Here is a 144,179-nt window from a genome sequence, read left to right on the forward strand (position 1 = left end):
ATTGCGTGACAGATGAGGTTATTTCGGGGGTTCTATGATAATACAAAATAGATAGATTAACATTTGTTGCACAAAAGTAACGTTTTTCTTTTAATTTTCTTTGTCACTAGAAAGAAGAGGAATTAACCGTTATTCAAAAAGTATTAAATCAAACTAAAGAGGACAGTGACGTAAGACAGTTATATTATAAAAACTTGTGTTTTTAACTAAGAAATGAAAATGAAACATTATCTTATTTCCAGAATAAATTTAAATGTTTAGAAGAATCAAATCGACGACTGAATAAATACGTTCTACTCTTAGATAAAGCAAACGGCGAAAAGAATAATCTACAAGAAAAATTAAATGAAACTTTGTTGGAAAATCAACAACTTAAAGAACATATGCGAGAAATTCAAGGAACTTTAAATGAAAATCTAAAAATGTGGAGAGAAAAAGTAACTATAATCAGTATTTTTTTTTCTATCTGTAAGAATATGGCAAAGGCGATTTTAATCATATACGTAATTATGAGCTCAAAATATTTAAATATCCATATTAGGGAGAGTCAAATGAAAATGAGCTAATCTAATTTATTCGCGGATTGTTAGCTGTAAGTTAAAAGTAACAACCATAAAAGTGACATTAATGCAATTTCTTGATAAGTTTAAAGCATGAAATTCCCTGCTCGTAGAAGTCTTTGCTTCTTGCTTCAGGAAGTCTGTACGCAATCCTTGTACTTATGTATCTGAGGCAAGCCTGCAACCTTTTATGTGCTTCATAAATCAGCACAACAGGAAAGTTGCCCCCTTTTTATGAAATTCGAACAGCAGTGGATCTTTGTGATCAAAGAAAGCATTCATCGGCATCTTTCAGACGAAACCTCATCGGTCATTTTCCATTTTAGTGAGCACAACTTTTTTTCATTGAAGTCTTTGTCATTTTGTTTCTTACTCGTAATGCTTGCGCCACAACTCATCTGCAGCTACGTCAAGAATCATAAATGAAATTTTCCCCTTTCGTACGGAAGCACATTTTTTTTTTTTTCAATGAAGAATCTCCCCGCTGGTTTATGTTGTCCTCTCCGAGGTTTTGGTATTTATCGAACACAAACAAGTCATTAATGCAGATGTTTGCGAAAATGCTGACTAGTAATGTTCAAAGCTGTGAAACGACTTCAATACTCGTCGATCTGCTCGGCTTAATGGGGATGACCACCGTGTCATCCCCAGTGTGATGACTCAATACTCTTATCCCATCTACAGTCACCTTTTAAACTTTGTCGGGCTTCGTGGAATCGTTTGTTCAGTCTTTTAACTGTACATAAATGCAACGTTCTTTGTAAACTGCCGTCATCTGGTGGTAAATTTTCTGCTTCGAATCATTTTCTGCTATCAAAAACCCAATGGCAGCTGCTCTAGTATTGGATGGTACACGGCAGTGCAGGCATTTCTTTGATTCCTCATCATAGATGTTTTACAGAACTCAGCGAAAGAAACTTTCGCCAAACGTTGCTAAAGCTATCGTATGCACATAAAGCGCGTTAATCGACCAAAATGATTTCCTAGTGAAGAGGTTGGCTCGTTTTCATACGACTTCTTAATGTACGGTATTCTATTTTAATAAACAGTGTCATGTAAGCGCTCTGAAAGAAACTGCGCAAGTGCAGGATGAAACAAATTATAGACAGCGCCCTGAAATAATAAGTGCGCTGTCTATTAAAAAAATACGGCTTATTGTAAATAGAAAAATTGCGCATTTTATTTAGCGTTGTCCCTTTTATTTTACTTTAAAATAGTGTGCGTTTCTTGCATTGTTATTTAAATAATTATAAAGCGTAAAAGTTTCCGCATTATTCCATTAAGAATCGCTTTCGAATAATAATCGCTCCCAATTCCCAAACAACAGAAATAATAAACACTGTACCATATAAAAAACGATGCAGTTGCAAGCTGAAAGAATTAAAAGACAGCTCTGTTTATTAAAATAAATACCGCATTTAATTAAATATATTTTAAAATTTATATCACAGGAAAAAAAGAAAAATCGTAGATTGAGCAGAGAATGTCAGACGAATATCTTGCGAAAAATAGACAAACAAAATCAAACACTTACAACAGAAGAAACCGAAGATGATTTCAACCACGTGCGACAGATTCTGTTTCCAAAATTCGATCGCAAATCTTCATTATCCAGATTTAACTTTCAAAATACCACCGATTTCGAGCCAATTATTCAAAATTCTGAAGAATTGAAACAGAACATTTCCAATGATCGTAGCATAAAGGTGGCATTGCAGACTCAAAGTGATAAAGAAACTAAATCTGCAAAGGTTGCAGGAATAAAGAATGATTGTGATAATAGCAGAAATGAAGAGAGTCTTTCAAATAATTTAAAATTACAAAATGATTATATAACGTCCACATCTGATAACATTCCTGAAGTTGCAGAATGTAACAAGGAGGATACAAAAAACGCAGGATATGCGGTTTTATCCAAACTGAACTTTACGGAACCTATAACAGAACCAATTAAAACGTGTAGAATCGACGAAATAAATGATAATTTCTCAGAAAATGTTGAGAAAATTGAAAGTAATTCTACAGTTACTGAGTTGATATTCCACGAAAATGTAAAAGAAAATGGTGCACCAATAAAAGAAAAAGAAACAGTATCTTCAAACGACAAAAAAAATGAGTATAAGGATGAAAAAAATAACGAATTACAGGATAATAGCGAGAAAAATTCCGAGAAAATACATTTAAATTTGGAAGACGACAAAATGTTAAATACTCAGCAAGTAAATGTTAACGAAAAAAACACGCAATTGCAGAAAAATAAAACATATCCTTTACCGTCAATATTATGTACTTCTCTAAATCTCGATAATATGAATAAGAAAAACACAACAGAAAGAACTTCTCTTTCACCAACATTTTCCCCAAACGTATCGATTTCTAGGGATATTTTGGGTGCTACTTCTCTTTGTTCCGTTCTTAGCGAAAAGTCGGAACTTAGCAGTAAACGATGCTTCGAGAATCCTGGGTTTAAAGAGTGGATTCCTCCAACAAAAAAATTTCACACATTCATAAACCCCGACACTTTAGAAAAATAACAAATCCTCGTTTGCAATTCATTGACGAAAATGGATAACATATATCAATACATACATCCATCCTATAAATATATGTATTTTAATTTTATGTAAAGTATTAATATAATATTCTGTTTATTATTAATTCATTGTTTAAATAAACTGATTTTACTTGTTTCACTTTTACTTTTTACACTTTCTATATTTTGCAATGTCACTTTCCTGTAGCGCTATGGAATCTGCGATAAGTTCCACCTCTGATTTCGACTGCTGTCTTTCAGAGTATTGGATTGTTCAAATTTTCATATTTTATTCAAACGTTTCATATATTTTGATATAAATATTTTATGTATTCTTTAATGTAATATAAAAATATATTAGTATTTACGTGATAACCTACGCTAATTCGAGCGAGTGTTTATATAACGATCTCAAGACACAAGCTTAAACGCTGAAATACTTTCTGTGGTACTTTTCATACTGGACATACTGGACTTTATGGTGTAACTAAACTTTTTAATATTTCATAAAGATAGACTATTACAATAAGGTGTAAATGGTTTTATAAATGGAAAGTGTTTGCTCATTAAATCAGAAAGTTTTCTAATTTATATCTTTTATCTTGAAATGTTGATCACCCGTGCAAACAACTATTAAACGCCATTCATATCCAACAAATATATGCATATGTGGAAATTTATATGCACGTTGTATTTCTTCCCACGATTTATATGTAACATGTTGAATGAAATACAGATTTTCTTATTCGTGTTTAATTAGAATTGCAAAAAATTAAGTAATTCTTTCAGCCAGAATTCTCGAGGTTTCAGTTAATAAGTATATTTTTCCTTAATCATTTATCCTACGCTTAAGTAGTTATAATGCAATCATACCTTAAAAAATTTGCCATTAACATTTTTCTGTAAAACGAAAAAAACAAGGAAATTTTAATTTTTTCTTCAAACACCGCTATTAAGCAGTTAAAATCACAATTTCCTAATAATTAATAAACACCTAATGACATAACTGATCTTGGTTTGAAAGTTGCTTACGAGAGGAAATTTGTTGCGGTTGGGGATAAATAGCTAAAAATACACAAAAGAAAGAGTTAATGAAGGAAGGATTATCAGAAAAAAGTTTTCTTTGAATTTAAACAATTTTAGTATAGACATTATGAAGCTTTATTGAAATAAAGTACCGTACCATAGTCCTATCTATTATTAAAATAATTCATCCGTTCAGAAGTAGTGAGTTGTATTATTTATATAATACAGGTTTCCAACGATAAAGTAATAGAGACAAAATCCTCGCGCATACCAATGACTTAAATTTTTTTTTTAAATTTCTCAAAAGTGCTTTTAGATTTGATGCATAAAGGTAGCGTGAGTGATTTCGCCGCACGATTTGAAGGCTTTTTGCACTGCTCCGGAGTAGCTTATAGAATCGAGCGTGTAAATTGCATGGTTAGGTGAGAATTGTAAAATTGGAGCTTAATCTCCAGTTATGCGAGTAGCGGCACGAATGAAGATTAATGAGATTACTTCGCTGAAGCACGTGAGATTAATTCGTTCAGTGAATGGTTTTACTGTACCAATTGATGGCAAATGATGCTAAGCGCTGTGGATGTACTTTTTCATGTCGCCAATCAAACGTAGTTACTTAGCAACGAGTTAGACGGTTCGATGCCTTTTTCTACAAAATGCTTACTGAATGAATACATTGGCCGCATTCAACATTAAAATACTCAACTGTTCCGAAACATTGGAGTAGTTGTCTGCTGAAATACTTTAAAAAGTATGGTATCTCCGATGCTTTCATTATCATAGACAAATTTTGTTCGGAAGCGAGAAAGATTCTATCAAGCAAAGTTAAAGAAAGGAAGATCAAGTAGGCGGAAAGAGGGAGAGGGTCGAAATCTACAAGAGAAAAGTTAACTTTAAACAGTTTTCACTTGTGATTGGTGAACGAGAATATTTTCGCTTCTTATAATGCCGATAGTTCGAAATATAATGCTTTTGCAGACAAAAGACTTTGAAATTTTTTATAAAATAGACTTTTTGAATAAATTAAATGTTCAGGTTTAAAAGGAAACTAATACTTTGTTTAGTGTTTTAATTTCGACGTCATTCGCGTAATTCGTCTTCGGATGTTTCGATTTGTGCGAATTTCCTAATACGCAATAGTGAAGTTCAACACTAAATGTTGATGTAAACGTATGTAAAATAATGCACAATAAAGGCAAAAACTGTCGTGTTATTACGAATTAATTGTAAATACCTAAATTGATGTAAATTTTAATAATTTCGTTCGTTAAATTAATTTTCGTCATTAAAATGTTCTTTCCTAATTTAGTTATCGCACCAAAACGCAGAAATTAATCGTGTGATAACCTAATGCTGGATTAAGGTTAAATTATTTTCCTCCATTATAAAAAGATTTGAATTCATGAGATGATCTCTAATAAAATATTGTTATTATTTGAATAAACTGAAGAAAGAATTCATTTAAAATCAGAAGACATCTTTAGTATTTGGCTCTTTCTTCCACACTCAAATAGACAAAGAACTCCTTCGGCAAAGTCGATCGTTTTCTTCAGAATGTTAAGAAAATTTTTGTTTCGAATGACTGTCATTTTCATTATATGTAATTATATTATTACCAATATACAAATTTAAATATAATACGTATAAACAAGAATGGCAAATAAATATACCAAAGAGCGATAAATATTCGTCAAAAATAATAAGGTGTGTGAATATTTTTAAAAAATATACAAAATTCCAATTTATTCAAAATATTTTAACTTTTATAAAAAATTAAAAGATGTTAAAATAGTAAATGTTAACGAATTATTCGTTAAGCTTTCACTTCTGAATGAATAACAGTTTAAATAAATTCTAATGGAAGGAATTATTTCAAGTTACGTGAGTTATTTCTAATCATTTCGTGTGAAATGTTTACAATGAAATATGAATAAAACATCCATAGTGACTACTTTTTGTCCCTTTGTGACAATATAGCAAACGTTATCGAATTGTGAAATACGTTTGAAACCTCGGATAATTCTACCCGCGAGTACTCGAACACAAGAAATTCTTCCAGATCTAACGTATATGCCATTGATAAAACATTTCAATACTGCAAATACGTGTAATGCCGCATCGTACATACAAAGAGAGTCTTTTCCATCAGAGTTGCCGTACAAAGTCACCAAAATTCTTGAAATTATAAAATTGTATATCGAAAAATTCCTCACAGCAAAATCAACATTCACATACAATTTCAATATTTTCAATACTCGCAAGTGTTAATTGAAGTATATTCTAGAAGAGATATTTATAGAATTTTTACCAAATTATTTTTCTATTTAATGATTTGAAAACGTCTAACATTCTTCGGTAGAAGGAAAAAACAGGCACAGAACTGTATTTTCAGTTTATATAATTCCATTTAAAGTTCATTTGTCAAATTCTTTTCTTTTACTTTATGTAGATATTATGACGAGAAAAAAGCAAATCCTGTATTTATTTATGTTCAAAAACAACGAAAAAAAATTGTTAAATTTTACTCACTTTATTATATCTTTATAAAGTTTTTTGAATTATAAATGCAGACACTTCCAATTATCTTCATTTGATGATAATATTTATATGAAGAATTTGATACTCGTTTCCTCACTGTTGAATCTACTGTACTCGAGTGTTTCGAAGAAGTTTATACAGCTTTACCAATATAAATCAAACGTTACTTAAAGTGTAACATATTCGGGAGAAGTAACATTCGACACAAAAAATTTTATTTAAAACTTCTCTAAAATACATAAAGACGACGTGTCCCAAGGATTCTTATCGTATTGATATTGTGAAAATTTTTTAGCATCGTTTTTATTGCGGAAGCGCCGTAGCCTCTAACAAAATGTCGGCGTTTTGATCATTTTTAAACTTTGTGGTAAATTTTTAAATTTATGTATGATGTCTTAAGAAGATTTTTATGTCTTCGAGCTAATTGAATTTTACTCTTTGATCTGTGAAAAAGGAGAAGAAAGACTCGAAAAATTATATATTTTTATGCAAGTCTCTATAGTTTCAAATTCTATAAAACAGTTTTGTACATTAAAGTTGGATATTCAACGAAACATTTATAATTTGTTTAATGTAACGCGAGTACTTTTATTTATAAATTATTTTTTAATTTCCAAAATTTACAATAATCGCTAACTCTAAATTAATACTTCGGATTTAACAAAACAGTTCATAACGTATACTACCGTATTCTAATAATATATTTTGGATAAATCTTTTTATTTTGTAAAATAGCAAATTTACATAACTTATTAAACGACCAGAATTTAGAAATAAACGAGATGAAAGCCCGAATGATTTTCATTACACTATTTTTTTTCATATACAATATATCTTAATATATGTCAGGATGTTAGAAATTCACCCCATAGCATCTTCGAGCAACTAGGATTTTTAACTAGCTTAATTGGAACACTCTATTTACGCGAGATAATAACACACGGGACACAATAAACAAGTATAAAATTTATAGTAATAAACCAATTTTTCATTGGAAAATATACAATTTCCCGCAATAGTTCTCTTCTATCAAACGTTTTTGCTCGGTTAACTTAACGCGTTCCGTTTCGGTGGAGAAATCCCTTAATCTAACAACGTTGTCTTTAGCTATTGTAACCTATAGTATAGCAAAAAATTGTAAACCTATAAATTCTAACTGTCGTTTGTCCGGATGTCTTTCTGTAATCTCGAGAACGAAGTTAGATAGATGAAGGGAGAGACCATATATGAAACCTATAGGAGCGGCAGGTCTCGATTATCTGCGTAGAAACTTCCAATGCAATACGGTAATCACGTTATTTCAATTCAAATATTTCCCCGAAATGGAGTTAAATAGATGACCTGCACGACTCTATTGCAAAAGGAAAAGTATGATCTACAGGGGCAAGAAATGCAAGCGTATTCGAAAGTTCCAGGTAAGTGGCATTTGCCTGTTTTTATTTATAAATAAATAATACTCTTTGTTAATTGCCCCACAATTTAAGTAGTTTAGAAAATGATATTTTCTAGTCTCTCGGTATCGAAGATAGTTCTTTATATCTTAAGGTTCTCAAACTGAAGTTCTCTTATTTATCCTCAAACACATGAAATTTTACAGTAAATGTCCAACAATACTTACGTTTATCCGCTCTCATCGTAAACGTCTGAGAATGCAGGAGCGGTTTTAGATAAAATTTAAAGAAAGAGAAGCTTTAGGAACTTCTCCCTTTTCTCCATACGATTCCCAGGAAATAAGAACGAGAAAATAACGAATAGTGACTTAACTGTTAACCAGTCCTTTCCTCCCTCGTAATGTTGGTCGAATGTATTTAAATGACCAATTATTTTTTAATTTAAAAGTCGTTTATATTTATGAAATTGAAAATTTCGAATAGGCGAACCTTTCTAACTCTTTCCTTGTTGATTCAATAGAATTGAATTAAATTTGAACATAAATACATTTTTTATGATAAACGACAATACTGGTGTCGTACAAATATTTTATCTGTAAGATGCTACCTCTTTAGATAAAAAGCATATTAAACATGTTAAGGTTAACGAGTTTCGGGAAAGATATAATGCGATGCGAACAGTAAAAAAGTCGTAATGTGTACGGGGAAGATGCTTCTCAACTTAGAACATATCAAATGTTTTTTGTCAACATATCAACTTTTTAAACAGGACGTAAAATGATTGATACTCACGCGCGACGTTGGGTAACAGAGTAGATCCAGTCAGGACACGTCATTTAGTTGTATTAATGTATTGTTTCCAAAAATATAATTTTATTGTTGTTTAAGTGGTGTCTTTAAAACGTTTACGAAAGAAAAACTCAAAAAATCATATTATTACACATGTTATTACATAAAACAAAAAAGCATTAAATTTAGAAAAATTTTGTACAAATGTTATTCGAGTTTGCGGTGATCTAAACTTTGATTTACTTTCTTCTAGGTTGGCTGATTCTGTTCGAGCCAATAAATGTTTTGTCATTACCTCCGGCCAAACATATACCGGGAGAAGCATCCCCTACCATTGTAAAACAATAAGAGATAAGTAGGCAGATAACTGGCTCATAAAATCTACGAGAAACTCCTTTTAAAAGGGTCCGTGGCTATTTTCTGTATTTACTGACATTACTTTAACGAATTAGCGACTTGTAAAACAGTCTAGCGATAAATTGCTGCGAAAAGTCATGCCCCATTCGGCTACAATCTTGGAAAGAGAACGTAAAAAATCATTATAAATTCGCTTGTATTGATTGAATTTTATCTCTAATTAGCAAATTAAAACTTGTTTGACACTGTTTGTTAGATTTGTTAGACAGTACACATGTTATCAGAAACGTATAAGTATCTTTCCCCCACTAAAGTCAACACCTTTTAACGTTACCTAATAAGAAAAAATGTGTCAATATTCGCTTGAAAAATTGTGTAGTATTGTCGATTATTGTAATAATTGTCGAAATAATATGTAAATACTGTTTACTATAAATTATTTAGAAAAAATCTTGTTTTTACCTTGGCTTGCAGATAACTTTACTACCCCACCCATGCAGTGTAATTACAGATGCAGTGTAAATAATAGGCTATAATAAATGCTACAATTATATTCAAAAACCTATGAAACAAAATTGTTTGTTACTTTCGCTGTTAGATATTACATAGAATAATAAAAAGTACTTACTACAGTGCAGAATCAGACATTCTGTGTAAGGGAGAGGAAAGCCTATGTGCGAACGACGTATTGCGCAAACACTGTACGATTTACACATCGCGGGTTAGGGGTGCAGTTGACACTCGTCATTTACGCAACTTCGAACTTACTTTTTAGAAAATATGAAAACTTTACAAAGTGAAAAATCACTGGGGAGTGATCGTTGTAGACTTTTAGGAAGGAACTGAGAGCAGTGGCTTTCAGCGCTGTACAGATTAAAAGTTACACGACACGAAAATCTCCTGGAGGACAGATTTTCAATATTTTTAGTAATATTTATTATTAATTTTCTAAGCTTTTCGACTAAATTAAATAAATTATTTCAGCTCTTTTACTTAGAATTTCAAATGTATAGTCCTATATAAATTATAGTTGTATATACATAGTAATTTAATGCACAAAAAACATATAAGTACTATATATATATAAATGGACGAACGTGTGCCTATATCTCACTCTTCAGCCAAAGCTACACATTGCACAGGAATGGTGTTTGTGTGTGGTAGTAGACCCTAGTCTCCCATCGTGCGCTGTGGTGGTCGCGTCTCGATAGCTATAAGGGTGTGGGAGATACGGGGGTTGAGAGTAGTTGACTTCGAAAATATGTGACGCTTCAATGAGAATGTTCCAGTTTTTTCTAGAAAGTTCCAGAATTTTTTGGAATATCGTAGAATTCTCACACATATTCTCTGTCTTCACTCTCATTCTTCACCCCTACAACCTACCCCCTCTCATTTCTTTTTAAATTAATATTACATTATAGTACATTTTTTAAATAATCAAATAATTAAAAAAATTAAATGATAAAAACAAATAACAAATATTCTAGAAAGTTTTGGATTACTTTAATAATTTTTAGATCTTTCAAGAATGTTCCATAATATTCTATATTATTTCAGAAAGACTTTTGGACGTTTTCGATAACGGATTAACTGACGCACCACCTAAAGAAATGAAATTTGGTACAGAGTTAGGGTACGACATGAAAACGCACACAAAAAAATGATTTTTACGAAATTCCCCCGCGGGGGGAGAGGGAAAGCATCAAGTCTTAACCGGAAGAACGGCTTCTACTGTACTATTTTCGATGCGATTTTTCGTATTTAACTACGTTTAGTTTTCATCGAGTACTTAGGCGTATTAAATTGATAACATTTCAGTCATTGTTATAAATATTTTTATATATTTCGATTTTTTAACCAAATGTTCGAACCGTTTTGAATTCGACTTTGTTTTATTATGTTGGTTCGATTATAGAATGGTTGTAAACGTAGGTGTTATATTACAATTTACTATGGTTGTTGAAATATTTCATGTAAATAGGGTTTGCTTGCAAAATCCGCGTGAACGAAGTCGCAGATAAGTGCTGGGAGTCGGTGGGAGATATGTGGGTTGAAAGTGTTAAGAATGGGCGTGTTAACAATGAAAGTGTTAAGAGAAAGCGACGTACAAGATTTACAGGCGCAGATGCGGTTTTATGCGTTTTTGCAGGAAATCGAACATATTTTTAGACCCATCTAAAAATTCTCTAATTAGTCTCTGGAAACAGGGGGACCTAATTCTTGCATTCTGTTGAAACGAGTAAGGTTGGCTATAACGTAATAATCTTAATCTTCGCTATTGTTACTTTTTGCTCGAGCAACGCTGAACTTATCAGGAAAAGAAAAGTCTTTTAACGAATGTCTTTTATATTAAAGAAAAAACTGTATTACATATAAATGTACGAACAAAAAAAAAAAAATAAATAAATAAAAAACTCTCCAGCGAAGCGGGTACTCGCAGCTAGTTATTTCATAACATTGTTGCTATCAATACATCAATTGCAGCTAATATATTAAATTTTACACATTTGTCTAAATCATGAGTAGAATGTCTGATAGGGATTTGTTTTTGTAATAACTGATTGCGTTATATATTGAGTTGTGTTATGTTTTATTTCGTTTGATTAAATATATTTCAATTAAAATAGTAATAGGCCTATAACGGACAATATGCGAGTATCAGTCTGATAAAATGTGCATAGAACATTAAATAATGCTATAATTACTTTTAATTATTTTGAGGTAACATACTTTATTACAATTTACGAGTTTTACTGCAATGTAACTTTATTCTATGACCCGGTGTTGCGATAGAACAAAGCCGAATTTCTGTCAGAAAATTGTGCTTATACTCAAATTACACTCAGCCAAAAGTCTTCTTTACTTAAAATTAATATCGCCTGCTTTAATAAATTAATTTTCAGTTACAAAATTTTAATTTAATTTGACGTTAAATTAATATACTTCAGATAATTTTCGCAACAGAAACATTTTCTAATAAAAATATTTTATTTAGCAAGTGGTCAGTCCAGTGAGTTGTGACCAAAAATGTCGTCCTAAAAATAACATCTCGTTACTGGTACATTTAAAGATACATACCGTTACAACTTAGGTATTTCTATAGTTAAATATATAAAGATTGGAAGTCTTTAATAATTATCTGTCAGAGGTTTACGGAGTCAGAATGATATCATTTGTGTTTTATTTATTAAAAAAGTCTGGTTTCAAAAAGTTTTGTTTAAATTTACCTTCTGTTAACCTAAGAGGAACAAATAGTTTTTATCGTTGCTGTTGTCAAAAGATTGTATGTGGAAGTTGAGTTAAGTGACCCACACAGTACCGCTGGAATCAAATCAACTCAGTATTGAAATCACGTTGAAACTGACTTTTAATCATTTACGTCGAACTTAGTTTTTTGTCATATATTTCACACTTTTAGGAAGTGTTCTTGCCTAAGTTTCCCTTTTTAAACTGAGACTCGAAAGAAATATCAACTGATTTCCGAGCAAAACGGAGATCTGTGGGATACACGAAAAGGTGTAGTTTTAATGACAGGGGAAAAAATATGAAAATGTGCCTAAAATGTAAGAAATGTGTTAATCATGTATGCATAGAATAGCGGTCGCCAACCAGTGGTCCGAGGACCACTGATAGTACGCGAGAAAAATATGATGCTCCTGACAGAAATTTGGACATTGATTAACACGAAGTTTTGATAAGTATTTAGTTTTTTGTTCGAAATTCAAACTAAACACGAAACGACTATTATCAATGAATAATAATGTCGCTATCAGACGTCCCGCTTTGACGACGTAGTTCCTACGTTCCGGCCGGTTTGTCATTATTCCCGGTTAATTGGTAATATTTTAAAAGTGCCGAATATACGAGAAGTAAAAATAGTGTAGTCTGGGATAAAATGGAAATTTGGCAACTAAAATATTTTCTCTGTTATACTCGCTGTTGCCAATCTAAATATTTTGTATCCTGGATCTAAGTATTTTTAATTAATGTTGTGACCGGAGGGTCGGAGTCTTTTTGACCCCTCGTCAGGATGTGACACCACCGAATCTTTCGGGACTCGGAAATCGCGATGGAGGGTTCTTACGTCACGCGAGCGGTCGCGGGTGAGCGGATACGTCCGTTCTGGAGGTGGAGGTAGGAGAATCGAGGAAGTAAGTCACTCGGGATACTGGCTAAGTAACAAGAATAAATTTAATAAAAATATAGAAATTTACAGCACGACGCGTAGCTAACAATAACGTATTCCCAGATATACGGAGAGAGAGTGTTTACAAACGACCCGCGAGTTGATAAATACCTTGGTTAAGGAGATGTTAGAGTTTCTCGAGCAGCCGGGTATCCACGATCCTAGACAGTATATTCCACAGAGGCATACAATCCACAGAATAAAGCAGTCCGTAGTATAAACCAATCCACACGGTAATATTTCCACGGTATTAATTCCCGGTCTTCTAGGTGGGGTAACGCTTGGACGTAGATCGGCAGGTTGCGGGAGGGCTAACCAAACGACGACTGCCTGGATTTGTCATCGTTCCTTCGTATTATTTTTCCACTTGGGTTATTTCCACGAAGTCAGAATCTCGTCGTTAAGGGTCGGGTGTCCAATACGTTAATTACTTCTAAAAGTTCCGGATGACATACGCCTAACTAGATGGATCATCCTCAACGAGGAAGCAAGTTCGTGGGAAATAATTTTTATGGGTTTCAACAGATCTTTTGATAATATGGTGAGGGGAAACCATCGAAAAAATTTGATTGAACACCTTCGTCCATTCGTCTGTCACAACGTTGTCTAGATGTTTCCCCCAAAATTTATAGCATGTAACCGAATTGTGAAGTCCCTGAAATCGGGCCAAAAATTGCGATTAGTTATAAAGTTCCGAAATCGGGAAATTTCGGATGTTGAACCGAAACAAGAAATTGTATCGGCGATGTAGACCAGACACGAAAGAAACTTTCTTACTTATTGTAAAACAAACGCGACGCGATAATAAACGACAGAGGGAATATCAACCGGAAGAAAAGGAGCTGTGTCAAGGTGCTCGCGAACCAGTGTCGGAATCGAGAAACAAAAGGGGTGTAAATGGCCACGGAAACATCTGGCAGATCGTTTGAGGTCGGGACGTTAAGGCCGCCGCACACGTTCAGGAAATCCTTTGAGGAAAAACTGTGCAGGCCTGGCCTTGAGAAATTCCCGATAGTGTGTGGGGGAAAACTGCACAGTTTCGGCGGACTGTGCAGGCCGCCGGAGTAGAAACGAAAAACCATTTGATTTTCCTGCACAGTTTTGGACTGCGCAGACCAAGTGAACGTGTGTGTTGTGGTGTCGTTCAGTCGTGAGGTTGCCGAGTAGTGAGAACAATGTCTCGTGAATGTTTGGAAGAATTATTTTTTATAACCTTTTTAACTTTCATTATTTATAACCTGATAAATAATAAATAATAATAAATTATTTTCAGATCAAAAGCTTCCGAAGTAAATTAAAATTATAAATAATTTTAATATTTATAAGACTTCTCAATTTATTTCTTTAGTTTTATAAAACATCTTGATACTCTATAATATCATTTTCTTTTACATTTTAAAAAATTTATTGTTTTAATATCCAAGTATATTAAAGCATGACAACTTAAAATAATATTTTAACAATAAGACAAAGTAAAATAGGGAAATAGTTTAATATAATAATTATTTCAATTATATTTGTTACTTATTTATTAAATATCTATACAGCGTATCGATTTTGAAAATATCTATTTTTTGTTCAATTAAGAATTGTTCGTAAGATAGAATATCGCAAAAAGGACACTGCTTTTTAAAATATTTGTGGTAATAACAATTCTTTTTAATACTATCTGACCTTGGACACCCAAGAAGTTCGATGTCTAAATGACTGGCTCCAGTTTTTAAAAAGACTTTTTCCCCCTCTCTATCCATCTTTAAATAAAAATAATTCTTTATACGTTCAGAAATAATTTAATAAGTTTCGTAAATTACTATGTTCGATCCAGCCAGTTATATCCCGTTTTTCGTCTATAAAATTTAACCCATGAATTTTTTTTTGGTAGTTAAATCGACTTGCCATTGATGTTTCGCTGGTAATTGATGCTTTTAAACAGAATCTATAGCCCAAGATTTTTCTTAAAAATTAATTTTGTAATCTGAAATAATGCCATTAAAAAATTATTCGTATGAAAAATTAATTTTGTGATTACTGCTACCCAAACCACTACTACTACTTTTTTACACATAGGCTTCTACGCACATGTTTTTCCGGCGAGTTTTAATACAATTTGTTGCCAATAAACATCCGAGAACAGCCAGTACATCGTCATCGGATGACACGGCCGACTGACTAACTGAGAGATTCTCCTCCTCGTATGTGGGCGACAGGAAATTCTGAATTTCCTCGAGGCCAGGCCTGCACAGTTTATCCTCAAAGGATTTCCTGAACGTGTGTGGCAGCCTTTAGAGAAAAGGGCCATAACAGCGTACAATACGAGCGCGTACATCAAAGGCTCCGGCAACGCGCTCGGACATTTCCTGAACCCGATCGGTCTCGGTTTTTTTTGAAAACGGGAATAACCAATCGGGGTGCGGAAGAGGGAGGCTGGGACCGATCAAAATGGTTAAATTCGGGGGAAAATCTTATAAAACCCCCGGGTCTCAAGATCAAAGCGTCGATTTTCCTTTGGACAAGCGCCACCTCGCAGATCCAGGACCGTCGTCTGCCAGCCGATCACTCTCGTCCAAGCCTCACCTCTAGTGCAACAAACATTTCGCCAACCAAGCCCCGGGGTCGCATTTTCGGATCACGGAACGCATCCGACCACCGACAACTGGAGACCACCGACATCAAGCCGATCTAGATCGCATTGTTTATTGGCACTATGTAAGTTAACTTTATGTCAAAAATAAACGGATTTTGTACGACACTTGTCATCTTTGCCCCCCGCCGCCACCACCCACGTACGATTCGCCCCTAAGTTTTCCTGATGCGCAATTAACTTATTGCCCCTAAATGTCAGCAACCTTACATAATGAATTTAGATGTTTTATTTCTTATTGAAATATTTTTCATAGAATTTGTAAAAGCGTGTAGCCTATGAAATCCAAATATTTTTATCTTAGTTATTGATATTTTGTTTTAATTACAGCTGGCAACGTCGAAACTTACACTGAGCACGTCGTGGTTGAGCATGTTCTATCTTACCGAAGTTCGAATTGCTAATCGGCATTTCCGTTTATTTTGTACTGTACATTAAATTAATTTAATCTCGACTATTCTAGATAGAAATTGTGTGTTTACTGATGAATTAAAAAAGGATTATAAGTTTTTGAGAAACTCTTGACAAAGAGAAATTGAATTGTGCTTTTCAGAATTTTCAGTAACTCATAGCGGGCATTCGGATTTAAAAATCACTTGAAATATGCGAAACGTAAAGCAAGCCGCGGAAGAAACTTCCTCAAATATATTTTAACGGTGCCGATTTATTTTGTGTTGTATTTTCTCAAAATTGTCTCGGGTGAGAAAAAATATTGTGGTAAGCCTATCAATTAATCAATAAATAATCTGATAAAGATTGTCGTTCTTCTCAGAAAAACAAAAATCTATAAACTTATTTCAAACAAGAAGCCACAAACTTCACACTAATCTTATAATACTGTGTAATAGAAATGGGTCGATAATAATAATAAGAGAAGAGGCCGTGAAGGTTAAAAAACAGTATTTCTGACAGAAGATATCCTGAATATTAAGATATAGAAGTAAGTGCAAAATATAATGGGAGTGAAGTATCTTGCTTTTGTAAACTGTCGGAAGATAAGCAGGAAGATAATAAGAAATATCTGGTGTTAGAAAAACATTTCAATAACATTTAATTAGCGTCCAATTTATAATCATAGTAGATTATTTAAAAAATGCTTATATTGGACGAATCGACACTACTAGATGAATATAAATTTGAAAGGTATGTATTTGAAAATGTTAATAGTCGTGGTGTTCGAACTAACAATAAACGTCAATTGATCCTATACCCGAAATGTTATTTTTCATTTTAATTTATGTCACCAAGTAAAATTTTCATTCAGGAGTAATATAGTAACATTTCCTCTATAGTTTTAATGCGCAATCTATTACAAATTACCATTGTTCAGATTATGGCAGTCATACTACTAACATAAATTAACATAGCGGCTCTCTCGCGAGTGAAATATAAACTTTTAATCTAAATTGTCTTCATAGTAATAAGGCCTCTTGCAGCATTTTTGGAACTGATTAACCTCTCATCGGTAAATTTTGCTTAAAAATACGTGTAGAAAGATTTGTTTTTCACTCTTCGATAAGAATTTCAGCTGAAACATAACAGGTATTGTGATGTTATGTTTCAGCTGAAATTCTTATCGAAGAGTGAAAAACAAATCTTTCAAGGTATTGTGATGTGTTAATCAGTTTGTGATTCATTGATACAGCATCGGGATTTTAAAAAAATCTGCAACGAATTCATGCAAACTACTGAAATTTTATTTTTCTTTGAATAATTAGGTAAGATACAACGACAAACCAACGAAATTTATAGATTACATATTTATATTAATTGATTATTTATGCAACTATGTGTGGCTATATAATTACCATTCACCAAATTTTTCAATTTTACATATTATATAATTTCAATTATCAAAGTAGGCTACATATAGAATATGTGTTACACACATCATTTGTCTCGCACATTGCAAGGCTTACATTTGCATTCTGCTGGTTCTGCGATAAAATGATTGACAGTTGTATCATTTTTATCGCAATACAGTTTAATAGCAACTTCTTTGAATCTAGAAGGTATACAGCAGGAACAATTCTTCCTATATGTGATACCTGTTAATGAAGAAAGTCGGATTAAGATAAATTCCTAAATTAGAAATAAAAGAAAAAAAACACATAACATACCGTTTGAGTCGTACAGGTACTTGGAGATTGTATTATCTTCGCAAACACCTTCGCAAACACCCAAATTTATTATATTCTTCTGGTTCTTACACCCATCTACGTTAAAATATCCTTTAGGAATATCGATTTTTCTTTTTACTGTGCAGTTTTCTAAAAAAATAAATGTATAGAACTTTAGCTAACTTCAACATAATGCCAGTCATTGATTATTATTTTGAAAATCAGTAAATTAAAATTTCACTTATGCTGCCAGTATAATGAGGTATGGAATTTCTGGCAACTGAAGTAGCCAGAAAGATTGGGATGATTAATGCTAAAACTTATGCAGTTCTTCGGTGTAATTTCACAGGTGGCCACATAAACAAAGTTATACCGTATTGTATTCCATTTCTCATATAATATTTAAAAATATAAATTGAAAGAAGAGTACTTTTTAAAAGTTGTAAACACTAAAAAGACACCACTTATATTTTTACTCGTTTTTACCGTTTTTCTTTTTCTATCACATAGCCGGAAACATGAACAATGGTAGAAATCATCCATCACGTCGATTTTTTACATTATAAAACATCTTGTCGACGTCTATTATATAATTCCTAGCAGTGTGTAAATGCAACTTTATTTACATATGTCATTGCCTTTTAATTCTTTTACACTTTACGCAATCGAATTTTATGGAAATATCCAATACTCCGGCTCTGCTATTATATTGTCTCTAAATGTTTGTCTTATCTTTAGCTTTGTACTTTTAGCATTTAATATTTTAGACATTTTTTATATATTCTGTCTTACATATATTTGCAATTTTCATTTATGTTTTATTACGTCGATTGATTTTCTTTTTATGTGTTTTATCTGTTTTTGTTATGAGTCATGTTATTTATTGGAGGAGATCTCCTGCCCAGCCACATTTCCTAATGTAGATGAAATATATAGATAAATATATATATATATATATTTAATCAAAATAATTTAAATGTTTAAAATCATAGGAAAAAGAACATAAAGTTTTGTTTCCGCGAGGCGGTCGTCTAAGGCAGCAATTTAAAAGGGAGGAAATTTCGAATCACATATTCGGGCACCAGCCCTACGAAGGAAAGGGCGCGACCACCTCCGCCCGTTTTCGAAGCGGCCCTACCATCAAGCCTCATCCCGCTACATGGAAACGCTTCTAGCCCGTCTCCGCACGGACACGGCCCCACTGAAGACCTTCCTGTACTCCCGCCAGCTTAGCGACTCGCCGGCATGCCCGAAGTGCGGAGCAGAAGAAACATCACTACACTATTGGCTGCAATGCCCAAGCTACGACGGACCAAGGCGACTCTATGTAAGACCATATCCGTGAATCCGGATCTCACCCGGACGTTAACTCCGATCTACTGGCCGTCGGCCAACATATCGGCAAAACAACACATCGCAGCTTTCGAAGAATATATAAGACCAACGGGCCGCTTTAACTAACCACCAGGCGGCAGCACTTCGGAGAATATAGCCCCAGAGGCTGGAATCTCCAGATGAACTCACTTAGATAGAAGAAGAAGAAGAATCACATATTCAAAGTTTTATTCATTACAATGTACAGTACAACTAAGTAAATAATATATGTAGTTGGCTTCTTTCATAATTTTTAAATCTAAATATGTCAATTAGCGCTGTATTATTTTTATTTACGCTGTTCCGAGGCGCCAGTGCACCTCTGAGCAGCGTAATATTTCTCAGAAGTCAGAGAAACAAATGGGATTATTAAATTCCTACTATTAGTTCACACTCTCCCTATATATATTTATTTATATATCTTGTTCAAATTTTCAATCGTTAATAAAATACTTTTTATTCATCCACTCGAGTTCAAATACATTTTTTTGAGCTTAATGTTACCCTTGGTGGCAAGATGGCGACCGGGGAAATTTTTCCCTACATTCTAGACGGCGACGGGGAAAATTTTATTCCCTGCGTTCGACGTGGCGACCGTGTTTCCGGAGACGCGCGATTTCGCGTTTGTGACGTGAGAGAGAGGGAACTCTTTGGAAATGTTGTGACGTAATGTGGTGGTGCCGAGATCGTCAAATTATGCAAATTTCATTTGGACGGAGTGTAGAAGACAGTGGTGTGTTGCATGTTCGTTGTTGGCAGCGAGTTTTTTTTTACAATATCTGTTCTTTCCGAATTGCTAAAAAGGTAATTTAAATTTTTTACGAGTAAAAACAAAAAGAAATTGCGTTCTTTTTGTTGAAATTTCGTGCACGTCATGGGCGACGTTGATTTGAGTTCGAAGGAATTCTGGGCCAAATGTACTACCAGGAAGTTTTATAAAATGATGGAAACAGATTATTCGGAATTGGGATTGAACCCGGCAATTGATAATGCATTCAAATTTGCGGTCAAATTAGGTATACAGCAGATAGAGTCGACGTGTTCTACGTGCGATAAGACATGCAAATTATATTACAGAAGCGAAAGAAATGAATGTCTTCTTACATGCAGTTCGTGTGCAGTTAAATATTCAGTGTACGAAGGAACTTTTAAAAGCAAAAGTGGTCGTCTGTCCTGGGGATGTATCTTGTCATTCATATGGCACTACCTATGTCTAGAATGTGGTGCGACGATTTCGGCTTTAGCATCCGGGATATCTCGAAAAGCTACAGTAGAACCCGAGACAGTTCCGTCTGCACCCGTTCAAAACGGCGATAATAAGAAGAAGAATTCAAAGAAATCAAAGAAGGGTCGGGATAAGGAAACGTCAACCACCGCGAGTAAAAAAAGAAGAAATAAGAAGTCATCGACAGTAGCAGCCGACGCAAAACAAGGGGGGAAAGAAAGATCTATAATAAACGAACATCAAAGTTCGAAAGTCGGGAAGAAATGTAAAAAAGAAATGACAAACAATCAACGTGAGTAAAAAAATGTTTTTTTTTTCTATTAAAATAGGGTTTACAGTAGCTTATTATAGTATAGGAGTTACTAGGTTGCGTTATTACGAAACAGTGCGCAACGCGCAGTCTCCATAGAAGACGAAGATGGCCACCGGAAACGCGTTAGCCACGGCGAACGCAGGGAAAAAAATTATCCCCGTAGCAGTCTCGAATTAGGAAAAATTTTCCCCGTCGCCGTTTAGAATGTAGGGAAAAATCCCTCTGGTCGCCATCTTGCCACCAAGGGTAACATTAACTATTTTTTTAAACTTGTAGTAGATGACATTTGATCACAGACTCTTGTACACCTTTTAAACACAGCCGTTTATTGCTATCATTCAAACGTTTTCGGTTATTTTTAATAACCTTTCTCAAGAACCGTTACATTCGAATGCGGTCGTAAATTTAAACAAACGTCGCCAATCGTAAAGGAACTTTTTGAAATGGTTCTATTCGCGATCTCCTAACGGGAGATTTACAAGCCAAAAAATTATAAAAAATATATCCTTAACTGATTTCCCTGCTTGTCCGTTGTTATACCTACTATATTAGTATAACCCCCATATGATTCTTGCACATCGCAGCTGTACATGAATTTCCTTGCCTGTTACAATGTTTAATGAATATCGCGTTCATATAAATATCTGCTGTCGCTGGTTTTCTTATCTGGCGCTACCTTTCCTTCGCTACAACACGCTGTTTCTCCATGCCGATGAGATCTTGCTGGCTTCCCTGAAGTTAATAACCTGTCCTTTGTAGCTGGTTTTGAAGATATTCCATGCTTCCGCATACTTTAGATGTTTTTTGCTGTAAACTTTTTGTATGAGCTTTGCTTTATCCCAATCTGCCTTTACTTCTTGTTGGTCTGCCAGAATATACGTTGCCAGGGCGGTGTTAGGATGTTCGAGTCTTATGTCTCTTTGGTGCTCGGTAAGTCTTTCTTTAAGGGATCTTCCTGTTGCTCCCACGTAGTATAGTTCTTTTTGTCGTCTGTTATCTATTACCGGGATTTTGTACACCCCTGGAATGAGGTGTAGGTTCGGTTCGTCTTTGTCGGCTCTTAGCAGCTGATATATTGTCGGGTTCCTTTTGTATACTATTTTTTTGTTTGTGGCAGCTCCTATTCTTTTGTATACATTATTTAGTTGCGCTCTGTATTCCATGATTGTACACTCGTCTGCTTTTCTTCTATTTGGCTCTTTGTTGTTAGGTGGTTTGAGGTTAGAGAAAGCCTTGCTGTTCACCCCGAATGGCTTAGCCAACGTGTTGATATATTTCAACTCTTCGTTTCTCTCTTGCAGCTTGCTGCAGTGCGTGTACGCTCTTGTCACTAGTGCTCGGAAGGCTGCTAGCTTATATGATACCGGGTCGTGGGAGTTCCAAGGTATGAACCATGGGGTGTATGTAGGTTTTCTGTATACTTTAGTAACAACTCCATCTCTGGCGTCTATTTGTATATCGATGTCCAAGAAATGTACATTTCTGTCGTTCATTTGTTCCAGCTCAATTTCTAGCCCGAAGTTGTTGCTGTTGATGTCTTTTACGAAACCATCTATGTTTGGTTTATTCTTCCAGATGACGAAAACATCGTCTACATATCTTGCATAGATGAGAATGTGCTGTGCGTATTTAGGTATCAATATGATGTTTTCCTCTAAACAGATTGGGATAAAGCAAAGCTCATACAAAAAGTTTACAGCAAAAAACATCTAAAGTATGCGGAAGCATGGAATATCTTCAAAACCAGCTACAAAGGACAGGTTATTAACTTCAGGGAAGCCAGCAAGATCTCATCGGCATGGAGAAACAGCGTGTTGTAGCGAAGGAAAGGTAGCGCCAGATAAGAAAACCAGCGACAGCAGATATTTATATGAACGCGATATTCATTAAACATTGTAACAGGCAAGGAAATTCATGTACAGCTGCGATGTGCAAGAATCATATGGGGGTTATACTAATATAGTAGGTATAACAACGGACAAGCAGGGAAATCAGTTAAGGATATATTTTTTATAATTTTTTGGCTTGTAAATCTCCCGTTAGGAGATCGCGAATAGAACCATTTCAAAAAGTTCCTTTACGATTGGCGACGTTTGTTTAAATTTACGACCGCATTCGAATGTAACGGTTCTTGAGAAAGGTTATTAAAAATAACCGAAAACGTTTGAATGATAGCAATAAACGGCTGTGTTTAAAAGGTGTACAAGAATCTGTGGTGTAAATTAACGCAGTCTTTGAAGAGTATAAAGGATGACACTTGATGTTAATACAGTTTTTTCAAATATTAATTCATTAATTAAATTTAATTAATTAATTTTAGTTTTATATGGGAGGAAACAATTTATGGGTTCTAGTCTTAGTCAAGGAGGGAACAACATGGAAAATGAAACATGTGAATAAATTAGTGAGGGAGATGGAAAATGTGTATGTGAGAAACAAAAATAATAGTCCAACACCATATATAGAAAGGAAAATGGAAAATTGCAAGGAAATTCGCTTTCTATTTTGCCACTTAGTATTGTGATTCTCTGTCATATGTATATACATATTTATAGTAATTGTAATTATTTAATAAAAAGTAACTAAAATTAAATTTTTCTTTGTTGACCTAAGTAGGAATTGACTTAAAATTTTTTTTTTTTTTTTTATATTACTCGTTTTTATTTGTCAGTAGCATTCCGTTGACTATAGATAATTGCTGTACGGTAAAATCTTAGAATTTAAACGGCAACGTTAATGAAATATTTAAGAGGATTATCTTAGTTATTCAGTTAGCCTATATGCCTCACATTCGTTAGCATTGAGAAGTTCGAATAATGTTGTGAAGATTTGGACAGGCCATACACGAAGTATTTTTATGAAAAAAATTAAGGATAGTTCACTTTAAAAAGCCCCCAACCGTAATTTAAACTGAAAAATTTTAATTTATTTCATTAATATTTTTTAATTAAATGTAATAAAATATACAAAAGTAAGGTAAAATCCTGTCAAAAAATTGACAATACTTTTTACTTTTATGGTAAAAAGGGAAATTAGGCTTCGTTTAACTACGCCTTATCTTGATTTTTCCAAACCATCTGGTTGATTGACACATCAGTTTATCCCGTCAGATGATAGAATTCTCAGGTAATGATTGAAGAAATTTGCATATAAAAAAAGACGATTTCCAATCATTATGGGCAGTCAACAGTATTTTCGAAACTGGCATAAGGAGGAACGGAGAGGATAGCCGTAAGAAGATACCCGCATAGAAGAAGCGGTCAGACTAAGAAGTCCCATCTATCATTCAGCCCTCGTCGTCTCCATAGCATAAAGACCTCCCATAATATATAGTGATGTGTGTTTTGGCGAAATAGAGGCAAAACACACACACACAGACACACACACATATATACAAACATTTCGTTAAAAAGGGTACTATACTATTTATTAAGATTATGATTATTAATGAGACTTTTTACTCATTAAGAAAGTTAAGAAAGTTACGCAACTCTTTGTTGGATTTTTTACGTGATTGAAAATTCTTTAATTTTTCCTGTGTCTGTTACTAAAGAAAAAAAGTTTATATAACTTTCTATATCATCGGTTGAACAGAGAATTTCAACAAATATAAATTACAAAGTTAGAAGTTGATTTATGTAATGTTTCTCTCGTTAATAAATTGTTAAAAACTGAATTTATTACGTACTTGTATTTATACGAGAATAGTTTCCGCATATATAGTATTATGAAAAGCTTTTACATTTTTATTGCCACTTGTCTGTTAAAAGTGTTATTGCCTTTCCTTTGCCCTTACCTTACCAGCAACTGCGAAACAAGGGATAAATTTTGGCTGGCTTCAGGCGGAAATTTTCGGCGCATCGGCCGTGATTTTGTCTATTTACTCTAAGCAGCTAATTAGATTGTCACTGATTTTAATACACCCCACCTTAACCAGGTATCTGTTTAGGTTTCTAGATTAGAAGATTGGAAAATTAATTTTTCCGTGTATTATTAAATAGTACAGACAAGAAAAGACAAATTAATAAATCATAAAATACAAACAATAATAGTAATCACAAGATCAATTGAATAAATACTACAATAACTAGTGTGTAGTTTGTCCCTGTTGTGGTTTATAAGAGATTTCTATTCTGCTGATAGGCTAGAGGCAATTATAATAGCCAGCGTTGTGGTACTTTTCCCTTTATGTACAGTACGTCGTACATTTTACATAGGTATTTTTTAAAATAGAAACTATGCAAATCGAGAGTTTTGGTTATTATGTAACAGTATTATTCAGTTATCGTAACCAATGCCTTTATTTGACAATATGAATTAGCCATATTAAGCCGTAAAGTTTTTAATTTTTGCATTTGACATCATCTCATAAATTGCAGAATTTTTGCAAGTCTACACATTATTTCTTCGATAATTTGATTCGTGGCATTTCTGTTTAAACAATTAGTCAGAAATATGAATGTTTTCTATAATATTTCTAGCAATGTGTATATTTAATTTGAATGTTCTATTTTCGAAACTGCACGTCTGTACAACAACAACAACAAAAAAATTAAAAATAAATTTTAAAAATTACTGCTGTGAAAACTAGTTGTTTAATTTTAAGGTCGCCACACACGTTCAGGAAATCCTTTGAGGAAAAACTGTGCAGGCCTGGCCTTGAGGAATTCCTGATAGTGTGTGGGGGAAAACTGCACAGTTTCGGCGGACTGCGCAGGCTGCTGGAGAACATTCTCCTAAGTACAATACAACAATTATTGTCATTTAACTAACAACTAATAGAAAAGAGGAATTTTTAAACAGCATGATTAAACAATTAGCGGTTTATTTATACATCCACAAGAGCCAAATTATCGGGCTAGAGTTGGCCCGATATAATAAATAAATAATTAATAAGACAATTTGGCACTAGAGCTTGGCGTTAGGCGCCATCTCTTACTAAACTTAATAATTATAATTAAATTAAATAAATAATTTAATAATTTGGAACTGGAGGAAAAGAAATCAGCCCGAAGCGGGACTCGAACCCGCAACTTCTGCTGAACTTCCGGGTAGCGTAACTGGTAACGTGTCTGCACCGATAACAGAAGTTGCGGGTTCGAGTCCCGCTTCGGGACGATTTCTTTCCTCCAGTTCCAAATTATTACAATTATTAATTTAATTTAATTATAATTATTAAGTTTAGTAAGAGATGGCGCCTAACGCCAAGCTCTAGTGCCAAATTGTCTTATTAATTATTTATTTATTATAGCGAACTCTAGCCCGATAATTCGGCTCTTGTGGATGTATAGCTTTGTAACGGGTTAATCGTTATTTATTTGTAGGTTTATTTATATTGGCAGCAGGGAGGTGGAGCCAGGTCTAGTACTTACATAAAAGAGAATAAAAACAAGTAATATAAAAAAAAAAATTTTAAAGTCAATTCCTACTTAGGTCAACAAAGAAAAATTTTATTTTAGTTACTTTTTATTAAATAATTACAATTAATATAAATATGTAAATACATAAATATCTTATATAAGTGAATGAGTAGTTCAAACTTCGCTTTTTTTCTCCTCGTGCCCTCTATCGGTCCGAATCGGCATATTGCTGACTGGGGCCACAGTTTAAATTTAATTAATGAATTAATATTTGAAAAAACTGTGTTAACATCAAGTGTCATCCACTACAAGTTTAAAAAAATGTATTTGAACTGGAGTGGATGAATAAAAAGTATTTTATTAACGATTGAAAATTTGAACAAGATATATAAATAAATATATATAGGGAGAGTGTGAACTAATAGTAGGAATTTAAAAATTACTACCGAAACCATAAAAGATAACACATTGACGTAGAATTTATAAAAAACTGGAAGTCAATTGATATAACTGGAAATATTATGTTGAAAGTTGACATTTGATACGTTTATCTTTCGGTTTGAATCAAATTACATTAAAATAAGCATAAAAATAATTTTTTTAAACACATGTATTTTACATAGTTATAAAAACAAAATGCAGAAATTAAAGACGTAATAATATTTTGTGATGCGCTATCTATTTATTTACAATTTTACAGTAATTTATTTGGGTGTATGAAACGCAACCCGACTAATTTAAGCTGAAATATATGTGCAATTAATGTATGGTTATCAGTATTAACCTAATGACAATATCTGTATGCATCGTTATAATAAAACTGTATAAAAATTAAAGCGTAACAGTTAATATACAATAGGATATTACCGCAATCCTCCTTCTTGATACATTCGTTATTGCTTTCTACATATCCGTCTTGACAAGCACACGTCATTTGGATTACTTCTCCATGTTCACATCTTTCGTCTCTCTCACCTGGACATTTCGTTTTGCAGATATCAACACATCTGTACGTCTGATTGGGTTTGCATTCAATTATACCTGTAATAAAAGAAAACAGTATTACATCTTTAACTTTCTTATAAGCAGCGTGTTTCGCTACATACATTTCAAAAATAAAGTATTGAAATTTAAATGAACTAAAAAATCCTCTTTGGTCAGATAAATTACGTCTGAAAAAATAATTGGAATAAAATATATATTAAAGGCCTATATCATGATTTATAAAAAATCTTTTAAAATAAGATGAAAATCTCTATAATAATATATTGTTATGTTTATTTTAATAATAAAATTCCATATCACTATTTTATTGAATACGATAATTATTATAAGGTGAATACAGGTGACAGGACACACATTTCCGAAATTACGCTGAATGCAATAATATGAAACACATTAATATATTTATTTTAGTGTTACATTCTACTGTCGTTATGCTATTTAGAAAAAAGTGTTATTTTTTAAATTATGCTAATATAAAATTATATATAAAACACACACGTAACGTCTTCTATTTTGTCGTTTCTATTATTAGAGTTGGTAATATGACGAACAATTGGTAGGAGAAATGCCATATGGAAAAACCAACACTAGTAACAAAATAAAAAGATAAACGAAAAAGTATTTAATATTTATACACGTAACATGTAATAGAAATGTGTCCGAAATATACAATTACTTTACTTTTGTATCTTTTTTTTTCATTTTACTGTCCTAGTACAGTGATACTTCGGTTTTCGTCGATAATCCGTCCAAAAACAATCGGCGAAATCCGAAACCGACGAAAACCAAAGCAATTATTTCCATACGAATCAATGTCCAATTAAGTCGTTCTAGACACGCCAAAATACATACCAAAAACACGTTTTATAGGAATTTAATATAGCGTTAAATACTAAAAGCAATAAGAAATTAACATAAAAGACTAATTAGCATAAAGATAAAAGCATTAAGATTAAAGATAAAATAATTCTCATTAAGACGAAAGCAATGGAATTGTTCGGATAGACACGTGGGGTAATGACTGGTCTCGTAGAAGCTAGTTGGACACGAGTTTCTATCCTATATTGCCCCGTGGTATAGTGTGACTTAATTGTCATGTAATAGTAGTTGTATGCGTTTATGATGGTCGTATCGCGGGGAATAATGTCTTCCAGGAAATCCGTTTAAGGGTAACTGGCCCCTATTGAGGAGTTACAGACGTGGAGAAAACCCGAAAAACTTCACCTGGCCAGACCGCTCCGGCGAAGTGCGAACCCACGCCCAGTGTTTGGGGAACGGAACCATTCGCCAATGGTGGACCGTCGCGGGTAATGTTCACACAACGAGAAATAACGCCACACTGCGCCGGAAAACGCGTGAGTCGCCCTTTGTTTTCGCAAAATTAGCAGCGAGGTCACGGGTACGCTGACGAAATCTGAGACAAATTTTTCGCGAAAAAAATCGACGAAAACCGAAACCGACGATAACCGAGGTAATACTGTACTAAAATCAGTATAAAAATTTTTTATTGGCTTCATTTTTCCTATCTTCGTAATGAGTCACCTATCCTTAATATAGAGGACAAATGACTCATTTTGACTTTTCGGTATAAACATGACACAACAATACAAAATTTACTAAACAACATGGTTATAATCTGAACTTCAACTGTTATCAACAATTTTATTATTGTTTGTTTTATAAATAGGCTTTTTAAAAATGTTATGCTGACAGCATAAAAATTTAGATACTTAGAAACGTTAGATAATAAAGTAACTCTTTTTTAAAATAAACTAAACTGTGTAGTGTTTAGAAGAAATTTAACTATGTGCACGTTCTTTTTTTATTGTTTCTTGTCTAATAATAAATCTAGTGCTTCCGGCCTCTAAACCTGAAAAATGTGCTTTTCTCCATTCTCTTTCCTCTCTTATCTTCTTTCACTTTTTCCTATACTACATCATTCCGTGTCATTGCAACTAAGAATATAATGCAATATTTGTGATATTTACATGTTGTGGACTTACATTCAGTATTTAAAACTACTCTCACTAATTCTACGCGTAATGTATTTAGTTGAATTTTTGTAAATTTACAATTTAAAGAATAACTGTAGTGAGTTTTTATTTTCTGTATTTTAAAACCAAACGTAGGAAAGTAATGAATTTATCTGGTTTGCAAAAACACCAAACCTAGCTTTGCGATTCTGTAATATTTTTATTGAAACAGCCAGGAAGAAAAACATGAAAGTCATTCCATTCAGAATCCATTAAAACAAGAGTGTCCAAACTTTTTGCCGCCAGATTGGTATTTAAATACATTTGCAGCCGGCCACACGAATATGTGAATTTAAAAAATCTCATTATGAATAAGGTAGCGTTGAATATTATTTTTTACAGTTAATTACAGACACACCAACCCGAGTTTGTTTTCCTAAATAAATTTTGCTGAGTACGCAAACTACGACGCATTGTTTCAAATTTTTCAGTACGCTGCTTGTCCTTAAATTGTGAGTAGGTTGAAACATGTTTTGTTTCATAATGTCGACATAAATTATATTCTTTTTTACAGCAACAGTGTCATTGCAAATTACACATACAGCTTTGCCATTCTTTGTCTGCGATTGCACAAAGAATGGCAAAGCTCCCCATTCTTCATTAAAAACGCAGCACTGGTCATCAACTTCTCTTTTTGTTATTTCCATGTTTAAACCTTAAAAAATAATATTAAATTTCAAAATAATTAATTTGTAATACGTTAAATATAATTTACACATACCAATTTACAAATGAGTTATGCGCAATAGAACAGGAGACAACAGAAGGCAATCCTGAGGCCAACCACAGAGATGCCACATACAATGCTATCGATTCTTTCTTTTTCCCCCCTCTACTCACTAATACAAAGACTGCCCACAGAATTTGTGTATTCGTGTACCTTCGCTATTCGCCTGCCTTCGTACAAATTCGGTAGTTACCAAAAAATAGCCCAAAACAAGTCTGGCCCAAAACAATATTTTAACGAATGTAAGTTTAAGTAAAATTTTGTGTATCATATATATTTTTTCATTTTTATCATTTTTTAAAATTAAAAAACCTTTTTTTTTAACAAAATATAAGTTTTGCATGTTTTTCGATTTTTGATATACATTTTTGAAAATCAAACGGGTTCTAGAACTAAATAATTTGTATAAATTTTCAATATAATTTGGAATTCCATCGTTATTTATCCACAAATCTTTCTGATTTTCAGAATTTCATTAAATATTAAACTAAAAACTTTTGTTTTACATTTATAAACCATAATCTCTACTTTTTCAGACTCTGTTAAATAAAGATGAAAAGTACGGCAATTGTCAGAAATTCAATCCTAAAGATTTTTACGCATTCTGACTCGGTACTTGATAACACCAAGAAAAGCAAAAAAAAAAAAAAAAAAAAAAAAAATTTGAGGTTTATTCCCTCTATGTGTGAATGTTAGTATGTGTGTGGGGCGTAATTTTGTTTATCCTCTTTAAAGCTTACGATTCCTGTGCTTTTTGTCAAAAATTTCTGAAATTTTGAGGGGGTTTGTGTATTAGGGAAATTGGAACTGATAAATTTTGATGGATAAAGGTCGACGGGGCAGGGAAATAAAAGAGGTGATGTCTCATATCTGGAGTAGGATCGAACTTAATGACGATTTCATTCGTTATTAGAATTTACAATTTTTTGTAAATTTCATTTCCACTTTTATAATTGAGCTCTTTCGCATTTTATAATAATGGAAAGAATAAAAAATTTTTAAATAAGATATTATGGAAGATAGTGCCACAAGCAGTTTTAATATTGCCGGGAAAATTAAGCAACTCGTTGAGTAACTATGATCTGACGTATAATTTGTTTTCCAAAACCTGAATTGATTCACCAATCGGCAGATTTTAATGACATCAACTTATTCTGTAGTAAAGAATTTGTCGAGAAAAATAAATCTTCCGAGTTTCAGGTTGAACATCAATTTTTTTTCGTATATTTTCCGTAGTCTTTCCGGTGTTATTCATCAGTTTATAGCAGTCCTTTTCAAAATTGTTAGTTGCCTCAGTTCTAATGTCTGTATTCAAATCTATATAAATGCATTTCTTTAACCAAGGCGACTTTTTCAGTTTTAATATTTTATGAATTTTTTTCAATTTTATTTCCAACTTAATATATTTCAAGCATTTTTTAATGGACAACACAATTGTTTTTAGCATAGAAAGTCGTTAGTATCAATAATTTTGTTTACTTAGATTCATCTGGAATTTTATTTTCCGCTGTTAATGGTTAGTCTAAGTTATAACTGTGTAATCTTTCAGAATATTTTAAATCAACTTCTATTGTATATTTTTTAAAATCTATTTTATATATTATTATTCGCTTTTGCATATCTATTACAACATTGTAAAATACCACCTCTTGTTCCTTTTTCAAGCCTTGAAATTATATCATAATCATTTAATATTATAACTTAACTCCTGTTGTTTTTAACATAGCATTCTGTGTTAATCCAGGAGAAGTAAAGTACCGTGCAGGAGATCGTGTTTGGTACTTTACTTTATTTATTGGTACATTAGTTTATTTATAAGTTTTCATACAAACATTTCTAAAATTTTCAAATATATCTGCTAAGATCAAAACATCTGATTTAACATACAAGTTCGAATGCTATTCTATATTTCAAATTTTAAATGATTTACTTACATTTTCAGCATGCTTATACTATTCATTTGATATACCGTATTCATTTAATTGATTACAAAATTTTTCTTTTGAAGGCAGGTATTTCGGTTCTGCAATTTGCACCTAGCTACAAGCAATCTTTTGCAACGTTGCAAATTTATTTTTAAGGCGTATATTTAGATGTTTTTGTACATTGATCTTTTTAAATTTTCAGATAAAGTATCAATGCTACTTGCCATTGATAGTTTTGGATGAGTTAATGAATCTGAATTTCAAACAACTAGCTCTGATCATATAAAATATATTTTTGTTTTGTACTGGAAATGACATTAATATCCTCTGTACACGCTGTAATAAATAAATGCGCTCTATATCTTGATTCATTATGAATATTTACCGAAAGAAATTTTGGATTTTGATAACAAATAAACGTGGCTGAACCTATACGTTTATTCATTGCATGATCGTGTCATTTACCATTTTACTATATTTAATTAAGCAATTCTTTTACATTTCTAAAAATTTGAATTTATCACATGAAATTTCCATAAAAGAATAGAACTATTTGCAAAGTAAATATTACTTTTAGTATTATAGTATGAGATCCTGAAGACAGAAAACAATTTTATTTAATACTTAAAAACTAAAATATTATTTGGTCGTTAAAAACAACACATTTTTGTAATTTCGTAAGAAAGGATCAGAAAAGGGAAATAAATCTTCCTTTTTCGACTCTCGACTTCCCGTGGCAAAATCTTATTGCATATTTTTGACGAACATCTGTCAACTTGAGTCATGATGAATATCCTATCAGATGGATCACAAGCGGCCACCCGATTGGAAGGGGTCGCATAATAAAAGGGGGACTCTCCCAGAGAAGCTACTAGGCCAAGCCTCGTCCGTCGTTCCTCTCCCAGTCCCCCTCTGTCTCTAGGCCACTCAGCAACTCCATGTATAAAGAAGGCATTGGTCAAATAGATGTATTATATAATCATTTGTAAACTCTCTCTCGGTAATTAGAGATGTACGTAGTTAGGCCTTTGACCTAGATATAATGCTTATGCCAGTTGTATTTATCCATTGTTTTACTTAGCTCACTAAACTTTTTTGTTATTTGTTATTTGAAATGGATTAGATTTAAGCTGAGGCCGGCACCGTACCGACTTATCCGCGGCTTCCCCACTCGCACTAAAGCCCTCCTACTTAATTCGAATATGCACAGACATCTAGGGACAGTTGAGCGGGTCTAACCGTCCCGACGTCGAACAAAGAGATTTAAACTCATACCATCGACCCCCACGACTTCTCACATTAGTAGCAAGGAAACAGCTAAAAATATAGGAGTTGTGCTGTAGAAAAATTACTAATAACTATTGAATTTTAATTAATAAGAACAAAAGCAAGTTATAGACTCTATAAAAATAACATTAAGTACTTACCACAACCTTCGTCGTATAACCAGTCTTCAGTGGACACTCCGTATTTACAGCAGTCTTCTGCATATAATAATTTGTATTTGCATATTTGTGAGTCAAGAATCACATCACTACATTTAAGGTCCTCTACACAAGATTGGTAATATCTACTATATGCATGTTTGGCATCCACAAACGAACAGTTCTTATGTTCATAATTGCATTTCGTAATATTTGTATTCCATGTACAATTTTTCGCAGAATAAATTTTGCATGAACTTTTATCCGTTTCTTCTATCCAATCAAATGCGAATGTTGCAATGTCATCGGTTACAGTACCATCTCGAAGAACAAAATCATCAGAAGCATTCCTATCGCATTTACCTAATTTTATTGTAAACATTAAATTCAGTTAGACATTTATCTGATAAAAATTTATTTACAATGCTTAAGTCTATTTTAATATGAAAAAGTCAGTTGTGGCTTTGTCCATCAAAAAACATAAAATCGATAAATGTAATTCGATTTTTATAATTTCAGACTCATTTTATTTGATAACAAGACTAGTCAAGCCTATCTAATAGCACGCTCCACATAATCGAATCAAATATTTTAAAAATAAATTTATTATAATAATAATTATTATTATAATTCTTAAATTTATTATAAAACGTAATTTAATACAATATACTAACCGGGTAGTTTTTACTACAGCTTACAGAGACCGTAAACAAAATTGTCAGTTTTCTTTTGAGTATGCGCGTGTACATGCGCAATGAATGGATTAAACGGAACATAACGCCTAGGTAACGAAAGTGAAGTCATTGCACATGCGCGTGGAAATTGACAGACAGACCAAAGTCCTAACATAAGCACTTCTCCACTACCTTGAAGCGTGCTAGAATGTTAATCTATTATAATTTAATATAATTATATAAAATTAATTTTATTTATTACGAGTTATTTCAAAGTTTTCGAAAAACATAAGTTTATAGGAAGAAAATAATCAATAATATATATTACATTTCAGTAATGTACGAAAACAACATTTTATCATATTGGCATCAAAGCAACATTTTAAAATAGAGAACTTTTGTACTTAGATGCAACATAAACAGCTATTTCCACAAAAAATTGTAGACTTTATTTTAGAAAAATGAGTTTAGGTTGCAGTGCGAACCTGGGAAAATCTAAAGACCTTTAATACCCTTCAAATCTTTCAACATGAAACGGATACCCAGTCATTTCTCAAAAAATTCTACAATTTCGTAGCAGAAATATCCTTGTCTATATTGAATCTACGTACAGAAATATTTCCGTTTTAAAATGATGCTGTGATGCCGATATAATAAAATGTGTTGGTGTCTTACGTTACTAAAATTTAATATATATTATTGTAAAGGAGTCAATGTCCGATCGTTATTTTTGTTTTGGGGCGTTATTTTTATTTTATTCTTTTCTTTTTCTTGGTTCCTTTTTTTTGTTGTTACGGACAAACTCCCAAGCACCAATGACCAAAAGAACAAAAAACGAAAATTTTTAACTTAGTTTGCATCGGTGCCCGATCCTGGAACATCATCCTATGTAAATTAGACAGTGCGGAGCTACACTGGATGAACAATTAAAAGCGGAACAGCCAGGACCAAGAGGAGAGAGAGCTTCAGGTGACCAGGGTGGTAAACGTTGTGGGTGATAAGCTCGAGGAAATTGTATCGTTTGGCTATACACTATTTATAGTTTGAGTAAGAGATAAAACGTTTTCTGTATTATTAGAAAGACGTACAAGATTTTGCTTATTGATTTGGTTATTACTTTACAATTAGATAACTTTTGTTCGGGTCAATTACCCCATTATTATTTTGGTTGTTAATAGAATTAAAGTTTATTTTTATTGTTCAGGACTGTTTGTGGTTTGTGGAAATTATTGGATTAAGTAAAGTCCAGGCCTGGTACTTACCCCATTATTATGTAACCTCTTTTTGTTTCCGAAAACGGTGCGTTACATTATTAGTTCTCCTTTTTTAGCCTGTATACTAAAATAGAATTACATCATGCATACAGGCACTGAAATTATTTCTGAAACATCTTATTTCATCTATATATATTTTTGACAGAAAAATTCTGGCCCCAGGTCAAAATGTTCTCACTCCACCAGTGATTTTGGTTCACAATCTTTCGGATAATTTACGACCAACTACGGAAACAGAACAGAAGCAGTTGTTGATAGACAAACAATCCAGAAGTGATTCATTTGGATACTAACTCAACATTAAAACATCAAAAAATTTTTTAGCATAGGAACACAATAGCTAACACTTAATACAACCATCAACACAATACCTAACACATTTATCAACAAAACTAGCAGATGAGCCAGGCGTCGTTCGGGCAAACATTAACGATAGCGAAGATTAAAATTATTAGATTATAGCCGATCTTACCTGTTTTCACCGGGTGCAAGAATAAGGTTCACCCTCTTCCGAGACTAATTAGAAAACTTTTAGATGAGTCTAAAAGTATGTACGATTTCCCGCAAAAAAAACTGCATTTTTATTAATATAGTAAAATCCGAATCCATAATTCGTAACCCTTTATCTCTTCCCGCGGGAGAGATTTCGGAATACCTTAACTGTGTACCAAATTTCAACATTCAGCTCCTAATTGTTTGGGCTCTGCGCTTATTATTATTATTATCAACTCATCTCGATTATATTATAAGATACCTAATGCTTGTGGCGTCTACCTTCGGAGAGAGAGATTGCAGTCTATTCGCGACGAGTTAAATACGATCTGATGTAATCTGTCGCTGAAAACATTTTATGGTCCCTATAAAATGTCTAATTTTCTATCAGTACACAGTTCAACAACGAACATTCTCGTTCTTTCGAGACCGAAGACAGTCCTAAGATGGGCCGAATAAAAAAGGCGTCACACACACACAGACTATAACTGGGAAGTTCGAGAAGATAGAAACCACTTCTTTCCGAGTAATCACTTGTTATAACCTGCCAGTGATCGTTCATTGCCATTGACTATTGATCGAATTTGATAAAATCGATTGAGAAGTTTTCTCGTTGCCCAATCTGAGTCGAATACGATAAAAAGTGTTTAATTTTAAATGTAAGGAAAATTAATAAGCAGATTTTTAGTTTTCTGTTGAATTCAACCTTTTAACATTTTTTACAAAATATTATTACAACTATTATTTTATATAAAAGCAAGCTGTGGACTTTCACATATTTGTTAATTTATACTAATTTCTGTTATCTTATTATTCCATTATCCTCTAAAATATTTTCTATTAATATGTTAAAACAAGTTTTACATTTGAAATTTAGACAATGTTTTTCGAAAGTATGCTTCATGGTATTCGAAGTCGCGAACCAAGATGCCCATTAAATCTCAGTTGTTGATTACACAGATGAGAAAGTAGCTACATAAACTATGGATACATTTAGAAATAACGTGTTATCTTCAAGTTCTCCAAATGGAAAGCTGGACGCTATCATCGACGATCACTATAAAACTCTCACGAATTTTGGCAAACTGCAATATAAACGATGAGATTGCAATTTATACAAAGACGTTTCTTTCTAATTATAAAAGTGACACTTTTCTAAAATTAGTTTTTCACTTTTGGAACCATTTCTGTAGTACAAACACATATTAATGACATACGTTTTAACATATAGATTAACCAATGATATTAATTTGATTGAAAGTCAATTTTTGACGTATAATAAGTTTAATCGGACTAAATAAAAACATATTTTATGACCTGCAAAATGGCAAAGGAGGGTAAAACCTCAGACAGTCACTCTGTGAATCTCCGCATAGATTTCTGAAAGCAACCAAAAGGTTATCAAGGATGTCAGGAATAATGAAAACGGGTCAGAACATATCTTTGACGAACGTCCACGATATGTTCGGCCCCATTCTGACCATCTTGGCAACGAATTTGTGCTGGCTAAACCCATCAGAGTTATAATTAAAAAAATATTATTTAGTGTTCTAAGAGAAAAAAAATAAATAAAGAAGAAAACTATTAATTAAGATAAATTTCGTTATAAATGAAATGTTTAATTGAATGAAGCACGTTTTATTATTTCTGTTTGCTAACAAATTTTTAAACAAAAGTGTTGGAGGTTTATTTCGAGCAAACACATTTTCCTGATTTAAATAGAAATGTCTTCTTTTTATATAATTAATTGTAAATTTGTTTCAGGCAGCAAGAATTTTATTTTTTAATTTTTCCATTTGATTAGTTAAATTATAAATCGTACTTGTATAATTTATATTTAAAAAAATGTAATTTTAAATTACAGTATATTGCAAGATATTAGCAAGTAACTCAAACAAGATAGAGCAACTCTCAATCGATATGAAAATATTTTCGGTTACCTGCAATAATTTTTCACCTTTATTAGTGTTTTTTATGTATTTATTTTAGGCTCGAGCAGACATTTATTTATGTTGCAACAGTCTTGTACGATTTATAGAGTCTTACAAGTTACTATTTGAGTTAAATTAGTTAGTACATCAACTTACCGCACAACCCTTCCGTTTTGCCATAATATGTGGGCAATGAAAATTTAATTGATAGAGAACGAAGTTGATGCCGACCAGCGTTTCTTAGTACGTAGCTCACATCTACCTCTGATTCTATAAGACTAATTCGAAATTCATTCAATTGTGTGACATTTCTTATGGTAATTCCATTAATAACGCAATTAACATCTTCACAATAAGAAGTGAACTCTGTCTGATTTACAAAAACCTGAAAATAGTCACAGTATTAACTGCAAATGCATCAAGAATTGATAACATTAACATAGTTGTAAAGAAGTTAACATAAAATGGTTTAAAAGTATTAATTAATCACCAGATAAATGATCAAACAATAATTTTAGCCTTACAATAAGCTAATTCATAATTCATAATATTGTTTTAAACAGTATTTGTTATTTTAAACTATATGTAAAGAAAATGTTTTTACGGAGAAGTTATAGCAAAAAAACACTTCATTTACTCTAATATAGTAGAGTAATCCGATATTTGAAGTTTATCAAAAGATAACGCTGCATTAATATGGTACATAAGTTCTTTAATTAAATAAATAGGATTGTAGTAGTTGATTTAAACATAGATAGTTATGTTGGCATCGTCTAGTACATTTATTAAATAATTTTTACATTAATTAAATCGAATTAGTACTCATATTTTCCGCTCATCATGTTCATGCATTGTCAATTATGTTTACCCAAAGTTTGCACTATCTTCCTGCATTTAATTAAAATCATATAAAAAACATTTTTAATAAATGGTAATAATAATGTTTAATGCTTCTCTGTTACGATGTTAATCAACATTTGTCATTTTTATGCAAACTGATGGCAATTTTAAGGATTTTGGGCCTGATTTATTAAAACCCCAATTTTTTCCCATGGCATTTTAATGTCTAATACCTAAGTAGGAGAATAAAATTTCTACTATAAAAAGGTTTTTACAAAAATTATGATAAAGAAAAAAAATGCATTTTTCAACTAACACTGAATTAATTGTAGATTAATATTTAATCGAATTAGTTGTACAGTTTATAAAATTTTATTTTAATTTTTTTTACTTTAGGCTAAAAATTGTACATTCGAATTTTAAAGATATGTTTTTGTTGCATTTGAAGCCAGAAAACTCTGCTCAGAGAAAGTTAAATTACAATCATATTGAAATAAAATAATGATAGTTATATTATTGTTTAATCATTTGATAAGAAAGGATAAATAGAACTTTATTGAAAGTTATGATGACAAATGAATTAAATAACAGAAAGTAAAACAACGTGTCATAAAAAATTAATAAATAAGAAACTTTTTGCTTAAAATGACAGCATGTTTAATTGTTAATGACTTTTTAAAGCATAGGTGAAGTTATTCAAACATTTATAATTTATCACTAAACTTTTGCTTAATATTATGAGAAATAAAAAATTTCGTGGATATAAAAATTACTTACAGTTTTATTGGCATAAACTTCTAATCTTGTTTTGTTGTATTCAATTACAATTCCTGTAGTACACGTGAAGTTTGTATTTGGATTGCATTTTTCTATTATTCCAAGTATCTTAAAAAACGGAAAACCGGATGACGGTTTTAACTGAACTAAGACGTATGGTCCTGGGCACGATCCTTGAAATCTGAAATCTCTCCCGTTAAATGTACGATAGTTCGGATCTCCGAATATATTGCATTCACCTTGAAAAGTTTTGTAGGTATGCATTAATTAGATGTTAGTTAGACATATAATACATAATATCATAAACGTATTTTTTAATAAGTAGACCTATTAAGTATATGGCAGTTGTTACACTTTTAGATCAACTAACAAATGCAAATCCTAAAATGTGATAAATGCGAATTTAGTTGCACTAGGTCACGTACTCCACATTTTAGTCTAAAAGTAAAATATTTTTTCATTGCATAAAAAATACGATTATATTATTAAATTATATATTTTGTCCTTTTTGAACAATGCAAAATACTTGCAGATGGGAGAAAATGCATTTTTTATAGTTATTTCTAAAAATATCTATACGAATTTGATCCAAAAAATAAACTTATCATATTTTGACACACTGTAAATCACTTCATGTATCCCCAATTCACATTGGATTTATTTACAATTGGATAGAGTTACTTTCTTCAATTGAAAACAATTTCCAATTACCTTTTTTTTTTTGTAACTCTTTCCGCCCAGTGGGCAGTAAGAGGGCCTTTTATAGCAAGCCCATTATGGGTTCGGCCGGGCCCACAATGGGGCGGCCGGGTGGTGAGGGACGGGGACCGACATATCCGAACGGACCACCCCCCCGAAAAATTCCTGGACCCGTCCGGATTCGATCCCGAGTCCCCCAGGGCGGCAGGCTGCTAACCTTGACCGCTCGGCCATCCGGTCGCTTCCAATTACCTTAGTGTAATGAATCTTTTTTTACTCTCTCTGCCAAAATTCAGTATAACTTGATCCAATCCCACTGCTAATGTCGATAAACTCTTAATTGCTTTATAATTTGTTTACAAAATCTCCCATAACCGGTTAAAAATTAATCAAATTAAAAAAATATATATATATTGCTTTATTGCAGGAGTGGCGAACTTTTGTGTACATGAGATCTATTTTTTATCTTAAAAATATGTCGCGTTCGACTTGTTGTCATAGGCATGATATAGGTGGAGAGGGAAAGGTATGAAATACGTACTATGTTTATACACTGTGTTTGAGTACGAGGTGCACTGCCGCGGGCTATGGGTAGATAAGCAAATTATATCTTCAAAACTATTTTTTTTTTATTTAAATCACTTATTAAGTTTTTGAGGTATAGACTCATAATGAAAATAAATTTCCAGACCAAACTTTTGATATTTGCAGCAAAGAGTTCATTCCGTACAGACGGTACCTAAAAATTCGATTTTTCGACTCTTTTACAAGAGAGATTTCTGGTAACTTAAAATATAATTTAATTTTTTTAATCAATTGCAATGTATAAGTTGTGGTACTATTTGTTCGTAAATATGAAAAACTTATTATAAAAATGCTCAGTATGGCTGATAATTTGATTATAATTTTCACTTTCATGATTTGTTGGGGGGCCAGGAAAATTTATCATTTTTAGACAGTTTTTTGCTAATCTATCAATAGCTGGCGGGAGTGCACCTCGTACTCTATGCATATCTACTATGCGTAAAAAACGACATAATTATTTAACTGTCCAATAAACCCAGTCCAGGAAATTAAAACATGAGTAATTATTAACAATATTTATTAATTCAAATTAGCTACAGATAAAGTCGGATTTAGAATTTAATAGCGAGGTTGAGGCCGAACTTTTACGCGAAAACCTGTACGTCAGACGTTCAGCGCTGCTTTCTTGTAAGCGTAGAAGTTTGAGAATGGCATATGGAATGTCGAGCATGATTGATTGTGAAATCCATAAGGTACCTGAGTGTGCTAATGGACCATCGACTGAGCTGGGATGAACTCATCAAAGACATCTCTAAACGTACTGGTCAAATCTTCAATGCTTTTGCAAAGATTGCAAAGAACAAATGGGGTTTAAAATCCGATGCTCTGAGCCTTATCTACAACCAGATATACATACCCATTGTCACTTATGCTTATGGTAGCTGAGGGTGGGCTGCACATAATGTCCACCTCAAAAGAAAACTTGTCTCTTCTCAGCGCAGGGCCCTCCTACTTATCTCAAAGGCCTACAGGACGACACCGAACGTCAGCCAATAAGTCACTACTAACAAGCCATCTATTGTGGATATTATCAACTTCTACTACAACTTCTGGAGGTTTAAATAGGGTCATGACACCAGCACATTCAGCTGCAACGTCTCTGCTAATCAGCTTGAAAGGGACAATCCTGTTGACATCATTCCTCCATACACCCATAACTATCTGAACACCAATCCTCCGCAGTACAGCGATGTCCAAATATTTACAGATGGCTCAAAACTTGATGGTAAGGTTGGCTGCGCCTTCGTGGCTTACCAGGACGACCATGAAATTCACAGTGAACAGCACAGGTTATCAGAAAACTGTACTGCATTTCAGGCAGACCTTACTGCTATTGACAAGGCCACCAACTGGGTTTTGGCGCACTACAAACATGCAACTATAGTCATACTCACGGACTGTCTTTCCATCATTAACAGAAAGAAAAACACCCTATCACAACTAACATCAGAAAGCACCTCAGCAACTCAACAAACCATCTCTACATTAATCGGACTCCTGGACATCAGGGTACTCCCGGAAATGAGAGGGCCGACCAACTGGCAAAGGCAGCAGCCGACAATGTCTTCTTGAACATAGCCCATGACTGGATTAGTCACTCTGCCATTAAAAACTTGCTTTTCGAAGATCTACTTTACATCTTGGCAGTGCAACTGGAGAGATAACCACAATATTACTACTTTTAGTCATATTCCGGACATTAAGGATTATTCAAATACAACTGGATAAAGCACAGTACCCACTTATGTCAGTTCCTAACAAATCATGGAAAGTTCCCCAGTTATCTTTACAGGTTTGACATCAAAGACACTCCACTGTGCGCCATGAAGTTGATGATGCTGACCATCACATTTTCAGCTGTTTGTGGCTGGAATCTGAACGTTCGAACATCAAGCTAATAGCCTCCAAAAATAATATCCCCTGGCCATGTCACTACAAGGACTTTCTTCAGAACAAAGAACTGTATGCAGCCTTTGATGCACTTGTAAAAAAACACAGCATTATCTCAACTACCACCTCCAACCAGTAATCATTCTCTGTATTTACTACCTGAAATATTTTGTATCATTTGCAGCCATTAGCTGCCCATGTCCTGTATATATGTACAGTACATACTGTAGTTTTTATTATTGTTTCATTGTCATTTCATAACATTTTTATATTGTACTATTCATTGGTACTCTATTCGAGCAATGGGGAAACACCATGGACCATAACAATTATAAACAACAAAAATATGTAATGTATGTTGTTAACCAACTATAGTGATCAATTTATGACTACTATCGAATTAAGAAACAAAAATAAAAAATGGATAACTTGTAATATATACTTTCCGATGAAAGCAAATATCAATACTCACTTAGCAAAATTAGAACAATTGTGTACAATATACCATCAAAGCCATGCAATTATTATTGGAGGAGACAGTAATGCCCATTCGTATGTTTGGTTCGACGAAAATATGGATGACAGAGGTGACGAGTTGGAAGAATTCATAAATCATCAAAATTTATTTCTTCTAAATGAACCAAACATGCTTAGTACATTCGAAAGTACAAATGGAAGTTCTAATATAGACATAACAATTATTAATAGTATTGCACTGAATGAAGTCAAAAATTGGAAAGTAAACAATGAAATCAGCCTATCTGAACATAGATACATCACATATGAAATAGATCAAATATTTAACAATATAAGTATAAAAAAGTACAATATCAAAAAAGCCAAATGGAAAAGAATAATCGAAGAAATCAAACCACACAAACAAGAATTGGAAAACATAAAGAATAAAGAACAGGCAAACGAAAAAATTACAAATCTCATAAACATAATAAATAAAACAATAGATAAAAACATCCCAATTTATGAGGAAAGAAATAGAATTGTCAAATGGTGGAATACAGAACTGACCACCCTTAAAAGTAAAGTTAGGGCAAAGCGTAGACGTTATGCAAAATGCAAAGATCAAAATTTAAGAGGAAATCTCAAAGAAGACTATCTCACAGAGCAAAGGCAGTATAAACAACTTATAAAAGAGTCGAAGGAAAAAAGCTGGAAAGAATTCTGTCAACAAAGCGCGAATGATCCCTGGGGATTAATATATAAAATTTCAGCTAAGAAAATAAAACAAAAGTTCCAACTAACAGAATTAAAAAATGAAAATGGAAATATCATCAGTGATATGGAGGAATGTCTAAAGATATTACTACAGGAATTTATTAAAACTGATGATAAATCTCAGGATACTCCTGAACAGAAAACATTACGTGAAGCAATACGTTTTCATACAAATGAAACACATACGCCACAATTTACTAAGGAGGAAATAACATGGATAATATCGACCTTTAAAAACGGGAAAGCACCAGGTAACGATTATATTACAATAGAAATGATTAAGATACTAAATATGAAAGATCCTGATCTTCTGCCTAAAATATACAATACTTGCTTAAATTTTGCAATCTTTCCGACACCTTGGAAGGTAGCTAAAATTCTGCCACTTTACAAAGGGAAAAATAAAGATAAATTGAAAGCTAAAAGCTACAGACCAATCTCATTGTTACCAGTAATGGGCAAGGTTCTTGACAAACTAATCGTATACCGCCTCACAACTTGGCTAAATTCTAGACAGTACCTAAACGAAAATCAATATGGATTCCAAGAAGGAAAATCGGCGGAAGATGCCATCGCTAAAGTAATTAATGATATTGAAGAAGAACGAAAACATAATAAATGGACAATAGCTCTCAGTCTAGATATAGCAGGAGCATTCGACAGTGCATGGTGGCCGCTCCTACACAAAAAATTAGAAGAAATCAATTGTCCCTGTAATATATATTCATTAATATGTGATTATTTAAATAACAGAACAGCATTCATAGAATATGCTGACATAAAAATTGAAAAAACAATGACAATGGGATGCCCACAAGGATCGTGTTCAGGCCCCACATTCTGGTCCATCCTACTAAATGACCTTTTAAATACTGAGACAATAATAGGAACGAAAATAACAGCGTTTGCGGATGATATATTGGTGGTTTGCTCAGCAAACAGTCGGATGCAAATCGAGAAAAAATGTAATAACATATTGGAGAGGATAGCGAACTGGGGAAAGAGAAACAAATTACAGTTTAACCCCGATAAAACTACGGCCATCGCGTTTACGACTTGCAAAGTGGATAAAAGACAGCCAACGATAAAAATGCAAAACAAAAACATAAAATGTTCTAATCAAATAATATACTTAGGTATGACAATAGACAACAAATTGTCATGGAATGCCCACCTTGAATCTGTCAAAAAGAAAGTTGGCAATCTTTTTCAAGAAATTACCAAAGTGGCAAAAAAAGAATGGAGTACAGGAGGCACTGCACTAACTCAAATATACAAAGGCGTAGTGATACCAATAACTACATATGGCGCTCAAGTATGGGGAAATAGAGCAGAAATGACCTATATGAAAAAACAGATAATAAGCTTACAACGTAAATTTCTTGTACGAATAACATATGCATATAGAACCACGTCTAATGATGCATTATGTGTAATGGCAGGCCTCCTACCAATGGACTTAGAAATAAGTCAAAGGAGGGATATTCGAAAAATTTTAAAAGAAAAAATAACATATGGTGCAATACTAACAGAGAAAGACGAAATAGAATATCAAATCAAAAGATATCAACAATTGAAAAGATATGAGTGGAAAAAGATACAAATAAAAGAATATAGTCCATTAACTAAAAATAGAATTTATACGGATGGCTCGAGAACCCCAGAAGGAGTAGGAGCTGCATACATATATATATCAAATAATAGAGAACAATACAACAGGAAAATCAAACTAGATAAAAGATGCAATAACTATCAGGCAGAACTCGTAGCCTTAGAACAGGCTGTAAGCTGGATTAGCAACAACATGAAAAATATAACAATCACAATCTGTACAGATAGTCTTTCCGTATTAAAAGCATTGAATGACGACGATAACAAACACGAACTCATCGACAACATTAGAAAATATATCTTAGCAAATAAAAACAATATATCCTTCAGCTGGGTAAAAGCACATATGGGCGACCCTGGAAACGAACGAGTAGACAGCCTAGCAAAAGAGGCAAGCGGCTCAAACATGAAAGTAGTATATAAGAAATTATCTGAAAGATATATAAAAAGGGAAATAAAGAACAAATATATAATAAAATGGCAAAAGAGATGGACAGAATCAACAAAAGGAAGAGAACTTTTTGAGTATCTACCTGATGTTCACCAGTGAATAAAAAATAAGAACTTTATAATAAACTATAAATATACAAGATTCGTGACTGCGCATGGTGACTTTACAGAGTATCACAATAGATTCCATCATAATAACGATGGCACTTGTGAAATATGCGGAGACAGAGAAACTCCACCACATCTTTTATTTGAGTGTATCAAATATGAAAATATTAGAAATGAGCTACGAACAATAAGCAATAAAGAAGGTTATACCTGGCCAATAAAAAAGAGTAGTCTTATCAATAAGGTCACTCTTTAATACATACTTTATAAACTTTATAAGAATATGTTATAAAACCAGAATATAATCGTCCCATATACCATCACGAAGAAGTAATGAAACGTGGAAATACGACGACAGTGCTAGTAACAATAGTACAACTAACAGAAACAACAGGCAATAGTACTACAAGTACTACAAGTGTATCTAATTTTACCCACAAAACGAAAAGAAAGTGATAATGAAATAAGTGGTATGAATGAGATGATATCATGAAAAACAAAATAATCTTGGACGTACTACAAGTGCTACAAATAATTGGGAAATACGACGGAGGAGCAAGAGGAATGGTTGTACAGTGATTTAAGAAATTACACGTGAAAGTACCACAAGAAAGTGATACTTTTTGTGTTATAAGTGAAAGTTCTACAAATTAAAGTGTTAAATTGTGGAGGTACCTACTCAGTGACAGTGACAGTGACACTAGTACAGGTAAAGAAACGTTTCGATACTATAGTGGTAATATGAAAATACGATGATAATAGGAAGTGCCAATATACGACAAGCAAACATAGCGGTTATCTCTGAAACCTTAATTAAAATATCTCAAGTACTTTTAAATAAAACATAAAACATATGTAGACTCTTTAATACTATCGTTAACTTAAAAAAAAAAAACTCTACATATATTTTACATTTTGTATTTGTATTTATTTTTATTTATAATGTTTGTACAAAAAGTACAAAACAGCCAACATGGAATTATAAAAAATCTACATATTATATTAATTGTTTCAATAATATGTAATTTAAATATATAAAATGTAATATGCTGAATGTAACAAAATACGAATATATGTCGGTAAAAAAAAATGTAGCGGCTACGACCGCAATAGTGTATCCAACTCTCTGTAAAGCATTGAGCGAAACAGAGAACGTCTGAAAATAAAGTGGAGCACCGGAAGCCTGACATTTATTGCCAGGTAGAAGGTCTGCTCTATTACTATTATTGTACTATTCATTATTTTTATTATGTAACTATTTGTAAACAAGCTTACTAATTTGATTGTTTTGCCATGTCTATAGTTTTTTGTAATTTAGTTATTATTATACTTTCATCTGTTTATTATTGTATTTTTCACTAGTTTTAATGATTATTGTTTCGTATTATTTTATTTCATCTCATTGTACTGCTGTAATGTAATGCATAATTTCCCACAGTTTGTAATTCAGCTGTTTTCTTGTTTTGTAGCCCGGCAATGCCTCGCGGTACCGGGCACGTACTTCTATGATGCCGTAATAAAAAAGATTGATTGATTGTCGAGCATGATTCCACTGACTTTCCAAACACCATTGTCAAACTTCTAGGCTTACAAAAAAGCGGCACTGAACGTCCGACGTACATGTTTTCGCGTTTAAAACTTCGGCTTCAACAACCTCGCTATTTTATTACTTTAATATTAATGGAAGGCCTGAGTTTGCATGTCTCTAAGCAAGGAATCATAATTAAGTGTATATCCTGACAAAGATGGTAATAATGAGTCTTCAGTATGGTAATCAGTCAGGACAGAACGTTGTTTAGTCTTCGTTAACTTTAAGTATGAAAATGCCGATTCACACAGGTATGTCGATCCGAAATAAGAATAAATATATTCGCTACATTTGATAATAGTGGGATATTTTTCTCGGTTGACGTATGACAGTACCAAATATTCAAGCTAAACGGCTGTGTTTTTCTAGGGGTCGCGTAATAACTGCATGCATACCGTTACGTTTGCGCGTTACGTTCACACGTTGCGTTTGGTTACAAGTGTAACACATTAAGTCAAGACATCGCGAGCGATCGACCAAAATGGCTTCGCGATCGACCAGTCGATCGTGATCGACTTTTTGGCCACCCCTGCTCTATTGTATTAAATATAGTATTGTCCTTACGATTTAACTTTACTTTCAGGTGTTTTTTTACTTCTATTTTATTTTTAATTTTTTATATTATATAGTTATCGCGGTTAATAACAATCAAATGTCTAAATTTAAAAGTAAACATCGCTTGAAAATATAACAAAAAACATCAAAATTTGTGTCTGATTATAAAAAAAAGGTTTTATTTATAGGAAATAAAGTATAAAAACTGCTATTTTTACAGAATAAACTTATTTTAGATTATTATAGTGTGTCGTATCGCTTATTCACTTATTTATTTAATATTTGATGATGTTTAAAAATTATTTTAAGATGTAATTAAAACTGGAAAAAGTAATTTCTAACATGTACCTAACCCGCCATGTGTCTATGGATGTTTGTGGTTGTACAGTAGGAAGTGCTGTATTCGAAAAACATCTATAGAAGGTGTTTTTCAGATACACTCTAAAGGTTATTATGTCTTTTTAGAACTGTTGTTGGTAATCAAACACGTTTTTTATCATTGGGCGAAAGTTTCACTTTACTATATAAACTGAAATGTTTAGTACACAATTGATCCTTACAATAAGATGAGAAGAATAATACAAGTATAATGTCAATTACTTTAAAATTAAAATATGATTAAAAGTTTCACCACAACATTCTGAAGATATCACAATAAGTAATTTGTTTTAATTACCCAATGGAGAGAATTAGGGGAAAAATAGTGAATGGGTGGGAAATATAATAAAAATGTTATAATCTATTTATTACCTTGATAGGCTGTTAGTACATACTGTAATTAATATCTATTCTCATAACAATGAAATGTTTTTAATGTCAGCTTTTCTTTGTTGCAACATCTGGCTTTTCCATATTTATCTCATAAAATTACGTATAAGATGTTCTACTTTATTTCTTCATAAGTCAGAATAAGTTTTGTCTGTGATCAAAGTTTAAAGCAACTACACAACTATTAAACATGATTTTCTGCAGTTGTGTGAAACATGTCTAACTAGATATCGTGACAAAGTATAAATTTTGAAATTCGATCTATGGGCTGATATGTTCCAGGTCAACTTTTGCCATGTAAAGTCTATGAGCAAATTGCTGGTTGTAAGTTTCTCAAGTATAAAATCACTAAACCTGCATTTTAATTTCCCATAATATGTATTAATAAAAATACAGCTTTTATGAACACACCTGAATTTTTTGCCGAACAAATAATTATTTTATTTTTCAAACGTTTTTAACCTACTTAATATAGGCCATCTTCAGGTTACGATTAAACCGTTCCAAAATGGAACGCATCGTTTTTCGAATACGTTTCATTTTAAATTTAAAAGATTTGACAATAATTATGTACATTGAATAAGTGAAAAAATAAATAAATAACAATGGAAGTAACATAAATAAATAAAACTTATTAATATGACTCAATGTCCTCAAATTTATAAAAATCTTATTTCGTCCACTTGTACGTATCTATTGCTCGTACGTATTAAATTTGAATTAAAAAAAAAAACAAATTAGCATTAATATTAAATATATAAAAATTATTTAGATATCACAATTGACAGAAAAGAGAATAAATTGATTTATAAAAAAATATATCAAACCCATATAAATTCCGAAAACAATTAACTATAAATATGTTATCCCCATTAGTATTAAATATAATATATTTAAGATGTATATGAATAAAATAAGACAAAAAACAAGTGAGATCGAAATGTAGAAAAGAGAAAAGAAAAAATAATTAAAATGTTTATTTTTAATGATTGCCCAAAAAACTTGTTTTGTAAATAGACTGAAAAACTAAAAATGATTAAAAAAAAGTCAAAATTAATCGATAAGGATAAGAAATTTGTAAAAATAAGATGTGTACCAAAGTTGTTTGAAAGGATTATAAAAGTATTAAATAGTAAAATTAATTTAATACTGAAAAAAGTAAATTCAAATAAAAAATATTTATGTTATTGAAAGGAAGATAAATATGATATAACAGAAGAAAAAAGAAATAGTATATTCATTAAATTGTAATTGTAACCCGGAAAAAACATATATTGGAGAAACAAAAAGAAAATAAAAAATAAAATCAAGCGAACATATTAGAGGGGAAATTATGCAAATTCGATAGTAGCGGAACAATGTAACTTAACCGGATGTGAAATTGTTTTAGAATACGGTAAAAATAAGAAAAAAGAAGAAAATAAGTATAAACGACTAAGTATGAACGCCAAGCATATTAATATAATCAAACAAAATACTCTAATAGAAAAAATAATAATACCGGCCGAGAGATTCACCAATCGTGGAAAAGATTTATAGACGGAAGAGAGAGTGGGAAGTATATTCAATCAATCAATCAATTATTTTATTAATGCATGAAAGAATTCATGTCCAGCACCGCTAGGCATAGCTGGAACAGAAATACAAAAATTATTACAAAGGATCAAGTATACATAATTAGTAATGTGTACAAAACGTGAGGAAACGTTGGTTACTATACAGAATAGGCATAATTGCAGAAGTTACAATGATGTACGCGTTGGATAGGATTTACAGAATAATGGGACAATATAGGAATACAGTACACGGAGATACAATTCAGTTAATGTACATATATACAAAGGAGTGCCAAACCTTGGCAGAAAATGAACATAGTGATGTTTGCAGAGTTACCAAAATTTACATACCACGACAGGATAACAGTAGTACAATGAATAATACCGTATTCCATACAAAAAAATTTACCCGAGTACAGTGAAATAGAGACGACGATAATAGATTACAGTAAATACACGGTGAACAACAAGTAGAAAAGATGATGGCTACTTTAAAGAAGAGTTGCACGTGGGGACGTTTGTCCTCTTATTGTATTGATTGATAAGGAGAATGAATTGGTCGTAAGTTTCTTTATCATTAATTAGGTCCTTTAAGAATTCATAGTGGTCCTGAGGCCAGTGACCTTGCTTGTGGTTTACCAGGATACGGAGAAGTGCCCTCTCAGGCTCCAGCATTGCGCAGTCTAGGATGTAGTGCAGGCTGCTGTCCTGGGTGTTACAAGTAGGGCAAATGCTACTATTTTGAGGGTTGACAAAACGTCTTAGGTAGGCATTAAATCGGCCGTGGTTTGATAAGAACTGAGTAAACTGAAAAGTCGGTGTAATCCACTTGTAGGAGTAAATTGCCGAGATGTCCGGAAAGAATTGATAAGTAATGTTTTGGGCTAGGTCCCAGTCTTGCTGCCAGCTGGCGAGTAGATCATTCCATAAAAGTTTTTTGATGGTCTGTAAGTTTAGCTTGTTATATTCAATAGGAAGTGTATCATCGGTGGCAGCAGATTTAGCAAGGGCGTCGGCCCTTTCGTTGCCAATGTTTCCTTGGTGGGCCCGGACCCAATTCATACGGATGAAGTTATTCGACTTTTTGACAGCCTCCTGGATTTTCCTAGCAATGGGGTGCATGTTCCTACGACTGAGGAGGGAGATGGCAGATTTACTATCAGAGTGGAGAACAATGTTTACGTTGTGGTAATTGTGGAGCACCAGTCGATGGCCAGCTTGATGGCAAGCAGCTCAGACTGAAAGACCGAGCAGCCGCCAAACAGCCTTGCTCTACATTGGAATATCTCAGTATCATTTTGATAGGCACTGAAGCTGCATCCCACCTGATTACCAGCCTTGGAGCCATCAGTGTAGATGTTAATAGAAGGCTCAGAGAGGAAAGTGTGGGAGAAATTGGTAATATCGTTCGGGTAAGGTGCATTGCTAATGTCAATGGGACGTTTGAGCACGTCAGCATGAATAACACCAATACTAGTGTTAATATTATTGCCCCATTTGATGTTCCAAATATCGTAATAGAGTTTAATGATCTTGTTTATCGGTGTCCTCTTGCAAATAACCTGGAGGCTGATATTGGAGGTAGTGCGGTAAGCCTTTGCAATGTGTAGTAGGGCAGTCCTCTGAACAGAGATAAGTTTCCGGTGAGGGTGGGATTTGGTAACAGCATTTCCCCAGGCTCCACAGCCATAGGTAATGATGGGGACGACGATAGTATCATAAATTATGCCCATGGCTTCGGAAGTTAAGTCCCAGCTGTTCTTGGCCACTCTGGAGAAAGAATGAAAAATAAGACTGACCCTGTCACAGGTGTGTCTAATATGTTGTTCCCAGGAAAGATGGTAGTCAAGAGTGACCCCCAGGTACTTTAATGTCTTTTGATTTTTATGGAGTGGCCATCTATTTTTATGGTAGGGCTCCTTTTATAGAGGTTGGGCTTGCAGAGATTTGTGAATATAATGCCCTTAGTTTTGTGTGGATTGAAGTGTAGTTTGCGACGAATGTCCCAGTGATGTATATCACGGAGGATATTAGTGGCCTTCCTTTCCAGGTCAGCTCTGGTCGAGCTGCCAACCAAGACCATAACGTCATCCGCGTATGCAGTGAATGAATCCTGTCCAAAAGTGAAGTTCAGAAATTGGTTAAATGTGACATTCCACAAAAGGGAGCCGCATACAGAGCCCTTCAGGCAACCACTAATGACAGTTTTTTGCTGAGAAAATGTTATTGACCTGGAAGATGGCTTTCCGGTTATTTAGGTAGTGCCCTATAAGCTTAAAAAGGTTCGTGGGGCAGGCATACTCACTGAGTCCCTTTAGGATTAAGGGCCACCAGACACTGTCGAAAGCCTTCTCTATGTCTAGACTAATACCTAGGACATATTTGTGCTGGCAGAGTAGTTCGGCAGATAGTAAAAGTGACAGTGTTGATGGCGTCATTCAAAGATTTTTGGTGCCTGAACTCGAACTGTGCCTGGTGAAGCTGGTGTGTGACTTCCAAGTGCCAGGTTAGCCTTATGGCAATTAACTTCTCCAGCACCTTTCCCAAGATAGGGAGAAGTGAAATCAGCCTACAAGAGGTAGATCCAGACTGTGGGATGGGGACCAGCTTGGCAACTTTCCAGCCATCTGGAAAGATGCCGTGTGTCAGACAAGTGTTGTACATGTGCAGTAATTCAGAAGGGAACAGGTCCCAGAGTTTCTTAGACAGTTTTGTTAAAATGCTGTCTAGGCCAGGCGCTTTCATGGCCGGAAGATCATTAAATATAATATCCACCTCATGAGGATTGAAAGGAAGGATATTGGGGTTATTAATGTCATGGTAGTCAACATTGCTAATGTCTTGCTGCCACGTGTCATCCTCCATGGGGTTGTCATCGAGACAGAAGGTGTTCAGTTGTTGCGTAATGACTTCAAAGATATTGTTATTGTTGGTAGATTCCAGGTGCTGGCTCCTTTTTAGTCTTCCTGTGCAGAGCCTGGTAATGTAACCTCCAGGGATTGCTAGAGGCTGCAGTACAATAATTCCTCCAGGAGGTGACTTTTGCATTTTTAATCTCTTTTTTGTAGATCTGATATTTCAGGTACTGTTCTTTGAGGAGACTGCATTGGGGTTCATTACGACAGTTTTGATACTTCTTCCTGAGGTGCCTGTTATTATTACGCATGTAGGAGAGTTTAAAATTCCACCAGGGAACAGCCCTGTGACGAAGGGTGAAGCGAGGAATGTAGAGGTTGCACGCAGTGTTGATGTTTTCAATAATGTAGTAGATATAGCTGCAGGTGTCATCGAAGTCCCTGGGATGGAGAGTGGTGAGCTTAAGGCAAAGGAATTGGGCAAGGCCTTCCCAGTCGGCACGTGATAAGTTATACCTTGGTGTGAGGTCAGAATTTCTACTGTTGGTTGCATGGTTTATCTCGAAGTGCAAGTAGGAGTGTTCGCTGAGCGAATCCTCTTGTAAAACCTTCCAGCTTGTGACAAGGTTGAAACACTGTAGGGAGGCAACTGTGATATCTATCCAGCTGCACCCTCTCGAGCTAAGAAACGTTGATGGGGGATAGAGGGTTGTTAATAAGTATTAAGCTATTAATGGCAAAAAGTCCTCCAAAGTGGCCCCTCTATCATCCTGTAGCTCTCCCCCAGGCAGGAGAATGCGAGAAAAAATCTCTGACAAGGAGGAGGTTGTTGTTGTTGTTGTTGTTAAGGCTATTAATAATATTTTGAAGGTGGTCAAGGAAATTATGAATGTTATTATTATACGGACAGTACACATTGATGATAATAATGCTGCTGTTGTTAATAGTTGTTTCAATACAGACGACGTGTTCGTAACTATGTTGCTTATGAAGCAAAACCACAAAGTACAGTAGAGACTCGTTAATCGGAACCCCCGGTAATCGGAATCGCCGGTAATCCGAACGATTTTCAGTCGGACTGTGTCGTGCCGAATCGAAAGTTTTTGATACTAGATTTACTTCTAAAGTATAATTTTCATGTTTTTATATTCTTCAATGTATTTATTTTGTTTGTACAAAATGAAGAAATAATTTTTATCGATACGATAGCCTCGATTATTATTATAAAAATTTTCGTTAGGCTTAAAATCGACGAAAATTCAACACGAAGCGACACGCAACGGAGAAAAATTTGAACATCGGACAGGTTAATATATTTATTCGTACATCATCGGTAATCGGAACAAATCACTAATCTGAACAACCCCAGTCTCCAATTGATTCTGATTTTCGGTTCTCTACTCTACTTGTTATTCACAACTGTTATGGCCCAGGGATAATCCGTAGTGACTTTAACAATAGTTGTAGAAGTAGGGAGACAAGCTGGAGTGTTTTTCTGGCAATAAGGCTCCTGAATGAGTACAAAGTCATATATGTGAATATTTGCGGATAAAAGGGAAGTGGCATCTATGCCTCTGCCCAGATTGACTTGTAGAAAACTGATTTGTTGTTGGCTATTCTGATCCATAGTCAGTCCGGGAAATAATGTTCAGTTTAGTTCTTTAATATATAGGGCAGGAGCTGTCCTTGCATTATGATCAGTGGCAGTAAGCTTTTCTCGTACGCAGTTGCAACATTCAGGTTTCTTATCCCTGTTGGGGCAATCCTTATAAGGATGTTCCAGGTGGCAATGGCTGCAAGTATGTTTAGTGAGGGCGCAGTTCTTAGATGAATGCCCATAGGCACAGCAAGCGGTAACACTGCAGGACTGGGCTAAAGTCATCCACCGTGCAACGGAACCATTCTATGTTTATTTTCCCGAGCATCAGCAAATATTTGCGCAGCTTGGGTGTAACTTCGAGGACCCAGTTTTTAAATTTTTCATCCCTTTTTCCAGTTGAGAGTTTAACACCCAGCTGATCATTAAATTTTTCTTCAGTGAATGTTTCCCTGATGTCATTTTGTTCATACATGCGTTTTATTAGTCTTTCGTGTGTTTCTAGTTCAGGGACCGAATACATAATCAGATCAAGAATTAATTTTTATCGAATTTTTATCCTTTTCCTGGGAAGCCTTGTCGTAACATCGGGAAGTTTTTCTTTGATGCTATTCTCCAGGTGAGTAATGTCTTCTTGCTTTTCTAGGTCGATGGCCACACCTCCTCCAGCAATCTTTCTAATCTTCTTAACGCCTATTTTAAGGGCGGCAGGCTGTATTTCCTTTTGAAGCAGTTTTCTCAGGTTTTCGCTGTTTCCGTTTTCTTTCTTACTGTAGATGAGAAGAACATTGTTGGAAACAGCTCGCTGTGATTGTGGTTTTTTGTGAGGAACGTTAACATTTGTTCCTGATTTTAACATGGTGCTGTACAGAGGTTGGGTGAAGGCGGGTGTCTTTGCTTTCCCTATGTTATTAACTTTATCTATTATTTCATTGTTTTTCCAAGATACTTTCGCCTTGCTTGCCTTCCATTAACTGATCTAACTTCGCCAAAATTTCTTCAAGTTTTTGAGTGGGAGAGTGACTTGACACTTAGTAATAAAGCAGACCTTCTACCTGGCAATAAATGTCAAGCTTCCCTTGTTCCACTTTATTTTCAGACGTTCTCTGTTACGCTCAATGCTTTACAGAGAGTTGGATACACTATTGGTGTCGTAGTGGCTACATTTTTTTTTACCGATATATGTTCGTATATTGTTACACATATTATTGAAACAATTAATATATGTAATATATGTAAACAATTATTGAAATAATTAATATAATATGTAGATTTTTTTTATAAGTCCATGTTGGCTGTTTTGTACTTTTTGTACAAACGTTATAAATAAAAATAAATAAAAATACAAAATGTAAAATATATGAGGAGTTTTTTGTTTTTTTTAGATGTTAATGATAGTATTAAAGAGTTCTACATATGTTTTATGTTTTATTTAAAAGTGCTTGAGATATTTTAATTAAGGTTTCATAGATAACCGCTATGTTTGCTTGTCGTATATAGGCACTTCTTATTATCCACCGTATTTTCATATTACCACTATAGTATCGTAACGTCTCTGTAGCTGTACTAGTATCACTCTCACTGTCACTGTCGCTGAGTAGGTACAGTACATCCACAATTTAACACTTTAATTTGTAGAACTTTCACTTATGACACAAAAGGAATTACTTTCTTGTAGTACTTTCACGTGTAGTTTCTTAAATCACTTGTAGATCTTTAACAGCATCTCCTTTATGTGGCTGTAACTAGTAACAGATATTATTTTTATATCATATTTATGACTTACCTGTATAGCTATTCCTCTTGCTCCTCCGTCGTATTTCCATATTATTTGTAGCACTTGTAGTACGTCCAAAATTATTTTGTTTTTCATGATAACATCTCATTCATGGCAGTTATATCATTATCACTTCCTTTTCGTTTTGTGGGTAAAATTAGATACACTTGTAGTACTTGTAGCACTATTGCCTCTTGTTTCTATTAGTTGTGCCGCTGTTAATAGCTCTGTCGTAGCATTTCCACTATTTCATTGCTTCTCATAATATGTATTACTTATTCACATTCACTCACTTATAATACTATCAAATCCATACTTTGATTACATTGATGACACTTATTTCACAAATTAATGCCACTATTAGTTCTCCACAAGGTTTGTGAACGTTTTGATAGAATTGGTATGCAAAGTTCTTTGTATAGCTAATCTTCTTGCACCTCCGTCGTATTTCCTTTATAATTGTATCACTTATAGTACTTCTATGGTAATTTTGTAATTTATACTAGCATCTCATTCATTCGTAACACTTAAATCATTATCACTTCCTTTTCGTTTTTTAGATAGAATTAGAAACACTTGTAGTACTTATTTACTTGCAGCTTCTATTAGTTGTACCATTGTTAATAGTACTGTCGTTGTATTTCCACGTTTCATTATTTCTTCGTGATATCTTTCTACCGCTGTAATGTGTGTTACTTTTCACAATCGCTTATGTTAATTTCATAATCATTTTTTGATTACATTGACGGCTCTCATCTTACAAATTTATAGCACTATAGTGGTTCTCTACAAATTATGTGAATGTTTTGATATGGATTGGTGTGCAGAGTTCATTACTCTGAGAATGCTTAGCACAATAAACACATTTAGCCATAAAGTTTGTAAATGTGTTAATAAATAATGATAAGCAAAGTCCAATACCCTTAGAGGCCATAACCCCAGTAGACAGAGTCCATTTCTCTGTGAATGCGTATCACTGTGAGCCCATTTGGCCACAATGTGCTAAAGTATGAAATGAAGTAGAGTCCTATACTCTGAGATGGTATATTACTATGAATACATTTCAACATTCTGTATGTGGATGTTTCGATCCAGTGTGGAACGCAGAGACCTTCGCATTGCCCTCCATATTAAATATAAGATTCTCGATAATAGAAAGAACAATTAATACAAAAATAGTAATAATGGAAACAGTTGTTGTTATATCATTCTCAGACCAACTGACTACTAGAATATACCTAGTGTTTTAAACCGTAGAATAACCTACAAAACCGACACAACCTCAAAAAGTATACAATAGCCATATCAGTAATTAATTTATACTAATTAATGGGAATAATTTGACAATAGAGCGTAACCAAACTAGTGAACCAATATAGGTATCTACAGTGAATTTCAGCCTAGAAAGATTATTTATACAATAAATATATACAGTTTGGTATATAGTGACAGGGGGACAATTATATTCTGGTTTTATAACATATTCTTATAAAGTTTATAAAGTATGTATAAAGAGTGACGTTATTGATAAGACTACTCTTTTTTATTGGCCAAGTATAACCTTCTTTATTGCTTATTGTTCGTAGCTCATTTCTAATATTTTCATATTTAATACACTCAAATAAAAGATGTGTGGAGTTTCTCTGTCTCCGCATATTTCACAAGTGCCATCGTTATTATGATGGAATCTATTGTGGTACTCTGCAAAGTCACCATGTGCAGTCATGAATCTTGTATATTTATAATTTATTATAAAGTTCTTATTTTTTATTCGCTGGTGAACATCAGGTAGATACTCAAAAAGTTCTCTTCCTTTTGTTGATTCTGTCCATCTCTTTTGCCATTTTATTATATATTTGTTCTTTATTTCCCTTTTTATATATCTTTCAGATAATTTCTTGTATACTACTTTCATGTTTGAGCTGCTTGCCTCTTTTGCTAGGCTGTCTACTCGTTCGTTTCCAGGGTCGCCCATATGTGCTTTTACCCAGCTGAAAGATATATTGTTTTTATTTGCTAAGATATATTTTCTAATGTTGTCGATGAGTTCGTGTTTGTTTTCGTCGTCATTCAATGCTTTTAATACGGAAAGACTATCTGTACAGATTGTGATTGTTATATTTTTCATGTTGTTGCTAATCCAGCTTACAGCCTGTTCTAAGGCTACGAGTTCTGCCTGATAGTTATTGCATCTTTTATCTAGTTTGATTTTCCTGTTGTATTGTTCTCTATTATTTGATATATATATGTATGCAGCTCCTACTCCTTCTGGGGTTCTCGAGCCATCCGTATAAATTCTATTTTTAGTTAATGGACTATATTCTTTTATTTGTATCTTTTTCCACTCATATCTTTTCAATTGTTGATATCTTTTGATTTGATATTCTATTTCGTCTTTCTCTGTTAGTATTGCACCATATGTTATTTTTTCTTTTAAAATTTTTCGAATATCCCTCCTTTGACTTATTTCTAAGTCCATTGGTAGGAGGCCTGCCATTACACATAATGCATCATTAGACGTGGTTCTATATGCACCTGTTATTCGTAGGAGAAATTTACGTTGGAAGCTTATTATCTTTCTTTTCATATAGGTCATTTCTGCTCTATTTCCCCATACTTGAGCGCCATATGTAGTTATTGGTATCACTACGCCTTTGTATATTTGAGTTAGTGCAGTACCTCCTGTACTCCATTCTTTTTTTGCCACTTTGGTAATTTCTTGAAAAAGATTGCCAACTTTCTTTTTGACAGATTCAAGGTGGGCATTCCATGACAATTTGTTGTCTATTGTCATACCTAAGTATATTATTTGATTAGAACATTTTATGTTTTTGTTTTGCAATTTTATCGTTGGCTGTCTTTTATCCACTTTGCAAGTCGTAAACGCGATGGCCGTAGTTTTATCGGGGTTAAACTGTAATTTGTTTCTCTTTCCCCAGTTCGCTATCCTCTCCAATATGTTATTACATTTTTTCTCGATTTGCATCCGACTGTTTGCTGAGCAAACCACCAATATATCATCCGCAAACGCTGTTATTTTCGTTCCTATTATTGTCTCAGTATTTAAAAGGTCATTTAGTAGGATGGACCAGAATGTGGGGCCTGAACACGATCCTTGTGGGCATCCCATTGTCATTGTTTTTTCAATTTTTATGTCAGCATATTCTATGAATGCTGTTCTGTTATTTAAATAATCACATATTAATGAATATATATTACAGGGACAATTGATTTCTTCTAATTTTTTGTGTAGGAGCGGCCACCACGCACTGTCGAATGCTCCTGCTATATCTAGACTGAGAGCTATTGTCCATTTATTATGTTTTCGTTCTTCTTCAATATCATTAATTACTTTAGCGATGGCATCTTCCGCCGATTTTCCTTCTTGGAATCCATATTGATTTTCGTTTAGGTACTGTCTAGAATTTAGCCAAGTTGTGAGGCGGTATACGATTAGTTTGTCAAGAACCTTGCCCATTACTGGTAACAATGAGATTGGTCTGTAGCTTTTAGCTTTCAATTTATCTTTATTTTTCCCTTTGTAAAGTGGCAGAATTTTAGCTACCTTCCAGGGTGTCGGAAAGATTGCAAAATTTAAGCAAGTATTGTATATTTTAGGCAGAAGATCAGGATCTTTCATATTTAGTATCTTAATCATTTCTATTGTAATATAATCGTTACCTGGTGCTTTCCCGTTTTTAAAGGTCGATATTATCCATGTTATTTCCTCCTTAGTAAATTGTGGCGTATGTGTTTCATTTGTATGAAAACGTATTGCTTCACGTAATGTTTTCTGTTCAGGAGTATCCTGAGATTTATCATCAGTTTTAATAAATTCCTGTAGTAATATCTTTAGACATTCCTCCATATCACTGATGATATTTCCATTTTCATTTTTTAATTCTGTTAGTTGGAACTTTTGTTTTATTTTCTTAGCTGAAATTTTATATATTAATCCCCAGGGATCATTCGCGCTTTGTTGACAGAATTCTTTCCAGCTTTTTTCCTTCGACTCTTTTATAAGTTGTTTATACTGCCTTTGCTCTGTGAGATAGTCTTCTTTGAGATTTCCTCTTAAATTTTGATCTTTGCATTTTGCATAACGTCTACGCTTTGCCCTAACTTTACTTTTAAGGGTGGTCAGTTCTGTATTCCACCATTTGACAATTCTATTTCTTTCCTCATAAATTGGGATGTTTTTATCTATTGTTTTATTTATTATGTTTATGAGATTTGTAATTTTTTCGTTTGCCTGTTCTTTATTCTTTATGTTTTCCAATTCTTGTTTGTGTGGTTTGATTTCTTCGATTATTCTTTTCCATTTGGCTTTTTTGATATTGTACTTTTTTATACTTATATTGTTAAATATTTGATCTATTTCATACGTGATGTATCTATGTTCAGATAGGCTGATTTCATCGTTTACTTTCCAATTTTTGACTTCATTCAGTGCAATACTATTAATAATTGTTATGTCTATATTAGAACTTCCATTTGTACTTTCGAATGTACTAAGCATGTTTGGTTCATTTAGAAGAAATAAATTTTGATGATTTATGAATTCTTCCAACTCGTCACCTCTGTCATCCATATTTTCGTCGAACCAAACATACGAATGGGCATTACTGTCTCCTCCAATAATAATTGCATGGCTTTGATGGTATATTGTACACAATTGTTCTAATTTTGCTAAGTGAGTATTGATATTTGCTTTCATTGGAAGGTATATATTACAGATTATCCATTTTTTATCTTTGTTTCTTAATTCGATAGTAGTCATAAATTGATCACTATAGTTGGTTAACAACATACATTGCATATTTTTGTTGTTTATAATTGTTATGGTCCATGGTGTTTCCCCATTGCTCGAATAGAGTACCTGTGTTTTGAGTGGCCAGCCCATAGGTTTGTTTGCTTTGCAGTACGGTTCTTGTATCAATAGGATATCAAGATTTTGTAGTTTATTACCTACAATTTGAGATACAGCATTTATTCCCCTCCCTACGTTAATCTGTAAGCATTTTAAACTTTTACTTTCCAAATGATTCATACCTTCGTTATTATTTAGAGAACTAGTTTCCATAATCAATTTTCATTTTAATTTTTCTGATTATTTTCTGCTTTTCCGGGCATTCGTCACTTATTGCTTTGTGGGTATGTGTGTCATTCTTACATTTTATGCAATTTACGCAATTTGGGGTTTTATCCTTATTTGTGCATTCATTGTATCGATGATCGCCCGCACAATGTGTACAGTAGTTTCTATTACATTGACATTCTTGGGCGGTATGCCCATATCGACAGCATTTATAACATTGAATTATGTTATAGTAATCTCTTATTTGGCACCTTACCCAACCCATATTTATTTTTCTTTGATTCAAAAGTAATTTGCGTAGTTTCGGGGATACCTCACAGACCCAATGATTTGTGTTTTTGGATTTACCCCACCTATATTTTATGTTTATTTCGTTATTATAGTTTCCTCCTTCATTATAGGCCATTGAAATATATTCGTTTTGAATGAACAATTTCTCTATTAATTCCTCTTTCTCTATATCGTCTGGTACATGATAAATACATATCTTTGGCATAATTTTTTTTTGGTGTTTTTGCTGTAAGATCCTCATTTTTAGCAATTTCTTTAATTAGTCGTTCGCTCTGGTTTGCATTTTCTACTTCCACTAAGATACCATTATTTCTAATTTTTCTTACATTCTTTATGCCAATTCCAAGTTTTACTGGATCGATGACCGTCTTAATTTTTTTCTTAACTTCTTCTGAGTCAATATTTTCGTTTTTGTGATTGATTATTATAACTGCTTTATTTTCTTTTTGTGGGGGTATCCATTCCTTCACTTTATCTGCATATGTTGGATTTTGCGTTTTTATGGCAGTGTTATCAATTAGTTTTTCTAATTTGTTGTTAATTTCTTTTATACAATTATCTGTTGTTGTTCTATTTTCTTTGTAAATATTTACTATTTTATCTAGACTATCTGTTATAAATTGTACATGTACTTTTGCTCTTCGTTTTGAACTAGCATATTCTTTTATGTACTTTTCTATATCATTCTTTACAGATAAAATATTTAGTAATCCTACATCTTCCTCCTCAGATTGTGATTTGTAATCCGTGGACAAATTACTATATTCTTCCATTTTCTTTTCATTATATAAGTTTTTATATAAGTTTATATAAGTTTTCCAAGTAGTACTAATTAATTATTCTAAAGTTTCTAGAAAGAAACTGATATTGACCGTCGCCATAGCAATGGTAAAGTCAATGTGTAAAATGGAAGCTAATCTAAGAACATTCATAATTTAAAAATAAACAGGCGGATTTTGATAAAATTTTCAAGATACAATACTGATGTTGTCCTCTCGGCTAGGGTAGAGTATTATTTAAATCTGTTCAGCCAGAGGTCCGTAATTTGAATTCGATCGCCGACCGGAAATAGGCTAAAAAAATACTTCTTTTTTAAAGTTAAATAATGGGCCAAGTAACACCAAAATCATTAGTTATGTTTCTAATATGATGGTGAATGTATTGCCGTGAACAATTTCGGTTGGTCGGATTCGTACATTCCGGAAAATTGGTTAAGGCCATAATTGTGCTATATTTAAAAAGTTTTCAAAATTTTTGTATCCTACTTGATATTATTCTCTTCCTTTATACTTCTGACAATTTTTTGTTTACAATCCGACAATGTTTTCCGTGAATTAACGCATAAATCCCACAAAAAACGAGAGCAAAATCACTAGCAGCTATCCGATTCCACTAACTCCAATTCTTGGGAGAGTGAATAGTAAAAATGTCTGTAATACGCTCAACTCTACTGATAATGTATTTTGGGTGTTGTTGCTTGCCCATTTTGGCATCCTTGTTATTTGCCAAGTATCCCTTGATTTTATTCAATACCGTAATGCAGCCGTTTGGGGGTCAGTGGTGTTGGAAGAGTTGTCCGAGGACATAATTGCGAGAACAAACACGGTATGGGGCTATTTCCCCACTTACAGCAGTTGCGCGATAAAATTTGAAAGTGCTTGGCCGACGCGCTGGTACGCGACCGACACCAAAAATACCAACAAGACGGAAACCAGAGTTCTTTGAGCAAAAGAGCAGGAGTACTCACTGCAAAAGTTGCCCTGTAATTCTGGAGATATCTGTCCCGTAGAGGGTCCTTGATGCTCCGTTGACGAAGGGTTGGCAGAAGTCCCTCGGTGAAACTGGTCGGTCAACAGTCAAACTTGTTCTCTGTGGTTGGAAACAAAGCCCTTTGTTCAGAGTAAAAAAGTGCACATTGGCCTCTGCGCCAAGAAATCCGAATCGTGTTTCCGCAGTTAATAGCTAACTCGCCGGCAATATAATTATATTTATAATTATAATACCACCTCATAGAATGTATATCCGCTGACAAAGGACGAAGCCGAGCACGTGGGAGACAGAGCCCAAGTCCTAAACTTCAGTGGGAAGTATAAAGAGAATGACCGAAACAGGTTGAGACGACGCTGATAGGAGTGGTGACCGGACCATAAACACTGGCAATTCGGTCGTGGGTTCGCGCCGCGGCCGGACAGGCTGGCAGCTTGGAGTTTTCCGAGTTTTCTCCTTATAGATACCGCCTAAATAGGGGCCAGTTCACCATAAAAGTCCTCCCGGAAGGCATTCGTTCCCCTCGCGCACGTTTAGGCCGTTCGGATACGGCTGACTCGTCGGTCGCGTAGCGATCATCAAATTGTTTTTCAGAGAAAGAGCCTATTTGTGCTAGAATCTCTATATTAACATCATCCAGAAGAAGAGAAAGAAAAGAAGAAAAAGATTGAGACGAAGTGTAAGTCAAGAAAAACAATCGGATATGTAAGTTTTGGAATAGAGTCTAACTATAAAAAATGTTATAAAGATAATGTTAAACTGATTATTTTATGTTATAACACAGGGTTTCTTTTAAAAAGATTCTGTTAATAGCGTTTACATTTAATTGCACGGTGAAAATTGAAATAGAAAGAATTAGCCCTGAAATTGTAAGAAATTATGTAATTCGTCCCTCATCAGCAGGTATTTACATGATCAATTCTACATAAAAATTTATTATTATTAATTTTTAATTTTTATGCAGGATGTGTAATGTAAATACCTGCTGATGAGGGACGAACAAGTCCGAAACGCAATATTAACATGTATGTGTCCAGGTAAATTTAATAAAACGACAACTTTTTAATCCGTGAAATTTGAGTTATTATATCCTTAAAGCCAGTTTAATATGTCCTGTTAATAGATACGTATGAATGGACGAAATAAGAATTTAAATAAAACATAGTATACAGGGCTAAGTATAACTATTAGAAACTTTAAAGGTTTTTAAATCCCGTGCTTTTTTCTATCATATACTTCCATACTGTTGAAAGCGTATTAGCATTCTTGGCATTTAGGCAATGGTTTTTCATTTTACTTTAAAATATTTCCATCTTTTTCATCTCCAAGGCAATGGATGAAGAGAGGACCTTTTTAATAACTTTAACTCATCCCATTTTACAATCGCTCCTTCGTTCTGCGCCATAATCGCTAATGTGCCCTTTATCAATGTTGTAGTTATGTTTTCGCAGACGTATTGCTAGGTTTCTTCTGGTTACACCCACATAATTCTTTCCTACTCCTAACTGTTGATTTTCAAATGGTATTTTAAAAACTCTAGCTTTCTCTTCCATTTTTTTGCTGTTCATCACTTATACACTCCTCTTATACAGTTATTGTATTGTTGTATGTTTATTTGCTAATTGCATCTTCTTTAGTATTTTTTTTTGCCTTTATGCTCTCTGTGATTTTTGACCAGGCTTTCAATTGTGGTGGTTTTGTAGCCTAAATTTGTTGCAATTCTTTTAATTCTACTAATCTCCTTGAGACGGTTCTGAATGTTGGAGCAATATAAAAACGCTTTTCTGATGAGTGCCTTAAATGGTGATAATTTAAATTTATACGGGTCGTTGGACGAAGATGGTATGTAGAAAGAAGCATGCGTGGGTTTTAAATACATCGCTGTTTGTACATTTCCTTATTTAAATCTTATATCAATGTCCAAAAACTGGAGATGAGTATAGTTTTAAGACCCGAAATATAACCGAGCAACGAAATAAGAAAACTGATTTACATAAATTCAAAAACCAAACCATTGGACACAGAAGAAACGAAAAACAAAAAAAATTACAAGAGACCTTCATCGAACAGAGAATTGAGAATGGATGATAATAATAGTAATGGCGATGATTTTATTTTTACTTCTAAGTACAGAACAGTCATTTGTAGTGAGAGGAAAAAGTGCATAACAATGTCAACGAAATTTTAGATAGTAAAATTAAACATATCATGTACAAAGATATTTCTTCTAAAGAAGAGAAAGACAGTATCGAAGAGAGAGATGAAAATACAAAAACAGAACAGGAAGAGAACTAAAAGTAAATCGTGAAAGAAAAAACATTTACTTCATAAAAAGGTGAAAGATTTTTGTATGCTGGTCACAATGGAATCTAGTATAGTAAAAGTGAATTTCCCCACACTAAGACAAGAAGAGAAAATATAGTTACCCACCTTACTGCTCCTTTGAAGAAGCCAGAAATGCCAAATCCGTAATAAAATGCTGGAAATTATAAGCAAGCAAATTTTATGAATTATAGTGAAATATAGAAATTAGCAAGTTAAAAGAATCCAACAAAACTGCGAAAGACATAGGATCTGCAAATGTAACAGATTTGGATAAATTAAAGTCACAAATAAGAATTATGCACCTAGATGTGTGTAAAAATCACAGATGCCTAAAAATCACAGAACATTCATAACAGAAGAAAGAAAACTGTTTTTAGTTCACGGTCTATTGTTTGATGCTAAAATTTGCAAACCTTCTATTCTGAAAATAAACTTTAGTAATAATCGTAAAAATTTATTTTTGGCATTTTTCAATTTATAAAATATACAAGGATGAACTCGATTTTTCTGTTTTATATATTTATAATATTGAAGTTCTATAACTGTGATTATAATTGCACAGAATAGTCTTTAAAAATAAATGTAAAAATATTAAAAAACATTAAATAAATTAACACAGAAATCTTACAGGAAACTTTTATCTTAAAAGTGGTAAGAAAACATTATTGTATATTTTGTACTTACAGTTTCTACACTTCTTTGGTGGAAAACATTCATCATCAATTCTCATTTCTGTATTCGGACAGAAACACCCGGGAAGACCATTTTTTTCTAGCGTTTTATCGCCAGGAATATCATCACACTTATAATCAAAACCACAGGGTTTCCAAAATAATCCTTTTTTACAAGTCTCTATTTTACCAAAATTTAAAAGATTGTAAATTATTTTATTTTAAATACATTTTTGAAAACTCAAGAATATCGATAAAAATGCATTGTTTATTTATAATTATATATGAAATGAATTGTTATAACTTATTACCACAGCCATTGCTTCCCAATAATTTTCCATCATCTTGAATACACTTTGTTTCACTTAGGAGATATTTTATTGCCTCACATCTACATTTTCTGTCACTATGAATATGACTACAACTGTGATATATGGCATATCCACAAGAATTCTCAATCGCGTTGTAACTTTCAGGCGAAAGATTGATGACATCAATATTACATGATTCGTTAATGTCGTTCCTGAAAAAAATTATTGTATACAAATAGACCTAATTGAAATACTTTTAAATAAAGTATATTTTCAAAAATTTGATTAACGTTAGAATGAAGTAAAAATATTTAATACGAATATTACTATAAATTTCAGAATATGTAATAATGGTTTTGTTAGCAGAAATATATTCATATACATTTTAAACTACTTTATTCATTGACGTATTAATTTTTATCGTTCATTCAAATTTTGAAAAAACAAATCCTGTTTAATAGGCAGTTGATTTCAGAAGTTGATTTATGATAGTATGTATGATAAGGGTATTAATAAGTAACTTAAAAATTTTAAAAGATTTAAATTTATTTTAAATCAGAAAAATGCTTTAATCCCTGCTTCACCAACACGACTTACGGTTAGGGTTAAATCTCGAGTTATTGGCAAATTGGTATTTACTAATTCCTAATAGCGAGTCAAACACCAATAACTAACTTTAGAAAATCGGCGAAATAATAAATTCTGGGTTTACGCATGCGCAAAAAACACCATTTTAAAAGAATAAAGCTGATGACGACCAAGACAAAAATGTGAGATAATAGAAAAACTGCAATATATACATATGTAGATAAGATAGAAGGAAGTAGTCGGCAGATTATTTTTCCAGAAAGAAATGATTTTAAACAGCCATCTTAACATGAAAAATATAGTAGCTAGGTTGCCTGAAATTTCCCATGGTAGCACCATTTTTGCAAACAGTTGTCTGTGTGCTATGCTTGAAGCAGGAGAAGTTCCAGCAAAGTATCATCTTGGTGACAGTGAATATTAATGTAAAATGTATTTGTTAACATCAGTATTAAACGCAGAAAGGGAACAACAAAAAAGATAATTATTAGTTTTATAATATGCATAGAATATAATAAAATTCAATATTTCAAATAATCATATATATTTTAGAATTAATATAAATTATAAAACTATTTTCACTTCCTCAGCGGTTTACTTACAAATAAGTTAAATACCAGTTTACAGATTAATTAAACACCAAAACTATAATTTCTTGTGGATGGCCTATAAGAATAGGCTGAAAGCGTTTGAATATTAAATTGCAGTAAGCTCAGCAAGTGTTCTAGTGTTTAATTTAGTTATAAATTATGTTTTATTTTTATTTGAAAGATATAATAGAAGCCATAAAAAGCACGTAATACAGTGAAAACACAGTACGGTTTGTAAAAAGGATGTTACAGTGTTTATCAGTGGGTTTAAGTTGCAACTTTTAGAATGCAATGAATGTCATAGCTGCCACTGTAGTATTTTACAACATTGCAAATTCAAATGGAAATTTGACATTTTTCACAGAATCCAATGATATTTAAACCGGGTCTCTGAATAATGATGTTTCACTGCCTCTTGTCAGAAGTAAAAATGCAGCTGGATTTGCAAAAAAAAGCAGCATTAACACGTTTATTACCATGTAACTTCTAACAAGGTTGCATAATTTCAAATAATTAATAAAATGAAAGATTTTTTCATTTCCACAAATTTTGCTATAAGTTAATTTGTGGCCGTTAAAAAATCTTTCATTTTATTAATTATTTGAATTATTGAAATTTTCAACTTATATAACGCTTTTATTAATCGACCTAGTCTGTCGATTAATAAAAGCGTTATATAAGTTGAAAATGTCAATAATTTACTAAATGAAAACGACCGTTAAAAAGTTCGTTAGTGGCCGTTAATGTCCGTTGGCAACGGAAAAATTTGAAATTTTTCATTAACTCTAATACTACAGAATATAAACCCTTATTACTCACCTAAAGCTTTAACTACCTCCACCCAATTTAAGGTACCGATATAGTAAATGACCCTGCACTAAACCCCCTAGTGCCGCCCCTGTTAGTTTATTTTCCCCCGCTAGATCTGATCGAAAAACGCTAAGATTAAATTTAAATTACTTCCCCGTTAATTTAAATAGAGACATAAAATTGAGGTCAAACGAACCAGGGTGAGCTCCTGCACATGATGGCATAATTGGGTAGTCCGTAAGTCCAAAAGTTCCGTTGATATTATCCAAAATCACTGAGCACAAACAGATACGTCTTTAGAGCAACCTGACTTTTATTTATTATTCTTCTGTGATGTATTGCATAACGCTAAGTAAGCAATCTGAGTGACTTAGTTGGCACAGTCAAGTAGTATCTGAGCATTATTAAACGATTATTTGTCAGTGAGCTAGATAAAATGGCAGACAAATTTAAAAATAATTAAAGTTAAGTTAAATATTAAGTGAGAAGACTTACTTAATTTAGTACAAGAAGCGATTACCGTTAAAAGCGTAAAATTGTTCTTACCAAAAGCAGAGGAAGGCAGAGTAAATGTTACGAAGCATAGATTTATTAAAAGTCTGAGGAAACGAGTAAGAGTTTATACCCAACCATAGTCAGAATTACTAAAAATATCGTCCAATATCGTTACAAAGCCCGATTATGTCACAGTTATGTGTTACAGAAGAATCAACCCGTGATATTCCTTGGACTTTATGATATAAGCTCCACGTATTTGAGTATTTAATTTTTTATACATGCTGAATAGGAGCCGTCCATAAATTACGTAAGGGCGATTTTGGTCATTATAAACCCCAACCACCCCTGGGTAAGAAACCGTAATATTTTCTTCGATACCCCGTATCTTACGTAATATTTAGGCATGATTTTATAGAAACATTTTAACAAAAACGATTTTTTTTATAAAACCGTAAAAACCTTAGGTCCAAAATATATAATTATTAATTAGTTAATTAATATGTACTATTAGTTATAAAAGACTCGATGTGAACAAATTTAAAAATATAAAAATTTAATGAATTCGAACGAACAATTTATTTTAAGAACTTTATTTTTTAATTATTAACAATCTTTTTATTATTATTTATTTTTGTATTAATTTATGTATGTTATAATTTATATGCATGTTAGACAGTATTCAAGATATACAGGTGATATTTAATTTAACTTAGTAATTCGTGTGCTTTGCTAGAAATATAATAGTAATATATTTAAACATTTCCACAGGCAAATTCATGTACAGGTACAGTACAGTACTTTCTCCAAATGTTCTCGTAATCGGAGGGAAATACAAAATCCTTCAGAACATAAAGTCTCACGACAGAATATAGACTTTTCCTCCACCAGGATTTGATTATGTTCTAATCTTACATGCTTGTTCGTAAGATTTCCTTTCGAGGAGAAGTGCTTATCGCAATAACAACAGGTAATTTCTGATATATCAATGCAATATTCTCTATAACGATTTCTTAGCAACGTAGCAGAAATACTTCAAAACCAATTACCGATGATAAAGTATGGTTTTAAAGCTGAAATATCGACAAAAAATTTCAAACACATCGTACACTACGATGTATACGCTACCTGAACGTCATAACACTAGCGACATATCGTGGTAAAAACCAGAACTACGGCTACGGAATCGTTCTGTAATTAGCTGCCAATGAACGATTATGTATGTCATTGTATCGTGCGCTAAGCAATGCGTGACGCGCGCTGCGCATGCGTCATGCGTCAAACTTTTTGTACGTAATAATATTACGGCTGAATCGGCTCCCACTGTTTACAGAGCTGTTACTAGGGTGACTTGGACAATAAAGTTTGAACCCAAGATAAGTGCTTGGGCTCTAGCTTTGGCTCTGGTGATACAACCAAATGGAGATCAACTAGAGTACATAAATATCACAGTAGCGACACACGAGTCATCGCCGCCATGTTCTGTCGAGTGTCGTAACGAGGGGTCTATGGGTTTACATTAATTAAGAAATGACGATTTTTTAGTTTAATAAAGCATTTTATTCGTAAAAATGCTTTATTAAACTAAAAAAATCGTCATTTTTTAATGTAAACCCATAGACCACGTGATGATAGTTGACAGATCATGGCGGCGATGACTCGTGTGTCGTTTCTCTGATATCTAGCTACTCTAAGACCAACCATCCTTGCTGTGAACTCCACTATATCCCCACAAAAAAATTTGTTGTTATTGTATCTATATATATACATCTATTTGTGAATGGTTATTTATACATTATCTCTATAATTTTAGCTTTTGCTAGTAATCTATACGCTTTAATTAATTAGTTAGAAATTGTTTTTTTTTCTATTTTAAAATTTATGTTTATCTTATATCCTTTCTTTGTTCTGTCTGGTTGTATACACAAAAAAGAACAATTGTTAGCTAGCTATAGATAAGACGCCGTTTAGACCCACATCTTGAAGAGAAATTGCGTATGTAAACGTGACACCAAAACTGTTTATATATCAAGTAAAGGTGTAAAGAAATTTCGCCTATTTTTCCAATTTCAGGGATCCCCCTTTCCAAATTTTTGTAATATCGACTTAAAATAATTTAGAGAAACAAATTACAACAAAAAATTTATCAATTAATTGTTATAAATCTCATAACATGCGAAGGAACAGATGAGGGGATGCTTGTCGTTTCCCCCCTTTTCGATGGTGTTATATGACTGATGGTATCACATGGACGTACATCATTCTTCATCGTCTAGAGAAGAGAAAGACCAATAGATGAGACCAATCATGCATTTTATAAATTACCTCACCTTCCTTCGGAACTAAAGCAAGATTGGTCAAAAACAAAGAAAAATAGAAAGAAGTGACGAAATTAAAAAAGCGAGTAATAATTGAAAGAATGAGACAGAATTGAGAGAGTGACAAGGAATTGGAAGAGTGAGAGAAGATTGACACTGACTGAACTAGCTAGACAGGAGATTGACAAGACAAGAGACAACTGACCTACTTAAGGACCTAGTGAAGTACCAAGTAAAGGAACAAAAAAACAAGAAGAAAGAAGAGAAGACAACTCTCTTCGTGGTATGTTGTGAGTCGTGCAGTTTTGATACCCCCATTAGATTCCCCCGTTTTGTAGATAGGAATAGGTCAATTTCCTAAATTGGATTTTATGACTGTTCAGAACTTCGTTTTTTGATAATAAACTTCTTTTTCATTTGTATTCGACTTTGCATTCATCCTCATGAGAGGCTCATTCCTGGACTTAAGAGTGACTCTTACCCTCGCGCCATAACTATTTGATTTTTTTGTCTAAATCGGAGGTGGGTCTGACAAAACAAACCTGGTGGCAGGACCCTACCTAAACTTGCATAATCTAATTTTTGACGTTCCCTGACCCCACACGTTGCTTTCCTCATCTTTTTCGCCCCCTTGCTCTCAAGTTCAACCCTTTAACACTTATATACAGTTTGCAAAGCTTTAAGCTGTTTGTACATACTCAACCAAGAACTGAGTTATGCTTAATTTCTCGGACTGCGGGGCCCCCTTCCCATAAGGGTCGCCCAGCAAAGTGCTCTATAAAACTAGAGCTCGGCAATAGTTTTATAGAGCACTTTGCTAAGTTTCAGTCAAATCCTTTAGTCTCTAAAGCATTGTACTTCTGTTGCAGGCCAGGTGGGTTCTAGCCACCATCCTTGCTTAGCTCATACATAGCCTTTCCTACATTGCTCATGTAATTTGGTGGGACCCAAAGGTCCCACATTTACTTTCAATCGGGCAGAGGGGCTATAGGGGGCTATACATTAGCCTTGCCTGGTTAGAGTCTGAGCTTTAGGACTTGGTCCTACTTTGCAATGTTCTGTCAATTCCTTTCTGTTTCAAGCCAGTATGAATTGGTAACTAGTCATAGTTGGTACGAGACTGTACCACAGCCAATTTCCTCAGGTAAAAAGAACTTATGCAGGAATGGCTTGCCTGCACTGCAAACCAAACTTCTTGTTGGCTTTGCAACAATTGCTGCATTTCAGCAGCTTCGTTTTGCACTCTTTATGAGAGTGCTCCATCGTACAACGGCTACAAGTCTGGGCCTCCTACTGATTGGCCTACAGTATCTCCCTACAGTAGGGGGCGATATGTCCGAAGTTATAGCATCTGTAGCATCAGGTCAAGGCAGGACATTCCCTGACACAATTCTTGGTCCACCCAATATGGACTTTATCCTTTTTAAAGAGCCTTTTAAACAGGGGGCATGACCTCACAGACCCAATTGTGGAGGCACCCTTTTTCTTTGAGGGAAAAGTTGGGCTTCAGGTCGCAAACTGCTTACCAAAATCATTTTGGACAGAGATAATCTCTGCCAGTTTTGGTCTTTACTGATGTTCTCTTGGACATTGTAAATTACAACTCTCGAAAGGCGCTTTTTCGGCAGTCGACAAACTACTGCCTCGTTCAGTGCCTTCGTTTCTGTCAACTCCTTTTGGAGTACTTAGACCTCCCTACCGGATGGAACCTCGATCAGGATATAGTTACAAGATGCAACCTTGATCAGGACGTAGTTACAGGATGCAACCTCGATTAGGATGCCTTTCCTCCTAACCCAGCAAACATTCTTTACCCCTACCTTTAATTTGATAAGGTTAATGTTTTTCTTGACAGTTATGGACTGTGTCACTAGTCTCCTTTCTGTACTTCAGATACACAAGGAGAACGTGTTCCGATGAAGGAACAGAATGCTCCTAATTCTGCTTGGGGCGCACTTGCAACTTTTGCACGGATCTCCTTTGTTGCTGTCACAAGACTTTTGTGCTCCACTATACTAGGTCTTTGTTGGATTGGTTGGTGGGGCATGGCCACTTTCCTCTTTCTTAAGGCTTTAATCTCTGTGCACTGAGCTCTTAATTTTCACTCTTGTTTCAGCACAACCGAAATCATCTTACAGAAGAGGTGCTGGATGGCAGAAACTACTGTCTTTTGTCATCTTTCATCAAACACATAGAAGTTGGTGTATCGACCTAATTAAAACCTAGCCTAGATGGTCTTTCCACTATCATCAATTATGGTTTGTGGTTTGTAAGAGGTTTCAACCTCTCTCCAGATCAATATAAGCCTGCTGCCAATATATATTCCAGAAAGAATCTAGACTCATTTTTCAACAGAACGTGAGCCCATTGATATCGAGTGCCGCCTATATGCTCCTAATCCCACATCAGGCAGACCTGTCTATGTCTGAACGTTAAAAGCTCACATACTGACAGTCGACAGATTGGGTGCAGCTTTGTGAAATCTTCTGTTAACAGTTAAGATACACGCAAATCTGTAAATTACACAAGGCTACTGTAGCATGCAGAGATGATGCAGACGCACTACTGACTCTTTTCACTAGCAGCCCTATATAACGAATTTTCCCGATATGTCACTCGTGGACAAACCGAAACAAATTTCCTGACAATAATTCCTGTTGTTTGAAATTGTTTCCGAAACCTAGAGATAAGAGAATAATGAAAATAAAAAAAAAATGTTGCCACTTTGATCATTGATTGACCGGTCTCTAAACTACCAACAACTCTACATCTTTCTGATCCTATAAACGTCTTTGTGGAACGCGATTATGTATTGTTTGCACTGTAAAAATATTTTTCTATACAGCACTCTTTCAGCAAAAATAGCGCTCTCTGCAAAGACGCCGGTATTTTCCCTGTGGTCTTCATTTACAAATTTACGTACATTTTAGATAATTTTGAAGCGTAAATGTTAGTTCTTATACTAAATTATACCTATACACTAATTCTCATTAAGATTTAATGCTATTTAAAATTAATTCACACTGAGCGATTAGGGAATGAGAAAACTGAAAAGCGATTTTTATTCCTTAACTGAAATTGATCCACACAAACAAAAGCAAAAAGCGATTATGAATTTTAAGCAGCCAATCACACGCAAACAAGATTAAACGTCATCTCGTAAAAACAAAATCACTGCTTTTGATATTTTCTTCTTAACGATGTTTGTTTATGTATTGAGTAAAAACGGTACGTGAAAAAGAAAACAATTCTGAGACAGAGGAATAAAAAAAACCATGAATTACAACTTCTACTCTATTGAGTGAGAATGTTTCTGTAGCCATCGTGGAAACAGCAAGAACCAAGTGATAACTAGCGGGAACAGCTGAAGGCAATATTTTTTCGCAAGCGAGAAAGCTTCACAATTCCAAACTTCGAATCTATTCGCGAAAAGCCGTCATGTCTGACATATTATTTGCTCTGTTTTTCGCTTTCGCCAGCGAATCGTGCTCACAAGTGAATGGGAAACTTTAGGCTTTTATTTATCTTTTTGGGGTGCATACTTAACTTTTGACCAGCAGTGTATGTACTTAACCATAATAAACATAATCTATATATATAATCGAGACGAGTTGATAATAATAATAATAATCAGTGCAGAGCTCAAACTATTAGGAGTTGAAAGTTGAAATTTGGTACACAGTTAGGGTTCGTCACGAGAACGCACGCTAAGAAGGGATTTTTCGAAATTCCTCCCCATGGGGGAGAGGGACAGGATTAAGTCTTAACACTTTTATCAACGATGGAAGTGTTACGTAACAATAAAAGTGTTAAGAGAAAGCGACGTGCAAGACGCAGATGCAGTTTTTTCGTTTTTGTGGGAAATCGAACATATTTTTAGACCCATCTAAAAATTCTGTAATTAGTCTGGAAACAGGGAGGACCGATTCTTGCATTCTGTGAAAACGGGTAAGGTTGACTATAATGTAATAATCTTAATATTCGCTAAAACGGTTAGAAGTTGAAAGTTGAAATTTGGTATACAGTTAGGGTGCAGATTGAAGTACCAAAGTGTTAAGTAACAATGGAGAACAAGAGAAAGCAACGTGCAAGATTCACGGGAGCTGGAAAAAAAAGAAAAAAGAAAAAAAGTAATATGTTGGAACATATTCGATTTTCAAATTTAAACAGCTTAGTTCGGTTTTTCTCGATCTTTCTTCTTTAGAACATTCTATGAAAATCGGAGGATATAATCAGCACACGTCGTGAAAATCGAACAATATTAGAACATTCGATTTTCACATTTGCACTTTCTTTAGAAAAACTTAGTTCGCTGATGAAATTACTCTTATTTTTGTGACTATAATGTAATAATCTTAATCTTCGCTATCGTTACTTTTGCCCGAGCAATGCTCGGGCCTACCTTCAAGTTTATAATAGACGTCTTTGTTAAAACTCGTTTTGTCTAGTTAAAACTAGTTTTAACTCAAATTCATTTTTGACTAGCAGTAAATTCTTATTTTAACTAGACAAAACGGGTTTTAACAAAGACATCCAGTATAAACTAGTTTCAACTAGTTAAAACGCGTTCTAACTAAAAACGGGTTTTGAATGTAACATAGACAACATGCAGCGAGAGAACGTCATGAGAGCAAATAATTACGAAATAATTCCCCTAAATACTGTTAATTATTTGCAAATGTCTGCAAAACATTAATAGGTGCAAAGGCTAAGCAGGATTCATCTGTAAAAAGAATTTTGCTCCAGTTGTGGTCTGTCTAGTCTTGATGTTGATGACTCCGATTTAAGTGCACGTTTTTGTGCAACGGTGACAATGGAATACACACAACTTGGTGTCTTGCGTAAAGACCAACAGCAGCAAGCCTTCTGAATACAGTTCTGACAGATATTCTTTTTTCTGTGGCTGATTCAAGCTCAGAAGCAAGCATCCTGCGTGTTAGTCCTCTATTGAGTTTGACAGTTACTTTCAAAAACCGGTCATCTTGCGGTGTGGTAACTCCTGGACTCTTTCTATGGGAATTCTGGAGATATCTCCTCTAACTGTAAACTGTTTCCAGAGCTGTGAAACCACCATTCTTGAAAGATTTAGGCACCTTGCTGCATCAGCTTGACTAAGCCCCATTTCCATCCATCCGATAGTACGCCATCTTAAAGAATCATCTAAACGATGCCTAGAAGCCATTAGAATGTTAATGAATATGCCTTAATTTTAAAAAAGCAGTTTAAATAAAGTTTGATTACAAAAAACAGCAAAGTCAAAGGAGCGTTCTAACCAGCAAACCACTAAAGATTGAATTAAACATACGTAATTTGCATATTGACAAGATATTTTTCTATTTTTTTATTCGTCATGTAAATTTGCATATATGTCTACATTTTCAAAATGTTTTGGTGCTTTATTTCAAAAGTTGTGAGACAAAAACTACTTGTAACTTAACTTTTGCCCTCCAGTGTATTAAAAAAAACAACACCACTGAGAAATGTTCCATGTGTTTAACAAGGTTCGGAAAACTGAAAATTTTAACGACGGGTTTGGCCGAACCAGTGCGAACCCGCTGAATATTACCACTGGCCCTGTAGCATAAAATTTGTTAATACATACCTCAATTCTCTGCAGAATTTTTCGCCTCTTTCTACAAAATAATATTCCTTTTCCCACTCTTCATCTGTTTTACAATATTCGATGTACGTTTCCCAATCTTTACAAAATTCGGGGTCGTCGTCCTCTATACATGATCCGTTTTGTGTTCTATACACTTTTTTCAGTTTGTTATTATCATAATATCCACAAAGTCCTTCTAAACGATAAATCAAACAGGACTCCGGCTGTAAATTATAACAATAAATTATATTTTATCTCTTATGTAGTTTCATTTTAAAATTAAAAATTTAGATGCAACATAATTGTAAAAATAATTAAAAAATATTGTCATAAATAGTTGTAATTTTATTTATTATTTAGTTTTTATATAATGTACATTTTTATTATATTATTATGAGGGTTTATAAAACTTTTTCTGTGTTCTTCTTTGGTTTTAAAGGATTTATTCTGATATATACGCAAGAGATCTTGTCATTGCCATCTAGAAGTGTGCATAACTGAAACTCGTAATACAAACTATGTAGTTGCATATACACGGAATATTTGACACCAGTGAAATTACTCTTATTTGTGCTATAAATATAATAAATGACAGGGTAAGAGAATGGAAAATGTTATGACTATTTTAGATGAGAATCATTTAACATAGTTTGCCATACAACAAAACTTTTATTTGAGGACAATTTAAGGTGTTCAAAACGTGGGCTTTTGTCATTAACACAGGCAGAGAAAATTACAATTGATAAGCCAGGCGTGTTTGTTGCAGAGATGTTTAAATATTCGAAAATTAAATAAAACTTCCCTTCTTAAGGAAACGTTTAAAATCCAATTCCTAACAGAAAGAAAGAAACTTTGTAGTTTAGTCCTAGATAATGTAAAGTATCTGATATGAGGAGCTCAGTGGCGTAGCGTGGTGGGGGCGGCAGGGGCGGCCCGCCCCGGGCGGCACTTTAAGGTGGCGGCAAAATTTTACAATAAATAATAATAATACCTAAATAAGGGGGCGGCGAAATTTTCTTCTGTCCCGGGCGGCTGACATCCACGCTACGCCACTGGAGGAGCTATGTTGGATACCAGAGAGACAATATTTTCGGAAAAAATGGAAGGAGTCTGACAGACAATTATTGTTTTTCAGTGGAAAAATCGGTGTTTCTGCAAAGCAATATATGTGTGATAAAGTTGACGTATGTGTGTCAACTTTTCTACGGGATGAGATACGCATAAACCAGCATGGAGAATTCTCAGAAACAACTTGAAACTTCACGAAATCTGTAAAATGCATGGTCACCCCATAAAAAGACACAAATCGTAAAAAGTAGGTGTAAAAGCAAGATCTTTCCAAAATTAATTAAGAAATGTTTAATTCTTGGTTCGGCGTGTTCAATAAGAATGTTTCCTAATACTTCCTTGAAACAGATATAAGGTTGTGAATAATGTAGCAAATGAAAATGGCATGATAATGGCATTGATATGTATGAACTTCCATTCGAAAGTTGCTATTTTAGGCTTAAATGAACTCTGACTAACTTTTATAAAACATCTTTTTTTCACAACCACATAAGTATTGTTAATTTAAATCTTATATTAATTTTTCAGTGTTATATATAACAAAGAAAAAATTATGGCAATACTTGAAAAATAACTTTTTAAGACTTTTATATTTTTAGATTCAGAAAACCTTGAAATGTTGAGAAATCATAAAACTTACGGTCATTTTTATCTATATATAGATGTTTGTGTGTGCGTTGCATGATTATGTTCACGCATTCAGAAGTGTAATCGCTACTATACCTTTTATCAAAAGATTATGAAATTTTGCAATTAGGGGCATTGATGGTAATAGATTTCAGAATTTAAAGGTAAAGTAGGTTAGTGAGATACGTGCTACCTCAATTGGAGTAAGATTTAATATTTTCAAGGTTACACTATTTATTTTGGAATAACATTTAAACTGTAAGTTAAGGGTCATGATTTGCTGAATTGATATAAGGTATAAGATTCTCTTTTTCCTTTCTGGTTGTTTATAAAGATGAGTTTCTTATCGTTTTCTACTTTATTGCCAAACTTATTGATGTTTTAGTTTCATTTGTATATTTTAGAAAAAATAATTGGCAAAGTATTTTAGATACTTTAGTTTATCATTGACTCTGATCATTGTCCTTTGATTTTCGATTGGCTTTTGATGCCGAAATTTTAGTCCCAATGGAGGATAGGAAAAACATTAAAAACTATTTTGGGATGAATCTTAAAGTTCGAATTTGATATCTTCAGTAGAAGTAATGTGTATCTCAACCTATTTGCTCTTAATCGAAAATTTGAGTAATTTGTTTTTTTTTTGTATTGGCTTGTAATAAGAGATTTAATGTAAAAAATAGGAACCCTTGCTCTTGGTTTTATCTGGATTGGAGATTGTTACTTAGGGCTAGAAACAGAGCTTAGAGAACATTTAACAGAACCAATGAAACTTGTGACCTTCTGAATTTTGAAAGAGGAATGGTGAAACAACGTTGCATTACGAAAAACAAATCATCTGTTGATAAAATTCAAAATTGCTTTAGAAAAGATAAGTGGTTCTTTTGAAATTATCTTAATCATATAAAGATGGACAAAGTTTCGTAATACCAGTTTTAATTCTATTGATCAATGATATTCATACTTTTTTAACCTCTTAACAGTGGAACTGTCAGACGTGGCGCGACCACTTAGTTGTGGTGAAGAAGCGTGGGAAACTTTTGAAGAATTTTCCCAAGCGTTTTTTTCGTTTCCGTTTAGGAAAACATTTTTTAAACAGTTACATCTAGTAAAGAAAATATCTTTCTTAATTGTCACATAATTTTTTTTATATTTTAATTTATTTCGCATTAATTTTGGTAATTTTTTTCAAATTTATATTAAATTCTTCTGTGATTTTCAATTTGTTACAATTTTTCAAAAGTTTTGAATTTATTTTCAATTTTATATAATTTTTTAAAGTTTTAGGCATTTAAGTCATGACAATTTTTTCCAACCTGCAAATGAAATTCAAGAAAATGTAATTGACAGTTAATGAATTTCATCCACAATGGTACATGATATAAAAGTTGTTATCTTTACAACAACGACGCCTGGCGGCCTTTCCTCCCCAGACTGAAATGTGGGTGAAGGTCGTCTCATGTTCTACTTTCTGTAGAAGTGATGTAATCATTGTAAAAACAAAATTTCAGTATATCTTTTATTTAAAATTTTAAAATTTGTTGTTTAAATTTACTCCAAAATATTACAGCGGTTTCAAATATTAGCATTTGGAAAATAAACTTACTTTACATATGATACATTTCAATAAATTGAGCTATAAGAAAAAAAGGGGATACTTTTTTTTTAACTCTTTTTTCCCTGTGGGCACTAAGAGGGCCTCTTTTTTGTAAGCCCATTATGGGTTCGGCCAGGCCCACAATGCGGCGACCGGGTGGTGAGGGACGGGGCCCGACATATCTGAACGAACCACCCCCCGAAAAATTCCTGGGGATTATTCCACCCGTTCGGATTCGATCCCGGGTCCCCCAGAGCGGTAGGCTGCCACCTTGACCGCTCGGCCATCCGGCCAAAAAGGGGATACTATAGATTACCACCTATGGAATTTCGGGTCTTTGAGTATATATCTGAACTCAGGAGACTGAGACGAGTTCAACGATACCCCAGTTTTGGACTGGAGACAAAAATAATAAAGTTATAATACTTTTTTCCGGCGATCGCGCGATGATAGGGAGTCGCGTCGCTCTCTCCGGTAAGTCGGCCTCGCTATCGCGATCGGGAGTCGCCTCGCTGGCCGTTGAAATTGCCTTTCGTAGACATTTCCCCCTTTTTTTACTTTGTTCAAGAACTACCGTGAATCAATTACTAGTGATGTTTAGCACGTGGCAGCCTGCCGGCGGCTCCCCTCCGGGAGGTCAGTCAGGAGCACGAACAGTGGGAACGGCCGCCATGTTCGCTGCCATAATTAACATTAACCGAAATGGCGATCGCGCGATGATCGGAAGTCGCGTCGCTCTCTCCGCTCTGGTATCGCGTGTTTAACCCTACTGGAGATGACCGTAGTCCGACGTCGTGGTTTGCAGACTTTACCGCAAGATGGCAGTACTAGCAACTATGGTGCCGTCTTCATGAGAGCATTAAAAAAGTATGGTAACTTAAAAAGTATAATAACTTTTTTATTTTTCGTTTCCGGTACAAAAGTAGGGTACCGTTGAACTCGTCTCGGTCCCCTGAGTCCAAATATATAATCAAAGTCCTGAAATTCCGTAGGTGGTAATCTATAGTACACCCGAAAAAAACTATAAAAATATGTAGAAATAGTTTTATATTCATCTTCAGATTTATTACATATGTTATCGTCATTGACCGATATTTCACTTTAAAAACAATATTCATCATTGGCGTGTATCAGAAAGAAGCATAACTTCCCTAAATCACACTTCACTGAGAAGGCCCGATTCACTCTGAAAAAGCAAACAGTCTACATCAACAATCCAATGTGTGACTTACTTTCTCTAACATAGTAAAACGAAGTAATTTACAGCACAACGATACACATGAACACTAACCATAATAATAGAACCAAATTGTTAAAGTACAAGTTATTCTAAAACCCTCCAATCGGTAGACATGTCTAAATAACACGCTTATAAACACTAAAAAACATATATGTTATACATATATAGAACTAGATAAATATTTGCACAAATAAATTAGAAAACCTATAATACATGCTTTCATTTATATCCAAAGATCAGTTCTTGCTAATTGTCAAAACTGAATTATTTTTCAACTTTTCTTTGTGTAAAGTAGCATTTTCTGAAAACAAGTTATAAATTCACAGGAAAATTTCCACCTTTTATCTGTTAAAAACAACACAAAATGTATGGATCCACATAATAAAAATTAAACGCAGTGAACTTCGAAAAACGAGAAAACGAGAGATACAGAAACACCAAACCACACTCTACAAAAATCTGCTACCAACTGATTCATATAAGATGCTTCCGTGAAAAATTTCATCACATGATAAAAAGTTTTTGAATAAACACTAAAAGTTTTAAAAAATTCTTTCATGAAACCCGATGAATTTAATTAATAAACAGTAACTTAATTTGTTTAATAAAGATTAATAACTTACCATTATAATTATGCAAATTAGATATAAAATAGATCACTGCGCAAAATTTCCAGCAAGGTCCCACCAGTGGGTGAGTGGTCTCTGTCGCCGCTCATAGCGGTGGTGATCGGACCCTAAACACTGGGAAGTTCAGTCGTGGGTTCGCGCTGCGACTCAAACAGGCTGGCTGCTAGGAGTTTTCCGGGTTTTCTCCTAGCCAATAACTACTGAATAGGAGGCCAGTTTCCCATAAAAGTCCTCTCGGAAGGTACGGTTTCCCGCGCGATTCGTTAAGGCCGTGAGATAAACGGCCGGCTCTTCGGTCGCATAGCGATCATCTCGCCACTCATCGGAGGAAAAGCGATATATAGGGCTGTAACCTCCATATGAACCATAGTACAAGAACAAGAACAAGAATTTCCAGCAAAGCATAACATGACCATAACGTTATGTGATATTGAAGCTTTCCCACTAAACACCAATTATTTTATTAATCCAGTCAAATTTAAATAATATAAAATGTCTAGATCTGTTTAATTAATAAAGATTATCACGAATATTATTACAAATACGCAAATAAGATATGAGATAGATCACTGGAATATCTCCTGCCAAGACAAAAATAGCTTTTGGTCATGTGATCACCAAGAAATATGAAGAAATATGTCTAAAATTTAATGTTTGTGTACTAATTTATAAATTGTAACAAATTTCATCAGAAAACAGAATAATTTTCATCCATATAAACTGTACAATAAATGATTATTTTTTCAAAAAAATTTGATATACACAAATAAATAATAATTATATAATAATCATTTTATCCATTTTAAGTTGATATTGTAAAAATTAACATAATCAATGTTGAAATTTTTCTCTGTTGCCTGTGATGACATGTTGAATTTTCGTTGATGTTAAGCCTAACAATTTTTTTTTTTAAATAATAATCGTGTTTACTGTGTTGTTAAAAATTATTTTTTATGTTGCACAAACAAAATAAATATATTGAAAAATATAAAAAGAAAAAAAATATCATATTTTAAAAGTTCGTTTTAATATAAAAATTGTGACTCAGTGACGTCTATTATCAAAAACGTTCCGATGCAGACACGAAAATTTTCGGGGACAACGCAGGATAGGTTAAGCCATTTAATTTGTGTGGCTTTTATTATTTAGAGTTTTTCCCAGTATTTTACTGTAAAATTTATTTAGTAAACAAAAACAAAGATAAGCTATTAAATATAAACAGCACAATACAATAATTTTTGTGTAAATTAAGTGTAAATACAGAAAAAAAAACGAATTATATCAAAGATGGGACAAACAAGCTTATAATTCGTTCATTTTCAGCCTGTTCATGCTTCGACTGTTTTATGTTAGTAAAAATTTAATGTTTTTTTAGATGTTCTTTGCGAAGAAAGATAAAAGTATCTAAATATATTATTCACACATAAAAGTATTCATGTATGTCGAAATTATAAATGTATATTTTTTCGATATTTGAAATATCATAAGAAAAACGTTAGATATATGAAATATAGGCCAGATACAATTTTTTTCTGTCAAACAAATTATGCATTAAACAGGTTTATTTATAAAAATTCAATCGCAAATAACTGACGTTCAATATACAAAGGGTACGGTATGCTTTTTATATGAAAGTAAATAAGATATACTGCAGAAAAGATAATAAAGGATAGTCAGTCATTGTAACTAATGTATTATTGAAAGTTTTATTCATATAGATAATTAATTTTATCAAGAAACATTTTTCCAGAAGAAAATTGTCGATATTTCACGTAAATATAAGTAAATTTTATTGTAATTTAGATAAAAACACATATTTATTCCCAGGCATGTCTTCTTCCCCCCTCTCACTCTTTGCTTGGAACATTCTATTTCATAATTTGATGTAATAACGTTTAAAATGACTTCTAAATAAAATAATATTACTTAAAGTAGGTTAATATATAGGCTATTGTCATGGGTCTCAGATGTATTCAAAATAAAATAATAACGGATATAGTAATACTTTGTCACATGCTCCATGTGTTAAAGTTTGCATCTGTAATTGAAGGTAATATATAAAGAAACAAAATGTTTATATTATCAATAGTTATAAAATATATCTTATTTTCACGCAGAAAAACAAAATAAGACAAAAGGAACAGACAACATACGATATGCTATCGAGGACATTCTATAATTCATTTTAAATTTCTAATATCAACATACATGAATATTTTTGTGTGTGTGAAAATTTTATCACGATACCTTTATCTTTTTTCACTAAGAACATCTTATAGCATTAACTTTTTACTAACATAAAACAGTCAAAGTAGGAACAGGCTGAAAATGACTACGAATTTTAAGCTCTGTTCTGGGGATGTAAGCTTGTTTGTCCCATCTTTGATATAATTCGTTTTTTTCTGCATTTACACTTAATTTACGTAAAAATTCTTGTATTGTCGTGTTTATATTTAATAGCTTATCTTGTTTCTGTTTACTAAATACAATTTCACAGTAAAATACTTGGAAACTGTAAACAATAAAAGCCACACAAATTAAATGGTTTAATTTTTACAATATCAACTTAAAATGGATAAAAGCATTATTAAATAGTTATTATTTATTCATGTATAAGACTTCTTCTGAAGAAATAACCATTTATTGTACAGTTTATATAAGCTTAAAATTATTTTGTTGTCTTTGATGAAATTTGTTACAATTTATAAATTTGTACACAAACATTAAATTTTAGACATATTTCTTCATATCTGTTGGTGATCACGTGACCGAAAGTTATTTTTATTTTGGCAGGAGATTTCCCAGTGATCTATCTCATATCTAATTTGAATATTTGTAATAATATTTGTGATAACCTTTATTACACATATCTAAACATTTTATATTATTTAAATTTGACTGGATTAATAAAATAATTTAATAAAATAATTGATGTTTATCGGGAAAGCTTCAATGTCACATGACGTTATAGTCATCTTATGCTTGGCAGGAGATTTTGCACAGTGATCTTTTCTATATGTAGTTTGCATAATTATAATGGTAAGTTATTAATCTTTATTAAACAAATTAGTTGTGTATTAATTAAATCCATCAGGTTTCATGGAAGAATTTTCTAAAACTTTTAGCGTTTATTAAGAAACTTTTTTGTCACGTGATGACATTGGACGGGAGCATTTTTATTTTGCCTATTGTATATGCATCTGTCCACGCCAGATTTTGTAGAGCGCAGTTTGGTGTTTGTATATTCTCATTATCTTTTCGAAGTTCACCGCGTCAAATTTTTATTACATGGATCAATACATTTTGAGTTATTTTTAACCTTCGGGGTGCCTGGTGAAAAAATTTCCGCTGAGCGCCTGGTGGGGTGCCACAGACCCAAAAATTAAACACTACATTATATGGCTTGTACAGATAATTTCGATATTATGTTAATAAATATATATAATAGGTTTATTAAATGGATATTGTAAGGTGTAAAGTTTACTTTGAACTTGTTCACAAAAAAAAAGTTGAAAATAATTTATTTTTCGACAATTAGCGAGAACTGATCTTTGGATATAGTACTTGAATATAAGTGAAAGTATGTATTATTGGACTACTGATTTATTTGTGCATATATTTATCTAGTTCTAGTTTCGAAACATTTATGTTTTTTAGTGTTTATAAGTGTGTTATTTAGACATGTTTACCAATTTACTGCTAACACGTAGAACTATGTCAAAGATAAATACAAAGTTAAATTAGCAAGTAGTTTAACAAATTAATTTGTTGGGGAATTTTTTACATTTTAAGTGTAATTAAGTAAAACTAAATGGATGTGACTATAAAAAGTAGAATATGGCAAGACTAATATATAAAGCTATTATTATGTATTACTTGATCAGAAAATGTTAGAAAAATTAGGGATACTATATATTACTATCTACGGAATTTTGGGACTTTGAGTATATAGCTGAACTAAGGGAACCGAGGCGAGTTTAACGATACCCTACTTTTGGACTGGAGACGAAAAATAAGAAAGTTATTATACTTTTTTAATGCTTTCATTCAGACAGCATCGTAGTTGCTAGTGCTGCTATCTCGCGGTAAAGTCTGCAAACAAATGAAAAAAAAAAACACTCTAAAAAGCAAGAAATTGCACGAACAGTCGAATGCCACATCCGTTTTTTCTTTTGTTGAAGAACTACCTGCGGCTTCCCTTCCGGGGAAGTCTGTCGGGAGCACGAACAGTCGAACGCGTTCCTTTTTTCCTTTTGTTCAAGCATTGCGACTCCCGATCGCGATAGCGCTGTCGGCTCGAAGTACTAGCTGACCGCGAGTGATAGTGAGACTGAGGAGCGGTAGCCCCCGAGGTTGACGAGCGCGAGAGTGTGAAAAAAGACTTAACTCGAACTGTAGACGATCGGTGTGCTCGTGGATCAACATCTGCCTTTGTAGAAAGTATATATGGCTGACTTGCCGGACTGCCTGTTAATAACGCGATAGGCTTAGCGTAGAGAGCGACGCGACTCCTGATCATCGTTTGATCACCGAAAAAAGTATGATAACTTTCTTAGTTTTTGCTCAGGCCAAAAAGTAGGGTACCGTTGAACTCGTCTCGGTCCTCTGAGTTCAAACATATACTCAGTCCCAAAATTCCATAGGTGGTAATCTATTGTACGCCTGAAAAATTTATACTTTAAGAATTTTGTTTTGATAATTATGCTTAGTGTTTACATCGAAATAAATTTTTTCAGTTATATTTGTAATCACAGTTATAAATTATGTATCATTCAGCTTGTTGTAATAATATATCATTCGAGTAGTAATGGCGCTTAAATATTTACAGGATTAATTGAAGTTTTCGAATTTTGTTTCAGGAAACTGAGGAAGGCAAGGGGTATCGACAGTTGTATAATGAACTGAATTCAAGTAAATTAGTTGACTTTGTATGTTTAGATCTAGTTTTTTGTAATATTATGATATACGAACTTTTGATTTTGTAAATTGTATTATACTAAGAAATAAAGTTTTATGTAATTCTTTTTTATTTTTTACTGTCTACTTGGACAATGATTATTAATAGGACGTTAACGTTTCCTCAAGCTATGAAATTTAATATTTTCAAAATGTATATAGACAAAATTAAAAATAGAACAAGAAAATTAAAAAATCAGGAAATAGATATAGAACAAGTTATTAAAACGTTTTTAATTAATGGTTATACCAAGAAATATTAGAAAAATGATTAAGTTGGATAAATGGTAACAAAAAAAGAATTAAAACTTTTGATAAAAAGAAAAAATGTGTTAATTTACTATGTGCCAAAAATTTTTGAGAGTTAAAAATGCGTTAAAGGGAGAAGTTCATTTAATACTGGAAAAAATAATTTATTTAAATGTTATTTATACCATAGGTCAGACACAAAAATTAATTTAATGGAAGAAAAAGAATTAATTTATTCATTTACTTGTGATTGTGATCCAGCAAAAACTTATATTGGTGAAACAAAAAGAAAATTGGGTACTAGAATAAAAGAGCACATAAGAGCAATCAGAGGGAATTATGCAAATTCTGCTGAACTGCAGAACATTGTAATAATCACGGGTGCCAAATTGTCTTAAAAACTGTAAAATTTAAAAAGAAAGAATTCAATTATTATAAAAGGCAATTATTGGAACATATACATTTAAAAAAAGAAAGAAATAAAATAAATAATAACCTAGGTCGTATAATCCACCAATCATGGGACAACATACTTGATGACGTGTATAAGCAGCAAAACGTATAAATAAATGTAAAACTCGGTATCATTATGATGAAAAGTTCATGCAGAAAACTACTATTATGTAAGTTGGTGTTTATCGGTTTTAATTGTAATTTTAAAGTTTATTTTCTTGTAATGTTTGTTTTTCATATAGAGGAATAAACCTAAGTAATTTGGCAAATGTTAAATTTATAAAAATATCTCTTATGTACAAGCAATTAAGATACGTACTGTAAGTTTTTAAAATTTGATTTTATAGTCGGGTTTTATTGTATACACATTGTCTTATCTGTTTATTTAATTGCTTTAGCTGTATTTGGTAATACTGCTGATGAGGGGTGTGTCAAACCGAAACACGTATATGTATATGTGTACAGGAAAAATTACTACTGCAGGTGAATTTTATACAAGTTTTGTTTTCTGATCTGTCAGTTTTGTATCAAATATTAATCACCAGTTAATGTCCCATTAATAATAATTGTCTAAGTAGACAGTAAAAAAATAAAATTTACAAATAAGGACATTGTAAGGCACTGCTAATTAATTAATTAAATTTTATGTAATTCTGTAATTCTCTTACTTGATGTATTTTTAACGTTTCCGAAGAAAATAATACTTTGTAAAACTTGAATTTCAATTCAATATCTACTACGAATATTATAGAAGACCGTTTTACTATAAATCTATATATATAAAAACGAATGTATGTCTGTCTGTGTGTCTGTCCTTCATGCATTACCACACCATTTATCCGATTGCTATGAAACTTCGGGAAGTTGTTTAATACACTCCCGCGAAGGTTTCTGGCATATGTGAAGACCACCATTTCCCCCCTTTCAAAAATATATTTATATATAAATAAAGGCTTTTATGTCCAACAGATGGAGCTAACTTCCGACGACCTAAGTTTGCTTTGCTGTGAGGCATTATGCTTTTCTGTGAGAATGGACTGAAGCAGATCATTTTCTATCTATATAAATAAAATATAACGTTCGTTTGTTTCTAGCGATTCCTTTGAAATTTTGACACAACGTTGCATTCGAATACGCACGTGTTTTTATATAATATACATGTCGAAATTCCCCCCACCGGAGGGGAGATGGACGGGATTATTTCTTACCGTGAAGGACTCGGCTTCTAATTATACTATTTTACGTGAGGTTTTTTGCGTTTTTAATTGCGTTTTAATAGGTTACGTCAACAGAATATACACTGAAAAGGGATTTTTCGATATTTCCTTGCGGGGGAGAGGGACAGGATTAAAGCTTATTGTGAAGAACTCTGCTTTTATTATACTATTTCAGACGCGTTTTTGATTGCGTTTTAATAGGGTACATCAAGAGAATGTACTGTACAGTTCAGTTTTATTAAAAGGTACAAATTAATGTACATCCTGGCTCCACAATTAGCACTACCAGCGTTCAATACAGAATACATAAATTGGAATTACAGATAAATATAAAGTTACAAATGAATGCGAGATATAAAATATAAAACAAAATAACAATAATAATAATAATGATTAAAAAAATGTACTGTACACTAAGAAGTGATTTTTTGAAATTCACCTCACGGGGGAAATGTTATACATTTATAATAGATACATTTTGAGCCACAACAACGCGTGTCCGGGTCAGCTAGTTACTACTAAATTAAACTTGAATTCATGACTATTTACAAAAATATAAAATTTTCGAGTCTTTCTACTTCCTGTTTCACTCCCCCACAAAAGTAACAGTGTATTGGCTTGAATAAACTTCAGTAGAACAAATGGTAAGTTATAAAAAAAATTCACACAGTTAAAATTGATCGAAACGCCGACCTTTTATTTGAAGTATAAAAGGTCGGCTCACTCTCTCTCTCAAGCTACTAAGATTCCTCGTAACTTCTTATTAATTTTAGCGATAACGATGTAGATGGCGCTGTTTGTACTGATGGTTTTTTATGCAAATTTTCATCAAAATTTTCTGTTCTGGTAACATGAAGAATAATGTGAATATTGATTTCGGTTATTGGTTAGACGGATAGTACATGTTAAGTGTTGTATAGATGTACGTGTTTTTTTTAAAGTTTGTACAATTTTCGCTAATTTTTTAAAGATAACGAGTAGGAAAATATGGACAATAGCAATTTCCGTGTTAAATGTTGTGTAAATGTGTTAAATGTGTGCTGAATGTGTGTAATTGTGTTATACGTGTTAAATGTCTGTAATTGTGTTATATGTATTAAATGTGTGTAATTGTGTTATATGCGTTAAATGGGACATATCCAAGGATATGTAATCCTGATTTTACGACGCCACGAGACAACGGACCGACACATCGAAGGTGAGGTGGGCATGGATCGCTGGTGCCATCCTCTACAGAGAAGCTGCCTCTTGCTGCGGAAAAGGCGAGAGATGTGAATCGTAATGCTGAGTTCCTTACAGGCTTAAACTTTTACGTACATTCCAGGCAAATTCTGTTTAAATCATTGATGTAACCAATTTCGTAATTCACTACGACTAGTTATTGATGGAGTTGAGGTAGAATGATGAAATTTTTATTTTTTGCTTTCAATTGAAAGTATGGAAATGAAACCAAAGTCTCGGGAAAACGTAAGTAACAAATTTAAGTTTGAAAAATGTTTTAGTTTAAAAAAAGTTTAAATCTAGGTGTGTACTGGTTAATGTCGACAGTCACCATCTTGTTTGTGCACATACATGTGCAAACAAGATGGAAGCGCCATCCTATTCGATACCTAGGGTAACATAGACCTATTTATTTTTTATTAATATATTTAAAGTAATATATTTGACAAAAATAAAATACTAGTATTATTGGCAAAATTACACTATTTATATTGTGCTTATTTAGTAAAGAAACTTTTAATGGTTTTAGAATTTACAATATGTTTATAAACTTTTTGATTGTTTAACCATTTCTTACCAAAATATCCACTATATTGTTTTCTCTCCAGATGATTTTAAATTTATATGTTGAAGATTTAAATACAATTGCATTGGCAACAACTTCAAATTCGCACCCCTTTTCTACAGTTTCAGCTGAATTTGAACGTGAGAGTGTTTTTTGATACCAATTCTTTGTCTTCGTATTGAAAACCGTAACATCGAATCCAGTTTGCAGCGTAAAAATGTATTCATCAACTTCGATAGTGAGAATATCTGAATGTTCTTGAATGCTATCTGCACGAATGAATAAAATTAATTAAGTTAAAAATTATATTTTATAATTGCAAATATTTAATCTTTTTTAAAAAACCTATAATTAAGATAAGAAATTAATAAATTTCAATTATACAGTCAACCCACCACTTATGACTTCTCAATTTATTGATATAACATAACTCTTAACAGCAAGCAATACAATAAAACATGTCTAAATATATAACTTTAATGTTGAAAGCAGGGCAAGATTCTAGGGCAGAATGAGGGGGTAGGGTCTCCCCGAAACTGTAGGCCTCCCTGTGCAAAAAAAGTCAAAAGAACCATACTTCTATATGTGACCCTTTGCGAGATATAGCTCTCCAAATAATTGCCTACACCATTTCCAGTCACGCGACTTCGTGGCCAAAAGGGCTGAGGTTACGTGAGCAAAATTCTTTTTCGCTTTTTCCATATTTCAGTGTTTAAAAACAGCGGGTCCCCTTTCCTAGCCCCCGCGCGCGCCTCCCCCTCCTGTCCGCGCCGCCATCTCCCCCTCGCAAGCGACCCGCGGGCCAAGTCTCCTGCCTGCAATCTGCTGGAGTCTCCATCTGTTGCCTGTAAATACAAATATCTATTATTATTACACCTCTTACCTGAGCCAGGACTTGAACCCGGGTTCTGGCAGGTGGAAGTCCATTTCTCTCCACAACCGCCTGCTCTGCCAGAACCAAGGGCGTTGCCGGGGGGGGGCAGGAGAGGCAGTTGCCCTCCCCTAGAAATTCGAAAAAATTATTTAAATGCTAAGTTTTAATTAAAATAATCTTCTTAGGCTTCTTGTAAGTTAAAAAAAATGTTTTGATTAAGATATTTCTTTTCCGGTATATAGTTAATAATTAAAACTTTATGAATCGCTTTTATTTTACCTACATACAATTCATATCCTCTATCAATTTACATCATCTTGCCCCCCCTGGCCTATTGGCTGGCGTCGTCCTTGTTCGGAACTCATATTTCAGACATGCGAGCCCGAAGAATGCACTGCACATGACTGGCTGTCTACGCGGCCCCAGAAGTTGAAGCGGGCCCCTTGCGCAGCCAATGGCGAGTCGGACGTAGGTGACATGACCGCAGCACCACCCCCAAAGTTTTATAAGCCCGTAGACCGCCTTTGAGCATTTTCGCCGGTGTTTGTTACTCAATAGTTAGAAGTACAATTCAGTAAATATTCAATATTTGTGATACTCGAGGCAACGGAAGCGAAAGCAAGAAGTAATGGTACGTGTTGACAACTTTCAAAATCTGAAACTATGTAATTTACTTTACTTCTTCCCAATACTAAAGTCTTTTGATAATATACAATGTCGAGTGTGGAGAAAGTAAACGAATTGGAGAACTGTTGCGAAACAATTCCGAATGAGATGAAAAGAGGGCTCCTGCAAGTTGTGTATCATTTCGGTATTTCCCTAAAGTTTTCTGAATAATATCACAATAATTTGGAGCAAGTTCTGCACCTGTGAGGTAACAGCACCATTCAGTGACAAAGCAGACTGTTTTAGATGATGCTTGGAAACTCGTTCCACGGTATCATAAAAGGGTTAATGTTACTTTAGGTAGCCAAGATGGCAGCTAGTCTCTAATTCCAGCATTTCGCTTGTTTTCGACTATGCAAGCATGATTTAATTTGTTTGTATGAACAGATCGTTCATTTCGCTATTTTTGACCTTATATTTCCTAAACCATCAATTATCATGTCACCATCCCGTAATCTCCACATAAAAACTTTTCCTTGTGTTAAGACTGCAAAGAGCAATGGGTTTCAAAAATCAAATGAAGATGGTAAAAGTCCAGTATGACATGATATCACTTGTTGGAGCTGCTTTTAATCTCATACTTGGTATTGGCTCGAGACAATTGTCTATGTGATTTGCTTTTACTTTCTCCACACTACTTTGTATGTTATCAAAAGACTTAGTTACTTTTAAAAGAAATATATATTTTTTTCTAAAAGACTTAGTTACTTCTTTGAAGAAGTAAAGTAAATGATATTTTTTCGAATTTTTTAAATTGTCAATTTGTAATCACATAGCAATGTAATCTAAAATTCGCTTTCACTGTCTTGATTATCACAATTAATGAAGTCAGAATATAGTTATTTTTCTTTCAAATATTGCATTGTTTTAAAGATTATCCGGAACATGTAAAACTGATTTTAGTTTGGTGACACATTCTGTCTTCATCTAATTTGTTAAAAGCATTGCTCTCTGCAGCTTTGAGTGTTAACGCAAGGATAAGTTTATATGTAGTGATTGCCTTTTCATTCGTACTTCGATTACAGCTTTCCTGTGCATCAAAATTTCCGGTTTTGACTATTCACAACCCAGAAGTTCAAGTATTATTGATGGTTTAGGAAATAGAAGGTCGAAAACGAGCGAAATGAACGATCTTTTCTTAGAAACGAAACAAATCATGCCTTCACTGTTGATTTACTGTCCCTCGAAGATAACCGTTGGACAATTACGTAAGGATTATCGTGACTTAAACGGTAGGTTTTCCTTATGCTGAGATAGGTTATAAGACCGGTGAGTAATTCGTTAAAAGCTTGAACGATGTGGTTCGTATGGAATGGATGCCTAACCTCAACGAATATGGATTACGACGTCTTTTATTCGTAGCTTGAAAAGTTTGGCGGTGAAGGTTTACATGTGACGATCGACCGACGTTTCTGTCTTGACCGACATGTCTACATCATCTATATGCGTGTGTTTTCTGATATACCTGTGCACGAGGGCGACAAAGAGAAAGGGCAGGGAAAAGATGACTGCCCATCGAACAGCGAAGCTTGTCTGTGTGTATATATATATATATATATGGTGCGCGTTACCGAAGTATACTTGTACGCGAAACCTGAAATATATGATTGTTTGGACCACATCAAGCGATCCCATCTTCTTCGTCGTCGACCTCTGGGACATATCCGAGGAGGAGGCGGCAATCAGCAACCTCACCCCGTTCTACACAAGATCGGAAAGAGGCTAGGTTTCTTCGGGTAGCGAGAGGAGGAGACTGTCCAAGGTGAGTTTAGAATCGGTTTTGTTGGTCTTTTCCATCGGTAGTTAGAATGTGCTGGAGATAGCGAAGTAGGAGAAGCGTGATCGGGTTTACATCGAAGCGGAATAAAAGACGTCTGATGTTCGGAAAGCATTTCTCTTCGCAGCTTTGAGTGTTTACGCAAGGAAGAGTTTTTATGCTGAGAATTTCGTTGAAGGTTTGCCCGATGTGGTTCGTGTGGAATGGATGCCTAACCTCAACGAATATGGATTAGGAGCAGTTGCCGATGCTTCCACAAAACATATCGAGAAAATGGGTAAAAGACAGAAGATAAGTACAAAAACACCGTTGTCCCGTGGTTTTAAATTTTTCTTATGCCTTTTAACCATTTTAACCAAGAAGAAGAACGCCCAGCGAACAGCGAAGCTTGTGTGTGTATATAGTGCACGTGACCAAAGGATACTTGTACGCGAAACCTGGATTATATGCGATTGTTTGGACATCATTTTCGTCGTCGTCGACGTCTGGGACATAGCCGAGGAGGAGGAAGCGGCGGCGGCGGCAGCAGTGGTGACCGGCAACTTCACCCTGTCCTCACCTACACAAGATCGGAAACAGGCTAGGCGTTGTCAGGTAGCGAAAGGAGGAAACTCTGTCAAAAGTGAGTCCAGGATCTGTTTTCTCGGCCTTTTCGGTAGTTAGAACGTGTTAGAGATAGCGTGAAATAGTAGAAGTGCGATCGGGTTTAGATAGGAGCGTTGTCAGCGGCGTCGTAGAAAGCGTTTCCTAATTAGTCGTGTTAATTGGGCTTTTCTTTGTTCATAGCCGACGAGTATCGTTAGAATAGGGCTCGCTGCCTGTTAAGGCGTGACAGGCTTAGCGGAAAGAGCGGCGCGACTTCTGACGGCGCTCCCCGGAACTGGCGGACAAGAGGTGGCCCCCTCGTGTATAGGGGGGGTTTTAGGAGCCTCTAGTAAGGTGTAACAGAAAGCGTATGAAACGCAGTTTCGAGTTGTATTTGAGAAAATTTTCAGTTTTAAATTTTACCCCACTTTTGAGGGTCTCAAAAAGTTCACATATAATCATTTTGGGGGCCTATATATCGCAAAGGTCGCCCGTACAACCATGGTTCATTAGACTTGTTTGTTCCTATCACTATACTCTACAGCTGTGTTAAAGTCCCAACCCCTTCATTCAGTCATAGAATTGTACCAAAAACAGTCTATTAGAAATAAGTTTCGTAATCTGATATAGGATGTAATTGAGAAAAGGATTGCCAATAGGATACAATAGGTAACTTCTATTTAGTTCAACTATTAAATAAAATTTCTCTTGTTTAATTAAAACAATTATTATTTATTATATGTAAACAGTTTTTATATGTATTTGTGAAGAATACTTTTATTGTAAATGTCATATTCTTCTTTTTTGATATCAGATGTATTTTAATGATACTTTTTAAATCAGAGTACAGGAAAATCATTTTTATGCTATATAATAAAAGATCAGAGTGCGAAAAAGCTTCTTTATATTTATTATATACTTATTTCCTAAATGTTTTGTAAGAAACGATAGTGTGTTTAATGGATCCCGTGCCTTATATGTTGTGAAATAGATAATATTAAAAATTCACACATGTTCATTAATAGTAAAGTTAGGCAAATTTTTTGCAAATAAGGTAAATCTGAATTTCTGACATTTAAATGCTTTTCCCCAATTCATAAAACCCGTGAAGATAACTAGGGAACTTTCCATGATTTGTTAGGAACTGACATAAGTGGGTACTGAGCTTTATCCAGTCGTATTTGAATAATCCTTAATGTCCGGAATGTGACTAAAAGTAGTGATATTGTGGTTATCTCTCCAGTTGCACTGCCAAGATGTAAAGTAGATCTTCGAAAAGCAAGTTTTTAATGGCAGAGTGACTAATCCAGTCATGGGCTATGTTCAAGAAGACATTGTCGGCTGCTGCCTTTGCCAGTTGGTCGGCCCTCTCATTTCCGGGAGTACCCTGATGTCCAGGAGTCCGATTAATGTAGAGATGGTTTGTTGAGTTGCTGAGGTGCTTTCTGATGTTAGTTGTGATGGGGTGTTTTTCTTTCTGTTAATGATGGAAAGACAGTCCGTGAATATGACTATAGTTGCATGTTTGTAGTGCGCCAAAACCCAGTTGGTGGCCTTGTCAATAGCAGTAAGGTCTGCCTGAAATGCAGTACAGTTTTCTGATAACCTGTACTGTTTACTGTGAATTTTATGGTCGTCCTGGTAAGCCACGAAGGCGCAGCCAACCTTACCATCAAGTTTTGAGCCATCTGTAAATATTTGGACATCGCTGTACTGCGGAGGATTGGTGTTCAGATAGTTATGGATGTATGGAGAAATGGTGTCAACAGGATTATTCCTTTCAAGCTGATTAGCAGAGAGGTTGCAGCTGAATGTGCTGATATCATGACCCCATTTAAGCCTCCAGAAGTTGTAGTAGAAGTTGATAATATCCCCAATAGGCGTCTTGCGAGTAATGATTGTAGGCTGATATTCGGTATTGTCCTGTAGGCCATTGAGATAAGTAGGAGGACCCTGTGCTAAGAAGAGACAAGTTTTCTTTTGAGGTGGACTTTATGTGCAGCCCCAGCTACCACAAACATAAGTGACAATGGTTAAGTATATCTGGTTGTAGGTAAGGCTCAGAGCATCGGATTTTAACCCCCATTTGTTCTTTGCAATCTTTGCAGAAGCATTGTAAAAGTTTGGTAAAAGACCTGCAATATTGAAAGCCAAGTATTTTTGCCAGGCATTTCTGGAGGCTTTAAATGATCTTGAACCCATCCTACAATATCACCTCTTCTCTTCATTAATTTAGAAACTAATTTATAACTATTCAACTTGACTTTCTTCGCATATTTCTCTAATGGAAAATATTTAAGGTCTTTTATAAATTCTTCTATTTTTATATAAATTCTTGCTCCGATAATGTACTAGCTTTATATAAATTTAATAAATTTGTTTTGTAGTTATAAGCGTGTTTATATTCTTTTCTCTCTGATAACTTTAACGATTTGTCAATGACCTCGATTACTCTAGCTACAGCAGATAAGATAACTGAAGAACGTAATTTGAACGCACTTAAACCAGAAGCGCTAAATACAAACTTCCTTATTGTTATCGATAAACCAATATCGCTATAGAATTTAAAACTCTTTCTGTAAACAAATATTTTTTTTTTTCAATTATTCTTCCATTTATAGAAGCAAAAAATTTTTTCTATATCGCATCCTTGGATGATTTCCGTCTTAAGATTTAGCAACATATGTTTTATCTAGGTGTTTTGTATATATATATTTAAATTGACCATCAATTTCTTGTATTTGACTAATTTCTCTGTTATGAAGTTTAAAGAATATAAAATAATTACAGATTTTTCTGGTGTTAATAAAAGTGAAATAAAAGAATTGAGATACATAAATAGTTGAAGCGTTTTCCTTTCTTCCTCTGATAAAGAAATCTACAATTTTAGATTGATCTCTTTCTGTAATACAATTTTCGAAAACAACCAGATTTTTTATTGATGAATCTAAACAATCGATGCCAATCATATTCTCTATGCTCGAACAAAATAACGATTTTAATTTAATCAAAAAAGACAAAAAAAAATTGCCTAAAAAAAATTCAACAATCAAAAATAACGTTTCCTTTTTAAATTTTTTAAATAACTCTAATAACTTTTTATTTTTAACATGCAATATATGTTATTCAAACTCATCAAATTGATTATAGTTTTTTTGAAGTTTTTCATATTTTGGTTCTATTAATATATTTAGCACATACATATAATGCATCGAAATTCAGTTGATTATAAATTAGATTTAATAAGAGATTTGTTTTTTTACATCCTGATGGTCTGACGATTATGAAATGGATGTTTAGGTAATGAAGGATTCTGATTAGGATCTTCATATTCATTTCGTTCTGTATAATCTTTTATCTTAAACATTTATTTACTTAAAAAAATTGAGCTAAATGATATTTCAGCTTGAGTTAAATGGTTTCTCAACTTAGTAAATGGATGAGAAGAGAAAGAAAGCGTTACTTACTTTAGCTACGCAGAATAGAGCAATAAAAATAAAGAATGAAGAACAATTATTAAGAAAATAAAAATATGAAAAAAGTCTTTCAGAGTTTCATAAGCCAGTTACATATAAATTAGAAGTTCCTATACAAGATAATAGACAAGATGTAAAAGCTATTGAAGATGCTAGTCATAATATAACAATTCCTTTCACCATTGATTCGTCATCACCTCAACTTCCTGAAGCTGAATCTACTTTAGTCGAATCCACACCGAAAAAGAGGTATAGATATACTGCAGAAAACTTAGATAAAGGATTAGATGCTTCGTATTTACAGCAAAATAGCTGTTTTATACCATCGCAATTCGTTAATAAATCCGATGAAATAGATGAAATGCTCGAAAGAGTAGAAAGTATAACTAAATCATTGGGTTCGTTAAAAGTAAAAATAAACACAAAATTAAAGCAGAAAGAAATTAAAGAAGGTGAATCACTACGAAAAGCATATGAAGAGGACTTAAATTTGTATCAGGCCGATTTAGGTTTATTTAAAATTTATAGAGAAAAATTAAAAGCTGCAAAGTCTGCTTCGCAATCATTTAAAATTAGTTGAGAAAGATTAATTAATGAATTAGAAAAATTAACAGATAAGCTGTTAGGTTAAAGAATACAAAAAGAAAACACGAAACATGGGCACGTTTGCCAGTCTGTGAGGTAGATCAAGAATTAGAATTATTAGTAGATAAAGAAATGTATAAATTATATGAAAAAGGAATAAGAGGTGAAATTAGTATGGTTTCTAACCCTCATGCACTTGCAAATACAGTGGTGCCTCATATAACGTACTTAATCTGTTCCAGGTGCATGTCCGTTAAGTGAAACGTCCGTTATACGAAACGCATTTCCCATAGAATTACATGTTAAAACATTTAATTCATTCTGCAGTATAAAATAACCGTACTGTATCATAAAACAATGAACATAAGGTGCGTTCTTTTATTCCTCAGCATAACTCTGTGCGAGTGACAGCCATTTAAAAATTCCTGGCGAACGCCTAAATTTGAGTGGGAGTGGATGCCGTCGAACGGCAAAAACGGCCGCTTGTAGCAGTAATTTAAGTGGAAAGCAACATGGCATCCTCCATGGCTCAAATAGTTTCGTTTCGAGGTCCATTATGTGGTTTTACGAATGAGAATTTAGAAATTGTGAAAGCGCGAGTTAGCGCACGCGGTGATGTAAGTGTTTTTACAAATTCCTTTTTCAAGGCTATTTTGAATACTCTTTCAACAAATAATCCATTTTATGATTAAATTTTATAACTGGGACCCTTCTTTTGCTTTTTAAAGCTCATAGTTTAGAATTATAGATTCCTCCATCACGATACTATCGTAAGTGCGGGGCCGCCATCTATCTTTCTTTCACCATCGTTCCTAAATGCCTACAAACAGCAGCGCATTCCTATAGTAGTGGACCGCTAATAAAGAACGCACCCATGGAGCAGTCACCAATTATGCCGGAAAGTCCGTTGTTCACAGCCAGTCCGTTGCTCAAGCCACGTAACGACCAAACAGAAAGTCCGTTGTTTGCAGTGTCCGTTATTCGAGGCGTACGTTATACGAGGTACCACTGTAATTGTTATTTTTATGATGAAGAATTAGAAAAGATTTTTAAGTTATCAGAAGAAGAAGCAATTGAAAAGGAAATATATGATTCAAATGAAAATAAGTTACATTATGTATCTGAATGCAAATAACTTATATGGATGGGCAATGACTCAACCATTTCCAAATGGAGATTTTGAATGGATGGATAATTCAGATATTTAAAAAGTTAAAAGACTATTGGTTAATATTCCTGATGATAATAAATAAGGGTATACACTTGTTGTTGATTTAGAAATTCCAAAACATTTACATGATAAATTCAATGATTATGCACCAGCACCAGAACATTTTCTTCCAAAAGAAAAAGATCTTTCTGATTATCAAAAACATTTAATTGAAAAAGGAATTGAAAATAAACCAACAAAAAATAAGAAATTAATGTGTACATTACATAATAAAAAAGATTATATCATTGATTAGAGACTAATAAAATAATATATAAAACAAGGAGTAATCCTGAAAGTTATAAAGAAAAAAATAAAATATAAACAAGAAAACTGGTTAGAAACTTACATTGAAAAGAATACTAAATTGAGACAACAAGCCAAAAATGATTTTGAAAAAGATTTCTTTAAACTGATGGACAATTCTGTTTTCGGAAAACAATTGGAAAATGTGAGAAATAAGGAGAGTGTAGAAATTGCTTATACAGAAAAAAAATTACAAGATTGCATAAACTCTCTTCATTATCAACATAGAAAAATCATACATGATGAGGTAGTTATAGTTCATAGTAAAAATAAAAAAATTAAATTAAATAAACCTATAATTAGAAAAGCCTTACTGTCCTTACAATTTATTATTATTTAAAGTCGTCTACGGATATTGCTACTACAGGTGATAAAACAAAAAAATTTTACTGAATTAACTCTCATTACTGTGCCAATACACCAGTACAAGGTCCTATTAATAAATAACGTCCACGTAGACGACTTTAAATAATAAATAAACTTATATTTGGTGGATTTGTAATATTAGAATTGTCTAAATTATTTATGTATAAATTTTATTATAATTATCTGAAAACGAAATATGAAGATAAAGTGAAATTATTAGGAACAGATACAGATTCATTTATTATGTATATAGAAACAGAAGATTTTTATCAAGATATGAAAGATAATGTACAACATTATGATACAACTGATTATCCTGATTATCATTCGTTAGATATTCTGAAAGAAAATAAAAAAATTCCTGGATTATTTAAAGATGAATATAATGGTATTCCAATTAGAAAATATATTGGATTGAGATCTAAAATGTATTCATTTAGAAATGATACTAATAAAGAGAAAAAGTTAAGTAAAGGCGTTAAAAACGTTAATATAGAACAAACGAAATTTAATGTGTATAAAGAATGTTTGTTTAATGAAAAAACTACTTTAGAAACTTCATATGAAATAAGATCTGATAAATTAAAACTAAATGTTATAAAAGATCAAAAAATTGGATTAAGTTGTTACGATGATAAAAATATTTGAAAAATAACTTAGAAAGATTATCATGGGGTTATTATGAAATAAATCGAAAAAATTTTTCTCCGTATAAATTGAAGCACTTCAACTATTAAATCAAATCGGTCAGTTTGAAAATATTAATAAGGAAATTAAAAGTCTAAATGACTTAAATAAAAACGAAGAATATAGAATTGAAAAGATTGAAGAAATTCAAGCTAAATTTGGACCTTCAATTTTAGTCGAATGTGAAGATTTTAAATGTTTCTTCCCTAAACGATTTGTGAATAAGCTCCACGACTTAACATTGGATAAATTGAATAAACTGAAAAATATAAAAATGAAATGTGCTGGGATAAAGAATAATTATCCAACTGTTTCATTCTCATATTAATTTTTCCTATATACACGAAGAGAGATGTATTATATTTATAAAGATAGATAATTTTTTTATTTTCTCATTGTGGACAAAATTAACAAAAAATATCAATATCTAACTGTTTGAGTTTTTTTTTATTTTTTATTTAATGTTTTTTTTCCTATTTAAAATTGGAGACTCATTTTAATTTCCACTGACTTAGAAATATTTTTTAAAAAATGAATGAATATATTTTGTATTTTAAAAAGGATATTCATGTATTTTTAGTTTGAAATTTGTGGGTAAATTTGGTGGAGAGCATAGTAGTATAGATTAGGTGAGTTTGGTCCAGAACCTCCCTACTCCCTACTACTTGCGTCTGCGAATGGCGCACTCGTGCTGTTGACAGAGTAACTCTAGAACAGAACTCGAAAGAAAAGGAAAGCAGGCTCTGTCAAATATAAGTAAATGAAGACAAAAAGACAAGCTGATCTTCAATCCAGGAAAATCGACAGGAATCGACTGGAACAAGCCAGGCGCTCAAAACTTGTACAAGAGAATACCGACAATTCGGGTGGAGTCAGAAAGTATAAAAATGAAGAAAAACATTAAATATTTAGGGATTATACTTGATTTTATTTTTCTTTGGACCACACATATTAAGTACATTTGTAAGAAAACAGGGTTAATCTTTCAGTCTTTCTTTAAAGTCGCTAAAAGCAACCTGGAACTTGACACTCATACTATAGATTCAATTTGTAACATATTTATTCCAATAATTTCCTACGTCTGCTTAGTTTGGGAAGAAGCCGCTCACAAAATACACACTATAAAGAAACTCATATTAGCCCAAAGGCTACTGATTTTCACCAAAGATTTACAGAACAAATTACAGCCTCCAGATAATCGCTAGAAAAGCCCCCATGCATCTCAAAATGAAATACCAAGCATTAAAATGGAAACTGAAACATGATAATGACATGACCATGGAAAATGAAAGACTTAATAAAGATGATTTCGAATGGAAGATCCCTTATGCACTTATCCAGAAACCAAGTAAAAGAAAATATTTTTACTCTAAACCATTGACTGATAATCATATTGACATATGCACAAATGGATCAAAAATTGACAATAACGTTGGTGGCAGTTATATAATACAATAGAGAGTCGTTAATCGGAACCCCGGTAATCGGAATCGCCAGTAGGAACGATTTTCAGTCAGACTGTGTCGTGCCGAATCGAACGTTTTTGATACTAGATTTACTTTTAAAGTATAATTTTCATGTTTTTATATTCTTCAATATATTTATTTTGTTTGTACAAAATGCAGAAATAATTTTTAACGATACGATAGCCTCGATTATTATTATAAAAATTTTCGTTAGGCTTAAAATCGACGAAAATTCAACACGAAGCGACACGCAACGGAGAAAAATTTGAACATCGGACAGGTTAATGTATTTTTTCGTACATAATCGGTAATCGGAACAAATCACTAATCTGAACAACCCCAGTCCCCAATTGATTCTGATTAACGACTCTCTACTGTATATCATAAATATACTGAAATTGAGAATAAACTTTGCAAATTAGACGATACATGCAGTGTTGCACAAGCAGAACTGCTGGCGATTGCCACTGTAGTGGAAGACTGTATTGCTAAATACCGACATCTAAATAAAAGATATTGTTCAAATATTCTATAAAGAGGATTTAAGTGTTGCTAGGCTCAGCAAGCACAGAATCTGTAGATGGTTCATCATCAGGATCTTTTAATGTTGCTTGATGGGCAATGAGGTTGTCAAATTGGTGGCCTAATTATAAATAAATTGGCACTTGAGGTAAGCATTAGGCGCCATCATCTCTTGCCCTGATTTACTTTCTGGGAATGGCTATATTGCATGCGTAAGCAATGTTTTCACTAATGGCTTCGATGTAATGCTCTGCCCGTTCCTTTGTGTAGTCATGATTGGAAGAGATAACATTCCTGGAGGATATCACTGAACAGACTCCAATCCGCAGACCTTGTGTTAAATGGGCAGGGAAGTGGTCAGCTCCTGCTCTGAGCAAGGGTTAGTATAAAAGAGATCAAATGTTACATATTCGTGATCCAAAAGACTTTCTATGGTGCCAACCTTCCAGTCCTTTATAATGGGATGAAGTCCTCCTGAGCGGATAGTAATGTCAATCCAGGAAACTCCATTCTCACTTGTAAAGATGGGCTGTGAGCTAGGATCATTAAGGATTAGTTAATAATGCACCACAAAGTTTTCCAGAGCCTCTCCTCTTCTGTCACTACGCTCATCACCCCATGTAGGAGAGTACGCATTGAAGTCCCTAGCTATCAGGAATTGTGCATATCTGAAAATCCCATTGCCTCTGAGAGAGGATGGAAGACATCAGTGATACTTGTATCACTTGAAGAGTACACGTTGAAGATAATAACTTGAAGCTGTGGCAGGGCAATCTCCATGCAAATCAAGTTGTTGGAGGAGTATCTTGGATGTGATATAAAGGCAAGATGCTGATTTTCCACAATGTTCGCTGCCCAAGGCTGCCCCTCATTACGTTGCATGATATTGTCCCTAGTTTGAAAGCAGGACACCCTATTGTTAACACAATAGGGCTCCTGCATTAGGCCTATATCAAAATATTTAAGTTCGTAGAAGAGCTGCGAATTGGCAGCAATCATTCTCCTTAAGTTTATCTGCACGAATTTTACTTTTGAAGTCTGGTAAGGAACATCACAAGGACTATCACAGTCGAAAGTCTGTCTTGGAGATTGCTTGCGTTTCTGAAAACTGACAGAGATCGCCTGTTCCAGATTAATCTGTACAATGTTTCAGATTAATCTGTTCAGAGTTTCTACGGCAAAAATCCATATCTCTGTTAGATGCCATAGTCTATTCTGGCAAAAAGTTGTGTTCTTGATTAAATAAAGGCAGGACAGACTTTATCGAGTGCTTTATAGTATATTTTCTTATTATTCTCTCTAATGCAGTTCATGCATTTTGGAGTCTCTGTTTTCGTATTGCAATCTTTGAAGGCATGATTGCCTTCACACTGACTACATGTACGATCTTCTGCATTGCAATTCTTGGCGAAATGCCCAAATTTTAGGCATGGGAAACACTGATTTGATGGGAGAAAGTCTACGACACTACACGTTCTCCTCTTTTATGAGGAAACAGCTGAGGTCCGGTGAGACCTCTGCAACCCAAGAAACAAGAGTGGTACTATGCTGTCCAATTGGGAAACGCACCTTAATATTCTCCAGAAATGCTTCTTTAGAATATAACACGGCAATTCTGCTCATAAATGGCATCTGAGAGCTGGTCCCTCTCAGTAGATTTTGGTACCGAGATAATCTTAATCACTGGGCGCTTCTTTTTCGGGATAACCGAACGTAAACCGGAAACCTCAGAAACAGCATTATATAAAATTTCTACATCTGCTCTACACCCCAAATCAACAGCAACCCCTCCTTTTTGAATACGGCGTATTCTCTGGACATCTATTTTAAAGCTTTGCGAATTGATTCTAGAAGTTAGGACCTTTCTGGTAAGTTCAGAGTCGTTAGACTCAGGGTTACTGTACACTAGTACAATGTGACAAGACTTGGAGGGCACGGAAACCGAATCCAACGGTAGAGCAGGACACTTAACAGCGTCACTATAAAGCCCGGATGTCTTGGACACAACTGGCCCTGAAGCCGGCACAACCTGCTGCACTCCACAAACGGTCTCCAAGACCTCAGAGATAACGGAATCCGTTCTCTCTGCATGTGCAGCAAATGCATCAGTGAGATCACCCTTGGAAATAAGCGAATCTAATCGAGTGTCAAGGAAATCGGTCGGGAACAGAACAAGTTGACACTGTGAAACTCGCTAGATCAATCAATCGCTAGAACTGGACAGTTATAAACCGCGAATGAGCTCCTGAGCCCAACTTCCTATTGCTATTTCTAGCAAGGTAACCCTTAAGTTCGTCGAGGAGCTTGAACGCCTGGTCAAGAAAGTTCGATGAGTTGCAAGTCGCCATCACTCACTTACAAAAGTACTAAGTAATGCAAGCTACCCTGATTCCGATCAAAACTGTAGTCTTGCAGCGAAAACACGACAACACAAACGAGAACTTAACTAACAAATTACAAAATTGCACTAGTGCAAAACTAGTCTAACTTAGCTATACAAAAGAAAAAGAAAGGAAAAATCGAATGAAATATAAATGCGACAATGATAATAGAAACGTTAAAAAACCCCGTTAAGATTTAAAAGCGAGACCGTTAGAAAGAACGTTAAACAGTTCTAACGATCGTTCTAGATTTGAAAATTTCCCATAGAGGCTTATATAAAAATCCAAAAATCGCCGTAACTCAAGTTGTTGCATTACGTTGCATGATATTGTCCCCACCTTAAGGACAACTAAAGAAAGTATAGCCGAAATAAAAACCCCTGGAGCTGCCCCCGAAAAATCCTCCCCGCTAGCTAAAAACGATCAAAAACCAAGGACTTTGAAATTAATTTATTTCCCCTAATTAAGATATTGAGTAAAAAGTAAATTGAACGAACCGGGTTGACGTACTGGACAAGATGGTAGTCCACAATTTCGTCGAAATGCACAATAATCTGGCAGAAATAACGGTTAACACTGGAGCTTGCACAGACACAGCCGCCAACATCGGTGGAACTTCCTAAGGTTCCACTACTTCGAGAGTCAGAACTGATAAGAACAGAGTCTATTCTGGAGTTTCAATTTGTTTTATCTTGCTTTTTCTAGCAGACGATTCAGCAACGAGTAACAAGTAACAAAGTAACGAAGTGAAAGTGCTTTCTTCTTCTACCCGTTTATATATGCACTATCTGATAAGATAGTGCATATATAACAAATTGAAACTCCAAAATAGACTGAAACTTGAGATATGAACTTACGAGTGTCAACGACTTTAGACTCGTACCCCCTCTTAGCCATAACATAGGCTACTTATTGGGCTGAACTATTAGATATAGACTAAACGTTTTATCGATTTCGGATCCGTGATCACATTACGTTGCAGTGATGTCGGTAACCACGTGACGTTCATTCACGATGAGGCTATAATATTTTAAACGATAGCTGAACGAAGCTATCGTTTAAAATATTTACAATAACAAATTTTTTTAAAATTTATTCTATGAAGCCGTGACATTCTATTATTTAATTGGAAGTAACGATCTAACGAGACCGATATTAAGATGTCAACGCTAATCTAAAACTAACGTATAGTACATACAATTAGTCTTTGTTTTATCAACGTTGAATTAAAAAGACTCGCTATTTTTCTTAGGAGAAAGCATAAGAGTAAAATTGATCAGGTAAATTCTAGATTTAAAAGGATAAGAACAACAACCGAAACCACTAAAGGCCGTGAAGTCCAACATAAACAACATCGAGTAAGAATGGCTTTGTCGAGTGCTGCAGATACAGCATCAGAACATCAAGCTCGACTTCAAGCTTTTCTCAATCTTCAATTTGTACCTTCTCATAAAATATATTCTGTCATGCTTGACAGGAAAATATCTAGTATAATAATAATTAAGAGTAAGTTTATTAACATCATTTATGTTTTACATTTATTTTCCATCCATTTTTGCATAAGGATAATCGAAAGCAGAAGAGCAAGTCCAACACAAATTTATTATGGAAGAAATCACTGTGTTTGATAATGGCAGCGATTTTATAATGTATTGCATTGGTATTCACACATTTTAACAGTGTGACCCCGCATGGGTCATTGAAGTAACATTGCTGACCTAAAATTAAAATAATTAATAATCTACTTCTAATTGCTCAAAAACAAGGACCAGGTAATATTAAAAATCAAAAAGATGTTAATTTATTATTTTTATTTCATACAAAACAAACATTAGTGTCAAAAGAATTACAATAAACTGAAAACAACTCTGTATTTACGAAATATTAGACTGAAAAATTGATCAGCATTATTCATTTATATCTTTTGAAATTAAAGTATAGCGTATAACACGTAAGAACTTAAAAGAAATTCAGTTGAAAAAAATACAAAAGAAAAATATTTAATGAGACTTATGGGCTTGTTTCTTGTTTACAAGTAGTGATATTTCTGGCTATATTTTGCTAAATTTGAGTCTTAAAGGTGGCTATTGCTAATTTGTTTCGATATTTAGATTTTCAGTAGAGAAATTGAGAAAATTTCATCTCGCACATATAAGATGTGGCAAATGGTAATAATACCTTTAGAGCTGCATCAGACAGTTCTGGATATTCATTTCGAACTTTAAGCCAAAAATTACTCAATTCAAGCATTTTGAATGAAAGTATAGCGTATATAGTTTTAGTTCTCCATCAGATGATAATTCAGTTTCTTTTGCGCTTAAATTTAATGATAAATTTTTGAGTAATACACACTGAAAGAGATTTGTGATCCATTCAGTCAGAAAAATCTTCCGGAAAATAAGTATTAAATTAATATTTATGATTTGTCTAGTGAGTTGTTATATCTTTAATAACCGATTGATTAACTGTTACTTTGTTTTCTATAACAAAATTTTTTAAAGTAGGAAATGCTGCAAAATTAATCTCCTTGCAGTATGAACACCACAAGTCTATTTTCTTTGTAAAAGCTTTGATTTTATCATGTACCATAAATATAAATATATTATATATATATATATAAATATATTATATATAAATATATTAAATATAAATATTTGAACAATTAATTACGTTGAACAATTAAATAATTGTTCACCGTGAAGATTTAAATTCAACTCGTTTAATTTGAGAAAAATATCACTCAAGTAAGCTAACCTACATAGCCATTCTTCATCAGTTAAAAAATGTATAAATTTTTTACCTTTATCATTTTCATTTAAAAACACAAACACCTCATCTTTAATTTCAAGTAGTCTCGTTAGGACCCTACCTCTTGAAAGCCAACGCACCTCTGTATGTAAAAGCGGATGCTGATGTTCACTGCCCATTTCCCTGCATTTACGTGAAAAAATCTTTAAATATTGAATTCAAGGATTTTTTCAAAGAATATTGAATTCAAGGAAATTTTAACTCCAGAATCTAAGACAGACTGTAAGTTCGGTGGCATGTTTTTCGATTCTGTATGAATCATACAATAAACCCATGTTACATTAGGTGAATCTTCTTTGATTCGAGATAGAAGTCCGTTGTGTTTTCCAAGCAAGCACCAGCTCCATCGCTACACACCCCCACACAATTTTCCCAAGAAACATTGTTTCCCGTAATGTAAGAATTTACTAATTTAAAGATTTCTTCTCCCGTAGTCCTTTGTAGTTCCTTGCAAAAAAGAAAGTTTTCAACGACTTCACTTTTGTGTCCATATTTTGCATAAAAAATTAGTTGTGCAGCGTTTTGGAATCAGTGATTCATCCAACTGAAGACTGAAAAATTTACCTTTTTGAATTCTACTTATAATTTCGCCTTCCACATTTTCTGTCATTTCGAATATTCTGCGACCAATTGTTGTATCAGAGAGTGGCACTTGATATATCTGTTGCTTTTCCTTTTCGCCAAACATAATACTACTATATCCCGAGTTCCTGGAACAATTAACTCTTCACTAATTGTGTATGGTTTTCCAGATTTAGCTATAACATAGCTCACTCGGTAAGAAGCTACCAATTCTTTTTTGTTAATATTGGTTAAAATAGACATAAAATTTTGCCCACATGTCAAATGCTTTATTTTTTTCCGAAAAATTCCAATGGTTTTTCCTTGGATTCCAGGTGTTTGGTGTATAGGTGCCTCTTCAGTTTTTTTGGTTTCAGTGATTCGTTTGACAGTACTGCCAGGCACATGAGGCATCTAGCCCTCGGTTCATCATTTTCAGTACATACAAAACCATATTTTATAAACTTATTGACAAACTTACGAACTCGTATATTTGCTTTTACTTCTTTATGTCTCGACTCTGTAGAGGCAGAAGCTTCCAAATGTATTTGATCTGTGTGAGAAGTTAAAGCAGCCGAAATCGAAGCGTTTTTCTCGTCATTTGTCCCTTTACTGTCTGTTTTTTCAATTATGCTATCAGTTTTTAGCCACTTATCCACGAGGAACATAAAATTTGTAACTTTAAAAGCAGTCCATTTATTACAAATACTAAGTTGAATACGATATTTTTCACCAAAATAATAATTGAACTCCCAAATGGACCACGCTGACAGAGTAAATAGAATATGCGTTGTCATCACTTGTTTGTCAAAGTTTATGTGATTTGCGAAAAGCGGCGTTACACAAGGTCGTCCGAGACATATCCGAACTTCAATCTCTTTGAAGTCGCTGTTCTAAAAATATAGTAATCTGTCTAGAATTTAATAAAATGTCACATTTTAGAAACTAATATTTTTTTTCAAAAAAGTTTGTCAATGATGTAATTCTTATCAAGTAAATTTATTTACAATTTTTCTAACCACCTTGCAATTCCAAGGTAATTTTTCGATACCCAGTTTGGGGTTACAACCCATAGATTGAATACACTGATGTATTGTATTGTGGTTCGCAATGCGTTACATATAATCTAAAAATTCATTTTTATAGCAAATGGTGCAAATTGTAAAATGTTTATCATTGTCTTCTTTGTAGCAGAATCATTTAGATATAATGCCCAATGCTTTCATTTAATAATATATTATTATTAAGGCTTTTTAAGTTATAAAATTTACTGAAAAAACAGTATATTTTTTAACAATATATATTATGTTTTCTGATTAAATTTGAATAGAAATTGAAATATTTAATTGATAGTTATTCAAAATAATAATTTATTGAAGAAAAAAACATAGCATTTTCTTACACTTTTACTTTTAAACAAATTTATTGGTTTAATAGTTACACTAATATAACTAGTTGAAAGACAGTCTGTATATATCATATGTAAGTAGGCAAACTTATCATATATATTTAGTCATTATGTACTTTCCTTGTATTTTTAGCAATTGGATAGTGTATCTTTGATACAAAGCAAAAAAATAATTAATTTTAAAATTTCGATGTCAGGTGAATTTTGGATTTTATCTAAAATAAGTTTGTGAGTTTTAAGAAAATTCTTATCGAAAAATTTGGACATAATCCACGAATTATTTTCACAAATGTTATAACTGATCAAAAGGTCTTTTGTAATATTGGAAAATTTTACAATGTTGTTGTTATGAAATATAGCTAATTCTTTAAAAATATGTAAAAACAAATAAAAATAACTAATTTACAGAATGTTATAGGAACAATCTTGTGTTTAATATTTTTAAATGTAAACGCGTTACACTCAAATTATAGAAATTTTCTAAAAATTATTTTTACTAAACTGTTCTTCTCATGGAAAAATCAATAAATTACGAAAACTACAGTTATATAAATAACATATCTCTTACTACAAATAGTTACATTGTACGTAAAATAAGTTTTTAATTACTTACTATATTTCATATTTTTTACTTACAGGTCACTCTGAATCTTTTTTCCCCTCTTTCTCTTATTAAAATTCCATTACATATTTGGCATGACCGATTTTTTTTATCAAAACCTATAATGAAATTCTTTCGCAGTTTGCAAGATGGAAGAAATGTGTCACATCCTGAAAATAATATTTGATTATTTATTATTAAGTGACTACTTTTACAAAAGAAATAACGGCATATGTGATAAAATAACAAATAACATTAAAATCATAAACTAGGTAAAATATCATTCGTTTTTGCTTTTATTACTGTGGGCACTAAGACAGCCGTTTTACCAAAGCCGATTAGTTCGAGTAGATCCATTGTAATATGACTGTGTGTGAAGGATTTAACCCAACTAAAACAGATAAAACAAGAACAGACTGTCTGCAAAATCCTTGAAGTTTTTCATCATTTTTATGAGAAGACAGTTAATAAAACATCGTACACCTTATAACGCTGAGAATATTTTTATTAAATCACAAACGTCTTCAGCCTAATGGAATAGGCCATCATCAGGTGAACTGACTATCGAACGAGTTTAAAAACTATTAAATGGAACATTCGATCATTATAATTCAAAATTAAAACGAAAAATAAATTAGCAAACCAATAACCAAAATAAATATACTAAATACAGTGAAGTCATATTAATATATATAATATTAATAAAATAACGCGAAAATAAAATAAATTAATTAAAATAAAAGAAATACGTAAAAGATTAAATGCATAAAAATACACCAAAAAGCATCACATTATAAAGAGCACAACAAACTACTTCCAACAACCTTTACTCTGCAGTTAAATTATTTCTTTAATCTAACGTTTTCGGTTAGCTTTACTAACCCTCTTCAGGATCGACCAAAATCGTTATTTCAAAAAATGCTTTCGAAAAAATCTTTACAATTTAGGTACAATCTTTACAAGTAACGGTAAATTTTTTCATCTATCGCTTTTAATGTTTTCAAAAGTCTTCTTGTACATATTCATAAATCCTTTTTTTCCGACTAAAACGAAATAAAATCTATACGATTTAGCAGGTGGTTCTCTCAATTGTCAAAAGAATTCAACTTTCAGATTATCAACATTATTATAAGAGGGAAGATTAGAAACATCGAAATTAATTATAGGATACAGTCTCCCATAGTTTGTATAACTTACTAAACAACCAGACGCTGTGGTATTACTATTTAATCCCGCTGCTAAAGAATCTAAATAATATCTCGAATAATATAATTCTTCAAGTTTAAAAACTTGCATTCTAATTTTCTGTTGGATATTTATGGTTATTAATTCTTAACAAGCTTCTCATCACATCTAAGTTATCAAATATCATATTATTTTGATTCTGATCGTTTTCCTTTTCTTGATATTGTGGGATTAAAAAATATTTCTGATTTCATACGTGGTTGTATTTACAATTATTGTACCGCTAGAGCCACTTTGAACGTTACTTTTAATTAATCTGAAAAAAACATTAATTAATTTCTATATTGAATGAGAGATTTAGACATATACTTTTAAATTAACTTGTTGTTCTGGATACAGCTTAATATGCGGTAACCAAAAGAAAATATCTGATATTATAACTTTGTAAATCGGATTTTTAATGTTGGTATATATTATATCGTTATTTGAATTTCTCCAGAACATAAATCTAACATCGAAAATTTTTGTTATTGTGTTTCTATAGTTGTTGAAAAATCCAAACATTTGTTTAATTGGTAGTCACAGTTTCAACTTGTTGCTGTTTCTGGTTAATACCCATCTTTCTGTAAATCCTTCGTTATAGTTTGCATTCCTCTTTAATCCTTCTAGGAAAGTTTCCATTTCTCTCTAGTTCCAAAAGCTTGATTATCGGGTCCATCAAATATCAACATTTGCATATATTGCGATTCCGAGCTGTCGATGAAAAACAACATATTGGTTGTTACGGAATTAGAATAATCTTTTGTAAAGTTTATAAGACCGTTAATGTGATGAATCAATGAGGGCAATTCGATTTCTTAAATTTGTGTCTTACCAATGTGTAATTCTGATCTTAAGGACAAGTTTGCTGCATTTACCAAGGTTACGTTATCAGTTTCAATCGAAGAGCAATTCTGCTTTGTAATTGTTAGTTCTGGGCAGATATAACCACTGGAATTATAAAATCATATTGTCGGGGTGGAATCGAGCAGACATGATTCCCGCCCTTTTCTTTTGGACTGGTAACGATCACCGTTACAAGAAGACGGTTGAGGGAGAGACTGATGAAATGTGGACGGATAAACACCGGTCGGTCATCCGACCCGTTGCCGACGAGTGTAGAGGGTAAAGGTCGAGGCGGGAAGAGGGGAGTTGACTCTCGGAATGTGAGATAAAGGACAGATAGACGCGGGTTGTGAAGGAGTTCGCCCACGCTACGCTTACGGGACGTTACGCTATTCGGACGGTTGGTGAGCAGCAGAAGATTCAACGATCGGTTTTAGACCCGAGTGAACCCATCAACTACCTAAATCGTCGCAAGGTGTCTTTCCGACGAACCTGATCAACGGTGTTTTCTGACCGAACTTACGGAACTTCATCTGATGTTATTGGCGCACCGGGTCGGTCGCCAATAGTGTACGCATCGGATGTTTTGAACTTTATTCATATCATTTACATTTTTAATATTAAATTCGTATTTCGCTGATTCCTTTTCATCGACTGTAACTTTGTCTTCTCTATGCTGTTTGTACTCAAAACTTTCAAATTCTTTGTTGTAATAATTTGGAAGAGTTAAATCCCAACCCTTTTCCAATTATTACTATAAAAAATTTTTAATCCTGTTCTATATAAACTTTGTTTAGTTAAAATATTTCTTACTCTATTTTTTACAGTCGGTGATTTTTTAGATAAAATACTCTGAAGTTTATTTTTAAGAAATTGCTTTGTGTTATCTTCAAAAACAGATTTTGCTTGGTTTTCCCTTATTTGTAATAACTTCTTGTTGATTCTTAATTTTATCGATACATAAATTTCCACCAAAATATTTTTACTTCGAACTAACAATGTATGCTTATTGAAATTCATTTATTTAATCTAAAATTAAACGATATACAACTCTCTGTTTGTTAAGATCTATCAACTTATAATCCTGATCAGTTATCTACATTCGAATTCTATAAATATAATGATTTCTATTCATGTCCGAAAATATGGGCTTAATCTCTTCAATTTTTATCAAACTTTCAGGTGGATGAGATGTGGTAAATGAATATAGACTATCACTCGTGTCATCGTTGTACTCTACTCCGCTGATTACAATACAATGAATATGAATATCATCGACTCCTTTAGAAATACTTGCCATGTATTTTACATTCTGTTCTTCATCTTCGTATAGCTTTGCTTCGAAGCCTAATAACTATTGGAGTTTACCTTTACTCAGATCAATTTTATATTCTGGTTCTAAATGAATTATAAATCTTGTTGCAAAATAAATTCCAAACTTGATATGAGGAATTCCTATAAATTTTACTAAAAAGTTATTTAATTCTCGAAGAGTGTAATTTCAATTTTCTATTGTTATATGAAAATATGTAAAGGTATTATCATTAAATTTTTCATCGATATTATGCCAAGTAACCCACATAGAGATTAATTTCAGAGCTAATTTCGAATTATTTACAGATATTAAATTTTTAAACTCGATTGTAAATTCTTCTGACTTAGCATTTTTCGAATCTATGACTATTAGTTTTATTTATATAAAACAAAATTTTCATTAAACTTACTCGGTTCTTGCGTAAATAAATATTAAACTTTAACGGGTGATGTACTTTTATTTCTTTTTACTATGTATTTAATGCAATAGTACTTACATCACAAATCAGATATTTCAAAAGCTATGCTATGATATCAACAAAAAACACCATTACCAGCAATTGTCAAATAAACATGCTTCTCTTTCTTGCAGAAAAAGCACACGCTTGCACATCATTCAAATTAAAGTCTGTTGCTTAAAATAAGTGTGAAACTTCGGAAGTGGGTCTAGAATATGTGCACAAAAAAGATTTTAATTTTGTATAGAAGAAAATAACTATAAAAATAAGTAAATGTAAAAAAAAAACCAACAGACAACTAAAAAGAGGGAAAATGAAAAATGAATATTTTATGTCCATAAAAGGGCAAGTCTGTAGAAATTTCCAAGAAAGTCGAACTACTCAGGTTAAAACAATAGATGAATTTGCGTACTGGGATCGAATATCTTTGATAGGATTCAAATTGTCAGTCGGTGTTGACTCATCCCACGATCTGGGTTTCCGATCCCGTTATTATTCGTAACGAGGAGAGAGAGCAATTTAAGAGAGGGTCAAGTCAGCATCGACCTATGGCAATATTCGATCTGGGACTCGAAAAGGAACTTATAAAAACCTCGCTAGTCAAGGACGATGGGCTCTCTCTCGGTTCTTGGTTCGTTGTGTGCCTCTACGGGTTTTTGTGCTCCTGGGATTCTATAACGAAAGCTGTTTCGACATCCTAACATTTGGTCTTCGCTCTCCCGTCCCATCAAGAATCGTCAAAATACACTTAGTTGCCGGAAGTCATCTTTTCAAGTTGTGCTGAGCGCCACAGGACCGTCGCTCTCAACCTCTCGATCATCGGAACATCTGAGCTTTGTGTACAGACTAGTTTCCACCTTTGGATAGGTATTACGCTTTATTATTAAAATAGTTGTAAGAAATTTTTATTTTTATTAAATGGTTTTACGATGAGGAACTCGTCTCTGAGAGTCTTCTCCACTCCCACATGATAATTGAGACAGCGCGTCGATCCTGACTAATGCAGTCAGTCGGCGAGCCTCACATAAAATCAACAATATTTTAAATTATTACACAAACAAATTACCAAAAAGCAAATGTTAATAGTGTTAAAACCGAAGCTTCATTAATATTCGAGAATAGACATAAATAAATACTAATAAGCAAATAGAAGCTAAAAATTTTATTGAAGACATTTCTTGGACAGTACTAAAATTTTGCACCACAATGATAAATGAGACATGAAAAATATACAGTTAGCAAAGCCTAGTAACTGCAATTCAAAGCACAGAGCGGAGCAGAATTACATGCCAATGTATTTTTTTTTTTAATTTTAGAATTATTTAGATTGACAAAATTTTACGTATCGTTCTATCATCATTTTTAATGACACATCCCACATTATTTCAATCGATTAATCCAAACATAAGTTACTCAAAATAGTCATTTTTTCAATGGTGCAAAATCGTACGCCAGATATGTACAAATAGATTACTATGGTAAGAATGTATAAAATTTTAATGCATAATGAAGGTAAAGGAATACTGCATTTTTCTTTACTTAAAAAGCAAAGTACAAGTTGCAGCTTAAACTTTGAGCACTTTTTAAACTATGCTTTGATGAAAGATGCCAACTGACTTTGAAAAAATCAAACTGATAGCTCAGACTCAAATGGCAAGTCAATAAGTGAAATATCTGCTTTCATTCGATTATCTACAAATGCCATTAGATAATACAACAATCACAATAAAGAATGAAGCAAAAGATCATCTTTACCTTCAAGCCATGACAAAAATACGATTTGACGAGATGCTAGAAATAGAAATATAACTTCAATCCAAATTCTGTTTTGAAATGGACCACTGAATAAGTGCTTTTTTCATCTCATTTAAAATATTAAAAATACTTCCAACTCTGTCTGTAAAATCACTGTAAGATAGCAAGAAACGAATGGACCGAGATAAAGATGAGTCGAGCAATGGAATGACGAGAAATCGTTTACAGTGAGGACAAACGTTCCACTTTCATGTCCTGAATGGGTATCAACACTATTGACACATCAAAAAAGAAAAGCAAGATTATTTAAAGTACTGTATATCGAAGATCTGGGTCAGTACTGATTTAGAAACAATGGAAAATCTGAAAGTGTCTTTCAAAATCAGAGGGAGAATGCAACAGAATATCAGAAAATGTTAGCAGAACATATCCTTCCTATTCTCGAAAAGTCAGAAAAGCAAAACGGAAATTACGATACGATAATTCTCCCACACGTACTTTTATAAGCGATAATCGAAGAAAATAGTTTTTTCATCAAACGACATCAGTATAATAGACTGGTCGTCACTCTTGTCTGACCTAAACTCTATTAAAAGTTTATTGGGCATGAAAATGAGATAGTTCTGAACGGTTGGAGGGTTGAAATTTGCCATCACAATAGTGTGACAGAAAATCAGTGTTAAAAGGTAGCAGAATTTAATTAATTCAAGGTCAGAAGGCATATTTGCAATTATTTCTGAACGGAAAACGATTAATATATAAATATGTTTTTTTTGTTTGAGATTCAGTGAATAAATAGGTGGCATATAATTTTGATCACCTTGAAATGGATGATTTTGCATATTGTCTGAATTAATCAATTAGGATATTATTTGGTGTAAGTCATTAAAAAACAATGTAAAATAATTATGTGAAATTTTGTCTATCTACTCTAAATAAAAAGATTTTTAAAAAATGACAAAAGCATATAATTCTGTATCGCATTGTACTTTTTAAACAGTACAATGCATGTAAAGTGCAGCATTCTCATGCAAATATTTCATACGGTATAGTAAATATTTTTGATAATTAATTAATTTAATTTAATTTAATCAAATACTCATATAATATATAAATACAGATTAGAAAGATAATATTAAAAAATTTAACACTTACGATTTCTATTGAATTCACAGGTAGTTTCATTACCAGATTCACTGTAATTAAATTTGTAAATTGAAACTTTCGTTAATATTCAAGTTATAATATATATATAATTATATGTATATACTCTTAATTTTATAAACTCAATTTAACGTGTACTTTCATCAAAGTAGTATATATATACTGATTTAACCCCATCAAAATGTAAATGCCTCAAAATATGAACATTTAAAAAATCGTGAAGATATCAAAGAAAATAACTCTAAATTTCCCAATTTTCAAACAAAATCCAACAGAATCACTCAAAATTTCCCAAAAATCAGTCAAAAATAAGAAAAATAAAAAACAACCCTTATTCACAGGCTCAAAAACCTTCCAGCTCATCAAAATGTGAATGATAGATTTAGACTAATTACTCAAAAACGTTTATAACATGTAAAAGTAAAAAAAATTATATGAATATTTTGGGAGGGCCAGATGTGGACTGCTCAAAATAAAATAAAAATAGAAAAATTATCGATCAATATGCAAAAATCTTCCTCGTGGTGTACATATAAATCTTCCACGAGGTGTATCAAAATAGTTCATCCTATGTGTACGCCCGCTTCTATCCTTATAAATATAATACGTTTTACCGAAGGGGAGGCTCGCGACGTTCGTCAGTGTTGGAGAGTTTTTGAGTGAGCTGTCATTAAGGAACTCTAGCGTTCTGGATATGATTTACATTAAAATTTGTGTGCTTTTTTTACTTCAGTTTTACTAAAGTTTTTGGTGTATATTTGTGAGATTCGCCCGGGCGAAGGGATACGAAATTATCAAACACTACGCCACTTACAGGACACTGTTTGTAAAAACGGTTTCTCGATTTGTCATTCCGAATTTAGGAGATGGTTACCTTTCGGCTCCGAGTGGTTGGAGAGCTTTATATTTAAAAGATCGGAGATTGTTGATCGCAAAATGGACTTTCCCCTTTTGTCAAGTCCCGACACCAGGTTATCGCATTTATTATACGCGGATAACCACGTGTAAATAATCGACCCGCGTGAGCGATATCGAATAAAATCTAAGTCCAATATATAATTAAACAAAGATCATATTTATTTAGACCAGCGGTTCCCAACCAGTGGCCCGCAGAACACCAGCGGTTCGCAGGAGCTAAAATATGGTCCGCGAAAGATTTAAAACATTTATTCATTTTAAATTATTATTCCTACATTGATACAAACTGAATTTAATTTTTACTAAAAATGTTGTTTTCTCTTATAATAGTATTGTTAAAGCATGTTACTCTTGAGTTTAACGATTACTTATGTTAAAAGTTTTGATTAAAGTTTATTTTTAGGTTGACATAGTTTATTTTTTTAAACCTTGTGGTCCCTGCTAACAACAATGAAATCAAAGTGGTCCCTGGTCAAAAAAAGGTTGGGAACCGCTGATTTAGACTATATCTAAATAATTACAAAATATACATAATAGAATCAAACAACTAAATTCCAATAAACATGATAACAAATCGTATGGAAATAAACTAGGAATATGGATCTAAAAATATCCTATTTCGCGCTCTACCTGAACTGATGCGTGGAGAGAGAGTTTACAGAGATCTAAACGAATAATACCTCATCAGATTCTTTAACTGGTTGTATTCTTAAGACTGGATCTTCACATTCACAAATAAACATACTGATAATGTTCAATAACTATAACTTGCATGGCTTTCGTATTATGCCTAATTACTGTATGGCGCAGGACTCTGCCAAATTCGATAAGTATGGCTTGGATCCATCTATGGACGGCGCCTAAATTGTATGGCTCATTCTGGTGTCGACTTGATCTCCCAGGAACTGCGCCTAATTCGATGAGTATGGCTACCTCCTCCTTGGGACTGCGCATTTTGGCGCTAAAACGGCTCCTTTTTATAAAGTTCTTGCAGCTGCTCAAGACTTGTTTTATGTGAATCATCCTCACTTCTGCCAAAAGAGGAAGTTGATTTCCGTTGAAGTGAATCCTGACATAATACTTTCATTTTACTAATTTAAGATTTTCTCTATCTCTATATCAATTTATACTCCATCCATAGATTCACCAAAATCTATGATAAATGCTGATCCATTTGGTATAATCCAATTTCTCTAACTTAGTATATTTATCCTTAACAAACCCACAGTGAATATATTTACTAAGTTCTCCTATTACATCATCAAGGAAGTTCGTGTCGGAAACTTTCTTTGTAGATAAGAATTTATCAAAGTTTAACAAATATTATTTCCTTTGAAAATATTAAATTAATAAAATTATTACTTTATTAATTAATTAAAGTCCGCGATTTCACATATTTATTACTACGTACTTTATTACTAATTGGAGGCATCGAATCTAACCCTGGCCCGATGTCTCGCACTCCTCCCCGCCCTCCTAGGAAGTCGTCCATATCGTCTGTTGGTAAAAGACAAAGATCTCCTAGCGAACCAAATCTAAAATCCCAACGACTCGAATCTTTTTTTTTCCCCACTGGCGTCATCTACTAATTTACCTCACAATTTATCTTCTTTTTTGGAGGAGAAATTTGATACCATTTTGACTAAACTCGAAGATTTAGCCACTAAATTTGAATGGCTGGCAAATTTGCATAAAGGCTTTGAACAATGTCTCCTCAATGTGGAGAAGATAGAAGAATTTTCTAATTTAAATGTTCCTTCTACTACTTCGACTTCCTATTTTTTATATCTCTTGGACTCATTGTCTAATGAACGTCAGAGAAATAATATTGTTGTCGCCGGATTAGAGGGAAATTCATCTGAAGTTCTGTCTTTGGTTTCCGACATTTTCCCATCTGTTAAAAAACCCAATGGTGACTCTGTTTTAGTAAAAGATCTAAAAATAGTTTTCAAAAATAATTTGGTGGTGGCTGAACTTAACGCTATCTCCGATTAAAAAAAACTCATTTACCGAAACGTACATAACATTCGAATAAGGGAAAAGTGTTCTAGGTTAAAGTTTTTTGACGATATTCATTGGAGATCGAGAATTAGGAAAAGAAATCTCGTTCCTTTTTACCGAGAGGCTGAGGCGACAGGTAAATCTGCATTCATGATAGCTGATTGTTTAACAATTGGTGGAGATGACTTTACGTTTGACCTACTGAATAACAAGCTAATGAAAATTGAACCTTTTTTATCACCAGGGAAGTCGCCGTATTGTCGAATGGACGAAAATTGAAACTTTACCTGTTATTCCGTGCTCTGAGGATTTTTTTACGTTAAAGGCATTATCTTGGAATAGCCAGGTTTATTATTTACTAATTTTTCTGATAAGAGTTTTGTTGATTTCCTCTTTTCATATATTATCTGTATAAAAGAATCATGAATGACATCTTCGTTGAAAACCCTTCTTTCATCGTTAGATTTTCAGTTTTATTTTACTGAATCTTTAGCTCATAAATCCAGGGGACCTGGAAGATCATCTGGTAATTTGTTCTTAGTAGTTTCTCGGAAACTTGGTAAGTTAGAAATTTGTCATCTCTCCGATAATTTTATCATCGCTAAACTTACATTCGATAAACTTTTGTTTAATGATCGTTCTAGACTTTTAATCGTCTTGTTTATATTTCTATCAATAAACATGATTTATTGATTGAGTACCTTGATAGATTGATGCTTGATTTTAAAGACTATGATGATATTTTGATTCTTGGTGATTCTAATGCTAAAATTGCTTCTGAAACAGATACGTTATATACAGGTTCTAATCTAAATTTTTATAACCTTAGAGAGTCCAAAAATATGATCTTTGACAATAGGGGAAGGAATTTTTTGAACTTAGTCAAATCTTTTGGTTTGATTCTCTTAAATGGTCGTTTCGTTACTGACTTCCCTGCGAATTTTACGTTTATTTCATTTTTGGGTGTATCAGTTATTGAGTTGATAGCTACAAACTCTGAACTAGTTGATAGCATAGTGGACTTTAAGGTTTTGAATAAATTTGATTCCAATCATCTCCCAGTTTCTATTGCTTTCGAGTTTGATTCTCTTTCACTTCGTAAGGAATCGCCTATTGAAATTTGTCGTTATGCGTGGAGACCTTCGAGTTTGGACAAGTATTTGTATAATGTCACTAAGCGATATGCACATTTTAAAAGTGGTTTCTTTTTGGATTCTTTTTCTTTTTATTCGTCCTTTGTTGATCTGATTCCTTAATCTGTAGTTCAAAGTAACATGTATGTCAAGTACGATTGTTCAAGAAAGTTTGTGAAGTCTTGGTTTGATGCTGACTGTTTACAATTAAAAAAAGAGAAAAATCGTGCTCTACGATCTTTTCTCTCTTTTTACCCCCTTCGTTCTGGCCTTGCCGCCCAGACTGAAATGTGGATGAAGGTCGTCTCGTGTTCTACTTTCTGTAAAAGTGACATAATCATTGCAAATAAAAGAAATTTTCAGTATATCTTTTATTTAAAATTCTAAAATTCATTGTTCAAATTTACACTGAAATAGTAAAGCGGTTTAAAATATTACCATTTACTAAATAAACTTACTTTACATATAATGAATTTAAATAAATTAAACTATAAGAAACAAAAAAACAAAAAAAGATGTAGAAATATTTTTATATTTATCTTCAAATTCATTACATATGTTATCGTAATTGACCGATATTTCATTTTAAAAACAGTATTTATGATTGGCATGCATCAGAAAAAAAGCATAACTTCCCTAAAACACACTTCACCGAGAGGGTCCGCTTAACTCTGAAAAAGCGAACAGTCTACATCAACAATTCAATGTGTGACTTACTTTCTCTAACATAGTAAAATGAAGTAATTTACAGTACAACGATACACATGAACACTAACCATAATAATCGAAACACATTGTTAAAGTATAAATTCTTTTAGAAATCTCCAATCGGTCTTTCACTTAGTTCTACGTTTTATCACTAAATTGGTAGACATGTCTAAATAACACGCTTATAAATACTAAAAAACATAATGTTTCGAAATTAGAACTAGATAATTATATATACAAATAAATTAGTAAACCTATAATAAATGCGTTTATTTATATCCAAACAAAGATCAGTTCTTTCTAATTGTCAATAATTAATTATTTTCCAACTTTTCTTTCTGTAAAGTAGCATATTCTGAAAAACAAATTTTGAATTCTCAGTAAGATTTCCACCTTCTATTTGTTAGAAACAACGCAAAATGTATAGATCCATGTAGTAAACATTTATTGCAGTGAACTTCGAAAAAAAACCAGAAACACAGAAACGCCAATCCGCACTACAAAAATCTGCTGCCAACTGATTCATATAGGATGCACCTGTGAAAAATTTCATAAAGTCAAAAGTTTTAAAAAATTCTTTCATGAAACCCGATGAATTCAATTAATAAACAGTAACTAAATCTGTTTAATGAAGATTAATAATTTACCATTATAATTATGCTAATTAGATATAAAAAATATCATTGTGCAAAATCTGTGAATTATCAGATGACTGTTACATAAACATGCATTGAAGCTTTTCTGCAAAACAGAAAAAAAAATTTATATAATTATTTTACTAATCCAGTCAAATTTAAGTAATATAAATTGTCTAGATCTGTTTAATAAAAATTTGTAATGTACTATCACTAATATGCAAATTACATATGCCAAAGGTCACTGTAAAAAATCTGCTGCCAAGTTGATCACGTGAACAAAGCTAACATCAAGAAATATGAAGAAATATGTTTAAAATTTAATTTTTCAGCTTAAATAAATCATTATTTCTTCGAAAGGAGTCAATATACACGTATAAATAATAATTATTTAATAATGCTGTTATCTATTTTAAGTTGATATTGTAAAAATTAAGTTATTTAATTTGTGTGGGTTTTATTATTTAGCGTTTCCAAGTATTTTACTGTGAAATTCAATTTAGTAAACAGAAACAAAGATAAGCTATTAAATATAAACAGCACAATACAATAATTTTTAGGTAAACTGAGTGTAAATACAGAAAAATACGAATAATATCAAAGATGGGACAAACAAGCATACATTCCCAGAACAAAGCTTATAATTCGTTGTCATTTTCAGCCTGTTCCTACATCGACTGTTTTATGTTGCTAAAAAGTTAATGTTTTAAGATGTTCTTAGTGAATAAAAATAAAAGTATGGAAATATAATATTCACACACACAAAAGTATTCATGTATGTCGAAATTATAAATGTATATTTTTTCGGTATTTGAAACAATATCATGTGAAAAACGTTAAATGTATGAAGTACAGGCCATAAACAATTTCTTTCTGTCAAATAAATTATGGATTAAATAGGTTTATTTGAAAAAATTCGATCGCGAATAACTGACTTCAATATGCAGAGAGTAGTGTACAGTATGCTTTTTATATGAGAGTACCTGCGTTTACAAATTAACTGAATTTGTAGTTTTTATACATATTATTATGCTATTATTTAGGAAACTATGTTTAATAAATAAGACATACTGCAGAAAGGATAAAAAGAGATAGTCAGTCATTGTAACTAATGTATTATTGAAAATTTTATTCATATACATAATTAATTTTATCAAGAAACATTTCTACAGAAGAAATTTGTCGATATTTCACGTAAATATAATTAAATTTAATTATATTTTTGATAAAAGCACATTTTTTTCCCATGCATGACTTTTCTTCCCTCCCTCTTACTCTTATACTTGGAACATTCCATTTCATAATTTCATGTAATAATGACGTTTAAAATGACTTTTAAATAAAATAATAATACTTAGAGTAGGTTAATATATATTGTCATGGGTCTCACGTGTATTCAGAATAAAGTAATAATGGATATAATAATACTTTGTCACATGCTTTATGTTAAAATTTGCAGCTGTAATTGAAAGTAATATATACAAAAACAAAATGTTTATATAATCAATAGTTATAAAAAATATCTTATTTTCACGTAGAAAAACAAAATAAGACAAGAAACAGACAATCACACGATATGCTATCGAGGACATTCTATAATTCATTTCAAAGTTTTAATATTGACATACGTAAATATTTTTGTGTGTGAATATTATATTTCTATACTTTTATCTTTCTTCACTAAGAAGATGTACTTTTATCTTAAATTATTAACTTTTTACCAACATAAAACAGTCGAAGTAGGAACAGGCTGAAAATGACTAAATTATAAGCTTTGTTCTGGGAATGTAAGCTTGTTTGTCCCATCTTTCATATAATCCGTTTTTTCTGTATTTACGCTCGATTTTCGTAAAAATTATTGTATTGTGCTGTTTATATTTAATAGCTTATCTTTGTTTCTGTTTACTAAATTGAATTTCACAGTAAAATACTCGGAAACTCTAAATTATAAAAGCCACACAAGTTAAATGGCTTAATTTATACAATCAATGGAACCTCGCTTAACAAGTACTTCGCTCAACGAGTATTTCGCATAACGTGCGAAACAAATTGTAAAAATTTGACTTGATTAACAAGTGATATTTCGCATAACGAGTGACAACAGGAAAAGTCCCCGAATTGTGCGCATGCTCCATCAGTTTGTGTTTTGCACTCGTTCCCCTAGCATTTTAGTGTGGCTTGTGGTCACATATTTTTCCAAACTTGTGCTCACGCATATTATTTATAAACATCAACAATTGTAGCTCGTTATATAATAAATACACCAAACGATATGCCTATTTCTCGGGTCATTAAATTTAATGACCGATTCTAAAATACACTTTAGCAACGTCTAAATTAAAAATTAACTATTTATAATTATTAAATTTAATACAATATGGAAACATAACTGCCTACCTCTAGTCAAATTAATTAATTTCTAATATTTAATTATAGCCTTTACGTAAGCCAAGAATTTGGCATATCGTTTGGAGTGTTTATCGAACATATTAGCTGTGATTTTTTTTGTTTTGCAAATCGAATTCTCTTTCCGGGATGGTTCATTTTGCGCTAAATGAAAAGATGATGAAAGACGCTTCTTAACAGTGTACATTGTACAATGTTTTTAAATAAACGTTATACATAAAACATTTGAGAATTTTTTCTGCGTGGAACACATGATCATATTTCACATTAATTTTTATGGGAAAATTTTTTTGCAAAACAAGTTTCTCGCATTACAAGTAATTCTCTAGAAAGAATTATGCTTGTTAAGAGAGGTTTCACTGTATCAACTTAAAACAGATAAATGCATTATTAAATAGTTATTATTTATTCGTGTACAGTCTAATCTGTTTTTTTGCGGTGTTTTTCTGTGCGATTTTTATTTGTGCAATTTGTTTTGTGCGATTTTTTTTGTGAGGTATATGAAAATTTCATTCAAATTGGAACTTAATTGACTCCTGTAAAATTTTTTAAAACTCTATTGAATGTTTTTAATGACATCAGCAGGTTTTTTCAAAAACCTGCTGATGTCATTGAAAACATCAAAAACCTGCTGATGTCATTGTTTTTATTCAGTAAAATTTTTTTCATACGTTTTTTCTCGGTCCCCTCTTATTTGAATAGCATAAAAATCATAAATATTATGTTATATTTGAACAGATGCAATAAGTTAGCTCTCCTTCAGCTTTACACTGCAGGTGTGAAATTTTACGCCTTGTTAAATGAAATAACACTTCCTGCAGCTATATTTATCAAATAAAATCATTATTTAACGATTATTTTTAACTTTTTAATGTTAGATTCGTATTTAAGTGGAAATAATTAATTAATATAAAAAATAAAATTCTTAGAGTATTTTTTCGCATTAGGATTGCACAAAAAGGCCCAAGGAGTAAAAAAAGCAATTCCTAGTTATTTCGTATGGTTTTGAGTTATTTTCTATGTGAGTCTTTTTTATGCGGTCCATATTCACTGCATAAAAAAATATTTTTTAAATTGTGTAGCGAAAACTAATTTTTATAGCCACTCGTGAATTTTCGTGCAATTTTCTTTTGTTTTCTTTCATGCAGTCCCTGTCCACCGCACAAAAACAGATTTGATTGTATATCGATTTATTTTGAAGAAATAATCATTTATTGTAGTTTATGTAAGCTGAAAAATTAAATTTTAAACAAATTTTTTCATATTTGTTAGTGTTAGCTTTTGGTCACATGATTAACTTTGTGGCAGATTTCTTACAGTGATCTTTGTCATATGTAATTTGCAAATTAGTGATAGTATATTACAAATTTTTATTAAACAGATCTAGACATTTTATATTATTTAAATTTGACTGGATTAGTAAAATAATTATATAAAATTTTTTTGTTTTGCAGAAAAGCTTCAATGTCATGTTTATGTAACAGTCATCTGATAATTCACAAGAGATTTTGCACAATGATATTTTTTATATCGAATTTGCATAATTATAATAGTAAATTATTAATCTTTATTAAACAGATTTAGTTACTGTTTATTAATTGAATTCAACGGGCTTCGTGAAAGAATTCTTTAAACCATTTAGCGTTTATTCAGAAATTTTTTCGTCACGTGATGACACAGGACAAGAGCATTTTCATTTTGTCTTTTGGATACAGCAGGGGTGGCCGACAAGTCGATCGCCATGCCGACTTCGGTCGATTGCTCGCGATGACTTGACTTAATGTATTATATTTGTAACCGAACGCAACTGTACGCATGCAGTTATGTTTGACTCATAAGCAGTGCAGTTTGTACTGACAGTGTATAAACATAGTATGTATTTTACACTTCCCCCTACCCACTTAGACTATGCCTATGACAACAAGTCAATCGCGACACATTTTTACGATAAAAAGTAGATCTTATGTTCACAAAAGTTTGCCACTCCTTGTATACAGGATTGTCAGATTGGCTTTTTTGACGCCAATCTGGCAATCCTGATGATAAAAGAAATGATCTTGATCGTGGATCAGACGAAATGATCTGAATGATAAAAGAAATGTTCTTGGATCAGAATTAATTATCTCTATTTCCATTTTGCAACTCCAATAGTTCAAGAATTTGAAAGGTTAAATGGCCTTTTTCAACAAAATAAAAGTCCTTATCAGTTGCATGAAAATTTATTTTTGCACTACAAATGTTTAAAAAGTAGACTTTACGATGGTAATTATAAGAAAAGTATTTGTAAAGTTGATTTTGGAATGAAATTTTTGAATGAAGGTGATAAATATCGGCAAATAAATAATAATGATGAAAAAATCAAGCAAAAAGTTCTAACTATCAAAGAAAGATGTTTACAAATGTTAGAAGAAGCTTTAAATCAAGTTCAACAAAGACTTCCATCGGCAAGAAATTTATTTCAAGATCTAGCGCAATTAAGTCGAAATATAATTTTAAGCCAAGCTTTACGACCAAAGTTTTCTGAATTGCCAGTTTTGAATTTTGCATAAGACAATCTTAATATGATTGAATAGCAATACAGAAAATTAGCTTTTCGTCAATTGGATGGACGAAGATCAATTTAAGGAATGTGGAATACCTAATGAAAATGAGCATTTTTGGCAAAAAATATTACAAAATCCCCGATTCAAAGAACTGGCGACTTATGCCCTCAATTGCCTAATAACACCCATTAGCAATGCTACAGAAGAGAGGGTGTTTTCACTTTTTAACTAACTTTAAGAATAAGGCAAGGAATAGAATGAAACTTTCTCTTCTAGATGGAATTATTAAAATTAAGACACAACTTTTGTTCTCAAATATATCGTTCAAAAAATTTGTCCCTTTACATAAAAGTTACAGTATTTTACTTCTGAGAATCTGTATTCCTCTGATTCAATTTCTTCTCTTAATCAAGAAGATATGCTTTTTGAGGAAGAAGTGTTAATATACTAAAATAGCTTTCAAGTATATTTAACGTATAATGTATATAAGATATATAATAAATTTTGGCTTTGTTCTGGCTTTATTTACCTTAGTTGGCTCTTTTTTAAAATTTAAATCTAGCAACTCTGATTGTATATGATCAGTTTCCGCCAGATTTCGTAGAGTGTGGATTGGTGTTTGTATATTTTCATTATCTTTCGAAGTTCACTGCGATAAATTTTTATTACGTGAATCGATATATTTTGCATTGATTTTAATGGTATTTTAAGGCGTAAAGTTTACTGTGAATTAGTTCTAAATTCAGAAAGTGAAGTTGAAAATAATCTATTTTTAACAATTAGCGAGAACAGATCTTTGGATATAATACTTGGATATAAGTGGAAGCATGTATTATTCGACTACTAATTTATTTGTGCATATAATTATCTAGTTCTAGTTTCGAAACATTTATGTTTTTTAGTGTTTATAAGCGTGTTATTTAGACATGTCTACCAATTTAGTGCTATAACGTAGAACTACATCGAAGAAAAATACAAAGTTCAATTAGCAAGTAGTCCCTTTATTAGCATATTAATTTGTTGTCAAATTTTTTACATTTCAAGTGTAATTAGATGGAATGAAATGGATGTGGATACAGAAAGTAGAATATGGCAAGACGAATAGATAAAAGTATTATTACGTATTACTCGATCAGAAATGTTAGAAAAATTTATACTTTAAGAATATTGATTTTATAAGTATAGCCTAGTGTTTATATCGATAATATTTTTCAGTTATATTTGTAATCACAGTTACAAATTATGTATCATTCAGCTTGATATAATAATGTATCATTGGAATAGTAATGGCGCCTAAATATTTATAGGATTGATTGAAGTTTTATCGAGTTTTGTTTGACGAAACTGAGGAAGGCAAGGGTATTGACAGTTGTATAATGAACTGAATTTAAGGAAATTAGTTTACTTTGTATGTTTCGATCTAGTTTTTAGTAATATTGCAATATACAAATTTTTGATTTTGTAAATTGTATTATACCAGAAAATAAAGTTTTATGTAATTCTCTTATTTAATGATGCATTTTTAATGTTTCTGAGCTAAATTATACTTATTAAATTGAAATTTAAGTTTTAGAAACTACCACGAATATTATAGAAGAGTGTTTTACAATAAATTAGAAAGTCTTACTACGTTTTACTCTAAAATGTTGATTTCACAAAAAGTAGGTCAGACAGAGACCGTTAGACTGATGACGTAGGCTGTTGCTTTTTGAGGTTGAATCAGAGCACTCACGATAGCAAATCGTGATTTACAAAAGTCACATCTACTTTTTTCTGACTCGAGCCAATTAGGAATATTAATATTTTTAACCTGTCAGTTGCGCAGTACTCCAATTGAAGTAACTGTCAATTTGTTTGTAATTAACTAGTTGGGGGTGATTGAAGCACTGATTGGGTTTTATCTTCATAGACTTAGTTTGTTTCAACGAATAAGATATTTGTTACCACCCCTTATTTTTAAATTTAAACAGAAAACTCCTTCTTTCAATGTTAGGTCTATGGGAGACCCTTCTTTTGTTCATTTGACAATAAAATCTTAGTTAGCATGCCTGTTGGGCTCTAATTGGTATATTGTAGCTATATGACTATTTTTTAACGGATAAGCATCGACTTGGGTTTGTGGGCTGGGAACTTTCTTGGAAAAAGTTATACCAACTCAGAGTTACATTGTCAGCTACAAACGTAAACAAACAATTATTAATCATTATTCTTATCTATTTTTAGCTTGAATTCAATAAATTTTTATGTATATTTACCCTATTTGACAAATAAGCATGTTATTTTAACCATTCAGCCATAAATCTTTCAACAAACAAAGTACAGTATAGAGTCGTTAATCGGAATCAATTGGGGACTGGAGTTGTTCAAATTAGTGATTTGTTCTGATTACCGATTATGTACGAAAAATGTACATTAACCTATCCGATGTTCAAATTTTTCTCCGTTGCGTGTCGCTTCGTGTTGAATTTTCGTCGATTTTAAGCCTAACGAAAATTTTTATAATAATAATCGAGGCTATTGTATCGTTAGAAATTATTTCTTCATTTTGTACTAACAAAATAAATATATTGAAAAATATAAAAACATGAAAATTATACTTTAGAAGTAAATCTAGTATCAAAAACGTTCGATTCGGCATGACACAGTCTGACTGAAAATCGTTCCATTTACCGGCGATTCCGATTACCGGGGTTCCGATTAAGGACTCTCTACTGTACTTCCGATTATCGTGGTACTTCCGTAATACATAAGAAATATATGTATAGTCGTTAATATAATAAAGTAATAATCGCTTATTATAGTTTTCTTTTAGTACAATAGTGCAAATAACGTATAAATAGAATCAAATACACATCATTAATACTAAAAGTGTATTAACCTAGATTTATAAAGGCCACCACCCCCCACGCCGATCCGCGTTATAATCTATAGGCAGTATTATTTCTCTACGTCAATTTAGAAAGCTGCAGTTCTTTTATTTGACAAAAAATAGTCATATCTGAATAACGTATATAACAAATTAATGGATTATTTATAAAAAAAAAACGATTTTCTAAAATATTTTAAAATTTTAAATTTTATTAATTTTTTTAAAAATTCATAACATTTTAAAGTTAACAATCTTAAACTGTAATATAGATGTGATAATAAACCAAAAACAGATCATATCTACAACAATTTTTAAGCGTAATATCGCAAATTAAAAAACCACTACCCCTTAACGCTTATTCATGGCTATTGTTGTCAAGCGTTACGTAATTCTGTAGCCCATTGACGACTATTGTTGTCCAATTTTCAAAAATCGTTTCTATTCTTCCTATGGACAAGATAACTCGGACAAAGCTTATTATACATTATATTAAATGTTGTTTATGACCTCAGGAAATTTGGAAATTATACATCCAATAAAAGTTTATATTTTGGACCATTTTCGCGTTTCCTACCTATTGAAAAAGTATACATGATCAAACATTTTATGATGTATTTGAGTGTTTATGGTAACTAATGAACATTTGGCTATAAATTGGTCTTTCCCTGAAACTTTCTTGGAAATAACCCGGCAACTTCGACAACCAGCTGTTTTCAAGGACGTTAGCTTATTTCACCGAACTGTGGTGCGTGTCATGTGATCCGTTGCGATTTTTTGTTATCTGACAGAAAATTCGTTACTAAATAATACGTAATAAAGGAAATAAAGTTTTATACTAAAATTTTTTAGAAATGTATTTTATAAATTGGTGTATTAAATTTTTTTTAATTTTTTGTGGGTGTTTTTCCTGTAAATCACAAAAACCAATGTGAGGTTAAGCTTAGCATATAATATAAGAAATAAGATGACAATAATATAAAAATTATTATAAAATAACGAAAAATGCTCGCGTATTTACAGTAACTAGTTCAGACATGTGTAGCAAAGCGTAATCCCCCTCAGGCATTGTTTGGAACAACCCGCAGAAGTTTACAATCAGATGTTCTCAAGGTCATCTACCTGTGTATCTGTACTGCAGCAGGTGTCAAATATCAGTTTGCCAGTTTTGTGTTACATGAAAAATAATAAGTTTTTAAATAACACACAATAAAATAAATATCTATACTAAAGTTTTTAGAAATGTATTTAATTACTGTTTTTTATATTCAGTACATATACACAGTATATTCATGTTTGATTGTATAACATTGTATTTTATAATTATTTTATATTTTTCTCATTACTTATAATAATTTAAAATATGTCTTTATATCAATGAATTTATTTTTAAGTTCTATCATGTTTTTTTTCGTTTTTAAATTATGGTTAAAGCTAACCTACGAATGGCAGCTTTTCCGCATGACAGCCACTCTTGCAGAATAGCCACTCGTTGCCCCTATAAGCCCCTGTAAAGTTGGCTATTCAGAGGAAAAGTGCCATTTAAGAACCAATTTGGAAAAATTGAAAAAATTCGGAAAAACACTTTTTTCAATTGAAATAAATATTATTTTTCAATGGAAATAAAGGGTGGAATGACAAAAATTTTTTTTATAGTGTGAAAGGAGCAGAAGGGTTGAAAATCACAAAACGTCTACTCGACAGTGGTGTTGTTTTAGATTATGGAGTGCACAGCTGAGTGGTTAATTAATCAGATAATGGCGGGAGGTTTTAATTCGATTTATGTCGATAGATGGCCGTCTAAAATTTCATGTTCATTTTAATTTTCTATCTTTTATTATAATTTCTCGAGAGCTAAAGGCTACTCCAAAACAAAGTTGGACAATTTAACTACTTGTGAAAATTGTACAACTTCACGAAATGGTCCAGGTATTTTATATGAATTTTTTGCAGATATATACGTTGCTCACCACTGCCACACAATCGCCCTTGACGTATATATACATCGCTCATTTTTAAGAGGTTAATTTTCTTACTGATTTATGTGAATTCAATGTTCATAAGAAGATAAAAAATTTTGCTTCTAATATCAAGATGTTTTTAGTTTATTTCGAGGAATACCAATTACAGTCCAAATTAATTGAAAACAGAGTAATTTGACACAGTTCTGTTTCTGATATATATATAAACAGTCCGTATGTATTTTCACTATTTAATGTAAATATTTCAAATTTTAGTATAGGGTTTGGAATCGCCTAAGCGTGCGATTTCTGCCCTGTTTTAATATAACGAACTTCCATAACAAAAAAGCCGTTAGAAACGGCCGTTAAGAACTTCCATTGGTAAGAACCGTTAAGTTTCAAATCGGCGATCGACAGACAATTGGCCGACGTGAGGTGACCGTTGGCCGACCATTGTGAAAACATTCGAATGTGATTGGAGCAGGGTTCGAACGCCGTCGACTATTTAAGATCGGATCGGATCGGATCAAGGGAGATCGTTGTCATCGAAGTGCTAACTAACTCTCTCGTTGGATGCCATGGAAATCCGGATAAAGTAAACCCTAGTGTTTTAGTACGAACTTGTCCCTGACTCGGAGGTTTTGTAATTACAGGTCTGTTTGTTCGTAAGGAGTTCTTTCGACGAACGTGTATGGGAATAGTCGGTTGTCGTTGGATTAGTGTTTGTGCATATTTAATTGTGACTCTAATTTTGTTGTATTTTGTACTGTACATTTATATTGTAAATATAAACTTTGTGTTTCGTGAAACCGACTGAGTGGTTATTTTGAACATTACTGGCGCAGTCTCGACAGGATACCTTGGATTTACGGTGGATTACGTCGAATTGTCCTGGATTACGCTCCAAAGAATCGGAAGAACTGAGCTATAACAGAGAAGCAGACGTACAGAGCATCACCAGCAATTAGACCTAGGTAAATTAATTGTTTCTCTCTAGCACACAGAGATATCTAGACGCGCGAAATCGCGGCAGCTAGAGGCAAGGGACTGGGAGGATGACGAGCCGGGGACATCGCGTAGGACAAGCGGACCGGGAGATGACTTCGAAGCGCTTAAGATACGGCTCGAGCTCGCGAAAGAAGAGACCAGAAGAGCAGAAATCGAGGTGGCAAGCAAAGAAAAGGCAAATGCAGAAGCGACGAGAAGAGCAGAAATCGAGGCGGCGAGCTAAGCAAAAGCAGAGGCAGAAGCGACAAGAAGGGCAGAAATACAGTTACAATGGGATAGGTTAGCACACGGGTCCCAGAATAGTGAAGACAATCTCGGCAAAGCGAGTTTTGACGATTACGCCCGTAGAGTAAGGGAGGCTCTACCGAAGATGCCAGAGGAAGAAGAGGCAGTACCTTCGTGGTTCCGCTTGGTAGAGGTAATCTTAGAGACTTACGAGGTTCTGGCAGAGGCACAGGGGCAGATAATAATGGGCGCATTGTCCAAGAAGTGTAAAGCATCGCTGGCTAGATTGCCAGCAGAGAAAATTAAACATTACCCTTCTTTGTAGGAATTCATCCTTGAGGAGCTGAGGCTCTCCCCCGCGGAATACTTAAAGGGGTTTAGGTGGGCAGCGCGCTGCCCAGAAAAAACGTGGCTGCAGTTTGCGTTGTGCCTGAAGGATTTATATGGTTACTACGTAGACAGTAGGGAGGTGCGGACGGTAGAGGACCTTGTAGAACTGACTGTGGCAGACCACCTAAAGATGCTATTGCCCCCCGAGGCCAGGAAATACGTCATATTGCAAGAAGGGAACGGGTGGAGCAAACCCGCGTTTTTAGCTAAGCATATAGAGAAATTTGCGGAAGCGACGGGCGGCGAACTAACGTTAGACAGGGAATTGAAACGGCAGCGGGAACAACAGGGGAACCTTCAAGGGAATCGAAGCCCGTGACACGGGGCGCGCCCAAGCAATACACAAGGAATAGTTGTCACGTTTGCGGTAAAATGGGGCACTGGAGGAGGGATTGCCCCAATCCGAAGTGGTCCAGCGAGCCGGACTGAGCCATCCCGACCGAACAAACGTTTAGTGGCAAGAGTGACAACATACGACCAACCGGAGGCGGACGATTCGCTACGCAGAGTTAAGTTGGCCTGTGGCGGAAGTTGCCTGTTAGCTATAGTCGACTCGGGAGCCGAAATTTCAGTTTTAAGGAAGTCAAGGGTACCAGCGGTGACAGAAACGAGGGGGAAGACACGGTTAGTGGGAGCCTTCGGTCACCAGGTAGAGGCAGGCTTAGCGTCAGTAGCGCTTGGATTGTGGGAGGAAGGACGCAAAGAAACGCCAGGATTGGCACGAGTGACGTGTGCGATCACCAATAGGTTAGGGAGAGCAACAGACGCCCTCTTAACAGAAAGGGACTTCCGAGCGCTGGTAGAAGCGAAAGAGAAAGCGGATTCCGAGGCGAGGAAAAAGGAATTAGCTGAAGAGCAGAGTATATTAAGTGCAGTAGCAGGGATGTTCGTGGAAGCAAGCGAGGGGGTTAAATGAGAGCCGCCCGACGACAAAAATCGGGGGATGGTCATAGGACTGCTTGACCAGACACAAGAGCAGCAGCGCACGGCCCAGTGTGAGCAGAGGGCGCAGCCCGAGCAAAATAAAGCAGGCGACGCGACCCCAATTGCGAGGAGATATTCTGGTAGCGAATCGGATAGCCGAAGCAAACGGCCTGCCACGAACAGGAAACTGGAGTGCGAGGACGCTGATGAAGGGAAACCAGAAGTCAGAGCAGTAAAGAATGGGGTAGCTGGGACGATTCAGGGTCAAAATTGTGTCGTCGGGGAAATACTCGACTTGGGAGATATCGGCCGGGAACCCGTGACTCAGTTGGCGCAGCACGCCGATGACCAAAGATGAGCGATCGGGGAAACTAGCGAACCGCTGCTAGGGTTACCGAATACGACTCGGGATGAGCCTCTGGATGCTACGAAGGAGTGTCATTCCGCAGACAACTTGGCCAGATTGATTGGGCAACAGGCGAACGTGATCTTGGCGACCGTCACTCTGGTTCAAGGAAATCACAGCGGTGAAAAGACCCGGAGGTCTCGGGCCATGACAGGCGCGGCCAGTGGCCAGTCGAAACAGCCCACACACGTGCTAATTCCGGAAAGAGGCATATCGCCGGTCCGGAAAACGACGGACAATGGTCACAACCGAGCTCGCGGTAAGAAACCCAAATTCCATGAGAAGGGCCGGGCGACATCCGGTGACCAACAAAACCGGATGACGCGCCGATGGCGATGAGGACGACCTCCTTGTAGGGAGACCTGCGCGGATAGGTCTCGGGGATCGAAGGGGTCCTACACTATCGCAAGGCCTCTCTGTGCGTGGGTTATAGCGAGTTTGCTCGGTTGTACCGGAGGTAATGGTCAGTCCGCACTAACAGACATTTGAAAAATTGCTGTGTGTCGTTGTTGGATCAAACAGGCTTGAGCTAAGCTCAGTTTGATCCTTGGCCGCGGAGGTGTAGGGTTTGGAATCGCCTAAGCGTGCGATTTCCGCCGTTTTAATATAACGAACTTCCATAACGGAAAAGCTGTTAGAAACGGCCGTTAGGAACTTCCATTGGAAAGAACCGTTAAGTTTGAAATCGGCGATCGACGGACGATTGGCCGGCGTGAGGTGACCGTTGGCCAACCGTTGTGAAAACATTTGAATGTGATTGGAGCAGGGTTCGAACGCCGTCGACTATTTAAGATCAGATCGGATCGGATCAAGGGAGATCGTTGTCATCGAAGTGCTAACTAACTCTCTCGTTGGACGTTACGGAAATTTGGATAAAGTAAACCGCAGTGTTTTAGTACGAACTTGTCTTTGACTGGGAGGTTTTGTAATTACAAGTCTGAGGACGGTCGGATGGCCGAGCGGTCAAGGTGGCAGCCTATCGCTCTGGGGCACCCGGGATCGAATCCGAACGGGTCGAATAATCCCCAGGAATTTTTCGGGGGGTGGTCTGTTCGGATATGTCGGGCCCCATCCCTCACCACCCGGTCGCCCCATTGTGGGCCTGGCCGAACCCATAATGGGCCGTCTATAAGAGGCCCTCTTAGTGCCCACAGGGCGGAAAAAGTTAAAAAGAAAAAAAAAAAATTACAAGTCTGTTTGTTCGTAAGGAGTTCTTTCGACGAACGTGTACGGGAATAGTCGGTTGTCGTTGGATTAGTGTTTGTGCATATTTAATTGTGACTCTAATTTTGTTGTATTTTGTACATTTATATTGTAAATATAAACTTTGTGTTTCGTGAAACCGACTGAGTGGTTATTTTGAACATTGCTCTTAGTAAATACAGTTTCGTTAATATTAGACTTAAACAATACAATGTTTTCTTTATCACGTTGCTGTTGACGCGTGTTTGGCTAAATATGAAAAAAAAACTATTCAAAAGACATATATATATAATATAAAATATTAATAACGAAAACAGTAACAAACGTACAGAATTATAAAAATAAACAAAACAACAACAGGGTATAAAAGTATAATAAAAATAAATAAACAAATCTGATTAGACATTTTAGCGACTTTCAGAGAGTCCTGTAATATATCAATATTTTCGTTTGCGGTCGTATTCTACCAAGAATATTTTTTTCTGGTATTGATGATTTTTTCATATTTTCTATTTCTTAATTAGTAAGGCATCAAAAAATTATTTAGTAAAAATTTCTAGGAAAAATATATGATATATAATAATTATTACTTGAATTAACTATTAGGAATATTATGCACTGTGTATCTTCGGTCCTGAGATAATATCTCAGGACCGAAGATACACTTTGTCGAAAAACATTAATTTCACATTGAAAAATAGTGTATTAAAACATACTTTGATTTCCTCACTAAGTAGGAAATCAATAACCATTTTATTTGTATTTCATCAATGTGTTTTCGATATATGTAGAGATATTTAACGTGTTATGCAGACCCAAGTCAATCATCTTGTTGTTTTTTAACAGTAAATTATTAATAATAAGAAAGTAAATACCTGGACAACAACTTTCATCACTCCCATCCGCACAATCTGTTTCATTATCGCAAATTTCATATTTCTCAATACATGTTTCATTTCCATCCTTTCTAATACACTTAGTATTATTGTTTTTACATTTACAAGTACATTCGCATGTTTCCCTATTTAATTTTCCTTCTTCTCCCTAATATACAAAAATAAAATTTTGTATGTAAGCAATGTAACACACTTGAAAATTTATTACTTAAAGTAAAAATTATTTTGTTGAAAAAATTAACTGAAATAAAGCATTTCGAAATATTTATCATACAAATGTAAAATAATTTGAAAAATATTGCAGTTCAGTGGCATCATTTTAAAGAACAACTAACCACACAGTAAAATCTTTATTACTTAAAATATGCTAATAATATTTGATAGCGCCACATTACAACTGTTGGTCAGGACAGATTTGTGTTAAACGTATTTCCATATTTCAAGGTTGTAGGATGTGCGTGGCATAACAATATGGCGACACAAAGGGGACTTTTTCACGAAAATGTTCTGCAGTGTTTAGATGAGCTAAGCGACATTGGTAGTAAAAATGTGCCCAACATAGAAAAACATAAGAAAGACAAACGACGAAAGTGGCTTGGATCACTCCACATGCACATGAACGATTGGAAGTGCAACAGATGCCGAAAAATGTCAAACAGGTCATTCGCATTTGTGGCATTGTAGCAGAGACATCGACAAGCACCCCACCACTTCATGCACTTCAACACAAGAGATGCCATATTTGTTTCAGGTCAAGTGATAAGAAACCAAATTTGTCTGTAATGAGTGCAATAAGTTTGTGTGAGAAGACCATACTAAACAGTTATGCAACCAATGCCAACAAGTAACATTTTGCCTACAGCACATGAAGACGTGTGCAATATTATTTGAATTTTATATTACATTGTCATACCATATTATTTCATGGGAAAAAATTGTAATAAAGTGTTGTTTTCCTGTCATAGAGCAAGTTTTTGCTGGGATCAAAATGACCCCAAGTTAACAATACTGTGTTCTTTTTGATGGTACCTGATCTGGTTTAATTTTGGTTCGGTTGGGTTTTTGAAGCAAAAGAAATCGTAAGCAAAAACGCGGTAAAAGTGACGATATTGCAGATGAGAAAGAGAGAATCGCATTTAGGCTGAAACTCTGTACAAACTCTCACGTATGCCGTGTAATTTATGTTATTCTCTGAGCAATTTATGTTACTTAATTCATAATTTGTGTTTTGTCTTTTATCGGTTTATTTATAAAATCGTTTCGATCGTGTTAACTGGATTTCGAACATTTGAAGAAATAAACTTGAACTTGAGAATAAGTTCTTACGATTAAGCACACTTTTTATTGTCCAAAGCAGGAAGATTCAATCTAGAGTAATCTACAATAATAATTATTTATGGCGACTACATTAACATTTTATAACTATCTGTTATGAAGAAGAAGGACAAGCGAATTAGTTAAGAATAAAAAAAAAGTTGACAAAGAACATCATGCAGAAGAGCTACAAGGACTGTTGAACAATGATTGTGGTCATTTTTCTACTGTTACGGCTCTTACAAGAAGATTCAATTTTCTGATAAGAGATAGAAAAAAATCTCCTAAAAATCAAAACAAAGATGTTCGACTTTTTCCGGTATTTCAAGAACTATGTAAAGACTAATCAGATAGTTATACCAAAGTTGACAATAGATGCTGCAGATGAGATGGCTGCACTTCACCATGATGAAATCAAAAAGATCTCACAATTCGAATAGGTAATTATGGAATGGATTGACAAAGATTCCACTGTAAAGAGAAGAAAAATGTAGGTCCAAATGATACTCTTTTATCACAGCAGGTCAAGTTTAGAAGAGCGAACATCTACTCTTATGGAAAAGCAAGCATCAATGATTCAGACAATAGTTGATCAAACATCGCGAGTCATCGTAGCTACGCCAGGATATGCAGTCTTTCAGAGGATATCCTATGGAATTTGTTACATTTATGAATACTTTCGAAAATCGAAAAACAGTAATCAAAGGTTCTATTACCTTAACCCTTTCGATGCTGGCAATATACAGCAAATAATTGAGTGGAATTTTTCATGAGGTGCATTTTTTGCAGTTTTTGGATAATATTTAAATCGCGATATTTCGCTTCAAAATCGTGCTATGTTTAATCTGTTTTATCTGTTTGATTAAGAACATATCACAGTTTACGACTATTTAATTTTTAGTTTAATAGAAATTTAAAACGATATTAAAATTTGAAGCGTACGAACAAAAGAAAAAAAATTAATTTAAAGAAAATCGCTAAACATTGTACATTTGTTGGTTAGATACATCTGTCTTCTTTTAAATAAAATAAACCGCAGCTCTCCAGCTAGAGCGGAGAAAAAGTTATTTCCATTATTTACACAATGTCTAATTACTTAGCAGGGAGAAGAGTCGATTGTTATCGTAAAGCAACACTTTAAAGTTTATCATCATTTATTTCTGCTTAAAATAGTGAATATTTGACACTTTTTTATATTTCTCCAATGCTTTATACAATAGTACACTAAAAATAAGCGATTAGTTAATTTTTCCTGCAATTACGCAATATCCGGAAGTAATGCGTTTTTCGGTAAATTTTTCAGATACAAGCTTTTGATAAGAAATCTTCTTGTCTAAATAAAGTCAAATAACATGGAAACTAGTAGAATTACGGCTCTAACATGATGAATATAGCTATCTTTTAACGTTTGTTTACATTCTGAGTTTAATCACGTTGATTGGTTCTTCCCAGGAAAATCCAAACCAAATGGTTTTAAAAAAACTCTCATTTATTGAAGTTGATTCAGTCATAATATAAATTACCAATTAAAGCGTAATAGGCGTAGAAACAAAATTTTTAAAGCGAATTAACAGCAAAAAAATCTTCCTAGATTTACTATAGGGAGGTGGAGTTTCCTGGAAATATTTATTGCTAGATAGTTTTAAAAACATATTTACTCGCCGAAATATTGTAGAATTAGCTAATTTAATGTCTAAGTACATTAAATTAGTTAATTAATGCTAAAAAACGATTTAAAAAGCGGATTCATTGCGATAGTTTACATTTTACTTGAAAGGACAGAGGCGGGACTTTTCGCGGCAATTTTGTCCTTTCGCGAGTCTGTGATTAGTTAAAGTAATGTCAACAAAGACAAAAGATACCCAATAAAACTGTAGAAGGAATTTCCCTTTAATTGTTTTCAGTCAACTGTGTAGTAAACTGGGAAGATTTGCTGTAGAATGGTAGGAGATCCATTTTACGAAAATATTTATGGCCCAGGGGTGGTAACAAAACACTTTTTGGTTTAAACAAAGTCAATCGATTTACAAAAGAGCGAATCAAAGCTATGATCGCTGGAAAATCGAATATAACGCAAAATAATCGAATTTTTTGATTAATTACGCTTAAATGCGTATGCCGCATCACGAATAAACGGCAAGTAACGTGACATACGCCTAAAGGCGTATAACCGCATGGAAAGGGTTTAAGCAGTGTACATTGGGAAATGAGAGGAGATTGATAAGGTACTACCAGACGTTGGATGCAAAATAGTCTATCCAGAGGCAAAAAAATTAAACAGATTTACGAAAACTGATTGAAATTGGCCGAAGTTTGCACAAAGTTTTGAGATGGCCTACTATTAAGCCTGACGATAAAGAGACACCTCATTGTTGTTTGCTTTTGCCGATGAAAAACAAGAATTGTATGGAAAAAATTAACTCAGTGATATGTAGTACCCTACAGATATTCGAGCCATTTTAAGAAAATTATCATTTGACCGGAAGTGAAGAGGGCTCTCGTATGAATTCTGTAAGATAAGCACGAGAAAGCTCGCTTCAGTCATTTAAATCATTTTGTAAACAAAGTTGTTTTGCATAGCTTCAGCATTCACTTTACGATTACATCCTTTCCTAAAATATGAAAACTCAAAAGGGAGGATCAAAACAAACAAATCGATGAATAGCAAGAATCAGATACGTTCGAGTTTTATCGCCAATATTTCATCTTGAGAAGTGACAAAAGATGGTTGTACGTTTTGCAAAAAGTAGCACGACATGAGGTAATGATATGAGTTCGTAAAAAAACGTGAGGTAAAGAAGACAGTTTGCTAGAGAGAAGTAACTCTGCTTCTTATGTTTAAAAGATAATCACTCAGAAAAACTTTGCAAAAGTGGAATAAGTTGTCAGAAGTGTCACAAGAAACAAGAGATTATTCTTCATCTAGTCACCAATCAAAAGAGCAAAGATGCAACTGTTTTGGTCAGGGCCAGAAAGGGTAAAAAAGTGGTCATCTATCCATTTCTGGATATGGGAAGTTCTTCATTACTTTTATTCGGAAAAAATTAAGTAAAAATTAACAGTGAGTAAAGACTGAAAGAACCTTTATATTTCCACTATGGAAAAGAATAATAGTCGATGTTAGTTGTTATGTCATGAAAGGAGTGAAAGTGTGCAATCTGAACAGAAACGTGAGTATTTATTTCCCGAGTTATTGACAAGTGCTGAGTTTACGATCGACAGCGCGGACATTGCCAAGCAAAAAAGAACTTGGGAATAAATAAAAATATTTTCAAAGTGCGGAGATTCCGGAACTAAGGAAAATATTAGACCAGAGTTCGGCAATCTTTTTTTGTCTGCGAGTCAAAATCAAAAGAAAAAAAATGTGTATTAAGAAGAACGTTTCAAGTCAGTGGTATTTTCAATTCAAAACAGTCTTTTTCGCTGAATAATAAAATAAATTTTATAAATTTAAAGAAAATTCATAAAACTATTTGAATTTATTAACAGAAAAAAAGTATAATTTTAAATGACGGTATGTCAGTTAATACAAATTTGGGTTTGTGGAAATTTAAGTTAGGATAATTGCAATAATAAAATGTAATGAAATGAAAGGGGTGTTTTGTAAATCTAAATCACATATGTTCTCAGTTTAGAGTAAACTATGAACTTTAATTGTTTCTATATTTTAAAAAATATATCATTTTTTATCGATTGCAATGTTGATATTGGTTACAAAACATGTTATTAATAAAAGTTTTACTATTTTTATTATATAATGATATGTAAAATTTTGTTTTCATTTGTGTAATTGTTTACTAAGTTCATTTTTATTGTAGTAAACAGATGCTAAAGCCCGAAAAGTATTAACATTATGAATCATATTAAAACATAGTGAATAATATTCTTGGCTGCAAAGTTTTTGTCATTCAGAAGAAATGTGTCTGTTCACATCGAAACTCGAAAAATACGTTCTTTAGTTTTTTAAATTAACGATGTATGTCTGGATTAATTAAAATTGTCTGGTGGCTGTTGATGACAATTTTTCTGCTCTTTTGAGACTTGACTTATCGTTATTTTTTCGGAAAATGAATGAATTTTCATGACAGAAAAGAAAAACTTTTTCACGTTTACCCCAGGATGGATCACCACGTAAT

General features: G+C 33.3%; 3 protein-coding genes across 3 annotated transcripts in view; 1 reads left to right on the plus strand and 2 right to left on the minus strand.

Annotated features, from left to right (window-relative positions):
- The window catches only part of LOC136987490 (coiled-coil domain-containing protein 73-like), a 23,684-nt gene extending 20,590 nt beyond the window's left edge, over positions 1–3,094 (plus strand). The window contains exons 9-11 of the mRNA XM_067285223.1: positions 111–170; positions 243–437; positions 2,012–3,094. Of these exons, the coding sequence (XP_067141324.1) occupies positions 111–170; positions 243–437; positions 2,012–3,094 (1,338 nt within the window). The remainder of the gene's footprint in view (positions 1–110; positions 171–242; positions 438–2,011) is intronic.
- Positions 3,095–17,693: 14,599 nt separating this feature from the next.
- On the minus strand, positions 17,694–121,006 carry LOC136987491 (hemocytin-like). The gene is made up of 15 exons (XM_067285224.1): positions 120,836–121,006; positions 120,572–120,711; positions 120,170–120,493; positions 118,498–118,538; positions 111,781–111,915; positions 91,479–91,735; positions 77,648–77,871; positions 67,248–67,459; positions 66,950–67,117; positions 39,513–39,751; positions 38,052–38,280; positions 33,528–33,887; positions 27,278–27,451; positions 18,139–18,288; positions 17,694–18,066 (listed from the first exon to the last, which is right to left on the minus strand). Exons 1-15 carry the CDS (start codon positions 121,004–121,006, stop codon positions 17,909–17,911), a joined length of 2,982 nt encoding a protein of 993 aa, XP_067141325.1. The 3' UTR covers positions 17,694–17,908.
- A 17,234-nt stretch (positions 121,007–138,240) lies between these two features.
- LOC136987492 (LDL receptor repeat-containing protein egg-1-like) overlaps positions 138,241–144,179 on the minus strand; it is a 117,827-nt gene continuing 111,888 nt past the window's right edge. Inside the window, exons 15-16 of the mRNA XM_067285225.1 lie at positions 138,709–138,877; positions 138,241–138,260 (exon numbers count right to left, since the gene is read on the minus strand). Coding sequence (XP_067141326.1) covers positions 138,241–138,260; positions 138,709–138,877 — 189 coding nt within the window. The remainder of the gene's footprint in view (positions 138,261–138,708; positions 138,878–144,179) is intronic.

Source organism: Centruroides vittatus, unplaced genomic scaffold (assembly GCF_030686945.1).
Source record: "Centruroides vittatus isolate TY-2023 unplaced genomic scaffold, ASM3068694v2 scaffold_2342, whole genome shotgun sequence".
NCBI lineage: Eukaryota > Metazoa > Arthropoda > Arachnida > Scorpiones > Buthidae > Centruroides > Centruroides vittatus.

Coding starts and splice junctions, on each gene's coding strand:
- LOC136987491 (XM_067285224.1), bottom strand. CDS start 121,006: ATGACGCCAGTGGGGAAAAAAAAAGATTCGAGTCGTTGGGATTTTAGA. Junction 120,712..120,835: donor TGCCTCCAATTAGTAATAAA/GTACGTAGTAAT, acceptor TTATCTACAAAG/AAAGTTTCCGACACGAACTT. Junction 67,460..77,647: donor AAATTCTGCAGAGAATTGAG/GTATGTATTAAC, acceptor AATTTTTTTCAG/GAACGACATTAACGAATCAT.